The 144,179-nt window shown below is 40.4% G+C and overlaps 1 protein-coding gene and 1 long non-coding RNA gene across 6 annotated transcripts; both read left to right on the top strand.

The window, feature by feature from the left end:
- Nucleotides 1-33,689: 33,689 nt before the first annotated feature.
- On the top strand, nt 33,690-94,701 carry LOC134374829 (zinc finger protein 658B-like). Of its 5 annotated transcripts, XM_063092845.1 has the most exons (7): nt 33,690-33,838; nt 45,684-45,741; nt 51,385-51,475; nt 77,528-77,585; nt 87,591-87,717; nt 87,979-88,071; nt 90,371-94,701. In XM_063092845.1, exons 3-7 carry the CDS (start codon nt 51,411-51,413, stop codon nt 94,315-94,317), a joined length of 4,290 nt encoding a protein of 1,429 aa, XP_062948915.1. In that variant the 5' UTR covers nt 33,690-33,838; nt 45,684-45,741; nt 51,385-51,410; the 3' UTR covers nt 94,318-94,701. The 5 variants fall into 5 exon arrangements, with proteins under 5 accessions (XP_062948915.1, XP_062948917.1, XP_062948916.1 ...); XM_063092847.1 differs by lacking the exon at nt 87,979-88,071; XM_063092846.1 differs by lacking the exon at nt 51,385-51,475.
- Nucleotides 94,702-120,103: 25,402 nt separating this feature from the next.
- Nucleotides 120,104-123,424, top strand: LOC134374738 (uncharacterized). The gene is made up of 4 exons (XR_010023338.1): nt 120,104-120,185; nt 121,235-121,361; nt 121,987-122,097; nt 123,332-123,424. It is a non-coding gene; the product is annotated as an uncharacterized LOC134374738 (long non-coding RNA).
- The last annotated feature ends 20,755 nt before the right edge of the window (nt 123,425-144,179 follow it).

Genomic DNA, 144,179 nt, shown 5'->3' on the forward strand with positions numbered 1-144,179 from the left:
CCAAAGGCACAGCAGTTGTTGGGTCGGAGGTCCTATTAGGATCTTCCTGATGTATTTGTCAAGCCTCTGCAGTAGCCTTGTCAATAACTAGTCTCCTTTCATCAGCTGTTAACAATTTTTACATTAGGGACTGGCTCTCACCCCAAGTGGGACAGTGAGTATTGAACACACTAGTGAACAGTTCTGTCATTTTCTGTGGATCCTCCCGATATGGAGGATTTGAGTTTTTCCAATTCATCAGATCTGACATTGAGAACGGTGTATAAATCCAAAAATTACCAGCAGGTTTTCGCTGAGCATTTAGTCCCCCTGTGGGGAATTGCTTGAAAGGGAATTGCCGTGCTGCATATGAGCTTGCACCTGGACAAAATAGGGTGCCCTGGGGGTCATGGAAGGAGAGACCATTACAGCTTTTTGACTATACCTTGGGAGAGCACTGGGGCCAGGTATCTCTGTGTCCTCATCTCCTGACAGTGGTGGACCTGGAGGAGCATTGAGGTGCCCTGGCCCCAGAGGTGCAGAATCAATTGGGGCAGGAGGGGCATTTAAGGTTTCTATTATATCCTGGTCTTCAATTTCTTTTTCCTCTGAGTTTTCTAGCTCTAAAACAATTTTCTGAGATTTCTTATCCTCTCTTTGGACCATGAGATTATTTCCTTCTTTCTTAGCATCCTGATTGTGGAGAAGCATAAAGGCTTAGATATATGGGATCTGATCCCATTTTGCAGATCTCTGACAAAATAATTCTAATACTATACCATTTTAGGTATAGTAGTTCAGAGATCCATTCAAGGGCCAACATTCTTCTGAATCTAACACATACACTGGCCCGACGGTATTACAATAATATTTCATCATTTTCTTAGTCATGGGGGTGCAGCTGTATTCACCCCATTTTGTGATTATGCACCCGAGGGGACTCTGAGTGGGGACTGACACGTACTTCCCATATTACCCCACACCCTTGATCTTTTAATTCAAGTCTGGTGCCAACCTTCAACTGGAAGATTCTTATTATTAGCTGGGACACAAACACCACTGGATTTTCCATATTGAAATATTTCACATGAAAGGCCTGAGCCTAACACTAAACACTAGTGGAGGAAAGAGGGGTAACAGAAGGTAAGAAATGGGCAAGTGACTATAACTTGGTTTCAGTACCAAAAGTGTCTTTCTCAGAGAGCTGGTCCTTCCTTCAGTTTCCTAGTGAGTTAAAAACAGTTGTGGTTTGGCATTACCTTTTCTCAGTGACCCTAAGGACAAAAGACATGAAATTAGATCTTGTGACCCCAGAGTAGTAGCACAAAGAACAGGCAGAAACAGTTGCCACATGTAGATGAAAACACTCAAGCATGTGCACACATATGTCTCAACTAACAAACAAATTCGTCAGTCAAAATTCTAAGTTGCCATATTCCACACCTATGGTACCAATCCCAACATTAATCCTAACAAACAGCATGGAATAGAGGTTGTCCGTAGTGTGCACACCAACAATAACTCACCGATCCAAGGATTCATCAATCCAGCTACAAACTCTTCTTTCCTCACCAACCAGGAGAAAACTGGCAGCCAGCAGCATGGTGGGGAGAACAGGAGAATCCACAGGGTTAAAAGGACCCTGGTGGACACTTAGGAAAGTCCGAAATTCTCCATCATAGGGCTTGCTTAACAGCCCAGGATAACCTCCAAAAACGTGACTGGGTTAACCCAGTGTGCTTCTGTAGAGCCAATTGCTCCAGCCATTGGGATTCAGGGGAATGTCCAGGCAACTAAGATGGCAGTCCTGGCTTGGCTCACCAAACTTGTTACCACCAGATCAGGTTGAGCTTGCCCTCTTGCATTAAACAAATGACTCAGAAGTCCAGAAGTTGATACAAGGATTAGAAGGTTTATGGAGATAACTGGCATCTGTGCGATGACCAGGCTAAAATCATCCCAACTTCTGATGCCTGTTCTGGGGATTATAAAGGAGAAGAGGCAGGAAGATGAGAAAGGTTTTTGTTCTAAAGAAAAAAGAGAGGGGGAGAATCTGAGAGCAGCAGGTGGTCTGAGTCAAATGTCAGGGTCCCATGATGGATCGCATACTTCAGTGTCACAGAGTCTGTGGTCAGCTTCAATGTTACCTTGAGTTTGGTGTCCTTACCTTGATGTTACCTTGAGTTTGGTGTCCTTATCTCCTAGGGAGAGCTCAAGGATAATAACCTCAGGCAAATGTCATAAAAGTACTTGACTTGGATTTTGAATTAATGTGGAAGCAGTTTTCCTTTAAGTAAGAGGGGGAGTTTACAGCCAGCAAGGTTGTCTTGCCTCTCTCTTATGTCTCCTCTTGTTTGCAGCCAATTAGAGAGGTAAGAAAAACAAGAAATTTACTTTCAGTCCTTAATTGTAGGTGCACCACTCTGAAGTAAACTTGAAATGACTGTAGAATCTATGAACTAATGTGTAAACAACCAGAGATATCTCATAACATAAATATTTTCTGTAAGAACCTTTTAATTAACATCTGAATTAAATAGAAAATCCAAACTGAGATTATTTTTAGAGATTCAAGTAAAAATGCTCAAAATAAAGCATGGTGATTTAAACAAGGAGACCTTAGTTCAGGTAAATAATTCTATCCTATTAGCTTAGTGCTTCAGTGTTTTAGAAAAAGAGCAATTCTGTCCATACACAGGCACAGTTTACCTCAGAAAATAGTGAAAAAGCATTTGACAAAATTCAACATCACTTCATGATAAAGACTCTTAGCAAATTAGTTATAGAAGGAAAATATCTCAACACAATAAAAGCCACATATGACAAACAAACCCACCACCAATATCATCCTGAATAGGGAAAATCAGAAAGCTTCTCCCTTAAGAAGAGGACCAAGACAAGGATGCCCACTCTTACCATTCCTATTTAACATAACATTGGAAGAACTAGCCAGAGCAATTAGGCAAGAGAAATAAATAAAGTGTATCTGGATTGGGAAAGACAAAGTCAAACTGTCCCTGTTTTCAGATGACTTGATCTACATAGGAAAACCTGAAGACTCTACCAAAAGACTCTTAGAGCTGAGAAATGATTTCAGTAAAGTTGCAGGATACAAAATCAACACGCAAAAATTAGTAGTGTTTTTATACTCCAATAAAAAACTAGCAGAAAACAATTTAAAAGCAAGCCCATTTACAGTAGTCACCAAAAAAATGAAACACCTAGGAGTCATTTTAACCAAAGAGGTGAAAGATCTCTGCAACAAGAACTACAAATCACTGCTGAAGGAAATTAAAGAGGAAACAAAAAGATGGAAAGACACTCTATGTTGTTGGATTGAAAGAGATAACATTGTGAAAATGTTCACACTACCCAAAGTGTTCCACAGATTCAATGCAATAACCATCAAAATACCAATCACATTCTTCACAGAAATAGAATGAAAAGAAACCGAATTGTAACATTCATATGAAACAACAAAGACCCCAAATGGCCAAAGCAATTTTGGGCAAAAACAAATAAATAAATAAAGCTGGAGGCATAACACTCCCTGACTTCAAACTATACTACAAAGCTATAGTAAATAAAATGGCATGGTACTGGCATGAAAACAGACACTCAGACCAAGGGACCAGCATAGAGAACCAAGAAATCAACCCACATACTTACAGCCAACTAATCTTTGAAAAAAGCAACAAGAACATACATTGTGGAAAAGACTGCTTCTTCAATAAATGGTGCTGGGAAAACTCTACAGCACATATGAAGAATGAAACTAAATCAGTTTTTCTCATCATATACCAAAACCAACTTAGAATGGATTAAAGATTTAAACATAAGACCTAAAACTATAAAACTCCTAAAATAAAACATAGGGAAGACACTTCAGTATGTAGGACTGGGCAAAGAATTTATGAATAAGACCACCATGCAGGCAATAAAAGAAAAAATAAACAAGATTACATCAAACTAATATGCTTCTGCACAGCAAAATGAACAAAATAGAGCAAAAAGACAATCTACAGAATGGGAGAAATTATTTGCAAACTATTCATCTGACAAGGAATTTATATCCATAATATTTAAGGAAGTCAAATAATTTATCAACAAGAAAACAAGTAACCCAGGTAAAAAATGGGCAATGAATCTGAATAGACATTTCTCAAAGGAAGATATACAAATGGTCAACAGACACATGAAAAAAATGCTCAACATCACTTAGCATCATGGAAATGTAAATCATAACCACACTGAGATATCATCTCACCTCAGTTATACTGGATATTATCAAAAAGACAGAATAACAAATGATGGTGAGGACGCAGAGAAAGGAGAACCCACCTACACTGTTGGTGGGACTGTAAACTAGTGTGGCCACTATGGAAAACAATTTGGAGGTTCCTCAAACAACTACACATAGAACTGCCATAAAATCCAGCAATCCCACTGCAAGGTATATACCCAAAGGAATGGAAATCATCATGTTGAAGGGATACCTACACTCTTGTGTTTATTGCAGCTATATCTACAGTGGCCAAGAGTTGGAACCAACCTAGATATATCAACAAATGACTGGATAAGGAAAATATGGTATAAATACTCAATGAAATACTATTCTGCCATAAAAAGAATGAAATTCTTCCATTTGCAGCAACATGGGTGGACATAGAGAAAATTAGATTAAGTGAAATGAGCCAAGAGCAGAAAGAGAAATACTGCATGTCCTTATTCATAAGTGGGAATTGAAAGAAGGAAGAAGGAAGGAAGGAAGGAAGGAAGGAAGGAAGGAAGGAAGGAAGGAAGGAAGGAAGGAAGGGAAGGGAAGGAGAGAGGGAGGGAGAGAGGGAGGGAGGAAAGAGAAAGAAAAAAAGAAACAATTACAATAATACACTGAACTTTCAAAAAAAAGAGAACATAACTGTGTTTATTAGAGGTAGGAAAGGGGGAGGAGGAGGGGTGTTAGTGAGAAATTAGTTAATGGTTACAAAAATTGATGATACTTTGTAAACATGAGTATACTAATTATCCTGATTTGATCACCATGCTTTGTACACATGTATTTAAATCTGTAACTTACAAATAAATGTAATCATGTTTCGATTAAACAAACAAACAAACAAAAGATCCCTAAACCAACTTTGGTTTGCTGATTCAAAATTTGTAAATTGATGAATAAGATGTTTAAAATGTTAAAAATGTTAAGATCACTCCCATTCAGGCCAACTGCCTGGATCGGACATGGCTTCCCATGTGCACATTCTTCTTGCCAACCTGAAGCATCCAAAGCTCTTTGAGGCAGAAACAGATGGTGAGGGGACTGCTGACTGGAAGACTGACCAGGGCTGGTGTTTTGGGGGTAGAATTCCCTTTAATATGGGCAGATTTCTTCTGTGTTTGGAAAGGCCAGAGGAAAGCGACTGATCTTGTTGTATGTTTTTTCCCTACACCTGCTTCATGTCCAGAGACACAGGCACTTCCCAGGCAGGCTCTAGAGCCAGCACCAGCACCACCAGTAAAGTTGGGACTGCTCTGCACTCAGAGTCACCTGTAGAACTGGGTCCACCACCATCTTTACAGCCAGCTCCAGTGCCAGGGAAAGGGCCACTTGCAATGATGAGACTGAAACTTGAGCAGTCTTGCCCTCCTGCCCCTGTCCTGTGACTACCATGAACTGGCCCAGTGTCAACATGTGTGACCATGACATTCCCTTCCCACTGCTGGAAGAGCAGTTGACTCTGATGGATGTGGCAAAGAGCTTGGCTCTGCAGAATGGGGTCTAGACAGGCTGTCCTTCTTGCATCAGATTTCACAGACAAGCCATTCCCTGACCAGAGTCCAATGAACTGGGTACAATACCAGCTCCACATGTTACCAATGATGTGACTTGGATGAGTTTCTTAATTCTCAAGCATTCACTGTCCACGTGGGGACAGTAGAGTTGGGACATTAACAGTACCAGTTGCACAGAGTGACTGAAGCTAAAATGAGATGGGACAGAGAGAAAGCAGGGTGGGGTCCTGGCTTACCAGGTGATGGAGGTGCTCATTGAGGGGCAGGAAGGTCCGGGAGTTATCCAGTCATCTACCCATGAGATCTCACTGACCACTGCACTTATTAGGACCTCATGTGCACTAGAATCTCTAGCAGACACCCAAAGAGAGCCCATAGTTGTAGCTGCCACAGGAAGTGTGCATATGAATGAGGAAGTAGAACAGAGGGCTGATCAGGAGAGACACAGGATGCAGCCTCAAGATGAGCACACCCGAGCCACTGTCACTTGGAATTAGTGAGAATGGCCTGGGTGATAATGCCACTCTCCCTTCCTTGCCAGTATTGGCTCTTGGATCATCATGTGTTGGGTGTCCTTGGTAGGCAGAGAACCAAATTCAGTGTTTGTCACAAGTCTTAATCTTCTTGTTCTCCAGCTTGTCCACTGTCATCTTCCTGAGACTGTGGGCAACTGTGGAGTAAGAGCTGGGGAGGGTCATGCCTGTGTGACGCACTTTTCCTCTTCAGGAGCTACTTAAGAAGGCAGTGCCCTATGACTGCCTGGGCTCCATATGGTCCCAGCACAACAAAAGGGCAAGGAGCACCTGGCACCTTCCATCAGTGCCACCCAATTTAATGGTGTGGCCAACTGTGTTATCTCCACATGCCTCAGGGGCCACAGCCTAAAGGTCCAGGGCAGAGCCAGGGTGGTGGAGCCCTGGATCAAGGTGGCCAGGGTGAGCTGTGGGATGACCCAGGGGATTCCCTCTCTGGAGGCTTTGGAACTGCCTTTTTAAAAATTGCCCTCGGAATAGTAATCTGTGGCCTAAGCCTCAGCATGTTCCCTAGGCCTTTCCTGTCAGGTGCACTGGCCTTGACTCCCATGTCCCAGTGACAGAGGCTCACCTCCTACCTGGACTCCTTCTTAGGTTGAGCTAAAACCCTCCCTCTGTGAGAGCTGCTCATTGGGTTACATTTGTGCCCTCCTGTGGCTCCCTGGGCATCTGTCTCATCCAGGAGGGGAGATGTCAGCTCGGGAGGCTGAAGCTGGAGCAGGTGGGGCTCCAATTCCCCACTCATGGTTCATTCTTTTTCCTCCCCAGCAATGCTTGATCCTCAGGAATTTCTCCTCAGTCCATGCCATCCTCTCTGCTCTGCAGAGCACCCTGATCCATCGACTGAAGATTCCAGGTGGGCAGGCCACTGTCTGTAGGAGCACAGGGTGGACCAGGGACCTCCTCTAGGTCTGGGCATTGCCTCCTGCATGAACCTGGCAGGGGCTGGGAGGCGAGGCTACACTGATGACAAGAATGGGCTCATGGGTGGGGTCTCTAAGCCTTGCTGTGACTTAATCCCAAGTGGCAAAAGAAGGGGTGAGTTTTTGTTTCTGTTTTTAATTTTGTTTTACTTTCTCACTAAAATTTAACAGAAAAAATTTCAGTCCCGTGTTGTCTGGACTAACAGGAGGAAGGATGTGTCTGTCTATGGGCAGGTGGAGACAGTGGGGCAGGAGCCGTGGTGCTGGGATGCAGTGGTGGCAGCCAGGCTGTACAGGAGCATGGAGGAGCTGCAGAAGCAGCAGGTCTCTGGTTCCCACACTGCTCCATCCTGTCGGCATGTCACTTTCTCCAGGCTGTTGGGTGGATGTGGTAGGCAGGACTTTCTTCCCTCTGCAAATTCTTCCAGTCTTTTTGAGGAAGCCAGGCCCCTGCTGCTGCTGCTGTCTGCACTGCACCTCCATGGGGTGGTACCAGGGATGTTTATGACAGAGAAATCCAATGGGCTGGGTCATCGAATGGGCTGCACAGCTTTGGGTCCTAATAGGTATACTTGAGCCCAATATATGTGGTTGCTGCTACTCCCCACTCTGCCACTCTGCAGACAGTGCTAATCAATCACAGCCCTAGGACTCTCAGCCCTGTGCCCAGTTAGCAATGACATGGGCTCCAGATGAGTCATGAGAAGTATCTAAGGGACTCATACATTCCTAGAAGATCCTTCCTGACCAGATCACAGGCCCTTCACATAAAGGAGGAGGAAAGTGTTGTTGGCCAGTAGTCTGGGGATCCTCTGCCCTGTTGCTCAGAGATGGCATCTCAGAATACCAAGTCCTGAGTGGAGGAAGAGAGAGTTCTGTGCAGGCAACTCTCACTGGGGAGGTGAAGCCTTTGACATGACCTCAAACCCAGCCTGTTGGGTAGAGATATCAGTGGTGCTGGGGCAGGCAGGAGCTTCTTAACCAGGCCTCTCAGAACATCCTGTCCCTCTCTCACCAAGGCTGGGCCTGGCTGCAGGCCTGCACACTTACAGAGAGCCCAGAGGATGAGTCCCTGGTCAGTGCTGGTGCTGGTGGGTGGGGTGAAAGCAGCTGGGTCAGGGCCTCCAGATGATGGAGAGGAGTCAGCCTCCCCTGTGAAGCCCTGTGTAAGTCACTGTCCCTCCTGGGGCTTCTGTTTTCTGATCTGGACACTGGAAGGGTGATGAGCCTGCTTGCAGGCCTCACAGGGTGGCGATGAGGTGAAGGGGAGGAAAGGAATTCGAGGGTGTTTGTGCCTGCTTCTTCCTCCATGGTGCTGGTGAGAAGGATGAGGATAGTAATATGACACTGAGTCCTCAGGAGACCCTGGGAGGCAGGGGCAGTTCCCATCACACTTTCCAGATGAGGAAACCGGAAAGGGAGGCCAGGCTGCACACCCGGGCTCACACACCTGGGGTGTGTTGGTGGACCTGGGAATAGATCTAGAGGCCAATCCACTAGAGGTAGTAGTAGCACTACATGAGCTGGCTGGGGTCACATATCCAGAGTTCAAGGTTGGGGATAGGGGTGTAAATGTGTGAGGAGACCATATTCTCACTGTCTTGGTCTGGTTTTTTGTCACTTACAGCAGAATACCTGAAACTGGGTAATTTATTTTAAAAAAAAACAGAATTTATTCTTACAGTCTAGACGGCTGGGAAGTCCAAGACGGAGAGAGTGCATCTGGTGAGGCTCTTCTTTCTGGTGGGAACTCTGTGTAGAGTCCTGAGGGGGCACCGAGCATCACATGGCAAGAGGGCACAGCGTGTTTATATGCTCTTTTTCTAAGGCCACTGATGCACTTTCACGATAACCCACTAATTCATCAACCATTAACTTATGAATGAATTAATTCATTCATGAGAGCAGAGTTCTCATAGTCCAGTTGCCTCATACAGGGCCCCATATTTCAAATAATATAGTCAAATATCATACCCTCTTATTACAGTTACAGTAGGGATTATGTTTCAACATAAGGCTTGGAGGGAACATTCAAACCGTAGCAGTATCCTTGACCTTGACCTTGTCAGATGGAGACAGTCAAGTTGGCCACCCTGGAATTGAACCACCAGAGAGCCCAGATGAGGCAGTGGCAGCAGAAGAAGGTGAGTGGGCTCCAGGGAGTAGATGACAAGGGCCTCTCCCTTCCAGCTGGAGGCCTCTAAATCAAAAGAGAAGAGAGTCTTCCTCCTGCAACCCTTCCTTCCTGTTGACACAATGCCTGCAATGCCCGTATGGGAGAGAGCAGAACAAGGGGCTGGAAGAGCTGAGCCGTAGTGGAGTAGGGACTGGAGTGGGCTGGGTACCACATAATCATTGTGATGTTAAAATCCCACCATAGAGGTAACTAGGGGGTGTCTGGTGTCCTTGGATACCATCTGGGGAGAGAGAAGTAGGAGGATTGGGGGATGGCAGCTGAGGGTCCTCTGTGGCTCCAACTGAGAGACCTGCGTAGGGGGTCCGATGGCTGAGGTTTAGGAGACTTTATAGAATAAGCCTTGTGTGGGCCCAGGTAGATGAAATATTTAAATTGCTGGGAAAAAAAATACTGTAAATAAAAAAAAACTCTGTATTCTATATCTGGCAAAATTATCCTTCAGAAATGAAGAAGAAAACAAAATATTCCCAGAAAATGAAAGATATGGGAGTTTATTTCTAGTAGACATGCGGTTTAAGAAACACAACAGGGACTGCTTTAGGCTGAGATAAAAGAACTTCAGCCAGAAACTTGAAGCCACTTAAGGAATAAATTTAAAAACAGAAAACAAAAAACAGTGCTTAAACGATGTTAAATAAGTAAATATAAAAACAATTTTTATTGAATTTTTGGCTTGTAACACCTTTTTTTACCACTATGATTTAAAAGACAAATTAATAAAATAATTATAAATTTATGAGAATGAGCATATAATGCATAAAGGTGTAATTATTTTTAACTATAGAGAATTTTTTTTGTGTTTTTTATTTTATCAATATATACTGTAGTTGATTTTCATGTCCCTTTACCAATTCCTTCTTTCCCCCTTTCTCCCCCCTCCCCCATCAACATCATATCTGTTCACTTGTCTTAACAAGTTCAAGGAATTGTTGTGACTGTTTTTCTTCTTCCCTCCCTCCATTTATTTTTTTGTATTTATTTATTTGTTTTTATTAGTTCCCATATATAAGTGAGAACATGTGGTGTTTCTTTTTCTGTTCCTGGCTTATTTCACTTAATTTAATTTTCTCTAAGTCCATCCAGTTGCTGTGAATGGTAGTATTTCATTCTTTTTAACAGCAGAGTAATATTCCATTGTGTAGATATAGCACACTTTCCTTATCCACTCATCTGATGATGGACATTTAGGCTGGTTCCAACTCTTGGTTATTGTAAATAGTGCTGAAATAAACATGAGTACAGTTATCCCTTTGATGTGATGATTTCCACTCCTACACCTGGCAGTGGAATAGCTGGGTCATATGGTAGATCTGTCTGTAATTGTTTGAGGAACCTCCATACCATTTTCCCCAAACCTGCACCATTTTGCAGTCCCACCAACAGTGTCAGAGTGTTTCTTTTTCTCTACATTCTCACCAGCATTTGTTATTTTCAGTCTTTTGGATATTAGCCATCCTAACTGGAGTTAGATGATATCTCAAAGTGGTTTTGATTTGTATTTCCGAAATGCTGAGTGATGTTGAGCATTTTTTAATGTGTTCATTGATCATTTTTATATCTTTGGATAAATGACTAGTTAATTTCTTTTAATTTCCAAATTAGATTATATTTTTTCCTCTTAAGTTGTGAGAGTTTCTATATATTTTGGATACTAGACTATTATCAGATGTATAATTTAAATATATTTTCTTCCATTTTACAAGTTGTCACATTCTTTATAGACTTTTAAGCTATATTTTATGATTTTTTCTAACAGCTTTATAGTTTTACCTCTTATATTTAGATCATGAATGATTTGTTTTGAGTTAATTTTTGTATGCCTTGTGAGGTTCCAGTCCAACTTTACTTTTGGCAGGTGGATATTTAATTGTCTGAGCACAATATGTTGAGAAGACTGCTTTCCTCAATGAGTTTTCTTGGCACCTTTGTCAAAAATCAATGACCAAATATGAAACATTATTTTTCTGGAACTTCATGTCTTGTCCATTTACCTATATGTCTACCCTTAGTTAGTGTCATTCTATCTTGGTAACTGTACCTTTGTAATTAGATTTGCTTTTAGAAGAGTAATCATCTAATTCTGATTTTCTTTTTCAAGATTGGTTTGGCTATTTGTTTTTCTTTAAATAACTATATGAATTTTAGGATTATCTTGGAAATGTCTGTTAAGAAGGCAAGTAATACTTTGAAATGACTTGTATTGACTCGTTGATCTTAAAAGTGTTGTGATCATAACTGTATTGTCTTATGATTCATGAATATTGAATGCCTTTCAATTTATTTAGAATTTTTCATTTATTTCAGCAGTTTTACAGTTTTTAGTTTGCAAGTCTTCCACATTTATTTATAAAATTTATATCTAAATATATCATTCTTTTTAATGCTATTGATAATTTAATTTGTCTAATTTCTTTTCAAATTGCTTATTGCTATATTGCAGCAATGCAATTGTTTTTTATACCTTGATCTCTTGTATTTGTGTCCTTTTTGAGCTCATTTATTTGTTGTAGTGGGTATTTAATGAATGCTTCATTATTTATTTTATATACACATGATTACATAGTGTGTAATAAAGGTAGTTTATGTCTTACATTCCAACAGTGTGGGTCAATGAAGTTTGGAGCTAAGGAAACTCTGTTATAGGATGGAGAGAGTGACTATACCTGCTGTTCCTACCACCCAGATTCATTGTTTGAGACAAATGAGGCACTGCCCCTAAAGTAAACTAGGGACTGTGCTATTTCTCTGAATTTTGTCAATATAGCAGGCAAAGTCCACCTGTTTTTTTGAGTAAATATTTAAATACGACAGAAAAAATAAACTTGTAATAAAAATACAAAATGACATTGTAAATAAAGAATGACACAAACAGATGATGATTTGATTAACCAGAGTGGTCAAAACTTAAATAGTGCATACAGTGTGTTTGGCATTATTTCAAGCCACAAACACATGTAGCCTACTACATAATAGTTTAAAATATATAACTCAAAACTTTATCAAAGAGAAGTTGACACATTTACAACTTTATTAGATGGAATTAAAACTATCAGGGAAATAAATTGTTTGGTCTTGTGTTGGGGGTTCTCAATGTCACTGCTAGGTTTGTTGAATCACTAGGAAAACTCCCAGGAATCACCACACTTACATCTATGACTATTCTAGCAAAATAATACACAACAAATTAAGCAAAAATAATAGACCCATGAGGTGAAAGCCAAGGGAAAATGGGTACAAGCTTTTTACAAACCTTTCAGAAAAAAGTCACAAAATACATGCTTGAACTCGCTAGCAGTGAGTTGTGACAATACATGAGAAATGTTGCCAACCAGAAGAGTTCATTAGAGAATTGATACAATGAAGTTTCTTGTTTGTTTTCTTATTGGGGGCTGGTCACATAGAGAACCTGTGCCTGGCACATAGGCACATTCCAGAAGGAAAGCAGATGATCAGCATAAATGATACTGTTTTCTTAAACAGATTAGGCATAGAGAATCACTCTAATTGGTTAATGGTAAAATCCTTCTTAACTCTAAGTTTCCAGATGCCAGTCAAAGGCCAGCAAATATTTCTAAAAATAAGCAGCTAGGCCACCTATATCAACTCTGTGTGCACAGTTACACAACAAATAAATTATCTTTAAATGTGTTTCATGACTTTATAAGACAGATGCACTGACTGGGTAGATAGACAAAGGGACAGTATTTTAAACTAGTTAGCAGAGAATATGATATTTTGAAATATCCAGAGAAATTTCCAAAAAATGACACCGTCTATGCACTTTAGAGCAGCATGATTCCTACAAAGGAGACATCTCTGAATAATGTCAGAGTCAAAAACACTTCCTTGATGATAGATACCATGGGGAAGAGTGAGCAGTATTTATTGACATTTAGTAGATTGATCTGGGTCACATTGGAAGAAGCCACAGTACAGAAGACCAGGTCACTACTGCAAGACAAACTGAGGAACCACAAGAAAAAGAAAATATGAGTAATGTAATTTGCGAATTTATGTTTAAATCTCGCTAATCAGGAAGTGCTGTGGCTGATGGTGATGGCCTGGAACATGCTCAGGAGGCAGGTGGTGCAGATGGAGAGGTCTCGCATTACTGCTCAGGAAGAAAAACACCTTACACTTGAAGTCATTCTGAAAATTGAGTGATTCAAACAGATCTGGAGACACCAAAAAATACTACAGTGAGGAGCATCACTACGTGGATGAGGGCTGGTGGCAGGTGATCAGGTCAATAGGCTTAGTCCTGAGATCCAGAAGGAATGTGGAGATGTGGAAGAGGAGAGAGGTGTTGGCTGAGATCCCAATGTCAGCTTGGGAAATAAGGCAGTGTTTCATGGTAGCAAAAGTAGAAAGTGATTTCATCTTAATGTAAAACAGGAAACATTTTTGGTGTCTGCAAAAAAAAAAAAAAAAGATCTCACATTGTCAATGATATTTTTTCTTATTCAAAATCATCATCATCAACATCAATTTTATTTTACTTTATTTTTCTTGATAAATCCTGAAAAACTCATAATTTATTCAAAATTCAGCCTCAGCAATATTTTCCATATATGACAATATTTTCATATGCACATAACATATTTAATACATTTATAATATATTTATGTTTAGGTAATATTTATATAATATGTTTACACCAATAACAATGCCTAAGGTTCCTGTTACCTATATTCCTGTAGTACTCAGGCCACACTATTTTTCAAGACTAATGCTATTATAACCTTCTTTGTATAAAGTTTAGAACCAAGAAATGTGATGAACATATAAAAATTACTCTTTTTGTAATTTTTCTAACTCTTTTTGTAATCTTTTTGTGTATGTGTTGCTGAGCTGAAGTCAATGATATGCTAACAGAAAAAATCCCTAAATAAAGCAAACCCTGAAAGTAAAACAATATTATGTTTGTTACATCTTTTCTCAGGTGTTATTCTGTTTCTTTATAACCAGTGCTTGAGAGAGATACTGGGGTCATTGCATCCTTTTTTAATTTTTATTTTTTGGCAGCTGGCTGGTGCAGGGATCTGAATGTTAACCTTGGTGTTACAAGGCTCTGCTCTAACCAACTGAGCTAACTGGTTTTTATTTTTAATGCTTTTGATTCCAACTGAAAAGAGAAATGAGTATATTAATGATCAGTTGTTTTAAAAAATATTTTAACATGGCATGACTATATGCAGTCCGTGAATTAGTTTTCTATTACTGTTTTAGAATTTGCTAAAATTAAATTTTTTAAAAATGTAACAGTTTAACTAATTCAAATCCTTATTTAAGGTTTTAGAAGTCAGAAGAAGTCCTAAAACTTTTTCACTTGCTGCAAGTCATCATGCGTGTAAGGCTGCATCCCTTTCTGTAGGCTCAGGGAAAATCTTTTTTCTTGCCTTTTCATCATCTAGATGATGCCCAGATTTTTTGGCTTGTGGTCTCCTTTTAACTTTAAAACCAGTAATGACCAGTTGAGCCTTTCTCACCTGACATCACTCTACCACTGTTTCTTTTGCCCCATTTTTCTACATTTAAGAATCCTTCTGATTACATATGGCCCAAGAATCCAAGAGCCCACATAATCCAAAATAATCTTCCTATCTTAGAGTCAGTTGATTAGCAACCTTAATTACATTGATAAGCATTTTTTTTTGTCATCTAATCTAGTATATTTACAGGTACTAAACATTAAGATGTGGATACATTTGGGGGACCATAATTCTGCTTACTAAATATCCTTTAACATTATCATCCTAAAATTGTCTTGAATGTCTTCCAAGTTAGTTTCCATCCCAAATTTCCCTAATGTAAATTCATTCATTCCAGGAGTCAATTGCTAAAGTCTACCTCTCAGTTTTCAAGAGGATAAACACACATTTCTCCACTGTATGATATCTGTATGATTGAATTAAAATAATTATAAGTTGATCCTTTTAGTGAGACCTCACTTAATATGGGCATACCCTCCAATGACAAAAAAACAACAACACCTCATACCTTCACTAGTAAAGTCTATTACCTTTAAGATTTAATTGAGTAATATCCAACATCAGAAGCCATTGTAAAACTTGCAGTGATAAAATTTTAAATTATGTTCTTACGTTCTGTCCTCTGGATACAGGCATCATTATTTTATCCAATTAATTCATTCCAGGATGTGCAAATATTTATATAAGTATGTGGGCTTTGATCAGATGTATAACAATGATAGAAGAAATCTAGTGAAAAATAAAATGATTTTGAGAAACCAAACACTATTTTGGGAGAAGGTAAATATGTTATTTTGAAAAAAATGAAGTTTATTAATTTATTTCCTCATTTTTAAAATATATACTATTTCAAATAGCACATCACTAGAGTTTTTTTATTTTAAGAATAATATTATTTCTGTATAAATATTTGCACTCTGCTAGTTCAGATAACATTATATAATCCACTTTATAAAATAACATGCTGGACTTTATTTTATTATCACATGAATCAACAGTTTTATTTTTACAACCAATTTTATTATGTTCTCTGAACAGCACTGTAAAATATACTGTGACTGGCCATCAACAACCTAAAGCCATCACGAGAACTGCGCAGGTGACAGGCAAGAGGTTAGGTGGTTGAGTGGCAATAGTTGCAGTGTGAGAACACAGATGGCAATTTCAGGAAAGAAAAACTTTTTGTCCACAAAGATCAGTTCCATAAAAGAAACTTTTCTGAATATTACAAACATCAGAATGAAATATAGTAAGTATAAAACACAACCAAATAACTGAAATGCATTACTCTTCTTTGTCAATTGAGTTTAGTTTAGGTCTTAATAAACAGCAGAAGTTGGTATTTTCAGATTTTTATTTTGTTAGGCAGAAAGAAAAAATTCTACTGTTAACAATTACCATATGGCATTAAAGACAGTGATCTTTACATTTATTAAAATTTCATTATTATAAAATGTCAAATCCATCATATATTTTATGATAAAAATTGAAACTGTCCTAAAATATTTTTAAAATTCTAACTTAAAAAATGCCATTAAAAAAAAAAGGTATATATAGAGTATATTGAATTAGTTCATATTTGATGGCTCTATCAGTTAAAATTTCATATAAACCATAATGAATGTTGTATTTTATGTGTTATATTAAAATTAGGTAAAAATAAAATACAGTTTCAATTCAAATACAACGTTACCAAATTATAAATGTCTTTTCACAAATTCACAAATTTATAGCCTCATAAAATTTATGAAATTGATCTTTTTATCTGAAAACCTGTAACTATTTTACTTATAATTCTCTAAGATATAAGACTAAAGTTACCAGAAGAGATTTCAGTAAGAAACACTTCAGTGAGAAAACTCTCAGCCCACCACCCACCTGAGCCGTGAGCGCTCACAGTTAATGAATCTGAGACACAGACGCTCACCCAGCGGCATCTGTGGAGTGAGTCTGTGTGTGTGGGATGAGGCCTCCAGTCATCATTATAAAGCATGTCATCAGCTCATCTCCCTTCAGGCCCACAATTGGAATGTCACATATAGATGCGCAACAGCCTTAGCCTTGGGATTGCGAGAAAGGGGAAACACTATGGGAAAATTGAATTCATTTAATTCCTGGAAAACCACAGGCTAGGGCCAGCTGGGTTCTAAACTTTTTCGTGAGTGAGCATATGTTCCCAAGGCACCTTGGTCTGGGTTGTTATATGGTCACAATTCTTGTCAACAAAACACAAGTCCCTAATAGCTCCACCTTCAGACAAGTAGAATGCCGTGTCAGATTTCCCAGTGCATCCCTGCTGGCTCAAGAGATTCCTGGTGTCCTTCACACATGTCTCTGGTGGTTTCAGGGGACTAAACAGAACCTCTGTAAGAAAGGAATACTTTTCTCTTTGGAGACTGACTTAGATGAACAGATCTTCCCTCTGACGGACACAGTCCTGACACAGAACACTAGCATGAAATGCAATTAGCCCCCTAAACCCCGTATTGGCAAGGCACATGTATTTATATGTTATATTCTTGTAAGTAATATTAACCTTAATCTTAACCTCAATCATGACTTCCACATTCGTGGTACTCTTTCTTAAAGGAATGGCATTTGACTGTAAATGGGTGACTTCTCTGTAAACACAGATCTTCTCCAGGACACCATCTCTCAGATTGTTTGAGCTCAGCCTGATATAAACAAGGACCTCTCACATGTCCTTGTTTATCCCCCAGCAAACAGTCCTCCTTTTGGTCTGTGTCAGGATCATCCTCCCTCAGCCATATCTGAATCCATGGAGGATGCACTTCCTTATCAGAGAGAAAAGCCTTCCGAGAACCAGAGCAGCCAGGCTGTGCTGTGTGGCTCTCTCCAGGGGTGCCCCGGATCTCGTCTACTCATATCTGCTTCTTCCTGCTCTCCCAAGAGGTGTGAGTCAGGTGGCTTTCCTCAGTTAGAACAATGATCTTTATGGACAGAAGAGAGTGAAGCTAAGAGAAAATTTTACTGATCTGACCCAGAAACCTAATTAGCTAGTTTTAACAATCCATGATGCCTGTGGGACCATGTGGCCTTGCTCCTGCCAAGTCACCCTGGGATGAGTTGGGGCTGCAGGCCTGATGCATGGTCCGGACTCCTCCCTGTGGACTCAAGACTGTCTGCATTAACTCCCTCCCCTCCAGCAGCCCATGACATTTTCTGCTTCTGGCTTATTCTCCATATTATTTCCCTTTCATTTAAGAATTGTCATCACTGCCTGTTGAGAATGTGTGAAATATTTAAATGACTGTGCCTTCTATCAGTACATGTGAATGTGTTTAAACCCCTCTAATGACATCACTATGTTAAGGTAATGCAGATTTTATTAAATAGGTATTGTGGTCCTAGGTGACTGGGATGCCTACAAAAAATGATCTTTAAGTGATTCTCCTATTAATAACACTATCTTTTCATTATTTATCAGAGGATATCGGGACTCCAACTTCCAGACACTGCTCAGGGTAGAGGATACAAAGAGAAATAAAATGATTGTTGCCTATTTAGATATCTAATTAGAATAAACCTAATCAAAGAAGAATGACACAGTTAATAGATAAGGTCTTATTGTCCACAAACCACCAGGAGTTGTGCACATGGCATGCAAATAAGATGTAAAGCAGTGTGTTGACCTTCAGTAAACCCAGGACATTAATTCCATGCTGTGGGATGAATCCTTTCACAGCTGAGTGCTCTCTCTACTTTATTCAGAACTGCAGACTTTACTCAGGCTAAGTCACCTTTTTGTGAACTTATAAAGATCAAAATCATATTGTCTGAGCTAACAAAACTTAAATATTAAATTCCCTAAAATTTTAACTCAATCCTGATGAGCTCTACTTTGATAATTTTGATTATTGCTTATGGACATGAGAGGGAAGTTTGAATTAAAACTTTCATTTTAAAATACTTTTCTTTAAAATGAAAATAGCAAGTTGGCTGAGGGAAAAATGTTTCAGGTATTTATTTTATCATGATGCTATATTATTCCACAATGAAAAGTTCCTTTGCTAAATAGTATTTCATATTGAGAACATATGTCAAATCAATTACTGACAAACTAAATACTCGGATAATTGAAAACTAAATGGGAGTTTTAAAATTGTATCTTATGGAACATTAGAAAAATTAAAAATAATAAATTTAAAACATTTTAACACTTTAAATACTCTACATTCTAAATAGCTATAAGGTGTTAGGTAAAAAATAAGTTTGATCCCATTATCTGGGTAACTTAAGAGTTGAAGCAATAGGGAATATTTGTCAGAACCCATATTTTGGCTTAAAATAAGAATGAGCATCCCAATAAATAGGAAACTACAAAAAATATATACATATTGTCATGTGTTTTAAATTTTGGGTAGATTCACATCTATCTTTTATAGATGTGGCCCAATTTAGAGCAAGTCTTTATCCTCCACGCAGTTAGCATACATTCACACCTAACACTGTGCCCTGGGACTCAATCCACACCTGAAGCACTGAGACCTAATCTTGTTATTAAGATCATATGCAGTTGATACAGAAAGACCAAGGAAATCAATTTGGTGTTACTCATATCCGATGAGAGAAAATAAGGATAGCGATAGGCTTGTGAAGGTAACTGAAGAAGCTGCAATAGCTGCTTTAATTAATAGTTTGTTGGTGATACTTTATTTCAAGCTAATTCCTGTTCTTGCACAAACTGTACAGGAGACTTGAGTTGGTGACCTGATAGATTCAATATCTTGATAAAATTGCCAGTTGAATCCACTTAGTTCATGAGCTTTTTAAAGTAGCTGAAGCAATAGCCAACATATAATGACGTCAATACGTGTAACGAAGAGTGGAATTTTGTGAACAGTGACATATGGAGCATTCTGTTTTGATATAAAATGTTTCCCACGTTGGACTGACCCCGGCGGCGCACTCGGAAGAGTGCGGCGCTGGGTGCGCAGCAGCGCTCCCGCCGCGGGTTCGGATCCTATATACGGATGGCCAGTGCGCTCACTGGCTGAGCACAGTGCGGCGGGTCACAAAAAAGACAAAATATGTTTCCCATGCCTGATAAGGTCTGCAAAACTCCAGGGAGGAATGTATTACAAGAATTCTATTTACTGGGCAATCCTTTCCAGCATATTGGGAATAAATCTCACACTGTAGTCTATATCCGACCCTGTTTTGGCTGCAGAAGTCCTTGATTAGGTTTGGGGAATGTTCCTTTCTCCCCCCATCTTCAACATGCAACTGCTTGTTGGGGATTTGACTTGGGCAGGTTGGGTCAGCTCAGCATTTTTTCTTGGTCTTAGTTTTTCTGACATCTCAGGAGTAAGCAATGCTCTTCAAAGTATACTTTCTTTCCTTTCTTTAATTCACTTCTTTGTCCCATAAATGTGACACTCCACTGCCTCTGTCTAATCTGGACATAAACCTTCACTATAAATTTGTGCAGGATCTGCTGGCTCTGGGTATTTCTGCTTTATAAACACTATGCTAGATTCCAGTGGTTATAATATGTAAAAGTAAGTTATCACAGTCTACATTATCAACATTTTACTACTTCAAACGAAAAGAACAAACCTTATCATCCTTTAGACACTTTTGTGTTCCTTATTTTGTCATATACTTTCTTCATTATTACCTTTATATACATCAAGGACCACATCAAACTGTGCTATAAGTTTTGATTTCAATTATCAAACATAATGTAATAATTAAAAAGCACAGTGGTATCAACTTAATGGTGGAGTAGGCAGCCCCCAACACCATCCCTTCTCTAATACTAAATAAGTCCATAGAAAAAGAACTGAGGTGAGCAAGTAAAACAACATGTCACCAAATAGAGAACATCTACAAACAGAAATTATAGAATGAAACTAAATAGAAGTTAAGGACCTAAAAAGTACAATAATTGAAAAGAAAATTAAAAAATAGGAGTACAACATATATTTAGCAGAGCAAATAAATAATCAGCTAACTTGAAGACAGATTCATTGAGGTTTTTCATTCTCAGGAGCACAAGGAGAAAAAAAGGAGGAAAAATAGAGAAACCCTAAAAGGCCTATGGGAGGCTATCAAGCATAATAATGCAGGCACAATGGGAGTTTCAGAAGTAGAGGAGATGGAGAAAGGGACAGAAAAAACATTTGCAGAAGTAATGATGGAAACTTCCCCAATTTAAAACAAAAGTTTATGAACACACACATACAAGTAGGTCAATAAACTCCATGCAGGACAAAAATCACAGGTATGCAGCTAGGACACGTAATCAAACTGCTGAATGACAAAGACAGGAAGAATATTTTACTTCATTTCACTTTGTCTTTGTCTAGTAAGCTCAACATTTGTACTTGGTCAAGAACAGTTTCTATCAATTTCCTGTGTATTGACCATCCTCTTTTGTTTCTTTGCATTAGCTTTTATATAATAAAGTATTTGGCTGAGTTTTTTAAATTTATTTCTTAGATAAAGACTCTAAACCTTTGGAAATTTTTGAGTAAAGAGTGTGTCTATGTCTACCTTACTTGACCCAATCACTCTCACACCCTGCATGGACTGGACAGATATGCTTTGCTGACCACCTGTCAGTCACAGTGTGACCCATGGAATTGGTGCCTGCTTGCTTTAAATTCACTCAGAATTCCCCCTGGGAAAACTGCTTGGGTAATGCCAGGGCCCCAAGGCAGGCTTTAGTCCCACAGGCCCTTCTCTCCCCATGTGCCAGTTAATCTCTGTATCCCAGCTGGCTCCCTTATTTCCCTGGGCCCTTCCTATAAGCCCACTGCTGTGCTGCTTCCTCTGTATCTAATCTGATCAACATACCTGAACCTAACTTGTTTCCTGGTCAGGGCTCTCCTGGAGAGTAGCTCTCATGGTAGGAATAAACTGGATAGAGGCAGGAAAAGGGCTACAAGGGCATCTGCCAGTATGAACTAATTTCCCATGAGAGAGGCACCTGGTCACAGGTCAAACACTTAGATATTAGGATAAAGAAGTATCCTATGAGAGGCACACTTAGATATTAATGACCACCTCCCCTGGAGCCGCATCAGGGCAGAGCTAGAATTTATAGCCACCCTCCATAGACACCTCAAAATCAAATCAGAAAGAATTTACAAAGCACACATGTAAGTCAGATTATGTAATATTTTTCTTCCTACCTCTGGCTTATTACAATCAACTTAACATCTTCTAGGTTTTTTCCATATTGTCATAAATGAGAGGGTTTTTTTAAAGTTGAATAACATATATATATGATGTAATCATATAAGTATATAATATGGGGATATATAATATGGAGAAAATATGGATAAATGTGGAGAAAACATAGAGATACATATATCGATCGAGGCTGAATCCACAGAGGCTGACCTGGTGCTAGGACGAGACTGGTCCTTGTGAATGGTCCTTCTCCTGTGTCCATGAAGCCCAGCTTGATACCAGGGTACACTGATGTGGGCCTGAAACCTGGGTCTGCAGAGACCAGCATGGTGCTACAGGGACTTACCTGGTGCTAGAAGGAGTCCTGATCCTGCATCCTTGAGGGCTGGCCTAGAACCTAATCCATGAGGACCGGGCTTGTACCTGGAACTACAAGACTAGACTGGCATTGGGAATTGGCCTAAATCCTGAATCTGCAGAGGCAGGTCTGGTGCCACTGGATTTGACATTCTGCTGTGTGAGGCCTGGAGCCTTGGGCAGCAGAGCACAGTTGAGGGCAGCCTAAATCCTGGGGCCGCAGGAGCTGGTCTGGCACTGGGTTCACCAGGGTGTGTCTGGTACTGAAGCCCACAGCAAAGTCAGCTGCTCACTTCACTCTCATTCCCCAGTGTAGAGGGAATCTGTCTTAAGGAGGGGTGATGCAGGTAGTGTGCAACCGTCCTTCCTACCATCTTCATGTGTCTTTCCTTATTTCTGTGTTCCAGTCAGATTCTTTCATCTTTCACTGGGATTCCTTATGTCCTGTCAAGTATTTTTATCCATTGATTTTTTTTCAATGATGTTTCTGTGAGCGGACAAGCACTGGAAATTCCTATTCTATTATCTTACTGATGTCACCTCTCTTTTCTGAGATTCCTAAAAGCAGCAAGAAACAAGCAACTTGTCTTTAAAAAGAGATGCTTAATAATACTAACTGTTAATTTTGCTTTAGAAAATATGGAAGCTTTGAGGAACTGTTATAATATTTTAAAATACTGGAAAAGATCAAACAAGAATTGTATATCTTCTGAAACTTTGCATTGTAAAGAAATTAAGGTATTCACAGATAAGCAAAGCTGAGGGAATTATTTGCTGGTATACATACAGTGGAATTAAATGACAGTAGAAATAATTAAAAGTGATATTAAAAAGTAACAATCTCTTGTAAATGTAACTATAGAGATACATTTAAAACTTGTATTGCTGTATTTTTGAATCATAGCTTCTCTTTTTTGCCTTTATGATTAGAATGACAAGTGCAGCAAATTATAATTATGAGTCTGTGTTAGTATGCACACAAAGTGTAAGGATGTAATTTGTCACATTAATAACTTGAAAGAGTAAAAGCAAATTTCAACTAGGCAAGAAAAATAGGTTCTAGTGGTGTGCAGTAAGGATAGGCATTTATAGTTGTCCATTTTCTGTTGCTTATAACAGAATACCTGAAACTGGGTAATATAAAAAAATGAAATTTATTGCTTACAATTTCAGAGGCTGAAAAGTCCACAGTCCAAGGTCCTGCTGGAAAGTCTGGTGAGTCTTCTTCTGGATGGGAACTCTCTGTGGGGTTCTTCAGTGATGCAGGGTGTCCATGGAAAGAGAATGGCAAGAGTGAGGGAGCTAACCTTCTCACTCACTTTTCTTATAAAGCCAACAGAAGCACACCCATGACAGATCATTAAACCATCCACCCATAGTCTTGAGGCACAGTCCTCAAGATTAATCACCTCTTAAAAACCCCACCTTCTACCACCATACTGGGGGTTAAGTTTTGACATGAGCTTGGCAGAACAGTCAAACCACAGCAGCATCTATAATTAACCATAATTTATTGTATGTTTTCAAGAGGCTAGAAGAGAAAAAAAATAAATTTTCTTATCACACAGAATTGATAAAATTTTGTGATGATGAAAAACTTTTATTTTTATTTTTTAGAAGGGGACAAACAATTTTATAGGAGTAAAGATTTTATATGTGGCTGAAGTAAAGGTGGTATAAATTTAAGCTAGATTATTATAAATTGAAGATGTTGATTGTAATCCCCAGCTAACAACTAAAAGAGATAACTAAAAATATAGATAAAAGAAATGAGAAAGGAATAAAAATGGTACACAAGAAAAAAATAAAATACAAAAGAAAGCAGTCATGTAGAAATTGAGATTTAAAAAAATATATATATATAATACATAACATGTATAGAGAACAAATAGTAAAAATCTGAATGCCTTTTTAACCAATAATTACAATAAATATGAATGTATTAATTTGTTTAATCAATATGTAGAGACTGGCAGAATGAATAAAAACCTGATTGATCTGTATGCTTTGTAGAATAGTCATTTTAGTCCCAAAGAAACAAATAAGTTAAAATTGAAATGGCAGAAAACAAATTTCCATGAAAACAGTAATTAAAACAGAGATGATGTGGCTATACAATTATCAGACAAAACAGATTTTATGTCAAAAATTGTTATGAGAGATAAAAAAGGGTATTTCATATTGACAAAAGGGTCAATCTATCAAGAAGATACAATTATAAAGATGAAGAACCCTAACAACCAAACACCAAAATATATAAAACAGAAATGGGCAGAGTTGAAGAGAAAAATTGGCATTTCTGCAATAATAGTTGAAGACCTTAATTCTCACTCCATGTAATAGATAGTATAACTAGACAATAGATTAATAAGAAAATGGAGGCATCGAGCAGCACCATACATTTATTAGACCTAAATGACATATACAGCACATGTCACCCCCAAACAGAATGATACAAATTTTTATCATGTAGAAGAAACATTCTATGAGAGACCATATATTATGATATAATACAAGCCACAATAAAGTAAAAAAGATTAAAATTATGTAAGATACTTTCTCTGACAGATAGTTCCAAAAATGAATCTTGTCAGTTTTCACTCCTTCTGATTGTCTTATCTTATTTGTTTCAAAATTTATCTTTTTTTTTTTTTGCAACAAGTAGTTTTCAGTTGTATCATACAGCTATTGAATATTATGTTGTGAAACTCTGGCACTTATTTATATCTTCTATTTCACCAGGCATTCACACTGTTTATGTATATAGCACACATCTTAGTCCACTTTTGTGCATTACAGTTCAAATATCAATTAAGATGTATAAGTTTTTACAGTGCTATTCTGGTCTGCCCCACTTGCGTGCTACCCAAAGCCAATCTGAACATTGGGTGGTATTCATCAGCAAGTGACAGTAGTTCAAAAACTTTGTGGAAAAATGATGTTAAAAGAGAATATAAATCCGTCTATGAACCTTTTGAAGTATGCTGGTAGTTTAGTTCTCAAATCATTGAATATGGGTTATGCTAATTATCACATGTGGACTGCTTAGAAGTCTTCATAGAGCATCATATACAGATTTATATATTCCCCTCCTCTGTCTCCTTCTACCCATAACCTCTCCATTAATCGAGGGGGGATGTGGTGGGGCAATGACTCATTATTGTGGAGCAGAAACAGAAGACAGGCTGTCCCTGCAGTCTCTGCAGCTGCAGTCCTGACACAGATGGAGGGCACTGTTTCAATGTTGCAGGGTGGGCGTGGTGGGAAGGGATTCAACTTTTTTGTTTGTTTACCTACAACAGGTCTATATGGTCAAACTCTTTGTGGCCTGCTGAGCCACTCTCATTTCTTCATTTTTGGCTAAAGAAAGAACAGTTTGCTTTTGGGTTTTTCATGTTTGTATTCACTGCCATTGCTATGCCCCATGACCAGGCCAAAATATATTGGAACCAAAACAAACAAACAAACAAACAATATAGAGCTAATTATAAGTTTTTTCTTTTAAGTTACCTAGCCTATTTGACTTATTTTCTCCATCATTCAGAGACTTGTGTCATTTTCTTTTTGAATTTTGTAGAAGGTTTTGTTGTAATTAGCATAAATTATGGAATGGAATGTTTTAATTTCATTCTGTCCAGTATCAAAAGTTCCAAATTTGGGGGTTTTAAGAAAAGAAGTGTTTACCAAGCTGCTATAAGTTTACAGAACTCTATCTGCAGCTCTGTCTTTCCTATATCTTCCAGCATCTTGCCAGTTCCTTTACCTTTCCAGTTGCTCTATGTCTTTGGGCTCTTTGGTGTCTTCCATGTACTTGAATAGCAAAGGGGCAGCCAAGAACTTAGGGAGGATTATATACAGATTTGTGGCTTCCCTTTCTGTGACTTCCTCCCTAATTTCTGTGACTTCACCATACTTTTCAGCCTCTCTGGGAAATCTGAAATTCGTCCTCTTCTTTACCAAGACCAACACACAGTGGTTTCTAGCACCATATATGCTGATAAGTGACTCCATGGGAATGAAGAAAAGCTATATAGATGTGAATATCATCAAAGCAATTTCCTTACTCCAACATTAAAATTACCTCTAATTTCTTTCTTTTTTTATTTTCCAGAGGCAATTTAAAATAAAAACATTTATTGGGCTAAAAAATATGAAAAATGTAGAAAAGTATAAAAACTACAACAAAAGTTCTTTGTACTCCCCTCAATTTTTATTGGTCTTTTAATCTTATTTTTAATGTATAGCTAATGAGTGTAATATGGTTAGTATTCTTTTACACCTACTATCATCTCACAAGTATTTCTATGCAACATTTTTTTTTCAAATTTATTTATTTTTGAAATTGACATAAAATTGTATGTATTGTTTATGAGTATAACATAATGTTTTGAATATGCATATGTAAGTGAAATGGTTAAATCCAGCTAATTAACAAATGCCTTTCCTCACACAGTCATCATTTTTTGAGGTAAGAATACAACATTCACTCTTTTAGGGATTTTCAAGAGCATGACATATCATTAATTATAGTCACTATGCTGTACAATAGATCTTTTGAATTTGTACCTTTTATCTAACTGCAATTATGTATCCTTTGACCAACATATCCTCAACCTTTTCTTCCCCCTAACCACCCCAGCCAGGGTAACCAACATTATACTCTTTACTTAGATAAGATCAAACTTTTTAGATTACAAATATGAGTGAGATCATGTGGTATTTGTCTTTCTACACCTGGCTTATTTTACTTAACATAATATCCTCCAGGTTTATGCATGATGTTGCAAATGAAAGAATTTCCTTCTATCTTATCACTAAATGGTATTCCATTGCATATATATATACCACAATTTCTTTATCCATTTATCCATTGATAGAAACTTACTTGTTCTCATATCTTGGCTATTGTGACATGGGAGTGCAGATTTTTTTGACATACTGATTTTATTTCCTTTATATATATATACCCAGCAGAAGTATTGATAGACCATATGGTACTTCTATTTTTAATTTTAAGAGGACCCTCCATAATGTTTTATATAATGACTCTACTAATGTAAATTTTCACCAAGTAAGCAAGTATTTCCTTTTGTCCACATCCTTACCAATACTTGCTATCTTTTGTCTTTTTGATAATAGGCATTCTAACATTTAAGGCTTTAATCCATTTTGAGTTGATGTTGGTAGATAGGAAAAGATAAGGATCTTTATTCTTCTGCATTGGATATTTTGTTTTTTCAACATAATGTATTAAAGAGACTGACTTTTCCTCCATTGTGTGTTCTTTGTACCTTTGTTAAAAATCAGTTGGCTGTAAATACATTGGTTTATTTCCGGCCTTTGTAATCTGTTCTATTGCTCTATGTTTCTGTTTTTATGCCCGTACCAAGCTGTTTTTGTTACTATAGCTTTGTAGTATATTTTGACGTCAAGTAGAATAGGGTCTCCAGCTTTGTTGTTTTTCCTTAAGATTGCTTTGGCTATTCAGAGTCTTTTGTAGTTCCATACAAATTTTAGGAGTGTTTTCTCTATTTCTGCAAAGAATGTTATTTGTATTATAACAGGATTGTATTAAACATGTAGATCACTTTGGGTAAAATGGGCATTTTAACACTATTAATTCTTCTAATTCATGGGCCCAGGATATCTTTCATTTATTTGTGTCTTGTTCAATTTCTTTCATCAGCATTTTATAGTTTTCAGTGTTCAGATCTTTAAGCTTCTTAGTTAAATTTATTTCTAAGTATTTTTTGAAGCTACTATATATGGGATTGTTTTCTTGATTTGTTTTTCAAATAGTTCCCACTTTTAGTTTATAGAAGTATTTCTTATATTTGCATGTTGATTTTGTATCTTGCAAAATTATTGAACTTGTTTATTAGTTCTAAGAGGTGTTTTGGTTTTGTTTGGTTGTTTTATGGTGGAATCTTTACAATTCTCTCTATATAGGATAACGTCACGTGTGAACAGGGACATTTAACTTTTTTCTTTCCAGTTCGGATGGCTTTATTTTTTTCTTTTTATTAATTGCTCTGGCTAGAACTTCCAGTAATATGTTGCATAGAAGTTACAAGAGTGGGTATACTTGTCTTTTCTTTAGACCTTAGAAAAAAATGCTTTCAATTTTTCCTGTGCAGTATGATGTTAAACATGGGTTTGTCATATATGGCCTTTATTGTGTTGAAGTGTGTTCACTGTGTACCTAATTTGTTGAAAGTTTTTATCATGAAGGAATTTTGAATTTTTACATGCATTTCTGCACCCCTTAAAATGATTATATGGCCTTTATTCTGTTAACATGATGTTTCACATTTATTGATTTGCACATATTGGACCATTCTTGCATCTCTGGCATAAATTCCATTTGATCACATTGTGATTTTTTAGCGTGCTGTTGAATTTGGTTTGCTATTATTTAGTTGAAGATTTTCACATTGGTGTTCAGCAGGGATATTGGCCTGTAGTGTTTTGTTTGTCTGTCTGTTTGTTTTATGTTTCTTTGTCTGGTTTTGTTTTGAGGGTCACGTTGGCCTGAGTTTGAGAAGAATTGATATTATTTCTTTATAAATGTTTGGTGGAATTCAGCAGTAAAGCCCTCAGGTACTGAGCTTAGCTTTGTTGGGAAACATTTTATTATTGTCTCAATATTCTTACTCATTATTCATCTTTTAGGATTTTTCTATTTTTCAAGGAATTTATTCATTTTCTCTAGTTTATCCAATTTGTTTGTGTATAATTGTTCATAATATTCCTTTATGGCCCTTTGTATTTCTATGCTATCTGTGGCAATGTTTCCTTTTTCATCTCTGATCATATTTATTTGAGTATTCTTTCTTTTTTTAGTTTAGCTAAAGTTTCATTCATTTTACTGAACTTTTCAAAATACCAACTTTCTATTTAGTTGATCTTTTAATTGTTTTTCTGTCTTCAGCTCATTTATTTATCCTTTGATCTTTATTACTTATTTCCCTCTACTAATTATGGGCTTAGTTTAGTTTTGATTTCTTAGTTTCTTGAGGTGCTACATTTAGCTTATTTGAGACTTTTCTTTTCTGATGTGGGTGTGTATTGCTGTAAACATCTCTCTTAGAACTTCTTTTGCTGCATCCCATAGGTTTTGTATGCTGTTTTTATTTTTGCCTCCAAATTTTCAAAATTTTATTTTTAATTTCTTTATTAACCCAGTGGTTGTTCTGTAGCATGCTGCTTAATTTCCATATATTTCTAAATATTTTGATATTTCTCCTTTTACTTATTCCTATTATTATTTTTGTTAATATATTATAATTATATAAAATATATTAATATAATAAAATATTAACATTATTGTTAATATTGATATGATTTTTATTGATTTCTGTTATTAATTATTGAATGTGATTGTCATTGTGGTCAAAAAAAGTACTTAATATAATTTTAATCTTCTTAAGTAAGTAAAGCCTAAAGACGAACATGGGAACAATGAAGACTAAACTCAGATTAGTGAAACCTTCAGGGGAAGATTGCAGGGTGGACTGGAGTGGGCTACTCATGGGTCTCTGATCATGTTTTTTAAGTTTAGAGCTCCATCATGGGTGTTTGTTTTTTAAAAGAATGCTTTCTGTATGTTTGAATATTCATTAATAAAACATGTACACATATATATGAGAAAAAACATACACCCAAAATATTAGATGCATTTATTGCTGAGTAACAGAATTATGGGTAGATTTTACTTTTTTAACTTATACTTCTATGTATCTTCTAAGAATTTCTTTTAAATGTGTGTTATTCTCATTATCTGGATAAAAGTTACAAAAATGTTTTAGCACAGACAGACAAACAGAAAGAGACAGCCACACAGAGCCAAGGGAAGGTCATAACTGATTTTCTAAATATTCTTTTATTTTCTCCAACATTTTATGCTCTTACTGTAGGACGCTAAACTCAATTATCTCTCTATCTCATACTTATCTTGCTAAGAGAAAATTTTAAATTAACCCAACAATCACCCTACACCCTGCCTGCCATTCAATAAATACTATAATTGGATTAAGGTACTGATTACTAACAGGGAGTCTTACTTCTAACCTACAGTCCATCTGCCACAAAGCAGCCAAGATCTGCCTTTAAGAAATAATTCAGATATTGTTTCTGAACTCCAGACATAGATAGCCAATTTCCTAATGTGAATATCCACTTGATGTCTAATAGTCACTTCAAATATCCAAAAGCAGATTCCGAATCTTGCCAAGCTAACTCCACCCACCTGCAGCCTTCCCTGAATCACCACCCAATCATTCTGGTACATCAGGCCAAATCATTGTCATAATTCGTGATTCCTCCCTTTTTTCATGGCTTATATCAAAGCCATCAGCAGATGCTATTGACTCTTCTTTCAGAAATATCTGGAACAAGTCTATTCTCACCACTCCTGTCCTGGTCTGAGCCACCATCAACTCTAACCAAGATCATTGTAAATGGTTCTTAACGAGCATCCTCTTTTCCACTGTTAGTGCACAACTATCTTTTCTTAACACATCACAGAGAGTGACTCTATAAAAACAAATTGAGTTTAATCATGTCACATCAGCTAGAAACAGTCAATGGCATCCGATGTTAATCAGAGAAAGTACCTCAAGCCCTTTGTCATTTTTCCTTAACACCACCTTTGACGTTGTCTCTTACCACTTGTAACTTACAGTCTGTCAGAATTGGCAAACAAGGTTTGCAACACATCTACTGTTACCAGGAAAACCCACTGCAATCCCTGACAATAATAAAGGCATGCAGATGATGTTTGCAGCCACAACAGCCTCCTTGAATTCCTTGCTCACGTGGAGCTTTATCCTGCCTCAGAAAATTTGCAGTTGTTTCCTCTGCTAGGACACAATTCTTCCAAATATCAGCAAGGTGCTTCCAAAAATCAGCTTGAATACAAACATGTTGTCTGAAGTTGAATTTTCTGATGACCCTCATAAGTCCGTGCAGCTTGGACATGTGGTTTTCTGAGGGAAGAACTGAAAATCACAGGGGTGATCCCAGAGGAAAAGGGCTTCTGTAGCCAACTAAGAGTCCTAGATGTCCTGCCAAGTGCTCTGCCCAGCTTTCTCCCATCAGTGTTGTCACCAAGGCCCTGCTGTTGAGGTGGAAGCTGGTCACTCAGAGCAGCTGTCAGGGAGGGGACCCCACAGGCTCGGTGTGGGGGCTAGGAAATAACACATCTGCCAGGTTCTAGGACATCCTTGGAACAAGGACCTTGAGTAACAATGTAATGGTGAATCAGCCACTTCTGAAATCATTGGAGTGGTCACACAGATGCAGGGAATGCAAATTGGAAGGAGCGAACATAGCCTGAGAGGAATTTTGTGCTATATACTGCCTAGGACACATGGCTGGGTGTTGTTCCCCAGGCGTGTCTGCTCAGAAAGTTCAGGGAGAGTCACGTTCTGTGGGCTGCTTCCTGGCACAGCAGACCTTCCAGGTCATTTGTAATCATATGACATATATCATAGGAACTCATACCTCTCCCCTCATTGGGAGGAAAAGGAAGGTGTGCCCGTGGAGCAGGTGGCAGATGAATGAGACCTTTTCTGGCAAGAGAAGAGAGGTCGGTACAGTGTTCCAAGAAAACATAGAAGTTAGAAGTAAAGTGTAGAAGTGAGAAGAGAATGATGACCCAAATTGTGTTTGGAGAAATAGATAGATCTATCAATAGATAGATAGGTAGGTAAATAAATGAACATAGATGATGGAAGGATGAAAGATTGGATGAATGGATGGATGGCTAGATGGACAGATAGGTAGAGAAAGTGAGAACGTGAAAGAAAGGGGGTATATGTATATATATTTGGGCGTATGTATATATACAGAGAGAGAGAGAGAGAGAGAGACAGAGAGAAATTTCTTATCTGCAAATGGAGCTGCAGTGTAGTGGGGAGGAATGGAGCCAATGGAAGAAGGGATAAAAAGAAAAAGAGAAAGGAGAATTGTGAGTGAAAATAAAGCAATTAAGTTGATTACCAGGATGGCTTAGTTTGGAGTAAGTGGGAGGGTAGAAAGGAGAGGAGGATTTGGGATGGTTTGGGGCCATCGCAAGAGGATGGAAACAAAGAGTGCGAAATGCTGGAGGCGGGTACACCCGAGCACAGGTTTTAACCCGTGCATGGACAGTCCCAGTAGCCACATTGCAAGATCTCAGGCCGAGGGCTGGGGGAGAACACAGGCTGTCCATGCGTTTGTATTTGGGAGGTAAACAGGGGAGGCAATTTAGTGATCCAGCAACGTGGGATGAAGCATATATGCAGAGGTGACTAACTGAGACTCCTGTGCATTTGGGACAGAATGATAACAAACTTAGGGGCACAGAAGACTTTTAGGTAATCACGCTGACTTCCTAACTTACATAAGAGGCTATGAAAGTAAATTTCAGAAAATTGAAATAATGTGACCAAAGTAGCACACCTAATGTGACACAAAACTGAGGTTGGAATAATTAAAACATCCTTTATTTAATGCTTTATTCCATCTTTTTAGAAGTTATAATTTTTGGGTGTCATATGTTTTAACCCACTTAAAAACCCACAATTTTATGAATCAAGGAAATTCTGAACGTTCATTTCTAATACGTGTATAATTTACTGTGCCCCGAGGAAGGAGGGCTCAGGCCCCTTCTCCAGCGTGTCACTGGAGGGTGAGTGGCCAGGGTCCTTCTGGAAGCTCGTGCTCGCAGGCAGCTCAGGGGGACGGAGGCCCCGCAGGCACCTGCGGAAGGAGGCCGGGCCCCGGGGGGTCTCCCAAAGCTGAGGTCCTCGCGCTGCGCTCTGGCTGTTTGTGAGAAGGAGCCGCGGCCTCGGGCAAAGGTTCTGCAACTGTCTTGAGCCTGGGTTTTCTCTTCTGTGAGATGGGGATGTTGAGCCCCCAGGGACCTGTCAGCTTCCAGCCTGCTCACGTCCCCACGCGGACCCGCGAGCTGATAACCCGACTCCCATTCCTGACGGGCCAGGCCACGGCCTCGGCGCCCCTCAGCAGCCCGGCTCTGCTGACGCCCCAGCTGCTGAGACCCCAGCACTGGGAGGCCTGGGGGGAGGCGGAGGCGGAGCCCAGTCCTGAAGCGCCACCCAGCCGGTCCTCCGCCAGCTCTCGGCAGCCTGGAGACTGAGGCCACAGCCCAGGAGGCCGGACGTCTGCCGTGCGCGCCCCCGCAGCGTCTTTTGGTCCAGCCGGCCACCGTCCCCAACGTTTGCGCCGCGGTGCACGCTGGGACGTGCGGTGTCGGAAGCCGCCGGCGCTTACCAGACGAGAGGCACAGCGGCCGGTAGCAGGGCTTAGGTTGGGCCGTGAGGTGCTGTGTGGGGCCTGTGGCTGCCCTGTGCGCCGCCCTCCCGCCAAGGGCGCCAGAGCACGACAGCGACCACCCAGGACCAGGTGAGGCGGCGGCGGAGAAATGGGGCAGGACGGGGGCGGCGGCGGGGGTGGGGGCGGGGCGATTGGGCGGGCCGGGCCGAGTGCGCCTTGGGCCTGGATCCACAGCCCCCAAGTACGGGGCGTTTTGGGCGGACCCTTGGGCACTTGCGCCCCTCTTCCCTACAGTGGGTCCCCGGAGCGCTGTCCAGGTCCCGAATCCAGGGGGCGCTGGCCTGTGCGCCCCGGTTTCCGCGCGTGGAGGAAAGCGCCGCCGCAGCACCCACTAATGGGGTGTCGTAGATGGTCCCCCTGCACTCTGGAGCTGGGGACTCTGACTCTGGGTGTTTCCCCTCCGCCCTTTCTGCCCGTTGTCCAAGTTGTGAAAAGGTGCCTCCTGGGTATGGGGACAGGGGACAGCTCCCTCAGGGGCTTCCACTTCTGCGTCGGCCCACAGAAACCTTCGGGGGGCCTCCTGGGCTCTTGTCTCACTCCTCCCCGTCCTGGAAGCTCTGTCTGGGATGTCCACTATGGTGACCACTAGCCAGGTGTGGCTATTTCAGTCAACTTTAAAATGAAGGGTTCCTTTCCTCAGCCCCAGTAGCCACATCGCAAGCTCTCAGTAGCCACGAGTGGCTGGTGGCTGCTGTATTGGACGGTGCAGACAGGGAAACTTGTGGTCATCACGGAAAGTTCTGTTATCTGGGGTACTGGACAAGATGGGACTGGCCCCTGCTGCTTCTCCCCCTCCTCCTGCCAGGCGCCATGTTAGCCACACCTGGCGCCTCTTCCTCCCTCCCCTGCAGGCTGGCCTGCCCTTCCTTCCTGGCCTTGGGGGTAGCTGGCCGTCCTCCCGCAGATCTGAGTTCACTGTCACTCGCTCACCTTCCTGACCACTCTTTCCCAGTATCTCCTGTCTCGGTTTCCTTCTCTTTTCCTTCCCAGCACTTCATGTTTTGTCATTGCTACTTATCTGCTGGTTTTCCGTTTTATTTGTAGTCTCTGAGGCAGAGATTGGGATTATTGCTTACTCTATGCCCAGTCTGGACACAGTATTAGATTGAAAGATACAGATGAAATCTGTTAACAATTGGAGTTCTTTGGCTGGTAGAAATGGTACTTTCGTGTGGTTGAACCTCATATGTCATCCTAGGTCCTCAGTAGAAATCTGGTGCAGCAAATGTGTGGACAACAGGGCAGCACAGGGTGAGGAACACTGTTGTGATTGCAGATGGCTGCGGGAGACTAGCAAATCTGAGAAGGCTTCCTGGAGGAGATCGAGTTTTAGCCGGGTCACCTCTATCCCTCTTCTGCCCCTCTGGCCTGGCTCTGCACACATTCAGCAGCCTGTGGCTAATAGTTTCCATTTTGTTGTTTTAGTTTTTCTTCAAGGTTTCAGCTTTTGGATATTTTTATTAAATTAATTGTTCTGTTTTTCTACTTATTAACTTATTGCTTTTTGCTAACAGTTAATAATTCCTTCTATTTTTCCTGTTTATGTTATCACTGTTTTTGGAAATGATGTGTGTGCTTGATTCACTTGTTTACATTCTTTTCAGAAAAGTACTTCATGTTTAAGGTGTGATGCTTAAGTTCCAATAGAACAGATTTTCTTTATCATTGCTGTCTGAAGTTCTGCAGTTTTGGTATATATTTTCTTTTTGGCTCAGGAGTTTTTAGGAGCAAGTTTTAAAATTTCCAAGAGGTTCTTTTGATTTATTGGTTTTACTATTATAGTAATTTGAGTTGCATTTTGATGAGAGAATACTGATTCCTCTTTTGAACTTTTGGGTTTCAGGAAGTTTTCTTGTGGCCCTAACATGGAGTCAGGTTTCATCACTGTTCCACTGGGGCTTAAAAAGAAGATTGAGTTTCTATTTCAAGTTGGCAGAGGTTTGATGTGTATGACAATGAATTTTACCACCTTATTTGTTTTATTTAGGTCGTGTATAACCTTTACTTAGTTTTTGTTCTCTTGCTGTGTTGTGGACCAAGAGAAGTGAATTAGTCTCTACCATTGGTACATTTCTGCCCATTTCCCCTTGTGTCTCCAGTGAATGTTGGCAGCTATGTTGTCTGGTGCATAGCTATTTGTAATGATTATATTTTTTTCTGAAGTGCACCCATTAGTACCAAAGTACCCTTTTCCTCATTTTTACTTTTTGTGATCGTAAGATGATGACTCGTGCTTTCCTGAGTTTGTATTTGCTTACCACATCTTTGCCCATTCTTTATGTTTAACCCTTCTAGACTACTTTAAATGTGTTTCTTGTATGTCACATAAAGGTGGGTTTTCCTTTGTGATTCAGTCTGAGAATCTTTTCCCCCCACTTTCTCTAGGTAAGTTCAACTAATTTACATTTATTGATAGGTCACATACATTTCATCTTAGTTTTGTTGTGTGTGTGTTTGTATTTTTTTAGTCTTTTGTTCTGTGATCTGTTTTCTTTGCTTTTGTTTTAGTTTCGGTACTTTGATATTTGGGAGAGTCTATACCTTTGTCTCTATGAGATATTGTAATAACATTTCATATAATGTCATATACTGTCTGTAGCACTGTATGTCTATGGGGATCATTTATTAAGTACCTTCTGTGATGGACAGAATGTCATTTCCCCCCATCTCTGCCTTTCCCCCAGTTAACCACACTGTACCCTGGCACCAATGAGCATGTCATGGCACATGGCAGAAAGGGACATTGCAGATGTGATTAAGGTTATGGACCGTAAAGTAGACCGACTAGCCTGGATTACCTGGGTGGGCTCAATGTAGTTAGCTGAGCCTTGAAAAGCAGAGAACTTTCTCCAGCGAGAAGTGAGAGAGGTGTGGTGAAGGGATGTCAGAGAAGTCCCAGTGCAAGGACTGCAGCAGAGGGGTCTAGGAGCTAAAGGTACCCCCACCTCTCACCACAAGCAGCAAGGACACAAGTACCTGGACTCTTCTTGCAACCCAAGTTGTTTTTTCAGCATCTCCAGGAAGGAGCACAGCCCAACTGGACTTCTGACTTATGGAAACTGTGAGAGAGCAAATTTGTGTGCTTTGAGCTGCTGAATTTGTGGTAATTTGTTATGGCAGCAATAGGCGACTAAGACATCTTTTTGAGTCATTATAAAATTAATGTGTTTTGTTATCTTTCTCCCATCACCCAGTTTTAGCTAACAATAATACCTTTCTCAGTGTTTGCTTTTATACTCTGACATTTACTTGTATTTCTGTTATTGAAACGTCAGCTTTAAATGATACCCTTTGGCTGCATTTCTTACTGATGGGGCGATGAGCTAATTATTTCTCATCTTTTCTCATGTCTCCCCCTGCCCCCAGTTTGTGTCATTTGAGTCATTACTCCGTAGCTGGGGACTGTATTATCTGCATTCTTGTCTGTCACCATCAGCCCACATTGGTTTCTGTCTTACATCTACAGATAAATATATTCAGTGCTCATTGACAGCCCTTTTGATGGTGTTTCCTCCATCAAATCTTGATCAGCTGAGGCTTGTCTTGGGGATGTTTTCTCAGAATGGCTGATGGGGTTGGTGACCCTGAGTGCTGGATGTTCAGAACTGTGGCTTTGGGGCTTACAGGACAGCTTGAATGTTGATGGAATCCTTGGTCGAGACTGTCATTCTCTGGCCATTTTGTAGATGTCACTCACTGTCTAATGATTTGAATATTGCTTTGGAGAAATCTGAGGACTGCCTGGTTTCCGTTTATAAGTGATTTAGTTTCTCTCTTTTTACCTCATTCTGTTCACTTTTCTTACCTCTATCATTTGTGATACTTTTTAAATAGGATTTTTTTTGTTCGTTTAGTTGTAGGAGTTTATACACACAGACGTATATATGTATATATTCTGGATATTAATCCCTTAACTGATATGTTTTCTCCCATTTGTGAGTTGCATTTTCATTCTGTTGGTAGTATGTGTTATAGCACCAGCCGGCTACCCACCAGAGGGTAGATTGAAAAAGAGACTGCACCCAGAAAATTGAATTCAAAGGGAGTTTATTCCGGCCAGGACGGCAGCAGCCAATTTCTGAACTGTGGCCCCGAGCCTAAGTTACTTTCAGTTTTTAAGGTCTCCTCGGTGCAGATCTTCCGTTGTATTTTTAGCCAATGCAAGCAAGCCTCGAGTACATAAACTAATTTTGTGGTTAGCAATCAGCAGGGGTTTTCCACCCTTCCCTTCCCCCCTCTTTATTTCCTTAAACAAAACAAAATGGATTTTTTTACATAAAATGGTGTAACTTATGTCAAGCTTTGAACTGTCAGCTTAGTAGCCGGATCTGATGGCTTTAGCACTTATGGCATAAACTGCATCCTGTTGGGCACACAGGATGTTCTGCAAGAGCAAGCAAACTGGTTTAAAGAAGCCAAAATATGCAAGTTATAGCAGAGCATACAGTTTTGCACAAAAAAGCATGTTTAGTTTAAATGGGTCAGTGGTTGTGAGTTAAACCTAGGTAAAGAAGTTTCTTGGGTATGGGTCTATCACACCTGGGTGTAAGGGCAGGAAATGTGGTTACTTGAGGAGGGGTCTGTTTTAGAGAGCTACTCTGTTTCTCATCTACATAGGAAAAAGCTGGCCGTCTGTGGTTTTCTTGCTAACACAGGAACAGGCTTGTGACCACAGAACTATAGAGTGTAGAATGTATTTAGCTGTTTTTACAACTGGGATAAAGATGGGGTCTGTCATGTTAACTTGCGACATATGCTTTGATGCACAAAAGTTTTTAATTTTGATAAAACCCCATTTTCTATTTTTTCTTTCGTTGTCTGTATTTTTGGTGTCATAGATAAGAAGTTATTGCTAAATTCATTGTCACAAAGCTTTCCTATGTTTTCTTTTAAGAGTTTTATAATTTTAGGTCTTACATTTAAGTCTTTGAAAAATTTTGTGTTCATATTTGTATATGGTTTAGGGTAAGGGTCCAACTTCATTCTTTCACTTGTGGCTGTCCAGTTTTACTAGCACCATTTGTTGAAAAGGTGATCTTTTCCCCATTGAATGGTCTTGGGACCCTTGTTGAAGATCTGGAGCTTCCTACCTAATGGGGCTGGGGCAGTGCGTTCATCCCTGCAGCCTGTCCTGTGCCTCTGGTCGCCTCCTCCCTGTGCAGCTCATTTACAGGTTTGCTGTTTCCTCCTGAGGGGGCTGGGCCTACCTGCTGGCAGGAGGCTGTGGGACTGGCCTGAGCCAGGAGCACATGATCTGGTTGAAGAGCTCCAGGGAGGGGCCTCCTTGAGACCTGGGGTTAGCCTGGGTTGAGTGAGCTGGGGATTGGCTGTGGTGGAAGCATGCAGAGGCCCCAGTCTTGTGTGAGGTATACTGTGCCTCAGGTATGCTCACATGTGCCTCAGGGTCCTTTCCTCTGCTGCTCCTGGGGCAGTTCCAGCTTGCAAGAGGCTCCTTGATGCCTCTCTGAACCCTGTGTGAACACTAGCTAATTAATCCCGGAGCTGCTTGCCTCCCTGCCATGTGGCTTGAGGAGTGAGTGTGCCACGTGGCACTGCAGTAATGCACTGTAATGCACTGCTTGGCTGGGAAGGAGGGGTTGGGGAGCACTTGAGCCTGGGGGCTAGGCCAACGGATTGAGAGGAGAGGCTTTAGTTGCCATGGTGACACTCACTCAGAGGTGCGAGGCTCCATCCTCACTGGCAGTGGCCCTCTGGGGAAGGGTGACTGTGCCCACTGTGCAGAGAAGAGTGAGGCACTCTGGGTCACATCACCTACCTGGAGGGGCAAAGACTTCCACTAACCTGCCACTCCACCATGGCCACAGCCACTCTATGTGGTTGTCGACATTTGGACCACAGTTGTCCTTTCTCCTGTTGATGTGCATCTGTGCTGTCTCAGGTTGGCTGATCACGACAAGGCTGCTCTGACCATGGGGTTTAGGGCTCTTGGAGACATGTGTTTCCAGCTCTCTTGGTAAGTGCCTAGGGGTGGGATGGCTGGGTCAGGGTCAAGGTCAGTGCATCTTTATCAAAAACTGCCCAGCAGTTCTCTGGAGTAGTGGCTTCGTTGTACATTCCGCCGGCAGGGGACACAGTTCCTGGTGCTTCTTGTGAGATGACTGTGTGACACACTTTCTGGTAGCCTTGTTTCAATTTAGGATTCTTTTCTGAGCAGTTTACCACATAACTAAATATGTGCTTGTGGACACTATTTAAAGTTGCTACATACTATATAGATATGTAACATGATTTATTTTTTTCTTTTTATTGACTAGGCCATTTCTAATATTTTGTTCTTTATTTTACAACACTTCTGGCTTCTGCTTCTTTCTCTTTGGACTCATTGAAGCAGAACTCTTGGAGTGGTGGGGGTTTCTCTGCCTGATCATTTTGCAGGTGGCTTGTGTTGCTTTGTGCCCCCACAAGCAGCATCTGAGGCTGGGGTCCCACTGCACCGCCCCCACCCTGTGTCCTCAGTTGTCCAGCTCCACTAATCTGACTGGCAGGTCCTGGCGTCATGTGCTCCTAACTGCGCCTGTGGTTTCTCCTGTTTGTTTCTCGCTTGCTGACGGGTCACGTGCCTTTCCTGCTCACATCCACACTTTACTTCAGATTATGTTTGAATGTTTTTAAAAATAAACTTGTAGGAGTGCCTTACATACTAAGGATAGCAGCCTTTGTCATATGTGTTCCAAATATATTTTCAGTTTATCTTTTTTGCCTGTGTTGCATTTTGATTTACAGAAGCTTTTAAAAATTATGCTGCCAAATCTGTTTTTCTGTGTGTTTGACATTGCTTTTGTGTTTGGTAGATGTTTTCTTTTGGGTTGTTTTGATGTTTTATTTTGAATTTATTTTTAAACTACTTAACTCTTTAATCCATCTGGAATCTATTTTGGTGTAAACTGTGAGCTGAGGTACTGTCTTACATTGTTTTCTAAATCATTCATTGGTTTCTGGGCACATTGGATGATGGACGTGTGCTGAGGAGATGAGTGAAGGTGCTCTCGGAGCAGCACCTCTGAGGATGCCGCCACTTCCCGTGGTTGACAAGGGGCAGTGAGGGTGTGGGGAAACTCCATCCTGTATAGCAGAGGGACAGGGTAAGGGGCAGGGCCAGGCATGTCTGGGTGGCAGCCTTGTCAGCTTCCCATGTGACCTCAGGCCTGCTTCTCTCCATCGTGGAGCTCTGGTCCTAGTTTGGCTCTCACTGCTTGGCCAGATCCAAGAGGCTGGCAGTCCAAGATCAGGGCGCCAGCAGAGTCGGTTCTGGTGAGGGCCCTCTGTGGGGCCTCATTCACAAGGGCACTAATCCCACTGTGAGGGCTCTGCCCTCATGACCCAGTCACTTCCCAAACACCCCCTCCTTGGGGCTTAGAGTTTCAACATGTGAATTTTGGGAGGATGCAGACATTCAGAGAATGGCAGAGCCCATTGGGTGCCAGTGTCACCCTTGCAGTTCTCAGGGTTCTCTTTGAAGGAAACAGGAAAACAAGACATGCTGTGCCCACTGTGTGAGGCACCTCCTGGTCCTTCCCACCTACTCCTCCAATAGCCCTGCCAGGCATACATTGCTCCCCCACTTTTGAGTGTATGGACAGACTTGGGGACACAAGAGATGAGAGACTTTCTCAAGGAAGGTCACACACTGATCAAGGCAGAATGGAGATTCAGACCTGGATCCCCTCCGTGGTCCCCAGTCTCCCCTGACTCTTCTGGGATGGTGTCTCCACATGTTTCTAACAGCCTCCCGTGCAGCCTCCTGCCCAGGGGCCTCCGTAGCACTCATGGGCCTGGTGGGGCAGCCTGGAGCCAGAAGGCCTGGCCTCCCCCATTCTTGCACACTCCTGGTTTTGTGTTCTCCAGGCCCAGTTCATTCCTTTCCGCTCTCCTCCTATCCTCCATGCATCCACAGGTCTTTATTATTTAAAGCCTGGGCCTGGCTGTATGCTGGGGGCTGAGTAGGAATGAGGGGTACCTAGGAGAGGAAGCAGCCTCCTGCTTCTAGGACGCTGTGTCTCTTGGGCCTCAGCTGCCAGACTGGCTGTCTCTGTGCAATGAGGTTGGGCAGGATTCGTGGGCACAATTGAGTAACTTGATTTGCTGATTTAAGGGTCAGAGCTGAGAGAGACCGTGCCACATGTGCAGTGCTGAATTGGATTGTGGACTTCACCAGAAGCTGCACCAAAGGCTGCCTAGTGGGCTGAGCACTTGGGCCAAGCCTGCCCAGTGGATCCTTGCTGAGTCTCAAGGAAGCTGGCTTTCAGTCCCAGGGCCCATCCTGCCAGGGCACACCCTCCCCTCTGCCAGCCCTGCTTCCTCTTCCCTGGAGAGACTTAGGGACATGCCTGTGGTCTCCCTGACCACCATGTGCTGTGGGGGTCCTCATCTGCCACCTGCCCTGCTCCACAGGCACTTTTCAGCTGCTGTATGGGCCCCAGAGTAGGCCAAGCCCTGGGTGCACATCCCTGTCCTCCCGGGCAAAGCTTAATTCTTCTTTTCTGCCTGTGTGGCCTTCTCTGCTGCCTGCAGCCAGTGTTCCATCTTGTGTCTCCTTGGATGGTCTGTCTTTAGGTTTCAGGCCACTCAGTTTCCCTGAGACCTCAGTGCTCTGATAAGTCCAAGAAATTGATGATTTTATAGTTTGTAGCTTTTTTCTTTTGTGGTTTTTTTTTTTTTTTTCCTATTTTTTGGTGGCTGGCCTGTACTTGTAGCTTTTTCTTATAGGTACATTAGGACCACACTCTTTCTAGCTTCCCACATCGTAGGCAGAAGAGGACTCTCTTGGTGTCACTTTAAATTGCATTTCTGTAATTATGAGTGAGCTCGAACGTCTTTTCATATGTTTAAGCACCAGTTTTATATTGTGTGTGAGAGCAAATTTTCTGGGTTTTTTTTTTTTTCTATTTACCTGCAGTTTTACTGAGCTCTCTGTATATTAGGGATTGGTATGAGTCAAATGTGTTCCCCAAATTTCAGATATTGGAAACTTGTTCCCTGCTGTGACAGTGCTAAGAAGGTAGGAGATTTGATTATGGTATTTGAAAGGTGAGGCCATTGACCAGTGTTTGAATTGTGCGGCCCTTGGGAATGGATTAACCCATTCGTGGTGTGGCAGGTTGATGGCAATGAGTTAGCATTGGTGTGGACTGGAGGCTTTATAAGGGGAACACATAGGACAGCTCTTGATCTTGCCCTTCTTGCTGTGTGATACCGTTTGCCACAGGACCCTGTAGAGACTTCCCACCCAGAAGAAGGCCCTCACCACCCGCGCCCCCTGGACCATGGACTACCTAGCCTCCAAAACTGTGAAAAATAAATTTTGTTCCTTCACAGACTACCCAGTCTCAGGTACTCTGTTTTAAGCAACAGAAAAAGGACTAATACAGGGATCTTATTAGCCTTTTATCTGTGACACATGTTGCAAATATTTTCTCTCAGCTGATCAGTTGTCCTTTTACTTTGCTTGTGGTGTTTTTGGTCATGCAAATTTTGGTTTGTTTTTTAAGTGTCTTCACATGTGTCTGTCTTTCCTTTCATAGCATCTTGATTTTGAGCCCTACCTAGGATCCTTTTCCCTACACACAGGTTAAAAAGGAATTCACTTAAAAAAATTATTTTGCACATACCTTTATTATTTTATCTTTTACATTAATAGCTATGATCCATTTGGAGTATATTCCTTTTATTATGTGGGGCATGTACCATTTTTTCCCCCAAATGGCTAACCAGATGTCCCAGCACCATTTAGTAAGATGTACTTCTTTGATTTATAATGCTGCATTCATCATAAGCTAAATTTCTGCATGTACATGGGTTTATTTTTAGGCTTTCTTTCTTATTCCATTGGGTTATTTATGTTTTCAATCAAAGTATCTTATAGAGACTTTCTAGCATTTTTCATAATAGCTCTGTTGTGATATAATTCACATACCCTAAAGTTCACTTATTTGAAGTATACAATTCAGTGGTTTTCAGTCTATTCAGAGTTGTACATCCATCACCACTGGCAAATTCCAGAACATTTTCATCAACCTAAAAGGAAACCCCATATGCATCAGCAGACACTTCCTATTCCCCTCCCCCGACTCCCTGGCCACCACCTGTCCTTCTGTTTCTGTGGTTTTGTATATTCTGGACAATTCATATCAGTGGAATCACATACATTGTGTGTGGTCTTTCAAGTCTGGCTTCTTTAACTAACAATGTCAGGATTCACCCATATTTTCCCATGTATCAGTACTTTCTTCACCAGGATTTTTTAAAGTCCACTAGTACTAGTGCTTTTTATTTGTTTATTTGTTGAGTGTTTTCCCAGATATACTCTTCTGTTTGTTTTCCCATATGAACTTCCCCATCAACTTGTCTAGCTCCATAAAAATACTTGTTGGTATTTTATTGAGATGGGAGAACTGACATCTTTGTAATATAGAGTTGTCCTATCCAAGAACAGCAGATGTCTACTTGAAAAGTTTTTCTTTTGTTAACTGTAACACACTTTCTGGAATGTTTCAAAGTTCCCACTTAGAGATTTTCCCATTTCGTGTTAAATGTATTCCTATGTGTACTGTCTTCCTTGTTGCTAATGTAAATGGTGTTTTCTCTTCCATTATATCTTCTGTTTATTTGTGTATACGAAGGCTATTAATTTCTGTGTGTATGCCTGAGTTGGAAACCCTTCTTTACCAGTTACCAGCTGTGTGATCTTGGGCAGGTTACGTCACCTCTTGTGCCTCAGATTCCTCATCTGCAAAGTAAGATAATAGTGGCCCCACCTTACAGGGCAGTTGTGAGGATGAGCCTTGAGCTTATTAGTAAAGAACTTAAGTTTATTTACTGATAAGTAAAAACACTTACTAATCACTAAGTGTTATGGAAGTGTCAGGTCTTATCCTGTTACTTTCTAAAGTTTTCTTCTCTGGTTTCTGTTTCCTCCAGTTGTGTTTTCCTCATGTGTCTTGGGCCTTCTTTCCTGTCAGATTTCCCTGATGAGGTTCTGGCATGTATGGTGAGCCAACACTCCTGGACCTCCCTCTCATATGTCCCCTGACCCTCAGTAGGGGCCACTGTGCTCCCTGAGCACCACCCATGTTTCAGGGCCCACTGTCCTGCAAGCCAGCAGACATCCTGGGTCTTCTTTCTTCCACTGAGACCTAGTTTCCTCCCCCACAACCTCCCACCCCCAAAGCATCAGGAAACTGGAGGGAGGCCCAGTGGTGACTTTGGGCAGGTGCCCAGGATGTGAGGTCTGAGGGACCCATGGAAAATGTGGTCTGAGGACCCCTGGGGGGTCCCTGAGTTCCTTTCAGGGGTCCGCAAGGTCTTCCTTCTGCCAACTACATGCCTGTGTGGGCCGGATTTCTTCATATGCCCAGAACAGTGTGCTGCAGCAGCTCCCACCAGAGCAGGAGGAGAAGCAGCCATCCCTAGAGTCTGCCTGGAGACCAACATGAGTGTGAGGCAGTGCCACTGTCCACGCTGAGCTGTGTTTTTTAGAAAACAGTTACTTTAAATAAAAATGTTATTTATGTCAACAGTAATGGATTTATTCATATTTCAAAATGTGTTAATAAATATTTTTTACAAAGCCTCTGTTTTAGTTGTGAGGGGAGTACTTATTGGTAGATGTCATCCACATAAACCAAAGCTCATCTGGGCCAGTCCTGATCTGTGATCATTCATTAATCCAAAATTAAATTGTCTGATTTCTGCCAATTTATATATTTGTAGATGCATCTTCAGTGGGGGTGTTTGTTGCCTCTTTTTGAGGCATAAAGGACTATTCTCCTTTAGAGAGCCTTGGTTCCCCCCACCCCCCTTTCCAGCTAATGTGCATTGGGTTCTGGTGAGGAGAATCTAGGATCAACTCACACTAGTTCTCTCCTTAATTCACTCCATTTTCCTTCTCTTTCAGTTCTGCTGCTACGGATTCATATGCATTTCAACAGCAACAAAATACGAATAAATCTTGGGTGAGTTGTTTATTGATTCTTTGTTCTGTTTTATATTGTATCTTATGAGCTTCATGTGGTCGATGAATTAAAATAGAAAAGTATAAGTAAAACTTATACTTTGAAGGAAATGTAGGTATGTAAGATAAAGTGGGCATGTAGCTTCAGCAGTTTAAGAACTGAGTTGTCCAAGTTGAATGCAAATTTGTCTCTGGTCTTTCTGATGTTGTGACAAAATGGCAGTTTGATTTGTTTTGTGATTGGAATGGAATCTGAGAGGACAGTATGCTAAATTTTTTATGGGAGATCAAGACTTGCTGATACCAAAGTCCATCTTCATTGATCACATAGATGATGTAGTAGAAAGGGTTTCTTTTGTTTGTTTGTTTGTTTTTTAACACCAATTTGTAAACAAACAGTTATATGCAGTGCAGTTACCTAGGGCTAAAGCACAACTCCGTTAATAAGGTTTTTCTGGAATTTATAAAACAGTGTAAAATAGTGTGGTCCCAGACAGCTTTTAGAAGGCTTTACTTGATTCATGGATTAAACCTGGACCATGTGGAGGCTTGAGTTGATTCTCTTCAGTAACTCTTCATACATTTCGCTCAGTTGATTCATACATGCAGGTGTGCAGCACAGAACATGATCTTCTCCTGGAATTTGTTACTTTCTATCATGCTTTCTTTTTTTCCTCTGAATTCTTCTGCTTTCTCTTTGTAACATAGTTCATCCCAGCATTCCATCCTAGACACTGTTCTTCTCACTCTGCAATTTGTCTTGTCTGATTTGATCTTCCATAGTCTGCACTCCTATTTCTCTCTAGTTTGTACCTTTTTTCCAGCCTTTTGACTATGGGTTGAAGTCCCTGTTGAATGCATATTTGTAGCTGTCAGAAATGTACATTAAGCCCTAAAATTCAAAACCAGTTTGCCTCAGTTTTTGACCACGTGCAAAATATACTTTGCCCCTTTCAAGAGCCGCAGAAATATTTTGCTAACATGGAACTGGCCAAAAGTTCAATTAAATCAGTTCCAGTGGCCTATCACCTGCCCCTCCCCATATGACCAGCACACAGTGAGGATGCTGGTATGAACATATGGGCAATTTCCTGCAGACAGGGCTGGTGGGAAGGGGAGGCACCTGCAGGCACTGGTCTCAGCAGTTAGTTATTTGTGTTGGGCATCTGCTCCCGTTCTTTGATTAGGGCCCAGTCCTGGTACCCGGGAGACAGCCTCATGCCTCTTCACTCTGCCCTCTGGGCTCTCTCCATTCTCTCTCAGTATTCTTTTTCCTTAAATGCCTGAGATTGCAGTTGACCAACTTGTTTTTGTCTATTTCTTGCTTACAGTAAGTTGGGGATCCAGTGGCCTCTTTTTTTATTTTCATCCAACTCTGGCCTTTTGATGCCAGAAATGGTTCAGTGTAATCACTGCTTTAAAAAGTGTGTGCTTCCTGTGTTCTAAAATCCATTAGACCAAACCTACCCCGACACACTCTGAGGCAGGCCCTGTGTCACTGGCCTCCTCATCTTTTCAAGCCTGCTGTGCCCTTAGACTCCCTGTTGTTTACCAGGCACTTTTTGTGTGCCACACTCTAAGGTCCTTGGAATGCTGAAAATGTTTTTTATCTTTTATATATTTCACAAAAAACCTTGGTTCAATTCTTGCCACAAAGCCATTTCCTACTTTGAATATATTTTGCGGGGAAAAAGTTGGGTTGAAAAATAGTTGTATTTCAGACCCAGCAAGAGTTGGCGTCTTTCTGTTTTCTTTAAGTTCTGTTTGAAAGTTGAGCATCTTTAGCTCATCTCTCTTCTCTCATTTTCTCTATGGCAGACATATGAGGCCAGGCAGCACTTTCCCCTTTCTTTCCAGAAATGTCCTTTGGCAGACCCCTGGGATGGTGAAATGCCCTTTCAGTTTTCCATGTTATGGGAGGCCTGGATTTCTGTGGTAAGACTCTGTTATTTAAAACATCCAACCTGATATCAAGGCCAAAAGAGGACCGTGACATCATTCCCAAACCAATGGATACTGAGTCCAAAACTGAAACCCTAACCTGTGCCTAAACATTTAGGCACCTTCCCACTCATACCCTAACTGCTCCCAATCTAGACAGTGTTGTAATCAAAAACAGCGAATATAAGCACCCTGTGATATTGAGCAACAGAGCAGCTTCTCTGGGAGAAAGATGTGCATGCTAATGTTCTCTGTATTGTTCCAGTTTGGGCATATGTAATATAGAGAAAAATCTATATTAAATCAGTCTGCAGAAGAATTTTTTGGACAAGACCCTAAAAGCATCAGTGACAAAAGAAAAAATAAACAAATGTGATTACATCAAACTAAAAAGTTTCTGTGCAGCCAGGGTGACAACAGACAAATTTAAGAGACAACTTAGAGAACTGGAGAAAATATTTTTAAATTATACATCTGACAAAGTGTTTATATCCAGAATTTATAGGAAATTCAACTTAATAACAAAATAATAATAATAATTATCTAATTTTAAAAATGGACAAAGGACCCGAGCAGACATTTCTCAAAAGAAGACATGCAAATGACCAAGAGGCACATGAAAAAATGCTCAACATCACTAATAATCAGGAAAATTCAAATCAAAACCACAGTGAGATATCACCTCATCCCAGTTAGAATGACTAATATCAAAAAGACAAAAAAAAAATGCTGGTGATGATGTGGATAAAGGAAACTCTTATGCTATACATTGGTGGGAATGTAAATTAGTACAGCCATTTTATAAATATAATAAATTAAATATAGATCTACCATAAATTCCAGCAATCCCACTAATGGATGTATATTCAAAGGAAATGAACTCAGTGTTTTGAAGAGATATTTGTACTCCCATGTTGACTGCAGCACTGTTCATAGTAGCCAAAATATGAAATCAACCTAAATGCACATCAACAGATAAATGGATAAAGAAAGTGTGGTATATATACACAATAAAATAATTTTTAGACATGAAAAGTAAAATCCTGTTATTTGTGACAACATAGATGAGCTTGGGGTGAATTATGTTAAGTGAAATAAGCCAGACACAGAAAAAAAAAATCTTCATAATCTCACCTATATGTGAAATCTAAAAGAAAAAATATTTTATAGAAGTTGAGAGTAGAATAGTGGTTACCAGAATCTGGGGAGAATAAAGAAAAGGGGGAGGGATGTTGAGAGTTTGGTCAGCAGGTGCAATGTTGCAGTTATACAGGAGGAATAGAATTGTTACTCTGTTGCACAGTGGGTGACTATAGCTAACAATAATGCAGCATTGCATATTTCAAATATCAAGAAGAGGATTTTGACTATTCTCTCAAAAAAGATAAATGTTTAAGGTGACGGATATAATAATTACCGAAATTTGGTCATTACACAATGTGTTCATGTATCAAAATAGCACATTATACCCCATAAATATCTACAATTATTGTGTCAGTAAAAGTAAGGAAACCATTGGCAATATAAAGTCCTGATCAAGTGGTTATTTCATGTCAAGCAGGTGAAGTGTGTCTTTTAGGTTTCTGGTGAGTCTGTGACTAGATATGGAAACATCAAGAAATTTATGTATTGCTCTCTGGTTTTTCTTATTTTAGGCATAAAAATAACACAACTTAGTTATAAAAATAAAGGCCATCTAGAAGATCCATAATGTGCTTATATCATATTTTTTTAGATAATAATGTAAATAATTTAAGAATATTTTTAGGAAACCTGGGCTTACTGAGACTATTTTTTGTAAACGCTTAAGAGTGTTGATAACCCTGCTATACTTTGTTTCTATAGAAACAAGAGTGCCATCTGTCCTTCCAAGGACTTGGAGATTTTCATTAAAAATCTGATTAATCCACCAATCTTCGTTTGTTATGCTAACAAATTTGTTGTAATGACCAGTTATATACTTTAATTAAAAGTTTTTTTTCTTTCGGAATATGTTTAACATTTAATAGATTACATAAAATAATGCCCCTGCTGTCTGATAGTTAGCAATCCTGTTATAGTAACAAAATTAGAAAGAGAAAAGAATCGTTTTTAAAATTAGTGGAATCCGATCAAAGATAACACTAAGTAAATTAAAATTCAAGCACGGTTTTTAAAATGAAAATTGACAAACTAATGGTAAAATTTGTATGACATGCAAAAGGCCAAGAAAAGCCAAGACATTTTTAAAGAAGAACTAAATAAGAGAAACTGCTCTCTATATACAAAAACTCAACATAAATCTACATGAATTAAGGCAGTAATATTGTAACAAGTATAAAAAATAGACCCATGAAAAAGAGCAGAACCCCTAACAGACCCATACATGTGGATACATAAGCTATTACAAAGAAATACTATAGATTACTAATAGAAATACATTTAAAAGTTAATAGTGCTAGATCATTTGGATAAATGCATGTAAAAAAATGTTAAAATATATTTTATACTACCCACAAAAATCCGTTCCAGAAAGAATGTGGCTTTAAATACAAATGTTGAAAAATAAACTTTGAAAAGATAGATTATTTTCATCACTCTGCGTGGAGATAGAAATTTTAAGCCGACCACATAAGCAATAGCTGTAAAAAGAGAGATTGATAAATTGGACTGCATTCAAGTTAAATATTTCTTGGTGCTTTCCGTTTCTTGGACTTCCTGTGTTCAGTAAAGCTAATCTGCAGGAATAAAGGAGGTTGCCTCCCAACTTCACAGTGACTAGAAAGTGCAGGTGTGAGTGTAGGAGGACAGCCAGCAGCACTCCTGGGGGGTGGGCAGTGCAGACCTGTCTATTCTGGTTCCAGGATGGCCTCCACCTCTGATGAGAAAGTGAGTCCTCCCTGATTCAGTGATTCAGATATGACTTTGTAGGATGGTCCTGACACACCAGATTGAGGACTGTTTAATAGTGTATCAAAAATGGCACATTAGCGGTACACCAGCCTGTACCTGAGTCTGAAAGCCGGTGCCCTGGGGAAGAGGAACAGTATTAATAAATGAATGTCACCACTTTAAAATCAGTTGGTATTGGTTAGAAAAGGGGACCACAGATGTGGCAGTTATAATTAGTGTTAAGGTTCACCTTAGTGTGCGTTATAACAAAGTGGTGGTTGGTGGGTGTCACAGAAACAGAATATCTGTCAGTTGCTAAACAGCATTTTCTCTACTCCTGATTTTGTGAAATAAAACAATCCCATGAGTAGAATCAGCACAGGAGACTGAAATGTAGGTGGCAGCACACACCACCACAGGAGCCTGGACAGCCACATCTCTGTGAGATATCTTGAGAAGGTCAGTGTATTTTCCAACCCTCTGTGCTGCTGGAAATGGAGGTGATTTTTCTGCCTTCCATAAATGTACCTGCCCAACCAGGTAGGGAGCATAGAGAAAAATGCAGCCTGCATTCTGTTTCTAGTGCAAGTGCCCTGGCTCAGGCTGTGTCCTTTGTAGGAAAGATCACTGTTCCTTGTATGTTTGGAGGAGAAATTTTCCGAATTCACACAAAGGTGCTGTATGGTCTAGCCTGAGACCCTAAAACCACTGGAAAACAGGTGTGGAGGCCACCAGGAATCTCTTGGAACAATGGGTATACATTGGGAAATGTGAAATGGCTTTCTACTTGTTTTGAAGAAAGGGTGATTATCTTTACTTCTGTTTTGTTAAGGACTGGGACAGACATGGCCTGTGGAAATGAGCTCACACATGGAAAATTTTGGACCCCAGATATTTCTACTGTGTGGTTTTCCAGGAATTAGGTAAGTTGTTTTCCCTTTGGTGGCTCCCGTTTATAACAAAGGCCAAGGCTCTTGTGCTTGTTGTGCTTGTACAGTTTACATGACAGTTATGAGCCTGGAGAGAGATTAGTTGATGACATTTCTTACAGCCACATCTTGGGGTCTCATCTCATACACATGGATTCACATCAAAGACCCAGCTGGGTGAATGTCTGTTTCTCAGCTCCATTAACACTGAGAGCTCAAGAGGCAGGTGGGTGATGAGATGATGCAGGATGATTTTCAGTGAAATGTTAGGAGAATTCTCTGTTCAATATTTACTGTGCCATAACTAGAGTAATTGTTTCCAGACATAAAAATATAGCATGAATCTTATAAGGCTTGTAAAAGGATATTTGATAATTTTAAAAATTTGATAGGCTTGTAAAAGGATATTTATAATTTTCTGATGTATTTGAATTTGAATTGTATTTTTTTATTTTAATATTTTTAAAATTTAATTTGCTGTGTTCATTCACATTAAATTTCACCTAGTAAGACACAAATCTGAACGAATTCAGTATACTTATGTTTTTGTTCTTTTCAGTTTGAAAATACTTGAAAAAATTTCAAAACTTTTAGGAATACTTAAACTTATGACATCATAAAACATGAGATATTCCTAACATTATGCAGTAATGAATTTTTAACAGGTGGCTATAAAGATGGTTTTGTTTATTCCATTATAGTAATTGCTAATAAAGTAATTTTTTTCTGTTTACCATAAAATTATCTGTAAATATTCGTAAGCTAATGACTAGCTTAGATGAATGTGAACTAAATAATTAAGTATGAGTTCAAATATTTTCTTAAATCCAGATTTAGTATTTTAATTTTTCTAAATAAACTAAAACGTATAATTGATCAGAATATTAGGTTGAGTAAAATTTTTATAACAGTGAGTTAAAAATAATTTGCAATACTTGAAAAAATAATGTACATTTTCTAAAAAGTTTTGTAAGTTAAAATCACTGATGTCTTCTTCAAAAGTTTTGAGCTTTATTTGTCTATTAAAGCATATATTTTTAAAATAAGTGATAATTACATTTTGACTCAGTTACTGAGTCTTCACAAATTTTCTGTTAACGTTTTCTGAATTCAGTAGGGATAGAGTTTTCTCATACCTACACATCTTTGAAACAAAAGATAGAGAGGGTGGAATCAGGCCCACCTCACAACCTTGCCCTCATCCCTGAGAAGAAGTTCTGCAAACTGGCTTCCAGGGTAACAATACCCAGCTGAGCCGAAGTGTGTCCATGCCCTGGCTAAGAGACACAGCCCAGCCGTCATGCCCATGGCATACCCATCCCTGAGTCTTTGAGCCATTGCATGCCCATGCTTCTGAATGAGAAACAGCCCAGTTGAAGTGCCCATGCCAGGTCCACCCTTTGTCACAGAAGCAGTACAGTGACCCTGTCCCTGGTGTACCAGTGTCAGAGCCCCTGACACACCACATATGCAAACCCTCAGACTGAGTATCAGTCTAACAACCCCATTCCCAGTGAGCCACCCTGTGACAACTGACCAGAAGGGTGCTTGCACACACCTTCAACCTGAGAAACAACCCAGTGATTCCCAGTGCAATCAGGATCTTGAAGACATACCTAATGTGGCTTACAGTTAAAGAAGCTGAAGAGCCTACACTACTGCATCCACACAGAACAAAGTCAATGTACCCTTCACAGTCAACACCATAAGCCACATTTGAAAGTGAAAGTCTTTTCCCAAACTGCCTACTCTACAAAACTCAAAGAGACAACTGTTCCACCAGATGCACAGATATCAATTCAGGGCAACTAGAAACATTAAAAAAAAAAAAAAGAAATATGATATAACAAAGAAACATAATAATGCCCCAGTAACTGATGCAAAAGGACATGTCAATAGGTAATTGCCAACTTGCCAGGAAAAAAAAAATTAACGATTTTAATGAAACTCACTCAGATACAAGTGAGTACAGACAAATAAAATCAGAAAAATAATCCATGACCTGAATGATAAATTTAGCAAAGAGATAAATATCATTTTAAAAAACCAAAAAGAAAACTTGGGACTGCAGAATTCACTGAATAAAATAAATTTATCAGAGAATCTCAACAACGGACTAGATCAAGAAGAAAAAAATAATTTCTGATCTTGAAGACAGCTCATTAAAATAACCTGGAAAGACCTAAATAAATGAATAAATAAACAGAATGGAATAAACAGAGCCTGCAAGATCTTGGAGATACCAATAAGCAGGTATACTTATATCAGATAAAGCAGACTTTATATCAAAATCTGTACAAAGAGAAAAAGTAGGGCATTATATAAAAATAAAGGAATAAAAAACACAAGAGGATATAACAGTTAAAGATATATATGCATTCAACAATACCAGAGCACCAGATGTATAAAGAAAATATCATCAGATTTAAAGGGAGAGATGGGCACCAAAACAGTAATAGATGGGGACTTTAATACACCACTCTCAGCACTGCACAAATCATCTGGACAGAAACTCAACAAAGAAACATCGGGTTTAAATGATACCATAGACCAGATGGGTCTAACAGACATTGTAGAATTTTCCTCCAACAGGTACAGAATACACATTTTTTTATCAGCACAAGAAACATTCTCCAGAATTGACCATATGTTAGGCCACAAAACAAAGTCTCAACAAGTTCAAAAAAATCAAAATCATAGCAAGTATTTTTTCTGACAACAATGAAATTTAACTAGAAATCATAAGAAGAGGAACTGTCAAAACTCTACAAATACATAGAAATTAAACAACATGCTCCTGAACAACCAATAAGAAATTAAAAAGAAAATTAAAGAATGTCTTGAAACAAATGAGAACAAAAACACAGCATACTGAAATCTACGGAATACAGAAAAAGCAGTGTTAATAATAAAGTTTATAGCAGTAAACACCTATATCAAAAAAAAAAATATTTTAAGACAACCTGATGGTTCACTGCAAGAAAATGAAAAAGCAGGAACCAACCAACCCCAAACAAGTAGAAAAAAGAAATAATAAAAATCGGAGCAGCAGTAAATGAAATTGAGACTAAAAATACAACACAAAAGGTCAATCAAATGAAAAGGTGATGTTTTGAAAAGAAAACAAAATCAACAAACTATTGGCCAGACTAACCAGGAGAAAAGGAGAAAAGACCCCCAAAAATAAAATCATAGATACAAAAGATGACATTAAAACTGATACTGCAGAAATACAAAGGATCATTGTAGACTGTTGTTAGCCACTATATACCAATAAATTCCAAAACCTAGAGAAAATGGATAAATTCTTGGACACATAGTGCCTACCAAGAAGAAATAGAAAATATGAGCAGACCAATAACAAGTAATGAGGTTGAATCAGTAACTAAAAGTCTGTCAACAAAGAAAAGCCCAGGACCAGATGGTTTCACTGCTGAACTCAACCAAAATTTAAAGAACCATTAGCACTACTGTTTCTCAGACCATTTAAAAAAAAAATTGAAATGGACAGAATTTTTCCAAACTCATACTATGAGGCCAGAATTACCCTCATACAAAAGCCAGGCAATGACACACACACATAAGAAAACTGCAGGCCAATATCCCTGATGAACATAGCTGCAAAAAATCCTTAATAAAATACTAGCAAACTAAATCCAACAGTGCATCAAAAAGATGTACCATAATCGTGCGGATTTATCCCAGAGATGTAAGAATGGCTCAACATATGCAAGTCAGTAAAAATGATATGCCACATCAATAGAATAAATGGAAAAAAAATGACCATCTCAATAGATGCAGAAAGCACATTCAGTAGGATTCAACATCTTCTCATGATAAAAAGCAGATTAGGTATAGAAGGAAATTATCTCAACACTATAAAGGTCATGTATGACATACCCACAGCTAACATCACACTGAATGGGAAAAATCTAGAACAAGGCAAGGATGCCACTCTCAGTAGTTTTATTCAACACAGTAGTGGAAGTTCTAGCCAGAGCACTTAGGCAAGAGAAAGGAATGAAGGTCATCTTAATTGGAAAGGAGGAAGTCAAATTGTCCTGGGTTGCAGATGACATAATTTTATATAGAGAGAAACTTTAAAAAAACTCTATTTTAAAAAAAATCCTAGACATAAGCAAATTAAGTAAAGTTGCAAAATACAAAATCAACGTACAAAAATTAGTAGCATTTCTATACACCAACAGCAAACTAGCAGAAAAAGAAATCAAGAAAGCAACCCCATTTACAAAAAACACAAAAATGCTTAGGAATGAATTTAACCAAAGAGGTGAAAGATCCCTACAGTGAAAAGTATAAAGAAATTAAAGATGACCAGAAAGATGGAAAGACATCCTATGAACATGGAATGGAGGAATCAGTATTATCAAAATTGACCAATAGATTCAATGCATTCCCCATCAAATAACCAATGAAATACTTCAGAGAAATAGAAACAATAATCCAAAAATTTATTTGGAAACACAAAAAACCTCACATGGCCAAACAATTCTGAGAAAAGATAATACAGTGGGAGGAATCAGTCACCTTGACTTCAAAATATAGAACAAAACTATAGTAATCAAAACAGCATGGTACTTGCACAAAAACAGACACACACACCAATGGAACAAAATATGGAATACAGAAATAAATTCGTGTACCTAAAACCAACTATTTTTGGACAAAGGAACCAAGAACATATATTGGGGAAAAGACAGTGTCTTAAAAAAGTGCTTGGAAAACTGGAGAGTCATGCTCAGAAGAATAAATCTGGAATCCTATCTCTCACCATATACAAAAGACAACTCAAAATGGATTAAAGACTTCGACTTAACACTGGAAACTATAAGACTATTAAACACAGGGGAAATGGTTCAGGATGTAGGACTGAGCAAATTTTTATGAATAACATCTCAAAAGCGCAAACAACAAAAGTAAAAATAAATGGGATTATATCCAACTAAAAAGCTTCTGCTCAGCAAAGGAAACAATCAACAGCATGAAGAGACAATCTGCAAAAAGGGAGAAAATATCTGTAAACTAGTCATCTGACGGGATAAATATCCAGAATATACAAAAAACTCAATAGTAAAATAATAATAATAATAATTCAATTTAAAAATGGGCAAATGAGCTTTATATACATTTCTCAAAAGAAGAAATACAAATGGCCAGCAGGTATATTTAAAAATAATAAATATCACTAATCATCAGAGAAATGCAAACAAAACCACAATGACATATCATCTGACCCCACTTAGAATGGTGATTATAAAAAAGACAGAAAAAAACAAATGCTTGTGAGGATGCAGAGAAAGAGGGACTCATACATTGTTGTAGGAAATGTAAATTAGTACAGTCATTATGGGAAACAGTATGGGGGTTTATTAAAAAAACTGTAAGTAGAACTACCTCATAATCCAGCAGTCCCACTACTTGATATATATCCAAAAGAAAGGAAATAAACATGTTGAAGAGATATCTGTACTCCCACATTTATTGTGGCCATATCCACAATAGCCAAGATTCAGAAACAACTTGTAAGTGTCCATCAACAGATAATTGGATAAAGAAAATTGTATAGTTTATACCACAATGCAGTACTACTCAGCCATAAAACAGAATGAAATTCAGCCATTTGCAGCAACATGGATGATCTTGGAGAAACTTATGTTAAGTGAAATAAGCCAGGCACAGAAAAAGAAATAGCTCATATTCTCACTCATGTGTAAACTAAGTGTTGCTCTTATACAAGTAGAGAGTAGAATGGTGGTTAGTCGAGACTGGTAAATGTAGTGGATGGGAGATAAGGACAGCATGGTCAATGGATACAAAATTATAGCTAGATAGGAAAGAGAGTAATATTTAGTATTCTATAGTCCTGTAGGGACCCTAGAGTTAACAATTTATTATATAATTTCAACTAAGTAATAGGATTTTGAATGTTCCCAACACAAAGACATGACATATGATTAAGGTGATAGATACCTTAATTACCCAGATGTGATCATTACACACTGTTCAAATGTACCCATATATCACATTGTACTCCACATATCTACATAATTATCTCAGTCAATTAAGAAAAAATAAATTTAAACAAGTTAAAGACAGAAGTATAAGCTACCAGTAACTTGGAAGAAAAATAATGGGAAGTTAATACTTACTGGGAGCAGAGTTTATGTTTTGGATTACAAAAGTTTTGGAAATGGATAGAAGTGATGGTTACCCAGCATTGTCAATGTAATTTACTCCACAGAATTGTATGTTTGAAAATGGTTAAAATGGAAAATCTTATTACACGTATATTTTTTACCACACCACAATTTTTTTTTTAATTAAAATTAAGTAAAACATTTACAAATTTGAATACTACTCTAATTTCATCTTTATGTGTTAATGTTGTACTGGGTGCAGATAACTTTATATCTAAGAAACTCTTCATTTTAACAAGCACTTCCTTGTGTGAGACTCTGCTGAGAGTATAGCTTAATTTTTATGTGAATATATATACATATTGTAATGATGAACAAGCTAACTGTACGGTCCGGCCCCGTGGCTCACTCGGGTGAGTGTGGTGCTGGTAGCGCCGAGGCCGCAGGTTCGGATCCTGTATGGGGATGGCCGGCCGAGTGCGCTCACTGGCTGAGCATGGTGCAGACGACACCAAGTCGAGGGTTGTGATTCCCTTACCAGTCAAAAACAAACAAAACAAAACAAAACATGGATGAATCTGGAGAAAATTCTGTTAAGTGAAATAAGCCAGACAAGGAAAGAGAAATACCTCGTTTTCACTTATAATTGTGTGCTAAGAAAGAAAAAGAAAAAAGACCTAAACAATTCCTTGAACTTTCAGAATACTAGAGGAGGTGTGGTGGGGGTGGGGGTTTGGGGAGGGATATGTTGGGTAAAGGGCATAAAGAAAAATCATGATTTGTAATAATAATATGCTTATAATAAATAACATTTTTAAAAAGGATAGAAAAGTATGATACCATGAAAACATTTATTACTTGACGTTATTAGAAGAGAAACGTTATCTAACTAGTATTTACATTCTGACATATATATGTTTTATGATTTTCATTGTTTCACAACACTCCCATACCCAAAATAGCTGTTTTCTATTTTCCCATATGAATATTTTACAGGGTTTGAAACGTATGTAAAAAGTTCTGATTTTCAGAACTTTGTTTCAAAAGGCAGCTATAATACCATTGGCTAATTAAAAGACTAAAGGACTGTGATTTTAAAAGTTCAAATTAATAGTAGTTTGTATACACCCTGAAATATGTATTATTACTACTTTGCTTGTAATTTTATTATAAATATAACTCATGTCAGTCTAATTCAACTCTCCATGCTTAGTAAAGCACAGTTTGTTCAGAATCCTGCTGGTCTTTTACTAGACTTTTGTAATAAACATTAATCATCATTATTGTATGGCAGGGATATTTGATGCTAACATCAGATTTAGAATATTATCATTCAAAGGAGGTAATGAAAAAGTCACTGCTCTGAGATCTGTAAGGTGCCCATAGGCATGTAAAAACTGAAAGTGTCCATATGCCAGCATTAATCACATGACAGTGGGAGGAAGGGGACTGAGTACACATCACAGCAGGAATGTTTTCCCCCCAGTTTATACCACCAGTTTTCTAAATAAAATAGATTTTAACATTTTAAAAAACTTGAACACATTTAATAAGAACTAATCTTATTTGCAAATATCAATTCATTAATGGATTGCATAAACACTTAATATTTTTGTACTATACTTCTATCCATTATTCATCAAGTGTTAGAGCAAAAGAGATTTATTCAAATTATCTTTTATCAAAATATTTCAGCAGTTATATGGTGACATCAGCATAAAGTGAGTTGGAATAATTATCTACTAAAACTAAGCAAGTTATTTACATAGATTTTAGGAATTAATTTTATTACATGGAATATTAAGATGTGTTGGTTTAGGACTTCTGATCAAGATGGCAGAATAGACAGTCCCCAGTGTCACTCTCTCCCACAAATGAGCCAATTTATAACTATTAAAAAGCAACAACAGCCAAGCTGGGGCCACTAGAACTCAGGGGAAGAAGAGAGACTTAGAATTCCTGAAGTCAGGAGAAGCCATGATGAGAGAAAGGACTGCTCCGAATGTTTCAAGCCCCAGACATTTTAAGACTTGCCCTGGTGAGCACATGGAGTAAGAGCTTGCAAAAGCCACAGCTGTGCCCTTTGGATGAGGTTGCTTGGAGGCTGCAGGGGAGAAGAGGGACTTGGTGGCCCACAGTCCAGCAAGACCACTAATGGTTCCTGTGGACCCACACAGGAGTGAGGGGCCACAGACAACTGAAGAAAGCCATTCAGAGGCCAGTGAGTCATCAAAAGAGACTGGCGAACATCCCACTCTATGGGAAGTCTTTGGAGTATGGGCAGTAGGGGAGATGGGCCCACCAGGGGGAACACTGGGGCACAGCATGGTCAGCTGATCTGCCCCTGAATCACCACAGAAGCACTCATTGAAGACTGGTCAGGAATATAGAACTGGGGGCGGGGGTGAAGTTTGCTGAAAAAACTCAGGCTCAGACCAGAGTTTCAGCACAATGCAGGTGTACCAGACCTCACATGACCCAGAAGTACATACAAGGTCAACAATTAAAACCTGATCTGCACGTAAAGCCTTCTCCAGGGAATCAGCAGCAAAGCAGCAATTTACCTCAATTACGGGGCTCAAGGGCTGGTCCCCACAGGAAGTTCCCCCATTTTAGAAGTAAGCAAAAGACAACAAATTAGTTCCAGTGCAGAGTTTAAGTGGTGGGAACAATGAATAATCCAACACAGAACTGAAAGAAAAATGGAATACAGGTCAGAGACAAAGTCTGATATTAACTAGTAAAGGCCTAACACCACCAAAAAACATCTATAAAACCTAGAAGGACAGGAAGTGCCCCGGGCTCCCCTGCCAGAATGAGGGCGGTGCCATGGGCCTCAACCAAGGCTCACCTCCTTCTTATTCCTCCTACCCTATTTCCTTGCTCTTCCCCTCTCCCTCTCCCCGCCCAACTGCTCCACAACATCTTAGAATGTAAAAAAAAATTAATAAATACATTTAAAGAGAAAAGACAAAAAGAATCTTAAAAGAAGCAAGAGAAAAGCATCAAGGCACCTATAAGGGAGCTCCTTTCAGGTAACAGCATACATCTCAACAGAAATTCTACGGGCCAGAAAAAAAATGGGATGACATATTCAAAATACTAAAAGAAAAAACTCTGAGCCAAGAACACTAGAGCCAGCAAAGCTATCCTTCAGAAATTAGGGAGAAATAGTGTGTTTTCCAGACAAACAAAAATTTCAGGAATTCACCACACATGACCATCCCTGCAAGGAATCTTCAGGGGAATCCTTCATCAGGAAAGCAAAAACAATAATCACTCATCTTACCAGCTATAGATCTATTCACATTTTCTGGGCTTTTTAAAATAATTCAGTCTTGGGAGGTGTTGTGTTTCTAGGAATTCATTCATTTCATCTACATGATTTAACGTATTGACCAACAATTATTCATAGTATTCTTTTATAACCATTTTGATTTCTGTAGATTTGGTTGTAACGATCCCTCTTTCATTTCTGATTTAGTTATTTGAGTCTTCTCTTTTTTTTTCTTAGTCCGTCTGGGTAAAGGTTTGTAAATTTTGTGGATCTCATCAAAGTTCCAACTTTTGGTTTTACTGATTTTCTCTTCCTTTTTTTCTGTTTTCTATTTCTTTTATCTGTGCTCTAATTTTTATTACTTACTTCATCTGCTAGGTCTGGGCTTAGTTTGCTGTTCATTTTCTAGTGTCCTAAGGCGCAGAGGTGATTGTTGGTTTGAGATCTTTCTCTTTTATTAATGTATGCACTTAGATTAAATAGATTTCCCTTTAAACTACATATATATATTTTTTGTTTGTTTGTTTGTTTGTTTGTTTGTTATATTTGGAGTTAAAAATACCTAGTTATTTTTAGTGGTTTTTTATCCTACCTTTTCACTTAATATTATATCATGAAAATTTGTCATAAATACTCTTCAAAATTAGATTTTAATAACTGCATAATGTTACATTTAATGGAGGTCCGTAATTTATTTAGCAATTCTCTTATTGTTGGACATTCAGTTTATTACCAATTTTTTACCTTTATATAGCTCTCACATTTACACACATAAATATACACACACAAATATATGTATATATATATTCTTTGACTTTTTGCTTATGGTTTCAAGAAGTAGGATAACTGGTTGAAAGTATATGAACATTTTATAAACTTCTGTTTATCAATCCAATCTGTTCTCTGTTCTTCAAAGTTTTACCAATTTATAGTTATATGAGATTTTGACATTGTTTCTTTCACAGCACCAGTATTATACAATATCACATTTATTCAGTTTGAGAAATGAAAAATATCATTTTTCTGTTTTAATTTCCATTTATGTGAACATCTTAGAATGTATTTGTTAGCCATTTATAATTCATTTTTAACAGTTGTTTATACATTAAGGAAGTTAATCTTTGTTACATTTGTTTCTTATCAATTGACTTTACATTCAATTTGTGATGTTTCTTGTTTGTATGTTGAGAAAATAATTTTGTATTTAAAATAAAAAATAATTTGGGTCAGGCCGTGGCTCGCTCAGGAGAGTTCAGTGCTGATAACACCAAGGCCATGGGTTCGGATCCTCTATAGGGATGGCTGGTTCGCTCAGTGTCTGAGTGTGGTGCTGACAACAGCAAGCCAATGGTTAAGATCACCTTACCGGTCATCTTTAAATAAATAAATAAATAAAAATAAAAATTAAAAATCATTTAAAATAATTAAATAATAAAGTTTAAAAATTTTCATTTCTAATCCCGAGATAACCATCTACTCCCGACTAATTCATGCCCCTTGTTCTTTAAATGGCTATCACATACTGAAAAAGAGTTGGTCTACTTGATCTTCAAATGGTGTCTTCATCCAATAAGGCTCTTCAGGACATGGGTTCTGAGGCTAGATATGGAACAACTACGGTTCCCATGGATTAAGGTTGACAGATAAAATATTATTATTGTATTATAACTTTTGGAAATTTATCTGTACTGCAAAAAACAAAAAACTGATAGTTGCCATTAATATGCCAAAAAGAATTTTTTTTAACCCAAATTTTAAACTTAACTGTGTGGCCTGTATTTTTATTTGATGAATCTTAAAACTCCACCGAGGAAGAATCTTGGAAATTGTAATAATATATTAAAAACTGAGGAGAAATTAAATAGGAAAAAAAATCATTGAGGTCATCTATAAGTTTAGTCAATGTGCAAAGGAAAATTGGGTCCTTTCTGATCCATTAAAATATTAAAAATTTAAAAGCACTTCTTTGCTCTCACTGTTAAGAAGTGATGACTATGGACTAAAAACTGAGGATGAAGACCTGAGCACTCTCAGAAGACAGATAATACAGGACAAGTTCATCCTCATTACACTGGTTTTTACCTCAGGCAATTATCAACATTTTAAATCCCTACATGTATGAACAATCATCGATAATGATGAGGAAAATAACAGCATTATATCGACCAGGAACAAAATATTTCTAAGGCTTGTGGGCTTAAATTACATGTCTAAAATAAAAAGCAAGACTATAATGAAAAGAAGAAGCTGTTTATAAGAAATCAAGTGCTATTTTGCATAAGACAAATGTTTTTTGAAGTAGTGATATTTGGTAAAATCTATTTCTACATCTTTATAGTAATATATATTTTAGGTCTGCATTATTTTATATTTAATATTATCATTTGTACAGTGATCTTTTCACACTTCTTGATTTAGATTTAAGTATGTAACCTATATGATAGAGTAATTTGTGTTTTATTTTATTTTTATATTAATCAAAGTGTAATTTTCCTCATGAATTATACCACATTCTACGAGCAGCATTTTTACAACCTGTAACTGAACATCAGCAGCATAAAAAGATTATGAGAATTGCAGATGACAAGGTGAGGGAGGGTTGAGTAATTTAGTGGCAATAGTCAGCAACCTGAGAAACACGGGTGGCAGTTTCAGGAAAAGAATACCCCTTTCCCAACAAAATTTGTTTCATAAGAAAAAAACTTTAAAAATCATAAAAATGGCAAATAAAAAAATACGATAAACATCATGCACCCCTGAATAACTGAATTGTTTGTAGCATACTATTCTTTAGCATTTGAACTTAGCATATGCTGCAGCTACATGCACAGTGCTTGCTGACAAGGATATTGATAGTTTCAAGGCATTTACTTCTCAGCTCTCCTGGGGAAAGCCATAGGCAAAGAAAGTGTCACTGCCAAAGTAGCATAGAGTGAAACACTGGAAGAGCTTGATCAAAAATTCTGTGCTACAAAATTTAAAAACAACTAAATAATCTGCTTCCTGTGTGTTTTTCTAACCACAACCAAGAAAAAAAAAGTAGCACTTTTTTTCCCTAAAGACTTGCATGTTTTATTTTTCACCATAATGACTGTTTATCGTAGTAATAAGAAGATGAGAGTCACATCACATCTGGAAATGTTGGTATGTAGAGATATCTCCAGTTTGGAAATCAGAATTTGAAGGGATGTATTCTGTTTTCCACTTAACACTGATTAGGAATAATCAATTTCCCTTCATTCTGATATAGTCCTCTCTAAACGTGTACATAAACTTTCAACTTTTAACATCATTATTTCTCTAGAAAACATAAAATGTTTTAATGTTCAGAGATGGCTTTCTACTGTTATTTCATTTCAGTTTGATGTCCTCCTGCTTCACAGATGGAAAACAACTCTATTTTTTGTTCTCTTTTCAAACTATTCTGATTCCATTCTGTCTTACATTTAAAAAAAACTGAATTCAAAATGTTCTTGTTTATTTCAAAAATAAAATTTAAATTTGCTTGTCATATTTGTGAATATATGTCTTAGTTAGCAAGCAACAATTTGTAACTTTCAGAATAAACAGAAGGGAAACAATATTTAAATGATTTTTTAAATACTGTAAGATAATGCCATTCTTTTAAATTTGGCGAATTATTTTTCATCACTAAACTATCTCGACCAAACTAATATATAGAAAACTTCCTAAGTTTTTGCTTATTTGGAAAACATAAAATAGACCTAAATTTATTTTAAGAAGGTATATGAAATTATGCTGAATTTTAAAAGCAGCTATTTAAGTATGGTGCTTATTAACTCTCCAAATACTTGATGAAATGACATGAAATGACTTTTCAGATACGTATGTAGTAGCCAGAAAAAAATTTCTCTAATGGCCACTACTGTGGCATAAAAGAAGAAAAAGGTCTTCACAGTCATCTTCTTACACTTAATTAATATAAAATACTGATAATATCCTATGTTTTATGATATAATTCCAATCAGTTCTAAAATATTGTAAATATAATGAAGTGACTACAAACCTAAAATTTAAAATGTATTAACTATGTTGTTCTGAATTAATTTGAGGCGGGGAGGGGAGCCTCACTTGGTGGTGATGGCCTTGATGTCCTTAGGCTTAGGTGTTTGGCCATCTCTCCTGCAACACCAGGGGCACAGCCATCTGCAGCACACTGGACATGATGGTCCAGCACGTGTTGTTGGGTACCAGGTTGGGAGTCACCCAAGCAATGTGCCCAAGATGTTGTTGACACAGATCATCATGCCCATGGCCTTGTAGGAGATGCTGGTTTGGGGTGCATCTGCTTCAGCACCTCCTACAGTTAGGTGGAGCAGCTCTTTCAGTGGGGATTCCTGTGCCTCCTGCCTTTCTTCTTCTGACTCTTGGTGGTGGCTTCTTGTATCCCTTCTTGGAAATGATATGCTCTTGAGGGTGAGCTCTTGCATGATGACCACACTGCTGCTTGCCAGGGAGGACTGGGTGGGCAGCACAAAGGTGGTGGGGTACGGGTATGCCGGAGTCCAGCTCCAGCTGGTTCTTGGAGCCTGAGAAGGATGTGTGGAGTTGGCGAAAAGAAAAAAAAAAAGATGGCCCAATGATGTCTAGTGCATCAGTGGACGATGAACAAAAGCCATTCTCCTTTATTTATACCATGTCTATCCTCTGATTACGTAAAGCAAACATTTTTCATCAAGTTAATATTAAACTATGAACATAAAATAGATCAATACAATATTTAAGTCACTCCTTTTTGATTATGCTGAATCATAACTTTTTAAGGAACTACATGTCATTATTTATAAATCATTATCTTTAGGAAAGTACATATCATTCTTTAAAAAGTGACAAAAGTAGTGAGTTACCTCAATCGGTTGTCTTCAGTCAGTCACAGATCATAATCTCCCAGAAAAGTCCATATCATTCTTCAAAGTGAAACCAGCAAGCAAGAGTTACAAACTGAGGTCTGTGGCCAGTGACCAGAAACCTCACGGTTGGCAGCACATGCGGTTCTTAAGTAAAACATTTAACCCTTACAACATATGATTTACATATCCATCACCTATTTTGATTTTAATTTTTTATCTTAATCAACTAAAGGCAACAAATATTTTAAAAAGCACATCCTTTTATAACATGATTTAACTATTTGTGTAAAACGATTCTTTGTTTAAAAAATTTTGAACAACTTACAAGCCCAAACCTAACTGATTTTTCCATAAACAAAAAAATTTTTTTACTCATATTTAATCTTACCATACCAATATTTGTCTTCTATATATGGCCCTGTATAAGAAAGAGGGGGGGTCTATCAGCTCATACATATTATATGCTATTTCTTCCTCCAGGAGCCCACCAGACTTTTAATATTTACAACACAATTGTCGTCTCTGACAGTGGCTGTGGCACTAAATAGCTGGAGCAGTTTTTTCTTTCTCTCATGTTGGCTTCTCCTGCGTTCATGCACTCTGTAGGTTTCTCCTCTTCCCCTGAGCTTTAGTGGCTCTGGCTTGGCTGTTGTTGCTTTTTTATAGCTGTATATTGCTTTGTGGGAGAGAGTGATGCTGGGGGACTGTCTATCTGCCATCTTGACAGGAAGCCTCCTATAGTTTTATCTGTTATGTTTAGATGTCCGATCCATTTTCAGAATTTTTTTGTTGTATGATTTGAGTTAGGGGGTTTACTTCCTACATTTGCTGGTGGATATGTAATTTTTTCCAGCGCCATTCTTGGGAAAAAAAATGTTCTTTTCTCTTTAAAATTCTTTGGAAACTTTGTCAAAATCAGTTTACCATAAATCAAAGTGTTTTTTATTGGACTTTTCATTCTGTTGTTGTTTTTTTTTTTTTTTTTTTGGTTGTCAAGAATCCATAATTATGTTAGTATCACTCTCTTTGTTTGTGTAACTGTCTAGTGAAATTTGTTATTAGGAAGTTTGAGTCATTTAAGTTTTCTTTTCAAGATGGGGGATTTTAGTTTCTCTTTCATTTTCATATAAATTCTAGAATAAGCTTGTTAATTTCTGTAGACATACAATTGGGAGTTTGAAAGGATTGCATTAAATTTTTAGATGAATTTGAGGACTGTTTTCATCTTAGCATTATAACATTGAACATTGGATGTGTTTGTATTTACTTGATTTTTCTTTGATACGTTTTAGCATTATTTATTATTTATTTATTTACTTATTTAGTGTAAAAGGCATGCACTTTTTTGTTAAATCTTCCCTGAATATTTCTTTCTTTTTTATGCTATTATGGTTGAAATTGTTTTTTGTTTGTTTGTCTGTTTCATTATAAGGTTACTCATTGCTAGTACATAATGAGTAATTGGATTTTTTTTATGTTGATCTTGTATCTTATGACTTTGGTAAATTCATTTGTTTCAATGGGTTTTAGTAAATTTCTTAAATATTCTTATTAACAAATTTATGTCTTTGTAATCAATGACAGTTCTACTTTTTTAATTTTCAGAGTTTTTTTGTTATTCTTATGTAGGTTTTGCTGGCAAATATTTTTGATTCAATGTTAAATGGAGTGGTAGTAGTAGGCATTCTTCTTTTTTTCTCAGAGTTTGAGCTAAAGCACCAGGGTTTCACCATTAAGTATAACATTAGCTGTAGATTTTTTTCCTAGGTACACTTTAGCAGGTATAGAAAGTTTCTTTCTATTCCTAGATTGCCAGGAGTTTTATAATAAATAGTTATCAGATTTGTAAAATGTTTTTCTGTGTTTGTTGAAAGAATCATTGCATTTTTTGTTTAACTTGTTAATATTCTGTATTGAACTAATTGATTTTGGATGTTGAGTCAAAATTGCATGTGTAAAATAATCCCATTTGGTAATGTTGTGTAATAATTTTTGTATGGTGATGAATTCAGTTTGCTAGTTTTATTGGGGATTTCTGTATCTGCACTTATCAGGAATTTTTATTTATATTATTTTTTCATGTTATTTTTTGTCTACTTCTCATATCAAGGTAATGCTATTCTCATAAGATGAATCAGGAAGTGTTACCTCATTTTTTGTGTGTGTGACAAAAATTGTTTGTGGACAGAAGGCAACAGCCAGTGCCTCCGTGTTTAGGGATACCAAGGCAGGTAAAATCCCCAGGCAACATTCCAGCCTGCCTGCACAGAAAGCAGGAGCCAGCACCATTACGACCATAGTGCATCAGGCAGGCAAAAACCCTGAGAATCCCTCCACTCTACCCACACAGAAGGCAGGAACCAGCCCCACCATGATCTAGTAGGCCCCACATCACTTCTGTGCTAGTCATCAACAAGAACCACCATCACAATTTCTATCACTGCAAGGATGGGTTGCCACCACAGTAACAGCCGCTACTACTGTGCAGGTGACTTGCAAAATATTCAGCTGCATTGAGACAAGGAGAGTCACTAGAGGAGCCCGGAAAAGGTGAAGGAAGTCTTCCTCCTCAAAGTCCACTCCAGAGTTATAGAAAAAGGAACTGATGTACCAGATATCAACATAGATTTACTAAAAACATGAGAGAAAAGAAAATACGACACTGCCAAAGAAATAAAGTAATTCTCAAGTACTAGACCATGCAGAACAAGAAACCCTTGAAATGACTAAAAAGGAATCCCTAGTAACTATCTTAAAGAAACTCACAGAGACAAGAGAATACTCAGTCAACACAATGAAATGAGAAAAAGTCTCCAGAATATAAAGGAGGAAATTTAAAAATAGATTAATACTTTTAAAAACAATGCAGCAGAACTCCTGGAACTGAAGGGTTCATTCAATAAAAAATATATAAAAAATAAAAAGCAAGCAAAAGCTCAAGCAGGAGATTAGAGCAAGCAGAAGAAAGAATTTTTGATCCTGAAGATGATCTTTATTAAATAACCCAGGAAGACAAAAGAGAAAAAGAAGGAAAAGGAATTTTTAAAAAATGAAGAAAGTCTAAGAGAGCTAGCAGACAACAATAAGTGCACAAACATCTGAATCATGGGTGTTCCAGAAGGGGAGGAGGAAGGTAAAGACATTGATACTCTATTCAATGAAATAATAGGGGAAAGCTTTCCAAATATAGAAGGAGACACAGACTTCAGGTTCAGGAAGCTCAAAGGTCCCCAAACAGATTCATTCCAAAAATATCCTCTACAAGACACATTATAGTTAGACTGGCAAAACTCAAAGACAGAGAGAATCCTAAAAGCAGCAAGAGGAAAATATCAAATCACTTATAAGGGAAGCCCCATCAGACTAACAGCAGACTTCACAACTGAAACTGTACAGATGAGAAGAAAATGGGAAGTGGGATGACATATTCAAAATACTAACAGAAAAAAAACTGCCAGCCAAGAATATTATAACCAGCAAGGCTATCCCTCAGAAATGATGGATAAATAGTGGATTTCCCAGACAAACAAAATCTGCAGGATTTTATCACCATCTGACCAGCCCTGCAAGAAATTCTCAATGGAATCCTGCATCTGGAATCTGAAAAATAATGACCACTACTATGATATACAAGAAAGAACAAAGCCCACTGGTAAAACACAAATGCAAATGAGTAATAAAAAAGAAGCTAAATCTTACCAGCTCAGAAAACCAACAAACATTGATGACAAATAATAAAAGGGGATGTTTTAGAGAGAATATCTGAATGAAAAGAGAAAATGCCAGGAGTAAGACAATACCTCTCATAAATAACCCTCTGTGTAAATGAGTTAAGCTCCCCAGTCTGATGGGTTAGATTAAAAACTAGACCCAACTATATGTTGTCTTCAAGCGACTCACTTCACCTACAGCGATGCACACAGACTAATAATGAGTGGATGAAAGGAGATATAGCATGTATCTGGAAACAAACAAAAAAAAAGAGCAGGAGTAGCTATTCTTGTATTGCATAAAATAGGTTTTAAAAACCATAATAAGAGACAAAGAAGGCCACTATATAATGATAAAGGGATCTATCTAGCAAGAAGAAATGACAATCATAAATATATATGCACCCAACACTGGAGCCCCTAGATATATAAAGCAAACACTATCAGACCTAAAGAAAGAGATAGACCCAAACGTGATAATAGTGGGGAACTGAACAATCCTTGCTCAGCATTGGACAGACCGTCCAGGCAACAAATAAACAAATAAGCACAAGATTTTAACTACATTTTAGACCAATTGGACCTGGCCGAGATCTAGAGACCATTTCATCCAACAGCCACAGAACATACATTCTTATCAGTACATGGAACATTCTCCAGGATACACCACATATTAGGTCACAAATCAAGTCTCAACAATTTTTAAAAAATCAAAACTGTCTCAACTATTTTTTCAGATCACAATGGATTAAAACTAGAAATTAATAACGAGAATCTCATAACACTGTCCAAATACATGGAAATTAAACAACAGGCTCCTAAATGACCTATGATCCCAAGAAGAAATTAAACAGGAAATCAAAAAAATTCTAGAAAACAGGAAAATAGATACATTATATCAACATCCGTTAGATACTGCATGAACAGTACTAAGAGAGAAGTTTATCACAATAAATGTTCATATCAAAATAATAGAAAGATTTCAAATAATGCTAGTCCTTGAAGAACCAGAAAAACAAGAATGATCCAATCCCAGAGTAATAGATGGGAAGAAATAGTTAAGATCAAAGAAGTAAATGATATAGAGAACCCCAAATTGACACAAAATATCAATGAAACAAAATAGAAAAACTATTAGTAGGTCAACTAAAGAGAAAAAAAGAAGAAGAGAGAAGACCCATATAACAAAAGTCAGAAATGAAAAGGAGACATTACAACTCGTATCACAGAAATGCAAAGAATAGTTAGACACTGTTACAAACAACTATAAACCAGCAAATTTGACAGCCTAGAAGAAATGGATAAACTTCTGGACACAAACAAACTTCCAAACTGAACCAAGAAGAAATAGAAAACCTGAACAGATGAATGACAAGCACAAGATTGAAGCAGTAATCAGTTTCCCAAAAAAGAAAAGCCCAGGTCTGGGTGGCTTTACTGCTGAATACTACCAAACTTTAAGGATGAATTAATGCCAGTTGTCTTCAAACTATTCCAAAAAATTGAATCAGAGGCCACTCACCCAAATACATTCCATGAGGCCAGCATCACCTTAACACCAAAACCAAAAAGAAAAAAAAAGAAAACTGCAGGTCAATATCTCTGATGAACATAGAGGCACAAATCCTAAATAAATTACTAGCAATCAGCATACAGCAACACATCAAAAAACTTATTCACCATGATCAAGTGGAATTCATCCCAGGGAGTCAAGTATATGTAAGTCAATAAATATGATACACCACATCAACTAAATCAAGGACAAAAATACATATGATTATCTCAATAGATGCAGAAAAAACATTGAACAATATTCAACATCCCTTAATGACAAAGGCTCTCAGCAAATCAGGCATAGAAGGAATGTATCTTGACACCGTAAAAGCCATATATGACAAACTCACCACCACTATCCTGATAAAGCTTTCAGCTCTTTCGAAATGGGAACAAGATAATAATGCCCACTATCACTATCACCGCCCCTATTTAAGATAGTACTGGAAGTACTAGCCAGAACAATCAGGCAAAAGAAAGATATAAGGGAATCCAGATTGGAAAGGATGAAGTCAAACTGTTCATGTTTATAGATGACATGATCCTGTTTATGGAAAAATCTAAAGACTGTATCCAAAACCTCTTAGAGTTGATAAAGAATTTCAGTAATGTTGCAGGATAAAAAATCTATGCTCCCAAATCAGTATCATTTATATTCTCCAATAATGAACTAGCAGAAAAAGATCTCAAGCAAGTAAGCCCATTTATAATCACCAGAAAAATAAAATACCTAGGAGTCAATTTAACCAAGGAGCTGAACGATCTCTACAACAAGAACTACAAATCACTCCTGAATGAAGCTAAAGAAGACAAAAAGATATGGAAAGACATGCCATGCGCTTGAACAGGAAGAATCAACATTGTGAAAATATCCACATTCCCCCAAATAATTTACAGATTCAAAACAATCACTGTCAATATACCAATGACATTCTTCACAGAAATAGAAAAAGCAATCCTAACACTTATATGGAGCAACAGAACATGCTGAATAGCCAAAGCAATCCTGAGTAAAAAAAAAAAACAACGCTGAAGGCATAACATTACTTGACTTCAAATTATATTAGGAAGCTACAGTAACCAAAAGAGCATAGTACTTGCACAAAAATAAACACTCAGACCAATGGAACAGAATAGAGAACCCAGTAATCAAACCACATACTTACAACCAAGTGATCTTTGACAAAGGTAACAAGAATATACGTTGGGGAAAAAACTGCATCTACAAAAAATTGTGCTGGGAAAATTGGGCATCCATATGCAGAAGAATGATACTAGACTTACACCCTTGCCATATACCAAAATCAACTCAAAATGGATTAAAGACATAAGTATAAGGTCTGAAACTATAAATTTCTTAGAATAAAGCATGGGAGAAACACTTCAGGAAGCAGGATATGGGGGCAAAGATTTTCTGAATAAGAGGCCACAAGCACAAACAACAAAAGAATATAATAAGTGGTATTATATCAAACTAAAAACTTCTGTACAAGAAAGGAAACAATCAACAGAGTGAAAAGGCAACCTACAGAATGGGAAAAAATATTTGCAAACTGTATGTCTGACAGGAGATTAACATCCAGAATGTACAAGGAGCTCAGACAGCTACAGACATAGTAAACACACACACACACACACACACACACACACACACACACGTGTTCCAATTAAAAAATGGGCAAAAAAGCTGAATAGACATTTTGCAGAGGAAGACATACAAGTGGTCAACAGGTACTTGAAGAAATGCTCAACATCATTAATCATCAGGGAAATGGAAGTCAAAACCACTTTCATGTTTCATCTCATGCCAGTTGGAGGGGCTATAATAAAAAAGACTGAGTGACAAATGCTGGCTAGGATGCAGATAAAGGGGAACTCTTCTACACTGTTGGTGGGATTGTATATTAGTGTAGCCACTATGGAAAACAGTACAGAGGTTTTTCAAACGACTAGAGATAGATCTGCCATAGGTTCCAGCAATGCCGTTTCTGGATATATACCCAAAGTAATCGAAATCACCATGTTGAAGGGATACCTGCACTCACATATTCATCACAGCTCTATGTACACTAGCCAAGATATGGAACCAACCTAAATGTCCAGTGGTGGATGACTGGGTAAGGAAAATGTGGCACATAGACACAATGGAATACTACTCAGCCATTAAAAGAATGAAATTCTGCCATTCACAGTAACATGTAGGATCTTGGAGAAAATTATGTTAACAGAAATAAGCCAGGCACAGAGAGAAAAATACCACAAGTCATCACTCATAGATGGGAACTAAGAGAGAAAGAAGGAAGGAAAGAAATACCACAGTGGTGTGTTGGATTTGTAGAGGGAGAGAACAGGTCTAAGATTGCTAAAGGGTGGGGGGAGGGATAAGAGGTTGATCAGAGTTTTGGGGATGCAGGGAATAATTGCAATTTGAGGTGGTGGATATGCTGATAGTATTGATCTGATCACCAAATCTTGGGCATAGGTACTGATGGTCAGCTCTGTGCCCCATGAATATGTACAATCAATAAAAATTAAAAACATAATAAAATAAGTCTAAATTTACCTTCCAGGGAATACACTATGAAACAGTGAGAGAGAAAAGGAGTGAAATTAAATTTATTTCCTTTTTTTTTTGTTTCCTGTCAGTGTAAATAAAATGTTCCAAAACTAAGAAAAAAAAATTGTTTGTTTAGAATTAACGTTAATTCCTTATTACATGTGGTGCAACCTCCCAGTTAAGACATTTAATTTCATCTTTTCTCTGTGGAAAGATTTAGATCTCTTTAATTATTTTTACACCATTTTTTTTTAACATATTGCCTCCATGAGTTGGTTTGAGCTTACCATGTACATCTTAACTTATTAGAATCAGCTACAGATTTATACTACCTTAATTCCAGTAATATATAGAAACATTACCCATATATAACAGAGTCAGAAATTTCCTGGGATAAAAGACATTATCTTGACACATATCTTTACAGTGTCTTTATGGGAACAGAACCCAGAATTTTCCCAGCCCTAGGTATGTGCTAGTCGGCGGTGGAATGTCAGGAACCCAGATTGGTAGGAACCAGGTGAGTGATAAGCAGAGACCAAAATTTGCTTTTTTTTTTTTTTCCTGGATATTGTTTCTTTGCCCTCAGAGACTCAGCAAATCAGAAATGTTCACTGGCTACCTGAACAGCCCCTATCTTAACCCCCAACATTTTCCTTTAAGATTCTTTGCTTGCAAGACTTTTGGGAGTTCAGAATTTTTCTCAGCATTACCCATCCAACTTTTATTACTTGGCCTTGTAATTAAAGCCAAATTTGCCTCTCTGAAACCCTGGTGTTAATGTCTTGGTTTAGTTGCACTGGGGTGAGTAAACCCAGGTTTAGTTTGGTAACATTATTATATTATACAATTTTATTTCTATTGAAGAAACTGGGAGAAGAAAGGGTAATAAGTATGTAATAATTTTATTAACTTTTCAATTTGTAGTTTATGATTATCTTTATTTGACTTACAGATTTGAATTATCATCTGGAGTCATTTTGGCAACCCAGTACTGCTTTGCTCCCATTTACCTTTTTGTACTCTTATTGGCAACTATATTGTATTTTTATATATTACAGGAAGAACATTACATTGTATATATATATGATTTTATACAATTGATTTCTAAATCCGTTAGAAGAAATGGGAAAATGTTCATTTATACTGTCTTTTATAGTTTAATATTTACCTTTAATAGTGCCCTGTGCTTTTTTGTGTGAATTTGAATACTGTCTAGGGTCCCTTGCTTCCAGCCTAAAGAAATATTTAAAAATACATTTCTTGTAAGGGAGGTCTGTCAGCAACAAATTCTGCCAGTTTTGTTAACCTGCGTATGTCTGTATTTCACCATAATTTCTGAAACGTAACTTTATTTTTTCCTCTTTATAATAACATGTTCATTATGCCATTCTTATATTATTCCAAAGACTAGATACTGTCATCATTCTTACCAAGTGTCATAATCCCCATGGTAATAATCTCTGAGTAATTTTGGTTTCATTTTATCACTCAAGCCCACTTCAATCCAGATGACTCGAATCAGGCATTTCCCTCTTTGAAGAGGAATTTCAGTGTTAGCAGAAACTTTGAGAAACCCTTTTACAGAATTCCTTGTCTAGTTTGTGGCAGAAACCAGAGAGGAAAAGGCAGACTTTTGGGCTGTCACACACACACACACACATGCACCCCAACCTAATAAACAGATAACTAAAGATTTGATTTATAGATAGATGGATGGATTAACATAATCTGGGAGTTTCTGGGCAAATAGCTATCAGACACTGCAAGTGGAAATTGGCACAAGGATTATGGAGTCCATTTACACTGTGACCCTGCTATTTTCTTCCACTATATACACAACAGCAGTTTTTCCAATTGTGTAATATAATTGTAATAAAATTGAAGATTTACAAATTAGTTTATTGGATGAGAACAAACATCTTTTAATAGATTGGAAGAGAGCGACCATATTCATTCATTTCTTGTTTGCTTACAAATTTAAAGTAAAATAAAATATTTTTTCAACTTTAATATGCATCTGTAAAAAGAAAAAAGTTATACGTGGGTTTTATTACAGCAATATAAGAGCAAAACATAATTATTAATATCATCATGTAATTGGCCCACATTTAAATTCCCCCATTATTCCCCCAATGTCCTAGGTTGTCAAACCAAAATTTAATAAAGAATCAGGAGCCCACATCGCTGCCACGTGGATAGAGACCAGTCCTGATCCATCAGGTCCATGGTCTCCTGGTAACAGGACTCCCTGCTGGAAAAGAATTTCCTCCATTGGTATCTAATGGAAGTAATACAGAGTCTTATGGGAAATGTAGTTTAACCCTCCAAAGATGTCATCAGCACAGGACTACGGGAACGTTATTCCAGGTTTCTTCCGTGCATGCGTGTCCCCACCCAGTCCCGCCATCTTTCACCTGGAATTTCTGGACACTGCGGCTGTCCCCATGCTCCTTTTCAGATTCTGGTATTAAGTTCTGTGACCCTCAAGGGAGGGGCAAGGGTGAAAGAGGAGCCCCATGGGCCTCAGGGTACCCTGGGGAGCAGGATGAGTGTCCCAGCACTTGGTGCTGCCAAAACGCAGGTGGGTCTGAAGTGAGCCTGACCTTCAGTAAGAGTGTAAACATGGGCCAGCCAGGGAATCGGCAACCTGGGCTGTGCTTTCAGTAACTGCTTTGTCAGAAGATGGTCCACTGCCAGAAGGCTGGGTGTGCACTTCCAGAAGCTCTGTGACTCGGTTGCGGAGGTGTGTGCAGACAGCCTGAGCCTGCGAGTTGTGCGATGAGTCCACATTCTAGCCCTTCCATACCGGAGCTTGGTACTAGCCTATCTGACATTTAGTTTACCCATCTATAATTTGAGCAGATTAACAGTATGAGTGAAGTGTCCCCAAATTCCAAGAAAAATAATTGTGAAGTGTGTGCACACTGAGTGTTCCTATATGGCAGTTGTATTTGTGGTTTGTCTTGCTGTCTCTTCAGCTACTGAAGTTTCTGCTCCCCTCCTGCACTGTGTAACCTGCCTAGCACTTCTGCTCTGAGTTTACAGAAGTTTCTGTATGACCTAGTTTCCAGAGACAGTGCCTTCTAGGGAGGAGATTGGGATACTGAGTGATGGTCTGTAGTTTTTTTTTTTTTTTTTTTTGGAATAAAGCAGGTCTTACAAAGTTTGAAGGAGGGTGCCCTATGAATAGGAATCCACCCTGAAAAAACACCCCTATGGTTTGAATCCTGTCAGTAGCAATTTAGAACAGAGGCAGAAGAGTTCCAGAAAGGTCACGGTCCTAGCATTGCACAGCACATGCAATTATTCATCCTAGTCCCTAGGGTGCACACTAGTTGATTGACTGATTAAGATGTTCTCATTCAACAGCTGTCTGAGACTGGGTAGTATTGGGAGCTTTGGACCAACTTTCATAAAAGAGATGAGTTTGACTGAGAAGAATAGGTAAGGGCCTAGGAAATGTTACTTATTAAAGAATGGTTCTCAAAGAACAAAATTACAACAAATTTAAAGATCTCAGTTGACTTCATTATGATTCTGCAATCATGCAACATGTCATTCCATAAAATAGGATAAGTTTTACAGTGAGCTGAGCAAAGGAGGTTGATTGTATAGGAAGAAAAAGCCTGAAGAAAGAAGAAAGAAAAAGTGGACTGGTTATTTTTTTTTCCTTCCTTTTTAGCTAACGTGCAGAGATTTGGTTATAAGAATCTAGGACTAAGCCACACTGATCTCCCATGTTTTTTTTTTTTTTAAATATACTAGAGATATTTATTTTATTATTTATTTATTTTCTCTGTTGCTTTGAGTGACAGCTACCGCTGGTACAGTCCCAGGACAAGGGTGCAATTGAGGGTTTTCTCTCAGCACCAGGTAGTTCTCTCATTAATTCATTCCATTTTTCTTTCTTTTTCAGCTGTGTGCCAGAGTACTCTGTGCATTTCCAAGAGCAACAAAAAATGAATAAATCTTACGTGAGTTGTTTATTCTGTTTTATATTGTATTTTATGAGTTTTATGGTCTCCATGAGTTAAAATGAAAAAGTTTAAATAAGTAAAACTCGGCTTAAAGGAAATGTGCATAAAGAAGATAAAGTTGGCCTGTAGACATAGCAGGTTATAAGAACTTAGAGTCTTCTAATTTAAGTGTGAGTTTATCCCTGGTGTTTCTGATGTCATGGCAAAAAGGTAACTTCAGGGCCAACCCCTTGGCTCACTCGGGAGAGTGTGGCGCTGGGAGCGCAGCAGCACTCCCGCCGCGGGTTCGGGTCCTATATAGGGTGGCCGGTGCGCTCACTGGCTGAACGCGGAGTGCGGACGACATCAAGCCAAGGGTTGCGATCCCCTTACCGGTCACAAAAAGAAAAAATAAAAACGGCAACTTCATTTGTTCCATGATTGGAATGGAATTTGAGAGGAGAGTATGCTAGTTTTTCATGGGACATCAAGACATCCTGGGCCAGCCCCATGGCTCACTTGGGAGATTGCGGCACTGTAGCGCCGAGGCCACAGGTTTGGATCCTATATAGGGATGGGCCAGTGCACTCACTGTCTGAGCGTGGTGCAGACCATATCATGCCAAGGGTTGCAATCCCCTTACCGGTCAAAAAAAATAAAAAAAGACATCCTGACACCAATGTCCGACAAACCATCTTCATTGATCACATAGGTGATGTAGTGTAAAGTTTTTCACTACCGATCTGGAAGTAAACACGTTTAGTTTTCTGCAGTGAAAACTGTTACCTAGTGCTAAAGCACAACTTCTTAATGAGGTCATTCTGGAGTTTCTTATATAGTGTGCTTCCAGGCAGCTTGTGGAAGGCATTACTTTATTCATACATAAAACCTGGATTGTCTATAGGTTTGAGTTAACCACAGGTCCTTAAATAACTCTTCCAGAGACAGTGCCTTCTAGTGGGGAGATTTCTAGATTTCTTCTAAGAGGGATGTTTCTCTCAGTTCATCTGTACATGCAAATGTGCAGCACATTATTCAAAGTTATAAATCTCCCCTTAGAAGCCGCAGAGCATCTCAAGCATGTCACCAAGAGCAGCCAAAATTCAAAGGAGGACAATTAGATTTCACCTATCATTAAGAGGAAAAGTAAGAATTTTCAGCAATCTTCAATAAACTGTAGTTTTCCATAAATTCCTACTACATGCAAAATATTCTTTGTCCCTCTTAATAGGCCAAGAAATATTTTTATTATGCCACTACCTGAAAACTTAATTGAGATCCTAGTGACTGTCATCTGCCCCTCCACATACACCCAGCTAACAGTGAGGAGATTGGCATGAACATGTGAGCACATCCTTTCAGACGGGGTTGGTGGGAAGGGGAAGCACCCTGCAGACATCTGTCTAAGCAGTCAGTTATTCTCATTGGCCACCTGCTCTAGTTATTTCATTAGGGATCAGACTTGATCCCTTGGATAGATCTTTCATGCCTTTTTACTTTGCCATCTGGGCTCTTGCTGTTCTGTCAATATCCATTTTTCTTAATTGTCTGCCTTTGCTCTTGACCAATTTCATTTGTCTATTTTGTTCTTATGTTAAGTTGGGGATTCCATGGCCTCATTTTTTTAAAAAATGTAACTCTGGTCTTTTGATCAGAGGAATGATTTAGTGTAATCACTGCTTTAAAAAGCATGGACTTCCTGTGTACTCCAGTTTATTAGACCAAACTAACCACACACTCTCTGAGACAGGCCATTTGTTCTGGCTTCCCCTTTCTCCAAGGCTGCTATGGAACAAAGCCTTTAGAAGCTCTGTTGTTTACCAGGCACTGTTTGTGTCACATCCTAGGTCCTTAGAGTGCTGAAAATATCTTTAGACATATATTTTCTTACAAAACACTGGGTTTGATTCATGCCAACAGTGAAAGCACAACTGGGCTGGTGTCTAAGAAGGCTCACTGGTGGCTGGCAGTAGGTGCTGCTGGAGACTTCAGATGCCAGTCACACGTTCAGGTCCCTAGGACTTCTGACCAACCAGGATTCCCACAACATTCTTCTTTCTATTTAGTCTAGATAAACTTGCTAGAACAGCTTAAAGACTCAGTGAAATGTACTTCTGTTTGCCAGTTTATTATGAAGGAAAGTTTGAAAAACACAAACAGTCAAATGAATACACTCACATAGGACAAGGCCTGGAAGGTCTGGGATGCAGGAGCTTTCATTCCCTTGGGGTTGGCATATGCCATCTTCCTGGCACAAAACGTGGGCATATGGATTAGTTCAGCTGTCCAGAAGCACCCCTAAACCTGTGACTTTTGGTTTTTGTGGAGGCCTCACTATGTAGGCATTGTTGATTAAATCATTGGCCAATGGTGCTCAACTTGATCTTCAGGACCTGTACCCTCCCCAGAGGTTGGGGGTGGGGTGAAAATCCCAACTCCCTAATTACAAAGTTTCTCTGACAGCCATCCTTCATCCTGTCGTTGCAGCCAGCCATCAGGCAACTCATTAGCATAGAAAAATACATTCTTATCAGTTTGGAGATTCTGATGATTTTATGAGTTGTATGCCAGGAGATGAGGACAAAGATCAAATGTATATACATTTTCACATTATCACATAGGTAAAATTTTGTCATATGTATTCTTTTTGACTTTTATGTGATTGTTCCATCAGTTACTGAGAGGGGATTATTAACTCTCCAGTATGATTGTGGATTTTTCAGTTTCTCATATTAGTTTTGTTGTTTTTTGTTTCAGTTACAGTCATGTGCCTTGTAAGCACATTTTGGTCAACAACGGACCACATATATTATGGTGATCAGACCAATAATCTATAGCATATAGCCTAGGTGCACAGTAGGCTGTACTGTCTGGGTTTGTGTAAGTCTGTTATGTTCATACAAGAATGAAGTCATCTAGTGACATATTTATCAAAATACATCCCAGTCATTCAGCAACACATGATTGTACTTTGAGGCTTGTTTATAATTGTTACATCATCTTCACGTATGATCCTTTTATTATTATGGAAGTGCTCTCTTTATTTCTGGTAGTATATATTGCCCTAAGTCTCTTTTTGCTAGTATTAATACCTCCACTTAAGATTTTATACTTACTGTGTGTGTAGTATATCTTTTTCCATTTTTCTCTTTTTTAACTTTAATTCTGATTGCATCTTTGTATTTAAAGTACGTCTCTATGGATTACATACAGTTGGTTCTTACTCTGTCTAAAATAGAATATTCACCCCAATTCTATTTATCATTATTAATATATAATCATTAATATGTTATTTATAAGGTTGGATTTAAGTCTGCCATTTTGCTACTTATTTTCTCTTTGTGTCAATTGCCTTTTGGTCCATTTGCTTTTCTAACATCTTTTTGGTTACTCAAAGGTTTTTTAAATGTTTCAATTTGATCGTCTATTGACTATAAAATAATTATTTAAATTATTTTTAATTTTGGTAAGAAACACGTAATGTAAATTTATCATCTCAACCATTTCTTAACCCTAGTGTTAGATCTGTTGTGCAGCAGATATGCAGAACTCTCTTTTTTTATCTTGGAAAACTGAAACTCTATACCCATTAAATGACAACTTTCAGTTACCTCCTTCCAACCCCTGACAACCACCATTCTACTTTGTGTTTGTAAAAATTTGACTTCTTTTCAGTGGGGACATACAATATTTGTCATTTTTGAATGGCTTTTTTCACTCTGCATGATTGCCTTTGTTTTTAAGGCTCACTACTATTTCTTTGCACGTAAACACCACATTTTTTTTTATCCATTACATTGTCTATGGACATTTGGGTTGGTTCCACCTCCTGGCTAAGTGAATAATGTTGCTATGAATACAGGTGTACAAATATCTTTTTGAGATACTGCCATCAATTATGTTGGATATATACATAGTCAGATTGCTGGATTACATGGTAATACTATTTTTAATTTTTTAAAAAGCCACTCTACTATATTTTATAGTGAGTTCACCATTTTACATTTCCACCAACAGTTTACAAGGGTTCCAATTTTGTCAACACTTGTTATTTTCTATTGGGTGCAAAGTGATATCTCATATGGTTTTGATTTGCATTTCTCTAATGATTAGTGATGTTAAGCATCTTTTCATATGCTTGTTAGTCATTTGTATATCATCTTTGGAGCAATTTCTGTTCAAGTCGTTTGCCCATTTTTCAGATTATTTGTTTTTTGGTTGTTGAGTTGTAGGAGTGTATGTATGCATTCTGAGTGTTAATTCCTTATGAGATATATGACTTCAAGTGTATAATTTTGGGGGTGCTCATGTAAATAGTGTTAGGTTTTTCATTTCAAATTCCACTTGGCTGTTGCTGGAACATAGAAAGGTGATTGAATTTTGCATATTAACTTTGTATCCTTCAATGTTGACATAATCACTTATTAGTTTTAGTTTTTTTGTCTGTCATTGAATTTTCTACATAGACTATCATATCATCTGTGAACAAAGACAATTTTATTTATTTCTCATCTATATGCCTTATATTTCATGTTATGTTATTGCATTAGCTAATATTTTCAGTACAATATTGAGAGGAGGGGTGAAAGAGTACATTCTTGCCTTGTTCCTGATTTTGTAGGAAAGCTTTGAGTTTTTCACAATTAATTATGACATTAGCTGTAATTTTTTGTAGATAGTCTTTATCAAGTTGAGGAAGTCCCCCTCTATTTTTAGTTTACTGAGAGTATTTATCATGAATGGGTGTACTATTTTGTCAAATGCTTTTTCTGCATTTATTGCTGTAATCATGTTATTTTTATTTTACTCTGTTAATGTGATAGATTACATTAGTTGATATTTAAATGCTGAACTAGCTTTCTGTGCCTGGAATAAAACTCAGACTCACTTTGTCATGTTTCATAATTCTTTATACATATTGTTGAATTAGGTTTGCTCATGTATTTTTTAGGTGTTTTGCATGTATGCTCCTGACAGAGAATGGTTTATAGTTTTCTGTTCTTGTAATGTCTTTTTAAGTTTTGATATTGAGGTAATGCTGTTCTCATAGAATGATTTGGTAGTATTCCATCTATTTTATCCTCTGAAATAGATCATAAGTAATTGATATGATTTCTTCCTTAAATATTTGGTTGGATTCACCAGCGAACACCTCCGGGCTGTGTGCTCTCTGTGTTGAATGTTATTATTTTCTTAATTCTCACAATAGATATAGGCCTATTCAGACAGTATATTTCTTCTTGTGGGAGTTTTGGCAAATTGTTTTGTTACAGAACTTGGTCCATTTCATCTAGGTTATCAAATGTGTGCACACAGAGTTGTTCATAGTATTTCTTTATGACCTTTTTAAATGTCCACAGAATCTGTAGTGAGGTCCTCACTTTCATTTCTGACATTAGTAATTTTTGTCTTGCATTTCTTTTTCTTAGTCTGTCTATAGGCTTATCAATTTTATTGATCTCACAAAAACAGCCATTTTTTGTTTTTAATTTTCTCTATTGATTTTCTATTTTAATTTATTGATTTCTGCTCCAATTCTTTTTTTTTTTTCTTCTGCTTCCTTTGAGTTTGGTTTGCTGTTCCATTTCTAGTTTCCCAAGGTATAAACTAAGATGATTGATTTTAGATGTTTCTTGTCTCCTAATATAGGCATTCAATGCCACAAATTTCCTTTAAAGCTCTGCTTTTCATGCATTTCATAAATTCTGATGATCCTTGTTTTCATTTTCATTTAGTTACATACTTCAAAATTTATTTTAAACTTTTTTCAGTGACCTATGTATTGTTTAGAGCATTTTGTTTAATGCCACTCTATTTGGGGATCTTCCAGTTACCATTCTGTTATTGATTTCCAGGTTAATTTCACTGTAGTCTCAGAGCACACATTGTATAATTTCCATTATTTTAAATCTGTTAAAGTATGTTTTATGGCCCAGAATGTGTTCTGTCTTGGTAATTGTCATATGTAAGTTTGAGAATAATATCTATTTGTTGTTTTTCAATAAAGTAGTCAATAAATATCAATTAGATTGAGATCTTGTTAAGTTTAACTGCCTTTACTGATTTTCTTCTGGATTGATCTATTTTTGATAGAGGATGTTGAAGTTTTTTTAAATGTGTTGGCAGATTTTATTTTCTTTTTTTGTAGTTCTATTCTTTTTTGTCTCACATAGCTTGACAGTCTATTGTTAGGCACATACATGTTAAAAGCTGATGCCTTCTTGAAGAATTAACTCCAACAGCCTGATGTAATGCCATTTTTTATCCCTGATAACTTCTTGCTTTGAAGTCTACTGAATCTGAAGTAAGTATAGCTACTTCTGCTTTCTTTTGGTCAGTGTTGTTAGTGTTGTATATTTTTCTTTATCCATTTACTTTGAATTCATGTTTGCCTTTATATTTATTGTGTGTTTCTTGTAGACAACATATACTTGGTGCTTGTATTTTGATCCTCTCTTGCAATCTCTTTTAATTAGTTCATTCAGATTCTTAATATTCAAAGGGATCATTGATATATTTGGATTAATATCTACCTTTTTTTTTATACTATTTTGCATTTATTCCTCCTCTTCTATGCTCTTAATTTTATCATCCACTCTTTTTCTGCCTTTTATGGTGTTAATTGAGCATTTTATGAGATTCCATTTTCTCTGATTTCTGAGAATGTGCTTTTTATACTTATTTATTTAGTTAGTTTTTTACTAGTTGCCCTATATTTTGAACTACACTTTTATAACTAACCCAATTCTATTTCAATTGACATTATACCAGTTCAGGGCAGTGAGATTTGCTTATAAAAAAATCTTAATTTCTTTCTCCCTTCCTGCTGTTTTCTGTGTATCATTATCACTTCATTTTACTTATGTACAAGCTTACATAACTATGTATGTGTGTTTGTGTGTGTGTGTTAAAGCATACATAATTGCATACAGTTGTGTTATACAAACTGTTATCAGTTGGATCAATTAAGAAAAATAGCAAGTTTTTCTTAGCCTTACTTATTTGTTCTTTTATGCTCCTCCTTTCTTTATATAGATCCAGTTTTCTAACCTATATATTTTTTCTTCTCTGAAAGAAATTCTTTTAACATTTTTTGCAAGACAGTTATACTGGCAACAAATTTCCTTAATATTTGTTTGCATTAGAAAATCTTTATTTCTCCTTCACTTTTGAAGGATGATGTCACAGGGTACAGAACTCTAGGTTGGTGAGTTTCTCTCAACACTTTGAATATTTTACTCCACTCTTCTTGCTTGCATTGTTTCTGAGCAGATGTTGGGTGTAATTCTTATCTTTGTTTCTCTATACGTAAGATGGTTTTACCCGACTCTGGCTTCTTTCAGACTTTTATCTTTGATTTTGTGTAGCTTGAAAATGATATGCCTAGGTGTAGAAAATTGGTACTTACCATGCTCGGTGTTCTCTGAGCTTCCTAAATCATTGATTTAGTGTCTGACCGTCATTTGTGGAAGTTCTCAGACATTGTTGTTTCAAACGTTCTTCTGGTTTCTCTCTCTCTCTTTCTCTCCCCCCCCCCTTTTCTGGTATTCTCATTACTCGTACATCTTTTGAAGTTTTGCCGCAGTCCTTGGATATTATGTTCTCTACCTTTCCATCTTTTTTCCCTTTGGTTATTAGTTTTTGGAGTTTCTATTGATGTATCCTTAATCTGAGATTTTTTTCTAAGCTGTGTTCAGTCTATTCATAATCCCATCAAAGACACTCTTCCTTTCTGTTACAGTATTTTTGATCTGTGATTTTGGTTTTGGTTTGATTGTTTGTTGTACATAATTTTTGTCTCTCTGCTTACAATGTCCATTCTTTGTTGAATGCTGCCTACATCATACATTTGAGCCCTAAGCTAATTATTTAGATTTTTTTTTAATTCCCTTTTTGATCATCTTAGCATCCTGCCCAAGGGCCCACTTCTTAAATCTAGTGCATTGGAAATTAGGTTTCAACATGTTGATGTGAGGGGAGGAGGTACAACGTTCAGACCGTAGCAGAAATGTTCTATAGTCTCCCTCTCTCCCTCCATCACTCACTCACTCTCCCTGCTCTGCTTCCACCATCTTGCAGTGTGGGACAATTTTCACTGTCACCACCACCAGAAGGACTTTGGACTCCCCAGCCTCAGAAACTTTAGCAATAAATTTCATTTTTCTTTATAAAAGAGACAGTTTCAAGTATTTTGTTATAAACAATGCAAATGGACTAATACATCTGCCTATGACTGGGTCCTCCTGGAGTTTTTAACCCTCAGAGATGTCTACACTGAGTCCTGAGCAATTTTTCAATCACAGTTCAGATTTTCCTGCTCTGACACTGGCTCGTATGACTGTTTCCAGTAGTAAGTCTCTGCACCTATAAGCTACAACACTGTATGTTTACCTGTCTCTAATCTTGTGGGCAGTGGTCTGACCTGTGTCCTTTTCTCTCTTACAGTTCCAAGAAGAGATATTGATCTTTCAGTCTCTTCAGCATTATAATTGTTTTGATCAAGTGATGATTTTCAGGCTTTTTATGTGCAGAAATAGAAACCTGAAATGTATTTCTAAAATCATCTTCTTAATGTCTATGTAGATGATCAAAGAATTTTCCTTCATATAACTATGAAAGTTATGAATTATATTGGTAGTCTTCTTAATACTGAGCTTTCCTGTTTTCATAGAATAAACTCAGAAAATTCTTTTCTGGTCTTCACAGTCTATTTCTCTCTTACTATCTTTAAATATTAGTGTTTTCACAGGTTCTGTGCTTCTGCTTTTTTTTTTATTAGTAGTAGTATTGTTCAATCTGATAAGTTTATTAACTCTGATAACCAAAGGTACAATTGAAATTCTGATACTTCCCAAATTTTTATCTTCAGCTTAGATCTCTCTGGAATTATATATTCAATTGCCATTTGGGCCTTTCTATAGATATTTCAAATATAATGAGTCCAAGTGTGTGTTACTTTTTCCAATTATATTATTCCATTTTCCAAATTTTACTGTATGTTGCCAGTACCTAACAAGCTGCACTCCTTTAGATAGACTGGTTGTAAAACAATTATTTTTATTCCCTATACAGCAAATTAAGACCACATTCTGTTTCTGCTTTTACTTTTACTTTTTCTCTTTTAAAGGGTTAGTTTCATATTTTGTGTGCTTACTGCTCTGGGTCCTGATATAGATGGTCATCTTTTACCCTGTTTTCTTCATCTCTGACTCTCCCTTCAGCACCTTCTCCACTCTCTTTCTAGAGGATGACTATAAAAATGTAAATCTGTACATGTAACTTACCTGTTCTTACAGGAACTCATTATTTACACTGTGTGGCTGGAGAAGTGGCAGTATGCTCCCTGGGTAAACACAAGCAATCTTTTTGCATGTAGGAAGAAAATTTGGAGATGTTTATTACATGCTTTTAATTTATAAGTAATTAAAAATCAACAATGAGTGCATAACTTTTTTTGCCATTTCATTAAGGTCAAATTGTGGTTATCTCATCAGTAGTACCAGTCATGTGGTGTGTGTTGTTTGTGCTCTTGCAACTGAACCTTTGTTCTTTTCTCATACTCATGAGAACACGTGGTTTGCATAGAAGAGGTAAACATCTTTGGTATTTCAGTGGAGTGCAAACTGAAAACAAAATAGTTCTGTTTTTTCTCATTCTTTCTAACCCTAGTTTGTATTGATCTTGGGTCTAAATTAATTCTTCTGACACATTATTCCAGGTATGTAAAATACCTTATGCTAAGCTTCTTTGGAGAAGCAGAATTTTGTTCATACTTTTATCCATAGCAACAAGGATTGTGGTAAGTTTTGTAATAGTGTTTTTTTTCTTTTTGCAATTAACAAATTGTAACAGTGGCAGAATATTACTGCTGTTATTTTTTATTTCTTCCACCATATGAAGTACAAAGAAGCTGCATCTAATGTAAAATACATATGACACACACACAGAGAATTGTGAACTCCAAGATTTCTGTTTTGTGATCAATGGCTGATGACTTGAGTTGAGCAAAATGTGCCATTCCAGGGGTTGGTGTCATTTGAGGATGTGGCTGTGGACTTCACCTGGGAAGAGTGGCAGGAACTGGATGATGCTCAGAGAACTTTGTACAGGGATGTGATGCTAGAGACCTACAGCAACCTGGTATTGTTGGGTGAGTGGAACTCCACAGTAAGTTCCAGGAGCAACACTTTCTTCTTTGTTGGTAAATACAGAAATATCTGTATTTATACCCTTTATAAGGTTCAGTGCTATGTAAGTTTCTGTTTAATTGAGAAGGTGAGAGTCATCCCTCCCTAATGAATGCTTAAAATTGGCTCCTTTACTGCACAGTTTTGAAAGTTGAGCTCTTCTCATTCTTCTAAAAACCTGACTTAGCAGTTTTGCAAACTCCTGTGGTATATCTTATTAACAGGATGCTACATTACCAAACCCAATGTGATCTTCAAATCAGAGCAAGAAGCAGAGGCATGGATGGTAGAAAATGCCCCAAACCAGAGCCTACAAGGTCAGTGCATACGGGGCACAGGCTGGGAAGAGCAAAGCCCTTTGCTGTTTTTGCCCATATTTTTGCTATTTTTCAGACCTGAAAACATCTGATCTGTGTGGCTTAAACAAATCAATTGTATAACCTCCTAAGAGGGTTCTCACATCTGTACCCCTACCTTTTATTTTTCTGATTTTTTTAATACTTTCCATAATTTAATCCCTACATTTCTCCTCTTAGACATTTCTCTTTGCTGATCACTTTCTCAATATTTTTGTTTGCTCTATTTTTCTCCATTCTCATGAGTATTTAAATCCAGACTGTATTCATGTTTTTTCACTTAAAACTGAATACTTGAAATGAGGTAATTTATAAGGGAAAAAATATTCCTTACAATTCTGTAGCCCCAGAAGTCCAAAATAGAGGATTTGCATCTATTGAGGACCTTCCAATGGGTAGGGACTCTCAGTAGATTATAGGGTTGGTACAGAATATCACAAGGTGACAGTGACAAAAGCATGTTCACATGCTTTCTTTCTCTTCTTATAAAGCCACCAGTCTAATACCTGATAATCCCCATTAAACCACAAGCCCATTAATCCATGGGCTTTTATTAGTCCATATATTAATCCTCTTATGGGGGCAGAGCCCTTACTATTTAATCACCTCACAAAGGCCTCACCTTTCAAATACCACAGTTGGATTTTTCACACTCAGCACTGTCACAATGATGACGAAGCTTCAATATGAACTTCAGGGGTGAGGGGTGGTACTTGAACTATAGCACAGACATTTATTCATACACTTATTTTTTAACCACATCTTGAGGACATTTTAAGCACTTTTTATTGTATAGTTGTATTTACAACAAAAATTATCAAAATAACATCCCTCTTTCATACAGTTTACATTCTGATGAGAGAGAAATGTGTGTGTGTGTATGTATGTTAAGTAGTTATATTAGAATCATGAGGAATATTGAACCAGAGTGGGAGGTTTAGAAAATATGTTAGGAGAAGGAAGATTATTGAGTGCTTAACTTTTACATACTGTCAGTTTGACTTAACTGTTTTCAAAAATTTGACATATAATATATAGATGAATATAAAATGTCAATTTGAGAGTGGACATCATTCTTGGAGGTACACACTTGTAAATCAGTGGCTTGAAGCTGATTTTAAAAGTCATGCTTATAGAGGAAGTCACCTAGGGAGTAGATAAGAAAAAGAAAAAAGTTCTAGAGGTGAGCCTTGTGTACTGCCATATCAGAAATTATAAAGCTAAGGCAGACCCAGCATAGGAGCCTAGAAAGTGTTAGTCATGGACTTGGGAGGAGAACCTGGAGATTCTTGGTTCCAGGTTCAAGTGAACCAAAAGTTTTATGTTGAGGGCTCAGACTTCTTTTGGGGAGTAGTTTGAAACTAGCATTTTTCTCTCCTTGTTAAAATCATTTTAAAACAACAAAGGAAATAAAATATGTGCCGAAGACATTATTTTCTATGAAATTAGGAGACACATGAAACTCCAATGTATAGAACAAATGCTTTCAGAAGCAGTGAATTATAAAGGATAAGTGTGTGCAACAGAAATTGGGGAGGGGGGTGCCAGTTAATCTTAGGCGGGGTAGAATTGCATTTTGCAACAATGGTAGAGAAAGCCTGTGTTGCAGAACCAAAACTTTTAGACGAGCCAAAAGGGGTTGCCGATGGTGGAAGACTGGAGATTTCTGAGGAGCATAGGAAATGAGTTTAAATGAGTAATTTTTATGAAGCTGTCTTCTTCTAATGTGGGGAATTTTTTAAAATTTGAAATCTCCCCATATGCTTATAGCTCTTTCCAAAAGAAGAGTGAACACTAAACAAACGTAGGTGCAGTATCCTGAAGCTAAACCATATTCCTTATTTAAGGGACAAAGAATTGGCTTGCTCCTGAACCTTAAAGAAGATAATCCAAGAAAACCTTGCCACCTTCAGAGTGCAATAGGAATAATAAAAGCAGTACAAGACACCCACTGTTGCTGTAAGAATAAAGCAAATAAAAAAGAACAGGGCAAACAGTTGGCTGATGATAAGCACTTGTTTGAAAACTACAACTAAGCAGTGGGTGAACATTTTTACTAAATATTTTCTTGCGAATAAAAAATGAATAAAGAAGCAAAGGAAAAGATGACTAAACATTAGAAAACATATTAATATAACCTATAAAACTAATACTCATTTAAAAAATTTTTAGGATAGGAAGAAACATTTTTATCTTTGCATGTGCATTCATAGACAATGCTTATGTTGGTTTATGGGTATGGATTTTTTTCTCATTTTAGATCTCCATATAGTCAATAATCAAATTGAGAAAAGTCAAGAAAATCACAGTAAATACTTGTGGCAAGTTTTAATCACCGACAGGAAAACATCAACTGAGGAGAGAGTTAAGTTGGAAAAAACATTTAATTTGAGCTCAAACTGTACTTCAAATCTGATTATAAACAGTGAAAACTCTTCAGAAATTAACATTGAGAAGTTTAATGTATGTAAGTATGCACTTCCTCCTAGAAATCCTGATAAGACGCATGCTGGAGAGACACCTGATGACCAAAATAAAACTGGGAAATCCCACACACACTGTGAGCATCTTAGTCAGAATAACAAGATTCAAGTTGGGCAGTACCCTTTTGAATATAGTAAACCAGGGAAAGCCTTCAACACAGAGCCAATATTATTGGCACATAAGAAGCTTCATTTGGGAGAAACTACCTGTAAATACAATGAATGTGGGAAAGCCTTTTATAACTCAGCTCTCCTTGACCAAGAGATAACTCAGGTATTGAGGAAAACATTTCAATGTGATGTATGTGGGAAAGTATTCTATAAAAAGTCTGAACTCACTAAACATCAGCAAATACACACAGCAGAAAAATCCTACAAATGTAAAGAATATGATAAATCCTTCATGAAGAAGTTATCTCTTACAGTCCACAAATGGACACATACAGGGGAGAAGCTTTATACATGTAATGACTGTGGAAAAACTTTTCACCAGAACTCACTCTTCAGAAGTCGTCAGAGAACTTACACAGGTGCCAAACCATATGAATGTAATGAATGTAGGAAATCTTTTTCCTACAACTCAGCCCACCATACACATAAGAGAATTTATGCAGGGGAGAGGTCCTATGAATGTAATGAGTGTGGAAAAGCCTTTCACCGGAAGTCAGACCTCAGCAAGCATCAGAGAATTCACACAGGGGAAAGGCCCTATAAATGTAGTGAGTGTGGAAAAACCTTTTACTATAAGTCACACCTCAGCAGGCATCAGAGAATTCACACAGGTGAAAGGCCCTATAAATGCAATGAGTGTGGAAAAACCTTTTACCAGAAGTCAAACCTTAGCATGCATCAGGTAATTCACACAAAGGAGAAGCCTTATGAATGTAATGAGTGTGGAAAAACCTTTCCCCTGAAGTCAGTCCTTAGTATACATCAGAGAATTCATACAGGGGAGAAGCCCTATGAATGTAATGAATGCGGAAAAACCTTTCACCATAAGTCAATCCTCAGTACACATCAGAGAATCCATACAGGGGAGAAGCCCTATGAATGTAATGAGTGTGGAAAAGCCTTTCACCGGAAGTCAATCCTCAGTACACATCGGAGAATCCACACAGGTGAGAAACCATATGAATGTAAGGTATGTAGTAAATCTTTCTTCTACAAATCACACCTCAATAGACATAAGAGAATTCACACTGAAGAAAGTCGCTATGAATGTAATGAGTGTGGAACAACCTTTCCTTGTAAGTCAAACCTCTGTGCACATCAGAGAACTCACACAGGTGAGAAACTGTATGAATGTAAGGAATGTAGAAAATCTTACTTCTATAAATCACATCTCAATAGACATAAGAGAATTCACTCAGGTGAAAGCCCCTATAAATGCAATGAGTGCGGAAAAACCTTTCACCAGAAGTCAATCCTCAGTATGCATCAGGTAATTCACACAAATGAGAAGCCCTATGAGTGTAATCAGTGTGGAAAAGCCTTTTCCCTGAAGTCAGTCCTTAGTATACATCAGAGAATTCATATAAGGGGGAAGGTCTATGAATGTAATGAGTGTGGAAAAGCCTTTCACCGGAAGTCAGACCTCAGCAAGCATCAGAGAATTCACACAGGGGAAAGGCCCTATAAATGTAGTGAGTGTGGAAAAACCTTTTACTATAAGTCACACCTCAGCAGGCATCAAAGAATTCACACAGGTGAAAGGCCCTATAAATGCAATGAGTGTGGAAAAACCTTTTACCAGAAGTCAAACCTTAGCATGCATCAGGTAATTCACACAAAGGAGAAGCCTTATGAATGTAATGAGTGTGGAAAAACCTTTCTCCTGAAGTCAATCCTTAGTATACATCAGAGAATTCATACAGGGGAGAAGCCCTATGAATGTAATGAGTGTGGAAAAGCCTTTCAGCGGAAGTCAGTCCTCAGTACACATCAGAGAATCCACACAGGTGAGAAACCATATGACTGTAAGGAACGTGGTAAATCTTTTTTCTACAAATCACACCTCAATAGACCTAAGAGAATTCACACTGAAGAAAGTCGCTATGAATGTAATGAGTGTGGAAAAACCTTTCACCGGAAGTCAGACCTCAGCAAGCATCAGAGAATTCACACAGGGGAAAGGCCCTATAAATGTAGTGAGTGTGGAAAAACCTTTTACTATAAGTCACACCTCAGCAGGCATCAGAGAATTCACACAGGTGAAAGGCCCTATAAATGCAATGAGTGTGGAAAAACCTTTTACCAGAAGTCAAACCTTAGCATGCATCAGGTAATTCACACAAAGGAGAAGCCTTATGAATGTAATGAGTGTGGAAAAACCTTTCCCCTGAAGTCAGTCCTTAGTATACATCAGAGAATTCATACAGGGGAGAAGCCCTATGAATGTAATGAATGCGGAAAAACCTTTCACCATAAGTCAATCCTCAGTACACATCAGAGAATCCATACAGGGGAGAAGCCCTATGAATGTAATGAGTGTGGAAAAGCCTTTCACCGGAAGTCAATCCTCAGTACACATCGGAGAATCCACACAGGTGAGAAACCATATGAATGTAAGGTATGTAGTAAATCTTTCTTCTACAAATCACATCTCAATAGACATAAGAGAATTCACACTGAAGAAAGTCGCTATGAATGTAATGAGTGTGGAAAAACCTTTCCCTGTAAGTCAAACCTCTGTGCACATCAGAGAACTCACACAGGTGAGAAACTGTATGAATGTAAGGAATGTAGAAAATCTTACTTCTATAAATCACATCTCAATAGACATAAGAGAATTCACTCAGGTGAAAGCCCCTATAAATGCAATGAGTGCGGAAAAACCTTTCACCAGAAGTCAATCCTCAGTATGCATCAGGTAATTCACATAAATGAGAAGCCTTATGAATGTAGTGAGTGTGGAAAAACCTTTCCCCTGAAGTCAGTCCTTAGTATACATCAGAGAATTCATACAAGGGGGAAGCTCTATGAATGTAATGAGTGTGGAAAAGCCTTTCACCGGAAGTCAGACCTCAGCAAGCATCAGAGAATTCACACAGGGGAAAGGCCCTATAAATGTAGTGAGTGTGGAAAAACCTTTTACTATAAGTCACACCTCAGCAGGCATCAGAGAATTCACACAGGTGAAAGGCCCTATAAATGCAATGAGTGTGGAAAAACCTTTTACCAGAAGTCAATCCTCAGTATGCATCAGGTAATTCACATAAATGAGAAGCCTTATGAATGTAGTGAGTGTGGAAAAACCTTTCCCCTGAAGTCAGTCCTTAGTATACATCAGAGAATTCATACAGGGGAGAAGCCCTATGAATGTAATGAATGCGGAAAAACCTTTCACCATAAGTCAATCCTCAGTACACATCAGAGAATCCATACAGGGGAGAAGCCCTATGAATGTAATGAGTGTGGAAAAGCCTTTCACCGGAAGTCAATCCTCAGTACACATCGGAGAATCCACACAGGTGAGAAACCATATGACTGTAAGGAATGTAGTAAATCTTTTTTCTATAAATCACATCTCAATAGACATAAGAGAATTCACACTGAAGAAAGTCGCTATGAATGTAATGAGTGTGGAAAAACCTTTCCCTGTAAGTCAAATCTCAGTGTACATCAGAGAACTCACACAGGTGAGAAACCATATGAATGTAAGGAATGTAGAAAATTTTTCTACTATAAATCACATCTTAATAGACATAAGAAAATTCACAGATAAGAAATGAATGTGAGTGTGGAAATACCTTTCACTGTAAGTCAAACCTCAGTACACATCAGAGAATTCACATAGGTGAGAAGTCATATGAATGTAACACATGTAGAAAATCTTATACCGCAAGTCACATGTCAGTAGACATGAGAAAATTCACATAGGAAAAGACCAATGGATTTAATGTATGTGAAAATACTTTTCCCTACAAATCACACCTGAGTAAGCATCAGAGAAGACAAACAAAAGTGATGGCCTATAAATGTACAGCTGCTTTTTGGTTACCACAGGGGATGGGTTCCAGGACTTCTCCGTCATGCCAAAGGCTGTGAATGCTTAAGTCTTATATAATGTGGCATAGTATTTTTGTAACATTGTGCTGTTTAATTAACATGTCTAGTTTACTTATAATACTGAATAAAATGCAAAAAGTATGAGTAGTTCTTAGGGTGTGTTATTTGTATAATTTTTATTATAGTATTTTTTTATCTGTTTTCACACATTTTAAATCAGCAGTTGGTTGAATTCTTGGATGTAAATTTTGTGAATGTGGAAGGCTGACTAACAAGTGTGGAAGCCTCTTCTGTCAGAAGTCACACCTCAGCAGACATCTGAGAACTCACATTGGCGATATCCTGTATGGCAGAGACTAGCTATGTATTATGCACAAATACTCTCCTTTCTTTTTCACACTTAGCATGCATATTCAGCCTCTTCTTATTGTGTGCATGACTATGTAACTGAGCTCTATCCAGAGGAATAGGGACACAAGTGATGAACATTACTTTCAGGGCTGGCAACAGGAAAAGGTCCATGCAGTTCTTTCTGGTTTCTTATGCCCTCTGGGACCAAAGTGCACATGACCCTCACGGTGGTCTTGAGAGGCCCAGGTGGGAGAATGCCACTATGATTTAAGACAGAAGGAATTGATTGTAGAAGGCAGGAGTCTTCCCACCTTTATTCCCAAACCTTCCATTTGTACTTCATATGAGTGAGAAATAAACATTTACTCTGATGAGCCATTGTATGTGTGACCTGTTTGCATTAGAAGACAACCAGCCAACTGTAGCTAATTGACTCTAAGGACTTCCCAAGAGAAGTTACCAGTTCTTGCAGATGAGAAGATTCACATGGGAGAGTGACCTGTGTTTGCCACCTTTTATTCTGAAATCAGTTGATGGAAAAATCAAAAAAAGCATGGGGAGTTACAGTGCTAAAAATTGGGAACAACTTATTAGGAAGCACCTTACTGAATGCTGAGAATAAAGTAAATGTTTATAAATATCTTTAATATGTCAACATTTTCAACAAATCTTCCAAGTTCCTTATATATCCAAGAATTTGAAATGAAGGGAAAACTATCAGCTTATATAATACATGTGTAAATTTTCAAATAGGTTAAAATACTATCAAAAGTAATTTTAAAAAATATTTGACTATCAATGTTTAAGTGGTGATATTCTCTGCCAGGAGACAATTGGCTATGTCTGGAGACATTATTGGTTGTGATAAATAGAGGTGCTACTCTATCTAGTGACTAGAGGGCAGGGATGCTGCTATACATACTACAGTGCACAGAACACCCCACTCAAGTATGTAGGGTTTATGCATATAAGTATTCTTAACAAATTTTACTTAGTGTAACCTGGCATTAATGTTAGTCAATACGTTCACTTAGCGTAATAAATATTTTGACTTACATCTGGATTTATTAGATTAAATGCCAAACTAGCCTCTTTATATCTTGTTAAGTATATTAATTGTAACATATTGCTCTACATACTTTTTTCTACTCAACCAGTAAATGTAAATTTTATTACCATTTTTACCAAACTGTCTCATGTGGAGAAGTTCATTTTTTCTAAAGTTTGTAGCTGGGGCTTCTGGTCACGATGGCAGAATAGACAGTCTCTAGCATCACTCTCCCCGCAAAATCAACCAATTTACAATGGTTAAAAAGCAACAGCAGCCAAGCTGGAGCCACTAGAGCTCAGGGAAAGAAGAGGAGGGACCTACGGAGTGCATGAAGGCAGGAGAAGCCATGATGAGAGAAAGAAAAAAAATGCTCTTACCATTTTGAATCCCAGGTGCTTCCAGGCTGGAGCTGCTGAGCACATGGAGCAGGAGCTGGCAGAAACCACAGCTGTGCCCTTCGTATGAAGTTGCTTGAAGGCAGCAGGGGAGAAGAGGGCCCTCCCCACATATATGGAATTACTGGGCTGTGGGGTAAGTGCACTGTCACCTTAAGAAAGGCTGCCTCAGGTTCTTTCTCACCCAGTCATCTTGCCCTTATGTTTTTTTCCTTGGACAAGAGAAAGGAAATTTGAGACCAGAGCACAGCCTGGGACATCTGGAAGTTGGCAGGGATGTCCTTCTCTTGGACATAAACTGTCTTGCAGGACATCAGCCTCAGATGAGGTCCCTCTCAGACAAAACCAGGCCACCTCATATTATGTCTCAGCACAGATGGAAATAAGGCCAAACCCCCTCTTGCCTAAAGTGCGTCACTACTGACTCTTCACCAGGTTTAAGTCACTCTACCAGCGGGTAAAATTTATTGAGACACCCAATCACAGAATTGTCCCATTTTCTGAGAGCATCAAACCCAGAAGGAATCTGCTTAAGTGTTCTTTGAAAGTGCCCAACCAGAGCCGAAGCAGTGTAGTCCTTTCTTCTGAACACCCTCTTACTGAGCTGCTTCCTGGTGTGGAGGGTGCATTCTCTTTGGGAGTCACCAGCAACAAGCCTGACTTGCTTGACCACAACTGCATTCTTGGAGGGCTGGAGGGGGTATGTAGCAGACTCTATCCTCTTGGTTCCAAACCAATCTCAGAGATTCAGTGAGTGCCACATGCTAAATCCAGCTTGCCTGTTTCCCCATCTGCAGACCACTGTGTCCAAATACTGGACACGTGCCCTTGGATCTTCCTGAACCAGGACATCTCCAAACTTGAAATAACCATCCCCCTTGAAGTCTCCCAAACACTGCCTTTACCTCTCTCTTGCATTGCAGTTGGTTGAGAGCCAATGTGTGGCCACCCAACAATCACTAAAGCACCATTTACTCATTTCCCCACAGTGCTGATGTAGGGGAGGGAAGGAGTGTCTTTTCTTCATCCATTGCAAGATTCATGGCTGATGCCCCATAGCACAGACAGATTGACAAGAGAAAAGCATAATAAATTGTTACAAGTTTCACATGCCAATGGAGGCCTCAGAAATCAAGACCAAAAGAAATGGGGACATCTATTTTTATGCTTGGGTTTGATGAAGCATAGACAGTCATGCACATGTATGATTGGACAAGGGGTCTGACCTATGGTAATAACCTGGGGGGACTTAGCAAGGCCTGTTTGTTCAGATCCTTCTTAGTCTCTGGATACAGGGCAGGACCCCCCTGGAGTGAGGGTTTTATGGCCCTACAGTAAAAACCTATGCTTTCTTGCCTGCAAATCTTGGTGTTCAGTGATTGCCTTAGCTGTGCACAGGGCAGGTGGACTTACTCTTGTTCTGTAACAGCCTCTGTGTGTTTGACCACAGCCACTGGTCATCAGGACACAGAGCACTTTTTTTTTCTTGTGTTGTCATCTCCCTCCTGCGGGGTGGCAGCACTCACCTGTTCACACTTGTTGCTATACTGTGGATTTGACAAAATGTAGTAGTGATTAGTGGGGGTGTTCAGGATGATTTTTTCTTGGTTTCAGTACCTACAGTAGGTTCCCAATTCCAAGTCACCACTGAGCAGGGAGGAAGCATGTATGGACAGGTAGAATAACCACCTTGCAGGAAAGATTACCTCATAGGCCTGGCTGGCTTGTCCAGTTCTGTGATGGACACTGTTGCAGAGAGCTTGGCAATATCCTCAGGCTTCCAGACTTAACAGTCATTCTTTCAATGTGAACAAAGAGAATTGGGTAAAAAAGGACTTTTCTCCAAAAATGGAAAATTCAAGGCACATTAGCACATCAGAATGAGGGATGTTCTTTATTCAGGTGTGTAAAGAAACAAACTCAGTTGCACTCAGTGTACTCTCAGAACAGGCTGTGACAGCAGGTGTGTGGTGATTTCTCCCCAAACACCATGTAGGCAACTAATTCTGCAGAGGATACCAGCTGGTGTCCTGTAATTCAACTCAATGCTGACACTATCTACCTCCAGATAGCATCAGAGGCTACAGGTTGAGGGCTTAGTCCTCAAAACTGCCCCATTTCCAATGTCAATTGCAAGCACCAGTTTGTTTTGCCTGTGCTTTGGACTGACTGGCTATAAATCAAGATTCACAGAGCCCCCTTGGGAGGGTTGGTTAATTTACTAAAGAGGCTCATAAAATTCAGGGAAACACTTACATTTACCAGTTCATTTTAAAGGACATCGCAAAGGATACTGATAATGAGATCCATAGGGTGAGATATGGGGGAAGAGGCACCAAGCTTTCTTGCTCTCCATGAGTGCACAGCTCCGGGAACCCTCACATGTTCAGCTAGCTGAAAGCTCTCCAACCCAGTCCTTTTGAGTTTTTATGAAGGCATAATTGATTAAATCATTGGCCATCAGTGATCAACTTACCCTTCAGCCCCTCTCTCCTCCCTGGAGGTTGGAAGGTGGGAGTGAAAGTAACAACCCCCATCCTGAAACTTGCTATGGGCTCTCAGCCTTCAGTCAAGTCATTAGTGCACAAAAAGACACTCATCACTTTGGAGATTCCAAGGATTTTAGGAGTTGTATGCCAGGAGATGGGAATGAACTCCAAACACATTTCACAATATCACAAGGAGATACTTTACTCAGGTTGCTGTGGCATCACTCAGAGTATTTTGTCTAACAAGTGGGGAACAGTGGCAAATTCCTAAGGGAAGAGACACCCGATAAGTTATAAGGCAGACATGTGACAGATGTTACACATGGGATGGACAGTGTGGAATGGCAGACACCCCACCAAGGGCACAGAAGCTCCTCATCAAGTAGACTTTAGAGGAAAAAAAAAAAAAAAAGACTGTGCCAGCCCTTGAGCTACTCAGAAGGATTGTAAAAGTGCCCAAAGCACACCTGATTGAGGGCAAAGGGGGTGAATATTCCTGCTAGCAACCTCAAAACTATTTTCCATCTATATAATTTTGTTAGTTTGAGAATGTTCTATTAATGGGATCAAACAGTGCTCACGTATGACCTTCTGAGATTAGCCTTCTCACTCAGCATAATTGATACTCATTGAGGGTGAGTGTATCCATAGTTTGCACATTTTATGGCTGCATAGTTATTCCACCGAATGGAGGTACCAGTGTGTGTTTAACCATGCAAACATTGAAGGACATCTGGGTTGTTTCCAGGTTCCAGTTAAAGTTGCTGTGAATAATCATGTATGGACTTTTGTGTGAACATGAGTTTTCATTCTCTGAGATCAATGATTGAGTGTGCTTTTTATACACTGAATGTTTCTGTTTCCTCCCAAAATTTATATGTTGTAGCCCTAACCCCCAATCTTATAGGTATTTGAAGATTGCATCATTCAGAAGTAATTAGATTTAGGTGAGTTCATGAGGGTGGGACCCCTATAATGGGATTAGTGCCCATATAAGAAGAGTAAGAGACATTAGATCTATCTTGCTCTCCACGATGTGAAGGCATAGCGAGAAGAGGACTGTCAGCCAACCAGGAAGATGGATTACACCAGGAACTGAACCCAGCTAGCACCTTAATCTTGGACTTCCAACCTCCAGAACTGTAAGAAATACATTTCTGTTGGTTAAGCCACCCAGCCTCTGCTATTTTGTTATAGCAGCCTGAGCTGCCTGAGAGTGCTATTGCTGGTTCATATGGTAACTGCATGTTTGGTTTTATAGGAAACTGCCCAAATGTTTTCCAATGTGGCCATGCCATTTTTCATTCCCACCATCAATGTCTGAATGACCAGTTTCTCTGCATCCTTACCCACATTTAGTGTTGGCACTATTTTGTATTTTAGATATTCTTGTAGGTATGTAGTGATCTCCCATGGTGTTTTAGTTTGCCTTTTCATAATGGCTAATGATGTTGAATGTTTTTCATGTGCTTATTTGCCACTGATATATCTTCTTCAGTGCAATGATGGACATGTATTTTGCCTATTTTCTAATTGTGTTGCTTATGCATTTTAGTGTCAGAATCTGAGTGTTCTCTATTCATGTAAATACAAGTCCTCAACAAGACATGTGGTTTGCAAATATGTTCTCCCATTCTATAGCTTTTCTGTGATCCTCTTAATGGGGTCAGTCACAGAGCAAAAGTTTTTAATTTTGATGACATTCAATTCACCACCCCACCCCCTTTTGTTTTGGTATCAAATCTAAGAACTCTTTGCCCAGCCCTAAGTCCCAACAATTTTATTGTATTTTTTCCAAAAATTTTAGTTTGATCCCTCTTGAATCCTTTTTGTATAAAGTGTGAGCCTTAAAGTTCACTTTCTCTGACTGTGGATGACCAATTGCATCAGGAATTGGTTGAAAAAGGTCTTTCCTGCATTAAATTGCTTTTGCAACTTGGTTAAAAATCAGTTGGTCATATTTGTGTGGGCCTATGTCTGTGTTAAACTAATAACAAACAGAGAGGGTCTCTGAAAGAACATTGGTTTTTTTATTGGGAATGGGCATTGCAATGCAAATATTTGTGCCATAATAAACTATGTGCATATTCAGGAAGGTAAAGGATGACAAAGATATTTAAAGAAAAAATGATGGAGGATTACATAATTGTTTTGGAATAATCTTTCTTGGCTAGAAGGATCAATAACCAGAGTGATGCCCTTGTGAGAGTGGACAGAGAGTTGCTGGGCAGATGTTCTCACAGAAGTAATTTTACTGTAAGTTTACAGATGCCTCTGTGCAAGGTTGTGGTTTTCTGGTCTTTTTTCACAATTTTTGTTACCAGGCATTTGTGCATGAATACCCTCTCTTCATGGCCTTTCCCTGGCTCTATTTGTCATGGAATTTGTTTCATTTATTTCATTTGTTGTTTTCTGCATATTTAGGCCTTTAATTTATCTAATCAGTGTTCTAGTTTTTAACATAAAAATTTTGATTGTTTTATAGTCTTTACACCTAAATACTCTGCTTTTGGGTTGTTTTAAATGATATTTTATTTTTAATTTTGGTGCCCTTTTGTTTATTGCTAGGATAAAAGTACAATTGATTTATCTTGTGGTCTTAGACCTTAATGAATTTACTTATTCCAGGAAGTTTTTTGTTTGTTTTCCTTTAGAGATTGCTTAGTGTTTTCTACATAGAAAACTAAGTCATCTGCAAATAGGGATAGTTTATTATCTGATCTTAGGGCTTTTATTTCCCTTTCTCAAATTACTTTCTGGTCTTATGGCTTTTATTTACTTTTCTCAACTTATTTATGGGGTAGAGCTTCCAGCATTATACAGAATGAGAGTGGTGAGATGAGAGAACCTTATTTTGTTCCTGATCTTCAGGGAAAAGCATTCAGCCTTTCATCATTAAGCATAATGTTAGCAGTAGGGGTTTTTTTGGCAGATGTTCTTTATTAAGTTGAAGAAGTTCCCCCTCTACTTCTGTTTTTCAGAGAATTTTTATCATAAATGGTTAGTCAATGCTATTCCTGCATTGATTATATGATCATCTGATTATTCTTCTCTAGCCTGTTGCTATGTCAGGTTATTAATTGATTTTTGAATACTGAAATGCAGAAAAGCTTGGGCCAATATTCCCCCTGCATCACCCCACAGCCAGCTGTCAGACATCTGGGGACTACCTCTCTGCCCAAAGCCCACCAGAATTATTGGCTGTTGCCAGGCCTAGGCTGTTTACCCTGCCCTGCCTTGTATTTCCCAGAGAAACCCCAATAAAGGCTCTGTGCTACACTTTCCCTTGTCCTTTCTGTCTTCTGACTGACCCTGGTGCTTCCCCATGTGGTCTTGTGTGGCATTGTATGCTCCCTTTTCTTGGGAAATGCAAGTAATACATTCATCTAATAGCAGTAGGCTCTCTATGCTGTCATTCAGTCACCTCCATAAATTAAACTCTAATGGTGCAATCATTGATATAATAGAACTCTCTCCTAAACCACAGCAAAATGCACACAGTTCTCATTGCACATGGAATTTCTCCAGGATCAGCAATATGCCAGGCCATGAACCACATCTCAACTTTAAGAGGACTGGCATCATCATAGAAAGTGTGTCTTCTGACCACAGCAGAGTTTAATTAAAAGATAATAAAAGAAAAGTTGGGAAATCCACAACTACCTGGAAATTAAACAATGCGCTTCTAAATATTCCATGTGTGGAAGAAGAAATCGCAAAGACAGAAAGTATTTTGAGCTGAATGAAATGAAAACTGCATATCAAAAGGAATGGGATGCAGCTAAGACAGTGCTTAAAGGAAAATGTATACCCTTGATGCCTTCTATATTAGAATAGATGGGCTAAACTCAATCAACAAGGCTTCAACTTTAAGAAAGTAGAAAAAGAACAGCAAACTAAACCCAAACCAAGCAAAAGAAAGAAAATAATAAAGATAAGCGTGGAAATCACTGAAATGAAATGAAAACAGAAAAAATAGAGAATGCCAAATGAAATCAAAAGTTCTTTAAAGAGTTTTTTAAGATTTGACTAAATGTTAGCTTTACTGATAGGGGGGTGGGGGAGTAAGGCCAAATTACGAAAATCAGAAATGAAGGAGACACCAATCTCTTAAAAGTTTCTCAAACAACTACAGATAGAACTCCCATATGATCCAGCAATCCTACTGCTGGGTATATACCCAAAGAAATGGAAATCATCATGTGAAAGGGATACCTATTAAAGGAGAGGTGGGAAAGGGGTAGAGGGAGGGGGTTAGAGGATAATTGGGTAAGGGACACAAAGAATAATTACTATTTATAATGGTGAACATGTTAAGGATATTGGTTTAATATCACATACCTTACACAAATACTAATGGTCAACTCTACACCATAAATATGTATAATCAATTATGTTTCAATTTAAGAAAATAAATAAAAAGTAAAAGGATTTTAAGGGAATACTTGGAACACTTTTATGCCAAAATTTAGACAACTTAGATGAAATGAACATGCAATGAACAAGCTCCTAGAAAGAGATAAATGACCAAAACTGATTTAAGAAATGGAAAATCTGAACAGATTCATAACAACTAAAGAAATTGGATTAGTAATTTAAAATCTTCCCACCAAGGAAAGCCTAGGATCAGATAACTATACTGGAGATTCTACGAAATGTTGAACAAAGAGATGACACCAGTCCTTCACGAATTCTTTCTGAACATAGTGGAGGAGGCAGTACTCCTGTCTCATCACTGAGTCCCACATTTCTCCAATACCAAAGCCAGGGACACCACAAGAAAACTGCAGACCAACGTCTATCTTGAGTATGGATGTAAAATCCTCCCCAATCAAAGTATTAGCAAACCACATTAAAAGGGCCAAATGGGATGTATCCCAGGAATGTAAAATGGGTTTAATATCAGAAAATCAGTTAATGTAATATATCTTCTTAGTAGAATAGAATTAGGCACGAGGGATCTTTTCGAGATGTTAGAAAAGTTCTAAACTTAGATCGTGGTGATGGCAGGTTTAGTAAAAATCATCCCATTGTTCACTTGAAATAGCTGAACTTTTGTTGTGTAAAAATTATTCAGCAACAACGTTAACAAAAAACATGAGCGGTTGGGAGAGGCGAGTCCAGGCTGGGAAGGACAAAGCAGGGCCCAGCAAGAGAAAGAGTGTTGTCCCCAGCAGTGCGAGGACAGTCTCCAGGCCTGTTCTGAAGAGGTCCACCTTGGGCTCGCAGGTGGCTCTGCATAGTGTTCCCCAGACACCGGAGGTGGCAAAGAAGATGCTAGGGGCTCAGTGGGTTCCCAGGTCTCCAGGGAGGGAGGTCCAAGCCATATGGGGACATGGAGCAAGGGTTCCAGGTATGCTGGAAAAAATTGGGTACAGTGGGGGTCACCAGGGTGAGTAGTGCCAGGGCGGGAGCGTGAGGGCGCAGAATTCAGAGGGTCTAAAGTGCACGGCAGGCACCTGGTGTGCCAAGTGTGCTGGCGTGGTCGACCCGGGTCACCTGAAAGGTTTGATGGGTGCCTGAGATGAGAGGTAGAGGTGGGGGGGTCTTGGTGGCTCCAGGTTCAAGGGACACTCGGGGGCAGGGGATGGGTCACCCCTTCTGGGGGCGCCTGGAGCACGGTCTGGTGCAGTGCAGTTGGGGCTGGGCGACTCTCCCTGAAGAACCTGAGGGATTCCAGGTGCCCCGCACACAGTCCATGGGATCCCTGAGGTGACCACCCTCCTAGCGTGGCACCCCCAGGAAAGCCTCCTGGGGTGTAGCTTTCAGGATATTTGGGGCACTCTGGTGCGGACCAGTGTGGTCCGGTGGGTGCGGCAAGTGAGCCCGGCGAGAACAGAAGACGGGTGGCATCCCCCCACGGGGTCGCTGACCAGGCTTCCTTTGATGTCCCTTCCACACTCTGGTGGTGGGGACTAGGAGCAACTCCAGTGAACAGGAGTCACCAGGGTGCGCAGTGCTCCTTGCTAAATGGGGTAAGTTAATGAAAATCACTGAGTTTAAATGGCCTGTCTAAAATGTGTGAAGTTGATGGTTTGAAAATTACATCTCTGTATGTGATTTAGAAATGCCAGCTGTGTGCAAGTGATGGAGCCCTTCCCTACTCGCGGTCACAGGTGCAAAACAGAGTGTAATGTCATAGAGTAGCTGTTAAAATCGATGCTGTCAGATGGGTTAGATGTGCAGGACACAATGTAAGAAAGACCCTGTGTCCTTTGTCACTTGTTTTAGGGCACATGGTGGTGAGCTTTGCAGGCCCCAGAGGAGGGACAGGAGACATGGATTTAAAGACTGACTCTGCAACATGCCTGGGAGTGCTGTCTTTTCTTTGTACCACGCTCACCAATGAGTATGATTGTACGGCTGGTATCGGCTGACCCCTCATTCGTCTGTTCCCTACCACACTGTCCATGTCCAATTTATCTCCATTTCTGCACTGCTCACAAGCCAGAACATGCCTGCTGATGTATTTTACTTGTTTTCTTCCTGCTTTCCCATTGATCTGCTGAACGTCCAGGGGTGAGGGCTTTTGGACATTTTAGGAATTCAGCAGGTGCAACATATGGATATTTTTGGAAGCCAATGGAATGGCTGTCAGAACCCTACACATCCCAGATCTCCCTACTTACTACCCCTGCTGTATTTCCTTTCATCCATTGCTAGTGTAGGAATCACCCACAGCCAGTGTAGGGGCTGTATGAGTGTGAGCTAATAGTGTAATGCCCACCAAACTGAGAAAATACCCGAATACTGAAGAATGAAGCAGCCAACCCCATACAGTTCACAAGGAGATGATGATGATGATGATGGTGATGATGACGACCAGTGGGTGGTTACTGACAGGTACTGGGTGGAGTATTGATCCATCTGAGTGCTGTGCAGCCACTATCTCCACAATCCCAGGGGTGGGGTGGGAGGAGGTGAAGCTTATAAGGGACTTAGGGACAAATGCGGAGCTATGCCCAAAGAGAGAAAGGCCACAGAACTGAAAGATTTCCAGGCACTCTGCAGCCTCCTGTTGCTTATCTTTGGGCTTGTCAGTGTCACTCCCTTTATCCTATGTACACAGCCTTCTGGTCCTGTCCCTTCCTCAACTGTTAAGTGACTTATGCAGGAAAAAAATTGTAACTATTGAAGCCCTAGCTCTGAAGGCCATGAGAATGGAGTGGTTTCTGACCAGCATCCTACAGGCTTCAACTACACATTTTGGAAAACACAAACATTCACTCCACAACACCCACTTAACTGAAATGTGATCTTCATGGATGACTGAGTTATCATTTGGAGTGGCTGTTGCATTTGTCTGCCCAGCATTCCTTCCCTACATTCCCCTAGTAACAGATAAACCTTGTGACCTCAGGGGTGCCAATAACCCACATGTGACAGCCATATTGCTGCATGCCCAGCCCTGCATGGTGTTTCATCCAGGGTGGGGAGTGAGTCCCCCATGCCCTCTGTGATGGTGGTAATCACAGACCTGTTTGTTTTGGGGCCTGGAGCTGCATGGGCATCTTTGGTTATGGGGTGAAGTGAAGCTGTCGGCAGAGTGTCCTGCTGTCCTATGTCCAGGCAATCTAGACACAGCTGAGGCCCTCACCACTTGCCTCTTCCTGTGAGTGTTATTGGACCAGTGTATTTTATTTTCTTTTTTTTATTTGTTTTGCTTACACTCTGTTGCGGTGGGTTACTCATTTTTGTAGTTAAGTCCTAATGACAGAATTTATCTGGCCTATGTATGACTTCTTAATTTCACTGAACTATTTGCAGATAGTTGGCATAAATATGATACTGTCTAAAGTCATAATAGCTCTACATTTAAAAAAAAATATTGTAGCGTATTTTCCTTTCCATCACACCCCTTACATTGACTCTTAGAAAATGCTCTGACATGACACCTGCCACCGCACAGGGCATCTGTGATGGCAGGAAAAGAGCAGATGTGTTCACAGTGAAATGTTCCTGAAAGTGTACGTGGGTCAGGCTGTTCCAGTAGATGATGCAGTTAGTTATTAGTGAGAACTACTGGTGGAGTTTGGATACATTGTCCTCCCAGAACTCGTGGAAATCTGATCTCCAATGTGGCAGTTTGGGTCATGGGGCAGGTCCCTCTTGAATGGATTAATGCTCTCCCTAGGTGGGGGGATTAATGAATGAGTTCTCACTCAATTAGTTCCTGCAAGAGCTCATTGCTTAAAAACACCCTAGCACCTTCTCTCTCTCTTGCTTCCTCTCGCCATGTGATCTGCTTGTACCTTCCAGCTGCTGCTGCTTTCCACTCTGAGTAGAAGCGACCTGAGACCCATGCCAGATGCAGCTGTCCCAGAATCATAAGCCAAATAAACCTCTGTTCTTTATAAATTACCAAGTCTCAGGTATTTCTCTTATAGCAACACAAAATGGACTAGTACACCTTCCTTGTGTCTCTTTATAGTTTTTTTTAACCTAAAGTGTATTTTGTCTGATATAGATACCCCTGTTCTCTTTTGTTTTTTATTTGCGTAGAATATTTTACTCTATTTCTTCATTGTCAATCTGAGTGTCCTTGATGTTGAAGTGAGTCTCTTGTAGGCAGCATATAATTGGGTTTTGTTTTTTATCCATTCAACCACTTATGTGCTTTGATTGGAGAACTTAATCCATTTACATTCAGAGAAAGTACTGATAGGTAAGGAGTTACTAGTACCATTTTGTTAATTGTTTTCGGATTTTGTATATCCTTTGTTTTTTGTGAGTTTTCTTTCTTTGCCTCTTTTCTTTTTGGCACATAATATTTTTTTTAATGATAAATATTTTTTGAAAAACAACTTATCTGTGATACAAGTGCCCAGTAATAAAAACATATATCCTTGGAAATGTACTTTAACTCCCAAATTTAGATGGAACAGATTATACCAATCACCTCCTTCAACGTTTTTTTTGAAGATATGAGTCACAGTTCCCTAAGAAGTTAAGCCACTTGGATAAAGTCACCCATCCAGTAAGTAGCAGTCAGGATCCAATGGTGGTAGAATTATCTCTTCCTTAAATCTGCTGCATTTTAAAATTATTCATCTCCTCTAATAGCATCACCCTCCACTATGGCCAAGCCAGAACAAGAATAACACTTTGAGCACTCTGTCTACTTCTCTGCCCACTTGCTGTCAATGCCAAAGTCCTATCCATTGTGTCTCCTGGCAATTCTTGATTGCAGCTGTTTAGTTTGACCCTTGTGTAACACTACCTTGTTAAAACCTCTAGTGATTATTTCCTGCTTTACTGTGATAGTATTGTAATCTCCCGCCTCTAGTCTGGCTTTCTCAATTCCATTTCAACAGAAATTCTTCCAAAATGCACACTTGATCATGAAGCCACTGCATTGCTCATGGATCCAGGTTGCAATTCCATAACATGGCACACACATCCCTGCATCATCGTGACTCTACCTGCCTTGTTTCTTGCCACTTTGCACCCTGCTTGGGTTGAATGTCCCTCCAAAACTTTGTCCCCACTGTGACAGTGTAAGAGGGTGGCAAATCCTACTATGGTAATTGCAAGGTGGAGCCTTGAAGAGATAGTTTGATTTTAGGACCATAACTAGTGAATGGATTTAAAAGGTGGTCAGGGTGTTGTTCTGAGGACTTTAAAAGGAGAGTGAATGAGAAACTATCCCTCTCTCTGCCCCACTATCTACTGCCATGTGAGACCCCTGGTTCATTGTCATCACCCCCAAGACCCTCCCCAGAAGTGTTCCCTGGACTTTGGACTGTCTAATCTCTGAAGCTGTAAATAATAAATTTCACTTTCTTAAAAATTACTCAGTTCTGTATATTTTGTTATAAGCAACAGAAATGAACACCCCCTCTTTAGTTACTCTTGCTTTTTTCTTTTGTGGTTTGATGGTTTTCTGTAGTGGTACGCTTTGAATATTTTAGTTTTATTTTTTGTGTATCTTTTATAAAATTTGGCTTTGTAGCCCTGAGGCTTACATAAGGCATTGTATAACATGCTACTTGAAGTTGATAACAATTTAGTTTTGATAGCATACGCAAACTACACTTTTACTCTCCCTCGCTCCCTATTTTGTGGGGGTTTTTTTTGTCAAAATTTGTATATTTCTATAGTTTGTATACATTTATAAGATATTGTAGCTATAGTTGTTCTTAATATTTTTCTTTTAACTTTTATACTAGACATACAATTTATTTAACAATTGCCATTACATTACAATGGTTTTGAATTAAACTAGATATTTATTTTTGCTGGTGAGCTTTATATCTTCATGTGTTTTCATGTTACTAATTAACATCCTCTTTTATCAGCTTGAAGAATTCCCTTTAGCTCTTTTGTAAGAAAAGTCTAGTGGTGATAAATTCCTTCAGCTTTGGTTGTCTGAGAAAATCTTTCTCTTCATTTTTGATGAACAGGATTGCTGAATATAGTATTCTTGACTGGCAATATTTTTCTTTCATGATCTTATTTTATTATTTATTTATTTATGAATATTCATGAGATACAAAGCTAATTGTCAACCCCTCATGCCCATGATGTGAGGCCAGATTCAGACTGGAAGCATACCCATTACCAGAGTACTTTTGTACCTCATGTTCCCCACCAAATTATCCCCCAACCTCCCTCCCCTTCCCCCTTTCCCCCCACTCCACTTTGCAGCCCTAGGAATGTCCCCTCCCTCTGTAAGACCAACACACTCCTGTGGTCTTTCTTTCCTTCCTTCTTTCTCTCTTAGCTCCCACATATGAGTGAGCACATGAAGTATTTATCCCTCTGTGCTTTGCTTATTTCACTCAACATAAGTTTCTCCAGGTTCATCCATGTTGTTGCAAATGGGAGTATTTCATTCTTTTTATGGCAGAGTGGTATTCCTTTGTGTAGATATACCAGTTTCCTTATCCAGTCATCCATCGATGGATATTTAGGCTGGTTCCATATCTTGGCTATTGTGAACAGAGCTGTGATGAACATGGGAGTGCCGGTATCCCTTTGACGTGATGATTTCCATTCCTCTGGGTATATACCCAGAAGTGGGATTGCTGGATCAAATGGAAGCTCTACCTGTAGTTGTTTGAGAAACGTCCATACTGTTTTTCATAATAGTTGTACTAATTTACAGTCCCACCAACAGTGTAGGAGTGTTCCCTTCTCTCCACATCCTCGCCAGCATTTGTTATGCACCGTCTGTTTATAGCCAGTCTAACTGGGGTGAGGTGGTACCTCAATGTAGTTTTACTTTGCATTTTACTGATGACTAATGATGAGCATTTTTTCATGTATCTGTTGGCCATTTGTATGTCTTCCTTTGAAAAATGTCTAAACTCCTTTGCCCATTTTTTAATTGAGCTATTTGTTATTTTACTGTATAATTGCTTGAGTTCTATGTATATTTGGATATTAATCCCTTGTCAGATGCATTGTTAGAAAAAATTTTCTCCCACTCTGTAGGTTGTCATTTCACTCTGTTGATTGTTTCCTTATATGTGCAGAAGCTTTTTAGTTTGATATCATTCCTTTTTTTTTTTTTTTTTTTTTGCTGCTTGTGCTTTCAGGCTCATGTTCATAAAGCCTGTACCCAGACCTGATTGCTGAAGTGTTTCATCTGTATTTGGTCCACAAGGTTCTTGCTAAAGAAATTTGCTGATAGTTTTATAGAAGTTCCTTTGTACGTAAAAGGCACTTTTCCATTGCTGATTCTAAATTTTCTTTTTGTGTGTAAGTTCTCAAAGTTTGATTGTGATGTGTCTCACTGTGTGTGGATCTCTTTGGATTTATCTTATTGAGTATTCCTTGAGATTCCTGGATGCAGATTTCTATTTTCTTTCCAAGGCTTCAGAAGTTTTCTGCCATTTTCTTAAAATAAATTTTTTGAAAAATATTTTAAATATACATATTTTTGTTTCTCTAGCTCTTCTTCTGGCACACCAATCATATGCAAATTGCTTCACTTGATGGTGTGCCATGAGTCTTTTAAGCTGTGTTTACTCTATTTATTTATGCTCCTCAATTGAATGATTTTCAGTAATTAGTCTTCAAGTTAACTGATCCACACTTCTGTTTTTTTCTAGTGTGCTGTTGATCCCTTCTGTTGAAATTTTCAGTTCATTTATCATTTCCTTCGGCTCTCTACTTTCTGTTTTTTCTTTGCTGAAATACTCAGTTTGCTCATGCCTTTTTCTCCTGATTTCTGTGAGCATCCTTATTACCAATACATATACTTTTGAAATTATGATGGTGTTACGTCTTGATAAATCCATCATAATTTGAAAATATTATAAGATGAAAATGCATTTAATACACTGAACCTATTGAACATCACGTTAGCCTAGCCTACATTAAACATGCTCAGAGTACTTATGTTAGCCTACATTTGAGCAAAATCATATAACACAAAGCTTATTTTATAATAAAGTATTCCATATCTCATGTAATATATGAATACTGTACTGAAAGTAAAAAACAGAATGGTTCTATGGCTCTAAGCACAATTTCTACTGAATGTTTATCACTTTCACATCATCTTAAAGTTGAAAATTTGTAACTCCAACTATCATAGGTCAGGCACCATCTTTATTTTGAATTCCTTTTTGGGTATTCTGCATATCTGCGTTTCATTATGATTGATTTCTGAGGGTTTATCTTGATCTTTTATTTGAAATATATTTCTATGGTTTTTTGTAGGCTTTTTTTTCTGTATTTCTCTTTACTTTCTGTGTTGTTTTCTGTACATTTGTTAAGACAGTTACCTTTCCCAGTCTTGTCAGACTGGCCTCATATAGAAGAAGAATTTTACCAGTTCATACCACCAGAGATTCTAAGGTGCCTCTGAAATTTGTGTTTGTTTGAAATGCTGTCTCAATTTTTGATGGCCCCCAGCAGATCAGAATGTACCATGTCCTGTCACTACATTGTTAAGGTTCCCCAAAGAAACAGACAATAGAATACATGAAAGTGCTACATCTGATGAGGTCCTTATTGTTCATGGTGGTGACTCTCTAAAGTGAGAAATGCAGGGTGTCACATGACCAAATGGCTAAGCAAGAGAGAGCTAATCTGTTTGCTTGCTTTTTTTTTTATTGGCCTGTGTCTTTTTTTATTTTTTTTTATTTTTTGGTGTTTGGCCAGTACTTGGATTTGAACCCTTGACCTTGGTGTTACAAGTTGGCACCGTAACCAATCAAGCTAATCAGCCAGCCCACACTTGCTCTCCTTATACAGCCATCAGAACCACCATGCTCATTACTCCATAAATGGATCAATCCATTCATAAGGGCATAATCCTCACAATCTAATTACTTCTTAGAGGCCCCACCTTTTAATTACCATAATAGGATTTCCCACCCTCTGAACACTGTCACAGTGGGAATTAAGTTTCTAAAACAGGAACCTTTAGAGGGAAAATTCGATCCATAGAAGGGACTGATTTTTGTTGTTGTTGTTTGTTTGTTTTCAGAGTCATTTTCTTTTTCTCCTCCTCCTTAGCTTTATTGAGTTATAATTGATAAACAAAACTTGTATACATTTAAGGTGTATAATGTGATGATTGATATACATATACATTGTGAAATCATTATTACAGTCAAGCTGACTAACACAAACATCACCTCACATTGTTACCTTTTCTTCGTGGTAAAAACATTAAGATCTACTCTCTTAGCAAATTTCAAGTATACAATACAGTACTATTAAGTATAGTCACCATGATGTACATCAGATCTCCAGTATTTATTCATCTTATAAGTGAAGGTTTGTACTCTTTGACCCACATCTCCCATTTCCTCTAACAATTAAAAATAGAAGTACCGTATTATCCAGTGATTCCACTATGGGGCATATATATCCCAAGAAACTGAAATCGATAAGAAGAAGAGATATTTGAACCCAATGTTTCTTGCAGCATTATTCACAACAGGCAAGACAGGGAAACAGTCTAAGTGTCCATCAACAGATGAATGGATGAAGAAATGCAATATACACACACAGTCGAATATTACTCAGCCATGAAAAAGAATGAAATCTTGTCACTTGTGACAACATGGATGAACCTAGAGGACATTATGCTGAGTGAAATAAGCCAGGTACAGAAAGACAAGTATCACATGACCTCACTCATATGTAGACTCTAAAAAAGTCAAACTTATAGAAGCAGAGAGTAGAATGGTGGTTACCAGAGCTTGTGGGGGTGGGGGTTGGGGGTAGGAAGATGTTGGTCACAGAGGACAGATTTGGTTTTGCATCAGCTCTTCTGGTGGGAAGATTTACTGTGAGGGTCTCTATGGAGGAAGGCCAGACAGTCAGAACCCAGGCCTCTCTGAAACATGGGGTCTCCCTAGACCCACAGATGACCCTGGGCCTGAGGGTAGGTGACTGGAGTCCTAATTCCTCCCTGCGAGGCCCACCAGGACTTCCACCAGGGTGAAGGGAGTGGGTGAGTTTTCAGAAGCATTGTTTTAGCTGGGCACTTGGACTGTCCCTCCAGGGAGGGCTGCAGCCACAGGAGAACACAGAGGAGCGAGCACAGAGGCTGAGCCATGGAGGAGGAGGAGCTGCAGCACAGACCTGAACACACACGCATGTGCACACATGCAAACGCACATGGTGCATGTGCTTCAGCACCACCTATGGCTCTCCAGGGCCCCACTCCCGGGGAAGGGCTCTCCTTCCAGCCCTTTCCTTCCTCACCAGCATTATGGTCTGAATGTTACTGTGCCCTCAAATTGATGGGTTGAAATCCTCACTCTCCACCCCCCAAGGTGATGGTGTTAAGAGGTGGGGTCTTTGGGAGGTGATTAGGTCATGCCATAAGCCCCCATGATGGGGTCAGTGTTCTTCTAAAAGAGACCTCAGGAGCTCCATCACCCCCTTTCCACCACATGAGGACACAGGGCCCTCACCAGAGGTGGGGGTGCCATCAAGGACATGGAGCCCCCTGGTGCTGGCTCAGGATGGGGAGAAGCCTGGAGGCTCAGAGCAGCCCCCAGTCCCCAGCTGCTGGAGGTCACTCCCTCCCCTCCTTCCAGCCTCTGGGGCTTGCTCAGGCTTTTCCCTCCTACAGCCCCAGCCATCCTCCCACACCGGCCAGACCCCTGCCCAGCTGGCCCTTCTCATGGCACCAGCAACCACCCAGAGATGCAGGGTATAGGGCACAGAGGGAGCTTTCCTCCTCCTTCAGCCCTGGGCCTGGTGGGTTGGGGGGTTGCCCCTCCATGGGAAAGGCCACAGGGCTCCCACCAGGTGGCCCCATCTGGCTCCTAGTGAGGCCCTTTTGCTGAGTAAAACCCTCCCTCCCTGAGTGGGGCTTGGCCAGCATCCTGTCCACACTGATCCCTGAGCCTGGGACATGGGGTGGGAGGAGCGGGCAGGGAACAGCCCCTGCTGGGGTGAAGCATGTGCGTGCTGTCAGCACCACCTTCCCCACCCCATCCCTCCACCCTGGGTGGGCTGGGTTATCATGGGATCCCCACTCCCACTAAAAGATGCCACGGAGACCCAGCCATGCTGAAGGCGGCCAGGTGGGACAGGGTTGGCCAGTGAGGGCAGGACCAAGAAACCCCACCACCACAGGTGTGGCTGGGCAGAGCAGAGCTGACCCGGGGTCCTGCGCTTGGCTCCCCACTACCCTCTTCCCACCAGACCCCAGGATGCTCAGTTGCTGGGTCCCCCTTGGAGGGTAGCCATGCATCCCCCTGGGTGTTCTAAGTGGGTCCCCCGGGTGGCCCTGGGTTTCATTTGGGGGTGGTCCTGGTTCTCACTTGGAGGTGATCCTGAGTCCCTGTGAGGGTCCATTATGGGTTCCCCTTGGAGGTGGTCCCAGGCAAGTCTCCTGGTTCCTCAGGCTACTTCCTGCTCTGATTTCTAGGATGCTGGTCTGAGAAGAGGTCCGGGCCAGCCCACATCATTTCTGGGGCACACAGGCATGCTCCTTTCCCTGGCTCTGCCCCCAGCCTCTGTCCTTTGCCCTCCTAGGGCCAAGGCTGAAACAAATCCTGGACAATGACAACCGGGCTATTATGGAGCTGGGCAATGGCTGGCCTGGCCAGCACTGGAGTTGGGGAGGAGGTGGACCCAGCCATCTCCAGCTGATGGTGTCAGCCTGTTCTTTCATCCCCTTCTAGCCTGAGGACTGGCTGGAGTGTGGGTTGCCGGGGAAACCTGTCAGTCCTGGGTCCCCAAGGGAGGTGAGACCCAGCAGTAACCCACCCACCTGTGCCCCTGGTCTGGGCATTGTCCAAAGGCCCCTGTATAGACAGGAATGGAGGCAGAGGGCCCGGTCAGGTGGGGGCCATCCTGTGCCCCTAGAGGGCAGTTCCACTAAAGGTCATGGCTCTGGGAACTCAGAGACCTTTGTGTCAGATCAGGCTGTGCAGCTCCCTGGGGTGGGGGCTGGGAGGGTTTCCAGACTCTGCTACACCAGTGACACAGAGCTGGGGCCTCACTTGGGAAAGGAGCTGCCAGCCCAGCCTGGGGCTGGGAGCAGTGGGGCCAGCATGGGGCACCCCTTGCCCTGCAGGGCTGACCCCTGCTCTGAGGGTGGCCTGGGGTTGGGAGTCCCTGCCCCCAGCCCTGCTGAGATAGATGCCTGCTGACTACTGGGGCTACTTTGGGCCTGCAGGCTCAGTGGAGGGGACAGCCAGAGGGGCACTGACACCTGGCTCCAGGAAAGAATTTCCCCTGGAGTGTGGAAAGCCGACAGCCCAGAGGTCTAAGGTGAGGCACAGCCTGGGGACCTGCCCTTGGAAGTCCATTCTGGAAGGGTGAGGGGGCAACAGGCCACTGCGGAGTCCACCTCCAGGTGGTGAGGAGACAGGGAGGGCTGGTGAGGTGGTCTTCGGGCTGCCAGGATCTACAAGCCACCTCCCACTCTGGGCTCATTGGGGAAAATGGTCCCTTCAAGGACCAGAGAGTGGCAAAATTCTGTAAAAGTGAGGGCTGAGGGGCTATGGGCAGGTTGTGGGCCAGCTGCAGGGGCTACTGGGCTCCAGAGTGTAACCCAGGTGTGTGTTGGGGGTGGTCCCTGAACCCCAGGCAGGGCTGGACCAAGGGCCCTGGCATGAGGCCTCCAAGGCGCTGAGGAACCCAAGAGCAGTCTGTGGGGAGCAGCCTCTCCAGCAGACACCTGAGACAGGAAGGGGCTTTCCTGGGAGGCTGGGGGCTGAGGTCCTGGCCTCAGTTTGTTCCTGTTGTGCCCATGAGGTTGCAAGTCTGCAGCCTACAGCCCGAAACATGGCAGGGAGGGAGGGGCCCCTGCAGATCCCCGTGCCTGGAGGGCTTTCCTAGGAGCTGCAGAGGTGGCCTTGGGTAGCCCCCTCCTCTCCTGGCCTCTGTTTTCTCATCTGTACATGGGTGTCAGGGAAGAAAGGCAGCTCCTGAGTCCTCAAATGTATATGTCACAAGCCTCTCTCTGGCCTCAGGCCTGCTCCCCTCAGGATGGGGAGCCCTGACTGGCAGGGGTGCTGTGAGGCTGTCATACCTGGGTGAGTACCCTCGGATGCCCTGGTCTGCCTCGTGGATGGTGGGTTGTGCTGGGCCTGCCGCCAGACAGCAATGCACTTGTGGTAGGAATGCAGGCCCTGGGCAGGTAGCAGGCCCTCAGCACCATCCCTGGGGGTCTACGAGGACCTCACAGTCTCCATCCACTTTTGCCTGGCCAGGGTCAGCCTGTTTACCTGCTGAGGGCTGGGGTCAGGTCCCCTTCAGCACGTGCGGTGACAGGAGCTCCCTGCCCCATCCCTGTCCTGTCCCAGAGAAGCTGCCCCCACACATTCACTCATGTATCATCTGCCATAGCCCCCACCTGCTCTGGCCAGGCCAGCTCAGACTGTGGGTGCAGTGGGAGCAGGGAGAGGATGCCCTGTCCTGCTTTTGGGGAGCCCACAGACTGACCTATGATTTTGGGGAGTGCTGGGAAGAGCTCAGGGTTCCTGGAGGGCTGATGTCAAAGTAGCCCGGGTGATGCCCATGGAGGTGGACCTCCAGAAGGGACTAAAGTCAGGTCCTGCCTGGTCCCAGAGCTGCCAGGCCTGGCAGGAGTGAGGGTAAGGTTGGGGATAGAGGTGCTGACCACACAGTGAGTCAGGAGACTTGTCTGGGCTCAGCCTCCTCGAAGGAAATTAAGGGGGATTAGGCACCTGAATCACAGGACTAGGGCTGTACAGCCCAGGAACATGGGCTCGGCTCCTTCCACAGTGGGCAGCCCAGGCCCAGAGATGGGAGGCTCCAGCCTGAGGGAGGGCCACGTAGGTGGGTCTCAACAGTGAGTTTGTTGTGTGTGCCGGGAGTGCAGGGAGTTAAAGCTTGTCGGCTAACCTGGTGCCCATGGGGCCTGCTCCTGCCTGTTGTTTTTACAGAAGACCTGGGGCAGGCTGGGAACAGCCTCGCCTCACACACCTGCACCAGGGGACGCTGGTTGGTGGGGCTCCGCCTGGGGTGGGCAAAAGCCAGCACCATCTGAGAGGACCCAGGCATCCAGCCCCACCCTGCAAGGGGCCCAGCTGGCAGAGTTGTGGCTGGGAACTCGGAGTGAGCAGGCCACTCACAGCCCACAGGTTGGGTCCCACTAGCACCACCCACCTGGTCTCAATCTGGACGTCCCCCATTCTTCCAGGGGATGTCACTGGCTTGCCAGCTCCAGACCTCGGGATCTTCCAGCTGTCCTCTGCAGCCACACCACTGACAGTGTGCTGCCCTCAACCCTCCCTGCCCTGACCCGGGGTCCAGGCCCTGTGGAGGTATAAGAAGGACAGGAGTGGGTGCTCACAGCAAAGAGGCAGGGGAGTGGGCAGCCAAGTAGGCTGGGGGTGCTTGTGTTGTTGGGAGGACCCCCGTCTTGCTGGGTGGGGGGTCTCCATTTCTTCTCTGCTCATTGATGAAGACTGTGCCCTCTGGGGTCAAGGGGAGGTGGGGACCCTGTGGAACAGGCGAGGCCCGCCCTGGCTCAGGGCAGCTGCAGGTGGGACAGACCCCTTGTTGGAGGCTGGAGGGGCTGCGCGAGAGGAGGCAGCAAGAGCCAGCACCCACCGTTGGCCTGCCATGCCCAGGCCTTTCGGGGCTCAGCCGGCCTCCCCATTCCTGTGGGGGACACATAGGCAAATTGAAGCTTGAAACTCTGGATGGCAGCAGTGCATGGGGCAGGAGACAGGACACCCAAGCAGACAGTGGCGCATGGTGCACCAGGCAGGTCTGGGTGAGGAGGTGCAGCACAGCAGGCAGCAAAGGGCGCCATTGAGAAGGAGGGTCCACCTGCTTGCAGAGGGCTCTGGGTTGGGGACAGGTGCTCAAGTGGACCTCCAGCTAGGACAGTGGGACTCAAGCTGGGGGAAAGGGCAGAGGGACAAGATCACCTACCGGTTAGAAGAACCCCTTTGAGGTGGGAGTGCCAGAGCCCAGCAAGGGACAGACCCTCACTTCTGGACTGTGGGGCCACTGGGCGGTGCTTCCTGTGTGTGTGTGTGATTGGGGGGTGAGGGGCAGGGGTGGGGTGTGTGTGAGACCAGCTGGGGAGGAAGGACACTCCGAGGAGTCCACCTTGGGTTAAACTGCTTTCTCCAGGCGGCACCGCATAAGGAAGGAGGCCGGGTGGGGCACAGGCAGGGGGTTGGGGGGTCGCTGTGCATTCAGTGTCCATCCCCATTGACACTGTGACCTACCCCTCGGGAAGGAGGCCAGGTGGGGCACAGGCGGGGGGTTGGGGGGTCGCTGTGCATCCGGGGTCCATCCCCATTGACACTGTGACCTCCCCCTCACGCCGGTGCTGGTCCCTGCCCCGGCCATCACCACGGATCCCTCCCTGCTCTGCGGCGTCCCGGCTTCCTGACCTGGCCCAAGGCCTTGGTGGTGTCGGTGGCCAGGACGCCACGCTGAGCTGCCAGATCGCGGGTAGCCCCACGCTGCAAGTGATCTGGGAGAAGGACCAGCAGCCGGGAAGCGGGCGCCCTGTTTCTCCTGGGCCAGGACGGCGACCTGTACCGCCTCACCATCCTGGACCTAGCGCTGGGGCCACTTTCCGCTGCTGCCCTGACTCGGTCCAAGGTCGGGAGGCGCCTGGGTGAGTCCGACTTTCCCCGCGTGCGCTGCAGGAGCCTGGCGAGGCGAGTGCGCTTTGCATCCCTGCGACGGGGCCGCGGGAAGGCACCTACCGGGTGTGCACGGAGAACCCGTGGGCTCCGCTAGCGCCGCCGCTGCGTTCGTGCTAGACGTGGCTGCCAACGGGCTCGGCCTGCCCGGGACCTTCAGGGCAGCGCTCCTGGGGCACATGCAGCAGCAGCGCAGGGACCTGCGCGTCCAGGATGCCCCGACCTTGCCTCCTGGCACCCGGATGCGCACCTGCCAGTTGATGGGCGCAAGCGCGCGCACCTCAGCTGCTATGTAAGGGGCGAGCCCAAGCCAGATACGGTGTGGAAGGACCAGCAGCTGGCGGCCGAGACCTGCGCTCTGGTACAAGAGGCTGCAGAGGAGAACTTCGTGCTCAAGATCCTCTTCTGCACTGCAGTCGACTGGGGCCTGTGGGGCACCTGCACAGCATCCAACCTTGTGGGCCAGACCTACATCTCCGGGCTGGTCGTCGTGTGAGGTGAGCTCCAGGGTGCCAGGCACGAGGTCCCTGCGCAGCAGTCGCTGCCCAGTGCCGGAGGGTGGGGGCCCCTCCCCAGCCCCTGCACAAGCCCTCGCGCTGGGGTCGCCTACCAAGGGCGTCTTTTGGGTTGTGGAGTCCAGAGTTGAAGGTGTGCATGGTTTTCACCTTTCATGGGGCTCCATTCTTGGTCCGCAAAATGCAAGCGACGTGGGCGATGACCCTAGGCCTGTCCTATCCTTGTGGTGACCCCCTTCCCCCCACCCTGTTTCCTGCCCTCCGCCTTGAGTCCCCTACTCACCCTGCCCCGGGCCCTGCCCTGATCTGCTCCACTCCGCCCCTGCTCTGCCTCCTCCCCACCCCATAACTCCCCAATGCTACCTTCTCAGCTCCCTGCCCTTCCCCAACCACCTCCACCGTCCCAGTCCCCGCCCCTGCCCCACCCCCTACTCCTCTACCTTCCCCTGCCACCCCGTCCGCCATTCCCTCTGCCCCTTGTGGACTCACTCCCCATGCTCACCCCCTTCCCACGCCCTCTGCCTCCCCCGAGCCCCTCCTCCCTCCCCGCCCCAGCATCTCTCACCAGCCTCCTCCCCGCAGAGCCCTCAGTGCCCTTCAAGAAGCGGCTGCAGGACCTGGAGGTGTGGCAGGTGTCAGCCGCGTTCTGGTGCGAGGGGCTGCAGCCCCTCATGGAGGCTGCACTGTACAAGGAGGAGACAGGGCTGTGGGCGAGCCCCAAAGGTGAGTTCATGGGCCCAGGTGGGAGGACACGGAGCAGGGCCATGAGTGGACACAGAGCAGGGATGTGAGTGGAAGAGGCTCAGGGCCACCAGTGGACAACGTCCAGGGTCCCGAGGCGACACAGAGCAGAGTTGTGGGTGAATGAGGCTCAGGACCATGAGTGGACCCAGCTCAGGGCCTGGAGTGGACATGTTACAGGGCCTGAGTGGACATGACCCGGGGCCTCAAGTGGACATAACCCAGGGCCATTAAGTGGACTCAGCTCAGGGCCTCAAGGGGACACAATCCAGGGCCATGAGTGGACATGGCCCAGGACCTGAGTGGACACAGAGCAGGGCTGTGGGTGGATGTGGCTCAGGGCCACAAGTGGACACAGCTCAGCACCCTGAGTGGATACAGTCCAGGGCGGGAGTTAACATGGCCCAGGGCGTCAGGTGGACACAGCTCAAGGCCTCGAGTGCATAGAGTGTACATAGTCCAGGGCCCCAAGTGGACATGGTTCGGGTCCTCGAGTGGGCACAGCTCAGGACATCAAGTGGATGTGGCTCAGGGCCCTGAGTGTACATGGCTGAGGGCCCTCAGTGGATGTGGCTCAGGGTCTGGGGCAGGCCAGGGCAGGTGGATCTGCTGTCCTTGGTTCCAGCCCTGCCCTCTCTCTCCTCTGCAGACATCCCTGTGGTGCTCATGCGGTCACTGCAGCCCAAAGTGGAGCATGAGCTGCAGTCAGTTGTCCTGTCCTGTGACTTCAGGGTTCTCCCTAAGGCCATGCACTGGTGCAAGGAAGATGTGCCTCTGACCCCATCTGACAAGCTCAAGATGAGGCTGGGGACCCAGACAGCTAAGCTGCGTGTCCCCTGGCTCACGCCCGCCAAGGCCCGCATTTACCGGTGCCAGGCGGTCCATGCCCAGAGCATTGCCAAGGTCACTGTAGAAGTCAGGGAGCCATGGGGGTTGCATGGGGCCACAGAGGAGAGCCAGGTCTTCTTCTCATGTGAGCTGTCCCATGAGGATGAGTGGATTCTCAATAGGACACCCCTGTCCAATGACAGTTTCTGCAGGATCACCCCTGAGGGCCGCTGCCACAGGCTGGTGTGAAGAGTGTCTGGTGGTCAGAGGCAGTCACTGCGTGCGCCTCCTCACCCAAAGTGTCAGCCTCTGCGTGCATGGTGGTCAGAGGTGAGCTGTCCCTGTGGGGCCTGCAGGCTTCCCTCACCAGCCACACCCTCACCCCAACAAAGGTGCCAGATGGTGTGTCCACTGAGGAGCAAGGCACTCTGGCCCTGTAGTGTGAGGTCTCAGAGCCCAAGGCCCGTGTGGTGTGGTGCAAGGATGGCGTGGAGCTGTGCCACAGTGACAAGTATGACTTTCTGCACACGGCAGGCACGTGGGGGTCTCATGGTGCATGACCTGAGTCGTAAGGATGATGGTCTGTACACCTGCCACAAGGGCACCAAGGAGATCCAGGCCCATATCAGCACGCGTCGTGCGTGGTCATGTTGGCCAGAGATTGGGGAGTGTAGTGGATTGGATTATGTCTCCCCCAAATTCACTGAAACTTGAATTGTGTCCCCCAAGTTTTATGTATTAGGAACTTAGCTTCCACTGTAACTGTTAAGAGGGTAGGAAATCCTATCATGGTAATCAGAAGGTGGAGCCTTGAAGAGGAAATTGGATTGCAGGACCGTGCAGTAGTGAATGGATTAAGAATGGTGGTCAGGGGCGCGGTTCTGAGGGCTTTAAAAGGAGGGAGAGGAGAGTCTGTCTGTCCCTCTGCTCTCTGTCTCTCTGCTCTCTCCACTAGGCCACTTTTTGCAATGTGATACCCTTTCATCATCCTGTTGTTTCTTTACCACCAAAGAAAGCCTTCACTAGATGTGTTCCTTGGACTTTCGACTTTCCAGCCTCAGAAACTGTGAGCAATACATTTTGTTCTCTTACAAGTCGTCCAGTTCTGTGTATTTCATTATAAGCAACAGAAAGAGACTAATACAGGGAGAGTGGGGGTACTGAGGTCGGGTGCTCCTCCTCCATGCCAGGTGGCCCACCCTGCTCTCCAAAACCAACAGGCTGCTCTTCAGACCCAGGAGAGGTCAGGGAGCGTCCTGGAGGAGCTGGGGGATAAGGGGCCCAGGTGTCAAGGGCAGTAGACTGCCATGGCTCCATCTGGGAGTCCCCACAGGGGCCAGAGATGTTTGCTTTGCACCACAGCAGAAACCAGGTGTGCGGGTACAGGGGAGAAATCAGGGGAGCCTCATGGAGGTGGTGGGAGGGAGAATCTGAGCTGCTGGGCAGGGGCAGTCTGGGAAGGGTTCCCAGGCCAAGGACACAGCTTACTACAGCAGCAAGGGGCTGTGGGTGGGCCACAGTCCTGCTCTTCATGGAGCCTCAGAGAGGCCCAAAGTTCACCAGGCTGGCAGGTGGAGCCATCACTCAATCCAGCCATGCTGCTTCAGAGGCTCAGGTCCCCTGGAGCACATCCCTCTCCACCAGGGCCACATTCCCTGACTGCAGGGCAGCTGCCTGGCCCCCTACGAGTGGCTTCTGTCTGGGTCCAGCTACCTGTGCTCCTGGTCTCAATTTCTAATGCATTCTTTTCTGCTCAGTGTGTGGTACAGTTGGTCTACTCTCTCAGAACCCTGTGGAGGGTCCAGGACAGCCTCGCTGGTTTGTGCAGAGATGGGGAGGGGATGGTGGCATAGTGAGCTGGTCCTCAGCTGGACTCCCCCTAGAGAGGAGGAGGCCCCCTTCATTCAGGTCTCTATCCTTCCTCTCCTGGAGGGGATGAGCGAGGGACTCCTGTGAGTGTAGCCCACAGCCATTGGTCATCCCAATACCAGGCACAGCCAGCTGGAGGCCAAGTGGTGTGGCCCAGGGCAGTGCTGCTCTCTCAGACAGGCATCTGTGGGCCACTGGCATGACAGGTCTCCCATGGTCCACAGACAATGTTCTTTTGTGGGAAGAACATGCCCAGGGCAACTCTAGTCTGCCATCTTCCCACAATCCTCTCTTTAAATCCAATACCAGCTTTCTGAGTCCCCAAACTCATGCTTAGTCCAAACTTTGAGTCTCCCGGCAGTTCACCCTTGGGGCCAGTGCAGTCACTCACTCCCCAGCTTCATAAGGGTCTGTTTTCATGACCTTCACAGGTATGGCTGGCTGTTGCCCCAGTGATCACCTTGCAACAGGGTCTGTAGCTGACCAGGGAGTCACAGCCATAGGTTTTCTGCAGCTGGACACAAGGAGGAGTTCCTCTGCCCAAAGATTTCAAGAAAAAAATTCTGAAGGGCCCTTATTTGTAATTCTAACAGAGGTGCTCCATGGACTAAAACCTGCCCCCAAATTGCTCCTCTGGCTGAATAACACAGTTGTTGGCCACCACCTGAAGTAGCTGGATTTCCTAAAACACTTTCATTTCCTACAGTCAGAGGAAAGAGCACGGTACTGACAGGGACTACGTGGTTTATATGCTGGAGGGGCCTTGTGCAGAGTTTTGGAAGTGGGAAGGCGCCAGTGCTGCAGTTGACTCTTGCTGCAGAGCTGGCCCTAAATGTGGATCAGTGCTGCTGCTGACTTTAGAGGAAGCCTTGGAGATGCTTGTGCATCCAGATCAAGCACTGGAACTGGAAGATGAGAAAGATCCACCAACATAAGTTGCTTTCCCCTTGCTTTTCAAAACACAGAAAACTCTCACTGCCTTTAAGGAATGTCTTAATGCATAAACCCCCACCCAGGAAGTCTTCTAGACTGCAGTCCACCCCACCACCCTGACTGTGCCTCAGTGGACACTAGATGCTCCATCTGGTGAAACAGAAGGTGTTCATGATGCTGCAGATCTGAGCTGGTCACATTGAACTTCACATAGACCACCATTATCCGGAAACAAGGAAAGTTCTGAAGTTGACAGGAATCATTTGAGAACTGATTCAGCCAGGTGCCAAAGATGGAATTGCTGGTTCTGGGGTAGTCATATTGGCAGCAGCCAGAGACCTGTCAGTTCCTTCCAAAATGCCCTTTCATGGCATCCTTGTTTAGCTCTGTGCTGCTGGAACTGCTGTTGCTTAATCAGAAGACAGATACACCCCAACCTCGGGGTCAACATACTCTTCCCACATTGCTGGGGGGCACAGAGGGCCCTCCTCCTGGACCTCAATCACACTCATTTTTTTTAGTTGGTCTAGGGGTTTGTCATCCCCATCAGGACATGGGAGGATGGAGCCATACCTAGAGGGCACCATGAGGGTGTCCCATCTATCATTCTCTGAACACAACCTGCGTGTGAGGTCTACTGTGGGATTCTGACGTCCTGAGTAGTATTGAGGACCACGAATTGGCAACTCCATTGTTCATTAAATTCTGCCAAGTGTCTAGAAAAGTGACTGCATATAATGTGTACTTAACACATTTTTGTTGTATGATTAAGGCTCAGTCAGAACCTTCTGAGATACCTGAGCGATCCTGGAATCCCTCTGCCATAAATAAGAACCAGGGATGCTGTTGTGTCTACAGAAAAGACAAGGACCACCAAGGTCGAATCTCAAACCACCGTTACAAGCAGGAAAACAGTTTTTCTTTCTATGTGATTCCTTCAAAACACATAAATCCCTGGGTCAGTGAGGGGTGATAAATTCTTTATAGAGGAGAGGGAAATAATAAATCTGAACAGCCATAACACATCTGGAAGCCACTCATAGGGAGCCAAGCATTAGGTAACCACCTGCCACTCCCTGTCCTATTTAGTCCTACAAAAAGTAAATGAGATCTTCCCTGTCACTGAAGAGCTTTTTAGCATAGAAAATTTAGGCTCAGAGAACTTCAGTGACATTTCCAAGAAAGCTAACAGACAACAGAGCCACCACTGTGCCCCAAAGGAACACACATTCACCAAGAACAGCAGAACCATCTCAGGCTAATGGCCTCACGATGAATATTTTAAACGTTACTAACAATTTAGTCATTCCTCCCCAAAATTGTTCTTGAAAACTTAGAATATTTCTCACTGTAAGCTTTCATATCTCTCCTCAAGCACACATTTCTGGAAGGTTTATACTTCTTCATCTGAGCTTCAGACCCCAATCCTCTGAGTGGTTCATGGAGCTGCCACTGACTATAAGTCCCTCCTCGTCCCACCCAGTGGAAAATTGAGTTGATCTTGAACTATGTCACACCCTCATGATGTTGACCCTCCATGAAGGCCTGCTGGAGGTGGCTCTGCTCTTCTTGGTGCCTAAGTAGCAAACTGACACTTAACTTAGAGTAACTTAACCTATCAAAACTGTATACTAGCCTTTATCTACAGAATTTCCACTTAAGCCAATCAAATATTTCATTTGTTTTGCTGCTGTGAACACTGTCTAAAAGTTTCCCCCTTATGTTTCTTTGGTGGAACCCTGAGCCACCTGAAGTTTGGTGCTAATTCATGAATTTTTGATTACTCAAATAAACTCTTTAAAATGTTAATGTGTCTAAGGTCATTTTTATCAGTTTTGGCATCAGAAGTAGGATGTGAAACATACCTCCTGCGGGTGACCCACTGGAGCAGTGAGTAACAGATGTGGGTACTTTGGAACCCCTTGTGCACGTTGTTTTCTGGCTGTGCACTTGAGGTTCACCACCAGATGATGGACTACGTTAGAGAGAGCTCAGTCACGGGACACAATACGGGAAGACTGAAGGAATGAGAGCGTGTTTAGAGAGCACTGCGGACAGATCTCTCAGGTTTCACAGCTTATTTCTCCACCCCAGACCACACTCTCAAACATATTAAATAGAACTTTTAGGAGACCATTGTTTTGGACTAAGTTTCTGTACTGGGCCCAACAAGAACAGACTAAAACTCAAAGTGGAGTTGCCCCTGCTAAATTCCAGGTCACTTAGGTTGAAATCAGGAGAAAGAGATAACAGCAGCTTCCCAAATGGGCTAATTTAAATCTTCAATAGACATGATAATGAAGTTCCCCCTCGTTTAATTCTTCCACAAAAGGAATAGTTTTATTTCTATTATTCTGTCTTCCTGTTCTCACCTTAGGAGGAAGGTAAATATGAAATAACCAACCTATTTCTTTTGTTTTTCCTTTCTTCTACCTTTTGCTGTCTGTAAAATCAACCTCCTCTGCTCAGCTCATTAGAACCTTTAATTCTATTTTATGGAACAACTTGTCACCCAATTCTAAAATCACAATAAATTAAACTGAGATCTTCATCTAAATTTATTGTATTTTTGTTCTTTGACAAGCCCCCTCCAATACAGTAACATTTTCTAGAACCTTGCCTATCTTTCTCAGTCAAACTCTTCTTAGATCCATTACAGAATTGAATCCTCAGGTCAAACCAGTGCCCCAAATTGGAGACCCAGAGGCACATCTCGAGAATCATAACTTACTTCAACAGAAACCATAAGAAACCCCTGGGGGTAGAGTACAGGTATAGGAAAACCTAAACTATAATTGGTGAATTGCTGAAGTTCATGAGCTAAAATCCTTAGTGTTTTTATTAAGTTTTTAAAAAAATTTTTTAATCACAAATTTACATGATTTACTCTAGAAATAGTACCAGGCTCTTACAGTGAAGATCTTAGAAAAAAAAATTCTCCCTGCCTTCAGCAAAGGGAGACGAGGAGGAGAAAGTAGCCATTTCCAAATGTGCCCAGAGAATTCTGTTCCTCTGAACAAGTTCTGCCTTTGAAAAAGCCCAACTATTTCTCAAATGACTAACAAACTGAGATTTTACCAGGAACAAACTTATCTGGGGAAAGGAAAACACTTACTTCCACCCCCTCTAAAATTCCTGTCTCACTAAACAAAAGGAGGAGGGTGGGGACTGAGAAGGACTTATGCAAATCAAGCCACAGAGACACAGGCTTCCTAAATATAAAGCTAAACCATGGATCTGTCGAATGTTTCTCCTCACCCCACACCTTCCCACCACATCAACAGCTGCACAGCACATGCATAAAAACAGCAGAGCACAGCTACTTAAACTGTATTCCTCTGACATATTTGAAGAAGTCTCTCAGGGTATGTCAACAAGTGGAAAACACTGGTGAAGTGGACAAATGTCAGGAAACACACAATGTACTGAGACAAAGTCATGAAGAAACAGAAAATTTGAATAGACCTGTAGTTTTAGACTGATGTTGTAATTAAAAACTTCCCAATAAATAAAAACCAAGGGCCAAATAGTTTGACTGGTGAAATCTACCAACATTTTAAAAACTGTGAATACCAATCCTCCTCAGACTCTTCCCAAAAGCTAAAAACCCAACTCATTCTATGAGGCCAAAATTATACTGACACCAAGAACAAAAGACACTACATGAAACGAAACCGCAAACAAATGTCTTTATGAATATAAATGTGATAATTTTCAAATATATACTAGCAAATTGTATTTGGCAGATATTAAGAGGATTATGCACCATGAATAAATGATATTTATCCCTGAAATGTAAAGATGGTTCAACAAATGAAAATCAATCAATGTAATATACAACATTAGCAAACTGACTGAAACATCCCAAGTGTCTCAATAAATGCAGAAGAGCATTTGATAAAATACAAAAGCCACTTATGATAAGAACACACAAGAAGCTAGGACTAGAAAAAAAACTATCTCAATATAATAAAGAACATATATGAAAAACCCACAGAAACATCATAATCAACAGTGAAATTCAAAAAGTCTTTCCCTTAAGAAAAGACAGGACACCTGCTTTCACCACTTCCACTCAATACCATATTTAAAAATCCTAGTCAGAGCAATTGGGAAAAGGAAAATGCATCCAAATTTTAAATGATGAAATAAAGTTATACCTTTTCACAGATGATATCAACTTATAAGTAGAAATTCATAAAGAATGCACACACAAAAACAAAACAAACACCCCCCAAATAATTGGAACTAAACATAAAATAAGCAAAGTTGCAGGATAGCAAATCAACATGCTAAAATTAGCTGCATTTCTATGCACTAATATGAATGATGTAAAAAGAAAATTAAGAAAATACCACAAATAAAAACATTGAAATCCATAAAATACTTGGGAATTAACTGAGAAGACAAAACACTTGTACACTGAAAACTACAAAATGTTACGGAAAGAAATTAAGGAAGATACAAATAAATAAAAAGGCATTGAAAGAGACCTTAGCCAGAAAATCAACCATCTTTGGGGTAACTGAGACCAAGCAGAACATTTGGGTCAGCCGTTAACTTGGAAACTGATAATTATCAATTCCTTGAAGTTAGCAGAAGAATCAAGAGACTGCCAGGAGATGAAATCAACAGCTCTTATGCCAGCTGACTTCAGAGGGTGCACCTGCAATTAAGCGCTGAAAGTAACTTTCTTGTTTTTCTAACCTCTCTAATTGGCTGCAATCAAGAGGAGACATAAGAGAGAGGCAAGACAACCTTGGTGGCTGTAAACTCCCCCTCTTACTTAAAGGAAAACTGCATCCACATTAATTCAAAATCCAAGTCAAGTACTTTTATGATATTTGACCGAGGTTATTTTCCTTGAGCTCTCCCTAGGAGATAAGGACTCCAAACTCAAGGTAATATGAAGGACTTGAAGCTGACCACAGACTCTGTGACACTGAAGTTTCTGATCCATCATGGAACCCTGACATTTGACTCAGACCATCTGCTGATCCCAGACTCTCTCCCGCTCTTTTTTCTTTAGAACAAAGACCCTTATCATCTTCCTGCCTCTTCTCCTTTATAATCCCCAGAACAGGCATCAGAAGTTGGGATGATTTTAGCCTGGTCATCCCTCAGATGCCAGTTATCTTCATAAACTTTCTAATCCTTGCACCAACTTCTGGACTTTTGAGTCATTTGTTTAATGCAAGAGGGCAAGCTGAGCCAGGTCTGGTGGTAACAAATTTGGTGAGCGAAGCCAGGAGAGCCACCTTAGTTGCCTGGACATTCCCCTGAATCCCAATGGCTGGAGCACTTGGCTGCAGAAGCACACTGGGTTAACCTAGTCATGTTTTTGGAGATTATCCTGGGCTGTCAAGCAAGCCCTATGATGGAGAATTTGGGACTTTCCTAAGTGGCCACCAGGGTCCTTTTAACCCTGTGGATTCTCCTGTTCTCCCCACCATGCTGCTGGCTGCCAGTTTTCTCCTGGTTGGTGAGGAAAGAAGAGTTTGTAGCTGGATTGATGAATCCTTGGATTGGTGAGTTATTGTTGGTGTGCACACCACAGACACCCTCTATTCCATGCTGTTTGTTAGGATTAATGTTGGGATGGGTACCATAGGTGTGGCATATGGCAACTTAGAATTTTGCCCAAAGAATTTGTTAGTTGAGACATCTCATTGGGATGTGTATGTGTGCACGTGCTTGAGTGTTTTCATCTGTATGTGGCAACTGTTTCTGCCTGTTCTTTGTGCTACTACTTTGGGGTCACAAGATCTAATTCCATGCCTTTTGGCCTTATGGTCACTGAGAAAAGGTAATGCCAAACCACAGCTGTTTTTAACCCACTAGGAAACTGAAGGAAGGACCGGCTCTCTGAGAAAGACACTTTTGGTCCTGGAAACAAGTCACAGTCAGTTGCCCATTTCTTGTCTTGCATTAGCCCTCCTTCCTCCACTAGCCTTTAGTGTCAGGCTCGGGCCTTTCATGTGAAATATTTCAATATGGAAAATACAGTGGTGTTTGTGTCCCAGCTAATAATAAGAATCTTCCAACTGAAGGTTGGCACCAGACTTGAATTAAAAGATCAAGGGTGTGGGGTAATATGAGAAGTACGTGTCATCCCCACTCAGAGTCCCTTCGGGTGCATAATCACAAAATGGGGTGAATACAGCTGCACCCCCATGACTAAGAAAATGATGAAATATTATTGTAATACCATGGGGCAGTGTTTGTGTTAGATTCAGAAGAACGTTCGCCATTGAATGGATCTCTGAACTAGTATACTTAAATGGTATAGTATTAGAACTATTTTGTCAGAGATCTGGAAAATGAGATCAGATCCCATGTCCAAGCCTTTATGCTTCTCCACAATCAGGTTGCTAAGAAAGAAGGAAATCATCTCATGGCCCAAAGAGAGGACAAGAAATCTCAGAAAATTGTTTTAGAACTAAAAACCTCAGAGGTAAAAGAAATTGAAGACCAGGATTTAATAGAAACCTTAAATCTCCCTCCCGCCTCAATTGATTCTACACCTCTGCAGCCAGGGCACCTCAATGCTCCTCCAGATCCATCACTGTCAGGAGATGAGGACACAGAGATGCCTGGCACCAGTGCTCTCCCAAGGTATAGTTAAAAAGCTGGAACGGTCTCTCCTTCCATAATCCCCAGGGCACCCAATTTTGTCCAGGTGCAAGCTCATAGGCAGTAGGGCAATTCCCTTTAAAGCAATTCCCCAGAGGGGGACTGAATGCTCAGTGACAACCTGCTGGTAATTTTTGGATTTATACACCATTCTCAACATCAGATCTGATCAATTGGAAAAACTCAAATCCTCCATATCAGGAGGATTCACAGAAAATGACAGAAATGTTCACTAGTGTGTTCAGTACCCACTGCCCCACATGGGGTGACATCCAGTCCCTAATGTATATATTGTTAACAGCCGATGAAAGGAGACTAGTTATTGACAAGGCTACTGCAGAGGCTTGACAAACACATCAGGTAGATCCTAATGGGAACTCTGATCGAACAACTGCTGTGCCTTTGGTAGACCCTAATTGGGATCACAGTAATGGGGGAATGCCGAGACTGGCACATTATCATCAATACATTTTGGCTGGCTTGAAGAAAGGGGGAACAAAGTTAATAAGCTTAAACAAAATCCAGGAGTTATGACAGGAGACTAATGAAAGACCTGCACAGTTTTTAGAACAGTGTATCAAGCCTATAGAAAGTATAGTGATTTGGACCCAGAGGCCCCAGAAAATTTAAGGACAGTCAACTTAACATTTATTGGACAGAGTGCCCCTGACATTAGAAAAACCTGCAGAAGCTAGATGGCACTCTTGGTATGAGTCCCTCATCACTGGTGGATATTGCTTTCAAAGTTTACAATGCCAGAGAGGCTAAAAAACCCAGACAGTCTATTATCTTTTTGGAGACTGCAGGTTATAAGAAGAGAGAGAGGAAAAGGGACCCTCAAAGAAGTTTGAGGGCCAATCAATGGGCATGCTGTAAACATAACATTGGAGAGTCTCATGTCCAAAGTTAGAGAAGGGAAAAGAAAAGAAACAGAAGGAAAGAGTACAAAAACAGATGGTGGAAAAAGAAGACTCAGATGACGAATAAAGAGGGCCAGGTTCTCCCCTCAATCTAAACAAACCAATCACTATTTCCCCACAGGAGCCCCGGGTACAATTGACAGTGGGCAATCAACTACTTAATTTTCTAATCAACATGGGGACAATGTTCTCTGTGTTAAACAGTATGTTGGCAAAGGACTTTAACCGATCTGTGCCTATAATGGCAGTAACTGGCAAACCCCAACAAAAGACCTTCTTGCAACATCTTGAGTGCCATGTAGGGGACAAAACCTTAAGACACAGCTTCTTGTACCTGCCTGAATGTCCAATTCCTTTGCTAGGTTCTGATTTACTTTGCAAATTAAATGCTCAAGTAACCTTTTTCTCTGAAGATAAACAGCTAACTACAGGTGTCTCCTGAACAAGCTCTGGGACTTCACATGCTACTTGCTCAAATTGAAGATCCACTCATCGACTCATTTAAACCTGAAATCCATGAGAAAGTGAGTACAAAAGTCTGGGCAGATGGGGTCCTAGGCTATGCAATCAATGTCCCAACAGTATCCATTGAATTAAAGCCTAAGGCACCCGTACCAAAAAAGAAACAGTATTCATTGAAGAAAGAAGTTTCAGAGGAGATTCAAACAGTCTTACAGAAATTTTTTAAATATGGACTAAGAAGACCTTGCCAATCTCCTCACAACACTCCAATATTATCAGTAAAGCAGTCACACATGGGAGAATATCAGTTTGTTCAAGATCTCCGGGCCATTAATTAAAAAGTACAAGATATTCACTGCACTGTTCCTAATGCATATACCTTATTGACCACAATTCCTGGAGATTATGCTTGGTTCTCTATGTTAGACTTGAAGGATCTTTCTTCTGTATCTCTGTACATGAGAAGTCCCAACAGCTATTTGCCTTTAAATGGCAGGATCCAAAGACAAAAATGATTTTTCAATATTGTTGGACTGTGTTACCACAAACGTACAAGAATTCTCCTACCTGATTTGGTGAGGCTTTGGCTTGTGACTAAAAGCCTTTAAAACTCGATAAATGGATTTTACTACAATATATGGATGATATACTGCTAGACAGCCCCACTTATGAAAAATGTTTAAAAAAATACTACAGAGTGCTAAACCACCTTGCCAAGTGTGGATATAAGGTATCTTCTCAGAAGGCCCAAACTTGCAAGGAAAAGGTTACCTATTTGGGGTTCCAAATACAAAAAGGAAAAAGAAGACTTTTGAATGAGAGAAAACAGGGCATAGTGGCCATCAGGACTCCTATTACCCAACACCAATTGTGAGGATTGTGGGGCATGGTGGGATTTAGCCATATTTGGATCCCCAAATATGGATCTATAGTAAGGCCCCTATATGAAGCCTTAAAATGTCTGGACTCTGAACCCCTAGTTTGGACTTTAGAATGTCAACAACCTTTGAAACACAAAGACAATCTGCAGTTGCCTCCAGCTCTAGGCCTTCCTAACCCCAGAAAGACTTTCAAGTTATATGTGCATGAGAGACTGGGGTTAGGAGTTCTTATTCAAACATAGGAGAAAATCCACAGCGTATCACTTACTTCTCCAAACAATTAGATCAGACTATAAAAGGATGGCCCCCATGTTAACGAGCAGTGGCCATAACATGTGACATACTCCAGGAAGCCAAGAAATTTACTTTGGGACAGCCAATTGCTGTTTATGTGCCTCATCAAGTGCTCTCCTGGAACAGGAGGGAGCATACTGGCCAACAGTGGGAAGGATGGGAAAATATCAAGCAATCTTGCTTGAAATCCTAACATCAGCCTATAAGTTATTACTTCTTTGAATCCAGGAATCTTACTGCCTTCTTCTGATGAGCTCCCTTTACAGCATCAGTGTGTTGAAGTGTTTGATTTGATTTACTCTAGCAGACGAGACCTGCTGATCAGCCATTGATGGATCCTGACTGGGAGCTATACACGGATGGCAGCAGCTTTATGGGAGAAGGTAAACACTGCACAGGCTATGCTGTTGTCACTGCTAATCAGGTGATAGAAGCCATCCCCCTCCACACTGGGACTTCAGCCCCAGAAGCCAAACTGATTGCACTCACCTGGGCTTTGGAATTACCTCAAGGTCAAAGAGTCAACATTTACACCAATTCCAGGTATGTCTTTAAGATTTTGCATGCACATGGGGCCATTTGGAAGGAAAGAGGACTGCTAACTGCTGGAAGTAAAGATGTGAAATACCCTAATGAAATACTAACACTTCTACAGGCAGTTATGTTTCCTGCAGAAGTGGCTGTCATGAAGTGTTCTGGGCATCAAAAGAACAATTCTATGATAAACCAAGGGAGCTGGGCCACTGATGAAGCAGGCAAAGAGGCAGCTAAACAAGCCCCCTTACTAGGTGATTTAATCCTACACATAGACCTCACGAGATTTACACCTCAATACACCATTGAGGATCAGGAAAAAGCTAAAGAATGGGGTTTTACATGTGAGGATCCTTCCAAGAAATGGAAAATAAATAAGACACGCAAGATTTTGCTTCCTCAGGCACCTGTATATTTAATTATTAAACATTTACACAAGGGGATTCATTATGGTCGAGATGCCCTGAAAGACTGGCTGCAACCCCAACTTAAGTGTCCTCAGATGAGGAAAATTATTCAGCAAGTAACCAGAGGATGCCAAATATGTGCCAAAAATAATCCTACAACAGAAGTACACCCATACAACAGGGTGTACAATATAAAGGCATTTGTCCTTTTGAAGACTGGCAAATAGACTTCACTCAGATGCCCAGAGCTGCTGGGGATTCCAGGTATTTGTTGGTAATGGTAGGCACCTTCTTGGAGTGGGTAGAACTCTTTCCCATCTGATAGGAAAAGGTGACTGAAGTAATAAAAACACCATTAAAGGAAATAATTCCAAGATATGGGTTGCCTGCCTCAATACAGAGTGATAGTGGACCTGCTTTTGTGGCTGAAGTGGGGCAAGCAGTGAGTAAAAATTTAAAGATCATCTGGAGGCTCCACACCTCCTGGAGGCCACAGTCCACTGGGAAAATTGAAAAGATGAATCAGACCTTGAAAAGGACTTTACCAGACTCTGCCAAGAGACTCACCTTACCTGGGATAAGGCATTGCCCCTTGCCATGCTCCATATTTGAGTAGCATCTAGAAGTGGACTCAAATTGAGTCCTTTTGAAATTGTATTTGGAAGACCTCTCCAAGCTAGGTTCAACCTAAGTAATCCTGAATTAGGAAATGAGATCCAAGTGAAACGGAATGTAAAACAACTACATGAAACTTGCTATTAATTCATCAGTTTGCTCTTTCCAGGTGCACTTATCCCACTGATGATCCTTTGAACCTTTTTTTTTCTTACCAGGAGATAAGGTGTTATTGAAGTCTTGGAGAGAACAGGGTCCTGAGCAACAGCTAAAAGAAAAGTGGGGAGGGCCCCATGATGTTCTATTAACCACCCATTCTGCCTTAAAGCTTTCAGGTATAAAGCCCTGGATTCCTCACACATGAGTCATAAGGGCACCTACTGAAGAAAACTCAGGAACAGAGAGCTCCAAACCTCAGTGGAATTATAATCCAGTGGAAGACCTAAAATACCTGTTCGGAAAAGTTAAATAAATGGTTTTATGATTATATTTTTATGTAATTAATAGAAGATGCTTTTACATTGTACCTTGTTTCCCATGGTCCTTTCTATTTGTATGACACCCCCTCCACCACTTTTTAAGCCTGAAGGATATTTCTGGGAAATTGCCAATCTTACAGATCTCCCTGTGGGACAAGCATATATCATATGGCATGATTTTGACAATGATGTAATGAAAGGTACCAGGTGAAACAGCTCAATTTTGAATTTACTAAAGGAAGTCCTTTCCGGGGATACCTTTACTTCAAAAGCCATAGAAAATATGTCTTGTTACAAGCGTATTTGCCCAACAACGACACTGATAAACTATTAGAGCATTCTGATCAGAAAGAGCATTGTGTTACTATAGAAACTAACGACCAGAGGCTTAGAACTTTGCTTGGTATAATGGGAAAAGGACAGCAGCTTCATGTGTAGTCTGCCACAGTAAGATGTGCTCAAAAACTCCTCAGTCTTGTACTTGTGGATGGATGCCCATGACCCCAGATAATAAAACTCTTAAAAATAAATTTTTGGGAATCACATGGTGGGCAGAGATCCATGACAGTACAAACTTGACCATTAGATCAGGTCAACTATGGGAAGCTTTATGGAATACCCAGACCAAAGCCAACTTGGGAGTAACATCCACCCACCTAACAGTGGTTTGGGACACCCAGAGATTCTGGATCAATTCTATATATCCTAATTCCACTGAGGCTACTAATATAATTTGACAGCAACATTCATGTTGAATACACAAGAACTGGCTCCCACAGAGACTGAAAAGAGATCTCATAGGGGGAATAGGAACAGGATTAGGCATTTTGGGAAAAGCAGAATTTGCAGCCACTGAAGAAAGGCATTCTCTAGAAAAAGCCTCTTTATCCAAGATAGGACATATAGAAGGGATATTATACCAAGAATAAGGGAAAGGCTGGAAAGCAGCAAAAAAGAATAATGAGTCCCTTATCAAATGGATAGAAAAAAACCAACAAATCATACAATCTTATTCTGAAACTCAGAGATGGGAACATGCATGCACCCGAACCCAATGGGCACTAATGACCATACTGATACAAATGGAATCTGAAATAGGTATGAGACAATGGACCACTATACTCAGAGCCGACATCCCATCTCAACCTTTGGGAAGCTTATGGTCCCCCTGCCTTATAGCAATTCCTGGATGATAAATGTGACCTTAGGTACTGTGTTCTTAAAGCCCAGGTGCCTAAACTAAATAGAACCCAGAGTTAGTAATTCAATTAGCAGGCATTGGGATGATTGTCGATCACACCAGAGTCCTTCCTATGGGAAGTCATTGGGCTATTCTAACTTATTAAAACACATGGAACCCTATTTCCCTTTCTGACTGTGAAATTAAGAAGGGACAATGGCTTTGCCTTCAATATACTTGGAACTCTGATACCTCCCAAGTATGGCCTTTAATATCAACTCCTATGAGCCACAACATCTGGTATATGGGAAAGGGTCATTTTTCTTGGGAGGGTCAATACAACACCACAGTGAAGCTGTTTGGTTACTCCTGTATAGAATCTTTCTTCCCCATCTCTAAAACTGGCATCTGGTGTAATACAATGGTCATAGGAAAAATAGCTTTGCTTGATGTAAATAAATCCTATGATAACTTAGACATTGAAGACAAATTGTTCCTTCAGACCAATTTCTATCCCTCTCAGGATGTCATTTCCATGGAAACTAAATGGCCACAAGAGGAATTATGACTTTTAGATGCTGATGTAGAATGAGTTTTACAAACCTCCAATGAGGTCTACCATAAAGTTTAAATGACAGTAGATGATGAATGGAAACATATCCTGAACCTGATAAAGGAAAACAGCAATGCCAGCAGAGGGGTTTGGGGATGGTGAGAATGTTTATTATCCACTCACTCTCTCTCTATATATATCTTGGGTGAATCATTCTTACAATAATCATGTTATTCCTTATTATTTTTTTCATATACATTTTATACAAATGTTGCAAAGGAAAAAAAAAACTATGCAAAAGAAGATCAAAACTCAGAACAGAAAACTACCTCTTATTACACCCAAAGATGAAGTAAGGAACTAAAGAATATTTCTCCTGCCGTGTCAAAAAATTCCATTGTAAGATAAATTGTATGATGCCCTCCCTCCACAGGAGGTACCTAGACAACATCAATGGCCCATATCCATAGAAATGGATAGAATGACTGACAGCGGGGCATTGAAACGGAACTTAGAAAGAAAAGCAGCCATCTTTGGGGTAACTAAGACCAAGCAGAATGTTTCAGTTGGCCCTTAACTTGGAAACTGATAATTATCAATTCCTTGAAGTTAGCAAAAGAATCAAGAGACCGCCAGGAGATGAAATCAACAGCTCTTATGCCAGCTGACTTCAGCGGGGTGCACCTACGATTAAGGGCTGAAAGTAACTTTCTTGTTTTTCTTACCTCTCTAATTGGCTGCAAACAAGAGGAGACATAAGAGAGAGGCAAGACAACCTCGCTGGCTGTAAACTCCCCCTCTTACTTAAAGGAAAACTACATCCACATTAATTCAAAATCCAAGTCAAGTATTTTTATGATATTTGACCGAGGTTATTTTCCTTGAGCTCTCCCTAAGAGGTAAGGACACCAACCTGAAGGTAACATCAAGGACTTAAAGCTGACCACAGAGTCTGTGACACTGACGTTTCTGATCCACATGGGAGCCTGACATTTGACTCAGACCATCTGCTACTCCCAGACTCTCCCCCACTTTTTTCTTTAGCAGAAAAACCCGTTCTCATCTTCCTGCCTCTTCTCCTTCATAAAACCCAGAATAGGCATCAGAAATTGGGGTGATTTTAGCTTGGTAATTCCCCAGATGTTGGTTATCTGTATACGCCTTCTAATCTTCGCACCAACTTCTGGACATTGAGTCATTTGTTTAATGCAAGAGGGTAAGCCTAGCCTGGTCTGGCAGTAACAGCATCTCATGTGCAAGGGTGAGAAGACTTACTATTCAGATGTCAGTACTATCCCAAAGGATGTACAAATTTGATGCAATTCCTATCACAAGCCCCATGACATTTTTCAAAGAGAAATAGAAAGCAACATCCTAAAATTAACAGAATCTCACGGAATGAAAAATAGCCAAAACAAAAGAAAAAGAAGAACAAAGTTGGAAGTGTTGCCTTTCCTGATTTCAAAACTTACACAAAAGTACAGTAATCAAAACATTGAGGTACTGGCATAAAGACAGACATGTGCACCAATGGAAAAGATAGGGAGCCTTGAAAGATACCCTCATATATAAAATAAAATGATTTTCAACAGCCAAGATCATTCAGTGGGAAAAGAAGTCCATGGAAAAAATGGAGCTGGTAAAACTGAATATTCACATGCAGAAGTACAAAGCTGGCCCCTTGAGTCAAAGACCTAAAAGAAAGAGCTGAAACTAAACAACTCTTAGAAATAATATAGGACAAAAGTCTCACCACATTGGACGTGGTAATTATTTCTTGGATATGACACCACAAACTCTGTCAGCAACAACAAAAAATACAGAAATTTGATTTCATCTCAATTAAAAACATTTGTCCCTCAGAGGACACTATCAACAGAGTGAAAAGGAAACACATAGAATGGTAGAAATTTTTTCAAATCATATATTTGGCAAGGTATTAATATCTAGAATGGATAAAGAAAAAAGCATTTGACAAAGTTCAACACCCCTTCACAATGAAAACAATAAACTAGAAGCAGAAGGGCAACTACTCAAGATACTACATGACATCTATGAAAACCCCCACAAGCCACATCATAGTTGATGCTGAGAGACTGAATGCTGTCTCCCTAATATCAGAAACAAGACAACAATGTCTGCTCTTGTAGAGGGTTAGAAATCTTGATTGTCATTTGATTTTAGAATAGGGTTTTTAGGTAAATGCATGTATGGGTCAAAAGCCCTCGGGTAGTTTACAGATAGAGGGCAAATCCTGTCTAATCAACTCTTTGGTATGGGATTGTATATTTTAATGATTTTAGAGTTAACAGGTGGCTGTCATACCGATCCTATTAAGAAATTTTAAGAATTGCTGAAGGGAAAGATGTGAAAAAAATGTTTGCTAGGGGCAAGATGTCTGTTAGGGGAAATTTCAGTAATAATTATACTTAGATTTTATCATAAGAATGTAACTCTCGCTTAAGGAGAGGTTATACTTTAGATAATGAGCCAGTTTGACCAGCTTAGCTTTTCACTAATTGGACTTTGGAATGTCACATTTTACTGATGTTACTAATTTCCATTGTTTAAATATACTTATCCATAGATAACTTTTGTAATGCTGCCCATGTCCTTGTGTCCCTTTGTAATGATTGAATCTACTGAATTTTCTCATGAAACTTACACAGCTTTACAACAAAAAACAAAAGCAAACTTTGAATGAGGGCAGTGCACCCAGTTTTCTCCTTCTAACAAAGGAGTTGCTGGGGCGCAGACCCTATGGACTTCTCATCGCATTCATGGTGCTTTGAGTAATCCTTTTCTTTGTCTCCGTTACACAGTGGCAAGTGGAACATGCTCTCACCACTTCTATTTATCACGGAAACAAAGATGCTGCCAGGGTAAATAGGCACAAAGGAAAGTAATCCAGATTTTAAAGAGCATACACTCACAACTCCCCCAAAAGACATGCAAAATCACATAGACTGTGTCACCACATATACAAGTGGGTGCACTTATACACACACAAAACTCACTAACCCTTAGAGGTAACAGACAAAGGATGCCAAGAAATGCTCAGAGACACACACACAGTCCAGGCCTCTGCACTATTCAACACCTTTCTCTCCCTCTTTAGAAATAACCACCATCTGACACATTGTGTATTTTACATCCACCCCTCATCTCTTGTCTCCTAGAATGCCAGCTTCAAGTGAACAGGTATATTTGTTCAGTTTTATTCACAGTGGCACCTACTGGAAGGGCTTTTACACAGAAGAGAAGCACTTGATAAATCACTGGGCTCCAACTCACGCACAGGTTTTACACAAACCTCATCATAGACCCATATCCACTCAATTTGCACAGAGTGAACTGTTCTCATTCCAATCCCACGGGGCAGAGAGGTATGTCTTGAACCCCAAACCAATTCCCAAGGGTGGGTTTGCCTAAATGAGTTGAAAATGTAGGTCCACACAAAACCATGCACAGGGATGTTGACAGCAACATTGTTCATTATTTTCATAACTTGGAAGCAACCAACATCAAGATGTGTTCACCAAAGTTGGAGGTACAAAATTAACACACAAACACAACTGTACTTTTATACATTTGCAATAAAATATCTGAAAATACAATGAAGAAAATAAATCTATTTACAACAGCACCCAAAGAATAAATATATAGGAAGAAATTTTTTTAAGTACAAAATTTATACTCTGAAAACTACAAACCTTTTGGAAAAAGCCAAAGATCTAAATAAATGGAAAACCATCCCATGTTCACAGATCGGTAGGCTTAATATTATTAAGATGGCAATACTCCCCCCAAAAATGTATGATTCAATGCAATCTTTATCAGAATGCTAGTAACTACAGAAACTAAAAGCTGATGCTGAAATCCATATGAAATCACGAGGGACTCAGAATACAACATGAAAAAGGGCAAATTAGGAGGACTCACACTTCAGAATTTTAAAATCTGCTACAAAGCAATGGTAATCAAGATACTGTAGTAATGACACAGGAAAAGTCATTTAGATAATAGAATACAAAAGAGAGTTCAGGGATAGAGAGGTCAGCAGAATGACAAAGTTAGCTGCCCCAAACACCTGTTCTTAGACAGAAATATGGAAAAACAAAAACTATCAGAAACAAACTTTTCTTTTTCTTTTCTTTTCTTTTTCTTTTTTGAATGGTAAGGGGATAGCAGCCCCTTGCACGGCATCATCTGCACCACGCTCAGCCAGTGAGCACACCAGCCATCCCCATATAGGATCTGAACCCACGGCCTGGGCACTACCAGCGCCACACTCTCCCTAGTGAGCCATGGGGCCAGCCGAGAAACAAACTTTTCAAAACTCTTAACGATTTACAGAACCATGTGGATGCAAAAGAGAGAGAGGGAGAGAGAGAGAGAGAAATGGTGAGAAAGTTTTGTGGAGTTTTCACTTGTCCTTCCTTGTTCCAATCTCTCCCTGATTTGGTGCCAGTCCCTAAGACAACAGCCCTAACTCATACTGTGGAGCCCTTGTCACTGGTTCCAGATATAGCAGAGCAGATCTTACTTGCAAATTATTATGTTTGTATGTTATAATCTGTCTGGGGGTAACAAAGGATCTGAAACAAGGCTTGATTTTCTGTTTTGACAAAGTTAGAAGCCAATCAGTGTGGAAAACTGAGCAATCTAGATAATCTTCTTCATCTTCTTCTCCTTCCCTTTTTCTTTTCCTTTTTTCTTTTCTTTCTTTCTCTTTCATTTTTATTCTTTTTCTTTCACCCTTTCATTCTTTCTCTTTTTTAGCACCTGACATTCAAGAAAATCTCTGTGAAAACATTGGCTACACACACCTAAAAAAATCAAAGACTTACAGTGACTACACACAACATGTAATACAGTCTCTACAGAAATACTTTTGAAAAGTCACTAAACAAATGGACAATTACAGCTTTCAATAAACAACAGTAGCAAACACAAGTGTCAAGTTAGGCCATCCTATCACTTGGGACATCATCTCACCCCCATCTGGCTCACTGAAGCAGTCAATGACCACCCTCCCTGGAGACCCTGCACTCTGCCCCCAGCCCCACCTTGTGTCCAAAGTGAACTTTGCTTGGCAGGTTTTTGCACCACATTACTGGTGTGGGTTTCCCTTGTTTTTTGGGACACCTTTTCTTTCTTCACAAATCTGAGAGACTCCAGAGGGCAGAAATAATTTCTGTCATTTCCTCTCAATACCAGCATCTGATTGGCTGAAACCAGTTTGTCTACAAGGAATAAAACTGGGGTTAGGGAAAGAAAAGGTTAATGTCCAAGGGGTTATGTTTTTAGGTGAAGGGCAGGCCAGGAGATTCCCACCAGTGCCAGGACAACCAGTTGCTCCCCTGTGAAGCTCCATCTACCTCCACACATCAGACTGTCCTCTGAGAGGAGATGACCCAGAGGCTGATGTCCACTGAACACTCCAAGAGACACAGCAGCTGTGGGCACCTTCTGTCAGCCACAGACAGTTTTGGAACACAGGACAGGAGGATAGGAGTGTGGCTGAGGACACACCATTCTGTCAAGTTTTCACAGAGGAACCTCAATCAAAAAGATATTTTGATAAGGTGCCTAAGGAAGATAACATGAGGAGAGGCACAAAGATTTTTTATAGTAGAGTGGGAGGTAAATATTCTGTTTCTTCTCATGTGAAATGTTCAAAAACAAACAAACAAAAAAAAAACCAAACAATATTTTAAGGAGCCATCAATTGCTCTGTAAAAATATGATGAACAATTAAAATACAGTGTGTTCAAAATGTACAATAAAGGACAAATAGTTGACAATGTTGTGAATTAGAGACAAGAAGTTGGCTTCAGGAATGTGGAGAAGGAACTGGAAATTTAGGGTTTTACTGCAAGCCCTAGAAGATGGCAGGCTGAGGGGACAGGGGACTGGATTTGAGACTCTGCTTTCCATACAATTGAAAAAGGCAGGGGGAGGCCAGCCCCTCTTTGGAGTGTTAATTAAAACTAGGCAATAAGAGGGAAGGGGCTGTAGGTCCCTAAGGAAACTGAAATCTAACTCACACGCATTTCTCGTAAATTACTAATTTAGAGAAAAATAAAATTTAGGCTTAAGCAACCAGGAACCACAAATTAACCTCTAATTACACGACCAGAAAATTTCCACCCAAATGGTGCAAATAAGGAGACTACACCTCTGCACCCAATCAATTATTTGCTGTTTTGCTTGCACTCACACCTTACAAACGTTTTTCCTTAAGACCCTCCCGTGGACCCCAAAACACATAGCACGGCTGGTGCTTCCCAATCATAAATCACTGTTTGCTTAAATAAACTCTCCAACACTTTAACATAGCCTCAGTTTAATTTTTAACAGTAGAAAGGAGGGACTGGAGAGCCCAGGGACTGCATCTTCTTCTGTCCCAGAGCGCACACCGCGTGGGGATTCTCCAGATGACCCTCCCGCTGTCACCGCAATCTGAAGAGACGCGGGGCGCTGGCGCGGAGCTGCCCACAGAGGGCTCCGGGCTCCCAAAGTCGCCATGGGGGGATGAGACAGAACACCCACGGGATCTCGGCCGCCACCCAGTGCCCACACCGTGGCCGTAGGGGACCAGTTCCGACCAGCCCCCTTCCGTGACGGAGGACCCTCCCCATACGCCCATCATTTCCCAGAATCCAGACTGTCCTTGCTTCCTCCCCGAGGATCTCCCAGTCCCTGAAGGTCACAGGGCGACAGAGGCCATGGCGTAGTCACCTGGGCCTCCCGGAGCAGAGAACAGGGAGCTGTGGAGACCCGCGGAGCTCCGCCAGTGCCAGAGACAGAAATCCCACCAGATAGTGGAAGGCCGCCCCCTCCTCCCTGGCTGTTCCCTGATTGGACAGAGCTTCAGGACCCGCCCCTCTCAAGCCTAGAGTGGCAGGAGGTAAGCGCAGACACTTTGCTGAATGAGGCAGAGTGACAGGTTTTGGGCTGCAGCCCTTTTCAGGCAGGGCTTCCTCCCTGCTGTGGGATCTGACCCTGCCAGAGGAGACACTGGCATGTGACCTTGTATATTAAGTTATGTTCATTTATGACATATATGTATATTTGAATATATCTACGTGTACACACACACACACACACACACACACACGTTATTGACAAGTGGAAACAATGTGATGACAATTATTTTACCATTTAAGATTTTATAACCTTCCTGGCCTCTTGTGTTCTGAGGAGGCAGCCTGAGCTTTGCAAAGGGAGGCGGTCATCTGACGCAGCAATGTCCAATAGAAATAAAACGTGATCCACGTGTGTAATTTTAAATTTTCTAGTAGTCGCATAAAAGAAAATCAAGAGACAAATAAAATTGATTGTAATAATTTTTTAACTCAAAATATTATCATCTTAATATGTGG

Source organism: Cynocephalus volans, chromosome 4 (assembly GCF_027409185.1).
Source record: "Cynocephalus volans isolate mCynVol1 chromosome 4, mCynVol1.pri, whole genome shotgun sequence".
Classification (NCBI taxonomy): Eukaryota; Metazoa; Chordata; class Mammalia; order Dermoptera; family Cynocephalidae; genus Cynocephalus; species Cynocephalus volans.

Coding starts and splice junctions, on each gene's coding strand:
- LOC134374829 (XM_063092845.1), top strand. CDS start 51,411: ATGAGCTCACACATGGAAAATTTTGGACCCCAGATATTTCTACTGTGT. Junction 51,476..77,527: donor TGTGGTTTTCCAGGAATTAG/GTAAGTTGTTTT, acceptor TTTCTTTTTCAG/CTGTGTGCCAGAGTACTCTG. Junction 87,718..87,978: donor CAGCAACCTGGTATTGTTGG/GTGAGTGGAACT, acceptor TCTTATTAACAG/GATGCTACATTACCAAACCC.